This window comes from Oncorhynchus gorbuscha, linkage group LG06, assembly GCF_021184085.1.
Source record: "Oncorhynchus gorbuscha isolate QuinsamMale2020 ecotype Even-year linkage group LG06, OgorEven_v1.0, whole genome shotgun sequence".
Classification (NCBI taxonomy): domain Eukaryota; kingdom Metazoa; phylum Chordata; class Actinopteri; order Salmoniformes; family Salmonidae; genus Oncorhynchus; species Oncorhynchus gorbuscha.
In genome coordinates, this window is record NC_060178.1 from 81,666,002 (window position 1) to 81,810,180 (window position 144,179).

The 144,179-nt window shown below is 42.2% G+C and overlaps 3 protein-coding genes across 7 annotated transcripts; 1 reads left to right on the forward strand and 2 right to left on the reverse strand.

Annotated features, from left to right (window-relative positions):
• Positions 1-17,269: 17,269 nt before the first annotated feature.
• Positions 17,270-25,769, reverse strand: LOC124038406 (protein scribble homolog). The gene is made up of 4 exons (XM_046354257.1): positions 25,486-25,769; positions 23,034-23,339; positions 22,713-22,811; positions 17,270-19,108 (listed from the first exon to the last, which is right to left on the reverse strand). The coding sequence occupies exons 1-4, from the start codon at positions 25,606-25,608 to the stop codon at positions 18,956-18,958; spliced, it is 681 nt and encodes a 226-aa protein (XP_046210213.1). The 5' UTR covers positions 25,609-25,769; the 3' UTR covers positions 17,270-18,955.
• On the reverse strand, positions 25,624-98,582 carry LOC124038405 (leucine-rich repeat-containing protein 1-like). Of its 3 annotated transcripts, XM_046354254.1 has the most exons (17): positions 97,988-98,582; positions 67,842-67,959; positions 63,221-63,299; positions 61,910-61,999; positions 58,113-58,169; positions 57,528-57,591; positions 56,936-57,010; positions 54,960-55,104; positions 54,058-54,176; positions 53,458-53,541; positions 48,353-48,468; positions 45,395-45,567; positions 36,985-37,124; positions 35,093-35,212; positions 26,695-26,898; positions 26,233-26,469; positions 25,624-26,019 (listed from the first exon to the last, which is right to left on the reverse strand). In XM_046354254.1, the coding sequence occupies exons 1-17, from the start codon at positions 98,144-98,146 to the stop codon at positions 25,777-25,779; spliced, it is 2,223 nt and encodes a 740-aa protein (XP_046210210.1). In that variant the 5' UTR covers positions 98,147-98,582; the 3' UTR covers positions 25,624-25,776. The 3 variants fall into 3 exon arrangements, with proteins under 3 accessions (XP_046210210.1, XP_046210212.1, XP_046210211.1); XM_046354256.1 differs by lacking the exons at positions 25,624-26,019; positions 26,233-26,469; positions 26,695-26,898 and adding an exon at positions 33,729-34,944; XM_046354255.1 differs by lacking the exons at positions 25,624-26,019; positions 26,233-26,469; positions 26,695-26,898 and having other exon boundaries at positions 33,729-35,212.
• A 30,123-nt stretch (positions 98,583-128,705) lies between these two features.
• LOC124038407 (kelch-like protein 31) lies at positions 128,706-133,879 on the forward strand. Of its 3 annotated transcripts, none has more exons than XM_046354258.1 (3): positions 128,706-128,837; positions 130,369-131,574; positions 131,736-133,879. In XM_046354258.1, the coding sequence occupies exons 2-3, from the start codon at positions 130,400-130,402 to the stop codon at positions 132,466-132,468; spliced, it is 1,908 nt and encodes a 635-aa protein (XP_046210214.1). In that variant the 5' UTR covers positions 128,706-128,837; positions 130,369-130,399; the 3' UTR covers positions 132,469-133,879. The 3 variants fall into 3 exon arrangements, with proteins under 3 accessions (XP_046210214.1, XP_046210215.1, XP_046210216.1); XM_046354259.1 differs by having other exon boundaries at positions 128,708-128,837; positions 130,372-131,574; XM_046354260.1 differs by having other exon boundaries at positions 128,755-128,837; positions 130,398-131,574.
• The last annotated feature ends 10,300 nt before the right edge of the window (positions 133,880-144,179 follow it).

Consider the following 144,179-nt stretch of genomic DNA (forward strand, 5'->3'; position numbering starts at 1 on the left):
TTGCTTCCACTGGTCCTGGGCCAAAAACCTGTTTGTCTCTGCCAGGAGGTTAAAACTTGGCAGCAAGTGGATCTTCCAGCAAGACAATAACCCCAAGCACTTCAAAATCCACAAAGAAATGGTTTATTGGCTAGAAAATTTAAATTCTCTGCACATGAAACCCATTGAAAACATGTGGTTTGAATTGAAGAGGGCAGTTCATAAGCTCAGACAAAGGATATCAAGGATCTGGAAGGATTGTGCATTGAGGAATGGTCTAAGATCCCTCCCAGGGTGTTCTCCAACTCAAAATATTTTAGAAAAAGGCTCCGTGCCATTATACTCGCAAAGTGAAAGGTATTGAAAACAGGGGGGGCCAATCATTTTGACAACAGAAATTATTACTTGTTAAACTAAATATATTAGTCTGAGCGATTGTATTAGCATAAAATAATATAATTACCAAAAAATGTACCATACAATATAGGTCAGTATTTTAATTACTTATTTTATACAGTCATTTTTGCTAATCTTCATCAAGGGTGTCAATCCCTTTGGACCCCACTCTACACCTCTAAGATCCTAAGGACTCTGAATAAATAACTTGTGTTGTGTTTGTTACCACGGTAAAGAAAAGAGACAGAGTGTTTGAACTCTTCACATTTGTATCTATGGTAATGGACCCCTACCACATTGAGTCATTTCCTCTGCATTTACCCGCCTAAGAAAAGGATATTGTTCACAATCACACCTCATGTAAAACAAGCCTGATGCAATTATGTCCCTTTCATTGTGCAGTCAATTCCTACACTACAGAGCCAACAGACTTGCGTCATGATTGCCTGAACTAAATTATTTCACCAACTGAGTGCTTGATTAAGTAATTGAAGAGCACTGAAAATTCCAAACGTGTGAAGAATTCACTCAAAAAAATGATTCTCATTGACTGACTAATTGACAACTGAGGTTGCTAATTAATCATGATCATTGCTTAATCAGGTGCATTGAAATTCAACAAAAGCTATAGGCAAAGTTTGAGACCACTATGGAAATAGTGCAAACAGGAAATAGGTCAAACACATTTTCTATTTCTTTCTGATTTCACTTGACATTTGAAGTAGCTGTATTGACTTAAACACAAGTTCCTCCTTTTCAGTTGGTGCATTGTTAATAATGTTTGACACTGCAGTGGTGGCTGCTGAGGGGAAGACAGCTCATAATGATGTCTGGAACAGAGCAAATGGAATGGCATCAAGCCATGTGTTTGATGTATTTGATACCCTTCCACTGACTCCGCTCCAGCCGTTACCGCGGGCTTGTCTTCATCAATTAAGGTGCCACCAACCTCCTGTGTTTGACAGGGACATTATTTGAAATGTTAAACATGCTTGTATTTATGCATAGAAATTGATGAAAGAGCCCACAAAAGTGACTGACGGAAGTGGTTGGCAGGTACCGCCTTGGGTTTTATTTGTCCTGAGTCCTGTTCTCACAGCCTCCGTGACCTTTAACTGGCAATGTCTTCAGCACCGGCACAAACGTATAAGACAGAAGTTTGCATCAGACTTCTTCCGAGACCTGTAAACGAGAAAGGAACCAAGTGTTTTTTGTTTATTACAGAACACGTTTTTCTTCTCATCTTATGTCCATGATCTTCATATTCAATAACAATTCAAATCAAATCAAATGATATGAGTTGAAAGTTAACTTAGATTGCTGTAGCACTGTCGCACACTAGTAATACACCTACCGTGATTAGTTATACCTATTAAGTATTTATTTTTAACATTTAAAAAGATCTTGCAATGGAGTAAAGAAGACCTGAGATGTGGTTTACCTTCTGCCTGCTTCAGTTATTCTGGTCGGAGCTGCATGAAATAAACCCATAGCTGCTCAAAACAATAATGCTGTGTGTTTTTCCAAATTACTTTTGGGATGTAGTTCTCAAAATGGAATGCATCAGAACAGAAGCTTCATTCAGACTGTACGAATATGTAGGCGGGAGAAAAGAGCCCTGCCCTGTTCACATTTTAAGAGCTCACAGTTAATATTTGTTGGCTGAATGAGCAAGGAACAGAGAATAAATGCAGACAAGTGAATTTTTCCCCTCAATTTAATAATAAAAACATGTTCTGTACTATCTATGTCAAAACGAAATAAATGTATATTCATTCTATCGGTCTCCCTTTTATCCATCCAATTAATCTGTTCCCTTACCCTATAACTTCACAAAAGCTAAATGATGAGGAAGTGTGTGTAGCGTACAGTATTAATTACAACTGAACAAAGACTATGAGTGTTTAATATTGAAGCATTGCACTTGTACTGGATCATTAAAAAGTCCTGAGGAAATTAACATGAAGTAAATGATTACAGTTCCTTACTCACAGTTAAGAGAGCTGGATCATGCTGGTATAAATAAATGGCACTGCAATCCATGTTCTTTCATTTCATTAGGTAGCACAATGATGCCATGCCACCAACTTGCTTATATTGGGAGTGCTGGCTTTATTAGTCATTTTTCTGAATTGACACAGCTTTGTATTTTACTATGCTACATATAAGAGCTGACAAAATGTGGACCCCCTATGTGGACCCCCTTTCAAAATCAGCAGATTCGTCACCCATTGTTGACAGGTGTATAAAATCGAACACACCGCCACGCAATCTCCATAGACAAACTTTGGTAGTAGAATGGCCCATACTGAAGAGCTCAGTGACTTTCAACATGACACCGTCATAGGATGTCATCTTTCCAACAAGTCAGTTCGTCAAAGCTAGACCTGCCCTGGTCAACTGTAAGTGCTGTTATTGTAGTGGAAGAGTGGAAATGTCTAGGAGCAACAACGGCTCAGCCACGAAGAAATGGTAGGCCACACAAGCTCACAGAATGGGACCGCAAAGTGCTGAGGTGCGTAGTGAGTGTTGCGTAGTGAGTGTAAATTAGTAAAATAAAAAAAGTACTTTTGAATTAAGTAAAGGATAGTGTACGTCTCATTATGACTAACAGCAAAGAACTCTTGGGCAATAGTGAGGAAAAACTGTGTAAAAACTGTGTTCCAAACTGCCTCTGGAAGTAGCACAAGAACTGTTTGTCGGTAGCTTCATGAAGTGGGTTCCCATGGCTGAGAAGCCGCACACAAGCCTAAGATCACCATGTGCAGGGCAAAGCATCGGTTGGAGTGGTGTAAAGCTCTCCGCCATTGGACTCTGGAGCAGTGGAAACATGGTCTCTGGCAGGATGAAAGACGCTTCACCATCTGGCAGTCCGACGGACGAATCTGGGTTTGGCGGATGCCAGGAGAACGCTACCTGCCCCAATGCATATTGCCAGCTGTAAAGTTTGGTGGTGGAGGAATAATGGTCTGCGGCTGTTTTTCATGGTTCGGGCTAGGCCCCTTAGTTCCAGTGAAGGGACATCTTAATGCTCGAGCATCACAATGACATTCTAGCTGATTCTGTGTTTCCAACTTTGTGGCAAGAGTTTGGGGAAGGCGCTTTCCTGTTTCAGCATGAAAATACCCCTGTGCACGAAGCGAGGTCCGTACAGAAATGGTTTCGTCGAGATAGGTGTGGAAAATGGTTTCGTCGAGATAGGTGTGGAAAAACTTGACTGGCCTGCACAGAGCCCTGACCTCAACCCCATCAAACACCTTTGGGATGAATTGGAACGCTGACTGCGAGCCAGGCCTAATTGCCCAACATCAGGGCCCGACCTCACTCATGCTCGTGACTGAATGGAAGCAAGTCTCTGTAGTAATCTTACAACACCTAGTGGAAAGCGTTTTCAGAAGAGTGGATAGAGGCTGTTATAGAAGCAAAGGGGGACAAACTCTATATTAATGCCTATGATTTTGGAATGAGATGTTCAACGAGCAGGTGTCCACTCCTCCCTTTAATGTTGGCAGACAGAAATAGCCTTGTTTATTTCATGCTCTCTTATCTTCTCCATTGCCAAGTGAGGCTGGGTTTATCATGAGACCATAGCTAATTTACAAGGAAAGACTTTAACTTGGCACAAACACTGATACACAACTGATACTTCAGTACATTCCATTGAACACCAAAGACTGTGGCTACATATGATTTTCTCTCCCTTTCTCTACTGCTGCAAGACGTTGAATTATAAATTACAGCAACAACAAAACAAAAAAAACATTTTTAAAACACAACCGGTATTCAATCAATGGCTGATAGTGTCTTTCCAGATAGTGGTTTCAGAAATGTCAGGGCATAGATGTCAGGGCATAGACAGGGCGGTGCAGACCCCTGGCTTTCATTCCCAAACCCCAACATTGCCAGGAGGAGCCCAATGACACAGTCGGGTGACCAAGACTCCATTTGTCCCAGAAGCAGACGACTGCATGCGGATTGAGTCTGTTGTTCTGGTGGGCTGGACCTGTGTTGGGGACTTCCCTGTCGCTGTGGAGGGGGTGCCCTGCTCTGCCCTGGTGGACACTGGGTCCACAGTAAGCCGGGTGAGGGTGGACATTGTACCAGGTTGGACTGAGTTTGAGCCCACAACTGTGTAGCTCCAAACGATCACAGGTGAGCTGGCACCTATGAAAGGGAGGGAATAATGACTCTTACAGTAGGGGGCAGGACTATGCATCATCCTGTGTAGATGGTGGATGGTGTGCAGGACCCCTGTATCCTGGAGTTTGACTTTCTTAGGAGCACAGGCTGCCAGCAAGACCGAGACGGCGGCACACTAATCTTTCAGGTTAGGCCCGCATTCACCATGGCCCCCTCTGTCACATTCACACAACCCAATGACCACCATACTCAGACTATAAGACAGCAGACCAATGGCTGCTCCCCTCCCCCACATCTGTGTGAGACTTTCCCCCAGCACCTCTTTGTGTTACATTCCCCCGGCTAATTCCATGGCATGTCTCTCTGTGAGCCTGGGATGGCACAGGAGAGTGGTGGCGTACGTCAGCAAAACATTCAACAAACACAAGCGTGTCACTCGGCGAGAGCTCCTCACGGTAGTGGAGTCCATCAAACACTTCAAATACTTATTTTACCTTTATTTAAGAACAAATTCTTATTGACAATGTCGGCCTACCCAAGCCAAACCCTAACACGGACGATTCTGGGCCAATTGTGCACCGCCCTATGGGACTCCCAATCACGGCCGGTTGTGATATAGCTTGGAATCGAACCAGGGCTCTAGCACTGAGATGCAGTGCCTTAGACTGTACTACCTGTGTGGTCTGCCCTTGACGTTAAGGACTGACCACTCCCCTCTTCAATGCACACTAGTTTGGAGTAGCTTCAGCCATACGACTTCACAGTGGTACACAGGCCAGGGGCCGCTGGGTGGAGGAGCAGCAAAGGCCACCATTGGAAGAGGTGGAGGGCTGTGGTCAAAGTTTGAGGATCTGTGGCTGGCTGATGGCGTGCTACAACGAGCATGGAAGGAGTCAGGTACAGGAGAGGAGAGGTGGTGGTCCCCAAAGTACTGCGGGAGGCTGTGCTCCAAGGCATGCATGGAGGAGTAGAGACTGGACATTTTGCGGTCCCAAAAACCCTCCGACGCCTCCATCAGCGCTTTTACTGGGGTCAGCACAAATTAAATCACATTTTATTGGTCACGTACACATGGTTAGCAGATTTCATTGCGAGGGTAGCAAAATCCTTGTCTTTCTAGTTTCGACAGTGCAGCATTATCTAACAAGTAATCTAACAATTCCACAACAACTACCTAATACACACAAATCTAGGTAAAGGAATGGAATAAGAATATATACATAAAAAATATGGATGAACAATGACAGAGCTGCATAGGCAAGATGCAATAGATAGTATAAAACACAATATATACATTGGGGAGAACAAGTATTTGATACACTGCCAATTTTGCAGGTTTTCCTACTTACAAAGCATGTAGAGGTCTGTAATTTTAATCATAGGTACACTTCAACTGTGAGAGACGAATCTAAAACATAAGTATTTGATACATCAGAAAAGCAGAACTTAATATTTGGTACAGAAACCTTTGTTTGCAATTACAGAGATCATACGTTTCCTCTAGTTCTTGACCAGGTTTGCACACACTGCAGCAGGGATTTTGGCCCACTCCTCCATACAGACCTTCTCCAGATCCTTCAGGTTATGGGGCTGTCGCTGGGCAATATGGATTTTCAGGTCCCTCCAAAGATTCTCTATTGGGTTCCGGTCTGGAGACTGGCTAGGCCACTCCAGGACCTTGAGATGCTTCTTACGGAGCCACTCCTTAGTTGCCCTGGCTGTGTGTTTCGGGTCGTTGTCATGCTGGAAGACCCAGCCACGACCCATCTTCAATGCTCTTACTGAGGGAAGGTGTCATGAAGGTGAATGAGGACCCAAAAGCGACTTGGCGAAAACAGAGTTTTTAATCCAGTAAGATACTTAACAAAACAAAAGGCATAATACTACTCGTAAAGACGAGAACAGACTGGAGACATGATCAAGAACTGCAGGTTGCCTCGGGAAGGCACTTGAACCTAGCAGACTCAGACACCTGCTCACCACGCAGCATCTGAGGGAAACACGACACGACAGGGCAAAACATAGACACAGCACGGTGAATATAGACAAGGATCCGACAGGGCAGGAACGGAAAACAAGGAGAGAAATAGGGACTCTAATCAGGAAAAAGGATCGGGAACAGGTGTGGGAAGACTAAATGATTGATTAGGGGAATAGGAACAGCTGGGAGCAGGAACGGAACGATAGAGAGAAGAGAGAGCGAGAGAGTGAGAGAGGGAGGGGGAGAGAGAGGGATAGAAAGAGGGAAAGAACCTAATAAGACCAGCAGAGGGAAACGAATAGAAGGGGAAGCACAGGGACAAGACATGATAATTAATGACAAAACATGACAGAAGGAGGTTGTTGGCCAAGATCCCGCGATACATGGCCCCATCCATCCTCCTCTCAATACAGTGCAGTTGTCCTGTCCCGTTTGCAGAAAAGCATCTCCAAAAAATGATGTTTCCACCTCCATGCTTCACAGTTGGGATGGTGTTCTTGGGGTTGTACTCATCCTTCTTCTTCCTCCAAACACGGCGAGTGGAGTTTAGACCAAAAAGCTCTATTTTTGTCTCATCAGACCACATGACCTTATCCCATGGATCATCCAGATGGTCATTGGCAAACTTCAGACGGGCCTGGACATGCACTGGCTTGAGCAGGGGGACCTTGCGTGCGCCGCAGGATTTTAATCCATGACGGTGTAGTGTGTTACTAATGGTTTTCTTTGAGACTGTGGTCCCAGCTCTCTTCAGGTCATTGACCAGGTCCTGCCGTGTAGTTCTGGGCTAATCCTTCACCTTCCTCATGATCATTGATGCCCTACGAGGTGAGATCTTGCATGGAGCCCCAGACCGAGGGTGATTGACTGTCATCTTGAACTTCTTCCATTTTCTAATAATTACGTGAACTGTTTTTGCCTTCTCACCAAGCTGCTTGCCTATTGTCCTGTAGCCCATCCCAGCCTTGTGCAGGTCTACATTTTATCCCTGATGTCCTTCCACAGCTCTCTGGTCTTGGCCATTGTGGAGAGGTTGGAGTCTGTTTGATTGAGTGTGTGGACAGGTGTCTTTTATACAGGTAATGAGTTCAAACAGGTGCTGTTAACGCAGGCAATGTGTGGAGAACAGGAGGGCTTCTTAAAGAACAACTAACAGGTCTGTGAGAGCTGGAATTCTTACTGGTTAGTAAGTGATCAAATACTTATGTCATGCAATAAAATGCAAATGAATTACTTAAAAATCATAAATGTAATTTTCTGGATTTTTGTTTTAGATTCTGTTTCTCACAGTTGAAGTGTACCTATGATAAAATTTACAGACCTCTATATGCTTTGTAAGTAGGAAAACCTGCAAAATCGGCAGGGTATCAAATACTTGTTCTCCCCACTGTGTCAGGATTTGGCCAGGGTTGTTCCGGTTTTCCCTTGATCCCCATTATTATTTGCACCTGTGCCTCGTTTCCCCTGATTGTATTTAAACCCTTAGTTTTCCTCAGTTATTTGCTCTGTGTTTGTATGTTAGCACCCAGCCCTAGTATTCTGTGTACTCTTGTTGATCCCGGTGGACTCTCGTGGAATTTTGTTTTTTGTTCTTGTTTATTTATTTTGAGTATCTTTTGAGGCTTTTTATGCAATACCTACCACCTTGTGGATTTACCTTTTTGTCTTGGAGGATTACCTTTGTTCTTGTGGAATTCCTTTTGAGGTTGTGGAGTTACATGTTTTCCTGAAGGACTTCACTTTTTTACTTCATTAAATACACTGTCTCAAGTACTGCTGTGTCTGCCTCATCTTCTGGGTTCTGCCGACTATTCGTGGCTCAGTTGGTTAAGTGACTGTTTCTCACTCCGGAGACCCGGGTTCGTAACCGGGTCCTGACACACTGTACATATGAGATGAGTAATGCAAGATATATAAACATTATTAGTGGCATTATTAAAGTGGCTAGTGATCCCTTTATTGAAATGGCCAATGATTTCAAGTCTGTATGTAGGCAGCAGCCTCTCTGTGTTAGTGATGGCTGTTTAACCTCTTGCTCCTACCTGGCACGCAGTCGTCCCATCTAGACATGTGGAAATGCAAATGCGCTACGCTAAATGCTAATAGTACTAGTTAAAACTCAAACGTTCATTAAAATACACATGCAGGGTATTGAATTAAAGCTACACTCGTTGTGAATCCAGGCAACAAGTCAGATTTCTTAAATGCTTTTCGGCGAAAGCATGAGAAGCTATTATCTGATAGCATGTAACACCTCAAAAGACCCGCAGGGGACGTAAACAAAATAATTAGCATAGTCGTCGCTACACAAACCGCACAAATAAAATATAAAACATTCATTACCTTTGACCATCTTCTTTGTTGGCACTCCTAGATGTTCCATAATCACTATTGGGTCTTTTTTTTCGATTAAATCGGTCCATATATAGCCTAGATATCGATCTATGAAGACTGTGTGATAAACAAAAAAATAGCGTCTTATAACGTAACGTCATTTTTTTAATTAAAAAAGTTGATTATAAACTTTCACAAATGCAACTTTAGGTATTAGTAAACGTTAATAAGCGATCAAATTGATCACGAGGCGAAGTATATTCTTTAGCTGTCCGTCTGGAAATAATGTCCGGGTAAATCTCAACCAAAATATCCGGTCGGAGACCGGAAGAAATGCGCTGCCTTGCGTCTGTTTGACCAAGAAACAAATAGTAGGCAAATGACAAGACTCTAGACAACGTGTGGAAGCTGTAGGCATTGCAAAGTCAAGTCGCGTATGGATATATTTTTCAATTTTCAGTGATCAGATTTTCCTGCACTTTTCGATGAAACGCACGTTCTGTTATAGTCACAACCGTGATTTAACCAGTTTTATAAACGTCTGAGTGTTTTCTATCCACACATACTAATCATATGCATATACTGTATTCCTGGCATGAGCAGCAGGGCGCTGAAATGTTGCGCAATTTTTAACAGAATGTTCGAAAAAGTAGAGGGTAGGAGTAACAGGTTTTAACAGTCTGATGGGCTTGAGCTGTTTTTCAGTCTCTCGGCCCCAGCTTTGATGCACCAGTACCGACCTCGTGTTCTGGATGGTAGCGGGGCGACCGGGCAATGGCTCAGGTGGTTGTTGTACTTGAACATTTTGGCCTTCCTGTGACATCGGGTGCTGTAGGTGTCCTGGAGGGCAAGTAGTTTGCCCCCGTTGATGCGCAGACTGCACCACCCTCTGGAGATCCTTGCGGTTGTGGGCGGTGCATTTGCCGTTCCAGGTGGTGATGCTCTCAGTTGTGGATCTGAAACATTCGTGAGGGTTTTTCATGCCCTCTTCACGACTGTCTTGGTGTGTTTGGACCATTCTAGACCATTCTAGTGCTTTGAGAGACTAGTCAAGGACCATATCACCTCCACCCTACCTGACACACTAGACCCACTACAATTTGCTTACCGATCCACAGACAACGCAATCGCAATCAAATTGCTGTTCATCGACTACAGCTCAGCATTCAACACCATAGTACCCTCCAAACTCGTCATTAAGCTCGAGACCCTGGGTCTCGACCCCGCCCTGTGCAACTGGGTACTGGACTTCCTGACGGGCCGCCCCCAGGTGGTGAGGGTAGGCAACAACATCTCCACCCCGCTGATCCTCAACACTGGGGACCCACAAGGGTGTGTTCTGAGCCCTCTCCTGTACTCCCTGTTCACCCACGACTGCGTGGCCACGCACGCCTCCAACTCAATCATAAAGTTTGCGGACAACACAACAGTGGTAGGCTTGATTACCAACAATGACGAGACGGCCTACAGGGAGGAGGTGAGGGCCCTCGGAGTGTGGTGTCAGGAAAATAACCTCACACTCAATGTCAACAAAACTAAGGAGATGATTGTGGACTTCAGGAAACAGCAGAGGGAACACCCCCCTATCCACATCGATGGAACAGTAGTGGAGAGGGTAGTAAGTTTTAAGTTCCTCGGCATACACATCACAGACAAACTGAATTGGTCCACTCACACAGACAGCATAGTGAAGAAGGCGCAGCAGCGCCTCTTCAACCTCAGGAGGCTGAAGAAATTCGGCTTGTCACCAAAAGCACTCACAAACTTCTACAGATGCACAATCGAGAGCATCCTGGCGGGCTGTATCACCGCCTGGTACGGCAACTGCTTCGCCCACAACCGTAAGGCTCTCCAGAGGGTAGTGAGGTCTGCACAACGCATCACCGGGGGCAAACTACCTGCCCTCCAGGACACCTACACCACCCGATGTTACAGGAAGGCCATAAAGATCATCAAGGACAACAACCACCCGAACCACTGCCTGTTCACCCCGCTATCATCCAGAAGGCGAGGTCAGTACAGGTGCATCAAAGCTGGGACCGAGAGACTGAAAAACAGCTTCTATCTCAAGGCCATCAGACTGTTAAACAGCCACGACTAACATTGAGTGGCTGCTGCCAACACACTGACTCAACTCCAGCCACTAATAATGGGAATTGATGGGAAATGATGTAAAATATATCACTAGCCACTTTAAACAATGCTACCTAATATAATGTTTACATACCCTACATTATTCATCTCATATGTATACGTATATACTGTACTCTATATCATCTACTGCATCCTTATGTAATACATGTATCACTAGCCACTTTAACTATGCCACTTTGTTTACATACTCATCTCATATGTATATACTGTACTCGATACCATCTACTGTATCTTGCCTTTGCTGCTCTGTACCATCACTCATTCATATATCTTTATGTACATATTCTTTATCCCCTTACACTGTGTATAAGACAGTAGTTTTGGAATTGTTAGTTAGATTACTTGTTGGTTATTACTGCATTGTCGGAACTAGAAGCACAAGCATTTCGCTACACTCGCATTAACATCTGCTAACCATGTGTATGTGACAAATAAAATTGGATTTGTTTTGATTGCGGAGGCCAGGTCATCTGATGATGCAGCACTCCATCACTCTCCTTCTTGGTCAAATAGCCCTTACACAGCCTGGATGTGTATTGGGTCATTGTCCTGTTGAAAAACAAACGATAGTCCCACTAGGTAGCCATGCTGGTTAAGTGTGCTTTGAATTCTATATAAATCACAGACAGTGTTACCAGCAAAGCACCCCCACACCACCTCCTCCATGCTTCACAGTGGGAACCACATATGCGATCACATTTTCACAGATATAATATGAGAAAAAAACTCCAAATAAAGTAAATAGACATGACAGACAAAAACAGAACCGACACCCGTCACCATATGCAGTGCCAGGATGAGTGACTATGCATCTATGACTTTGAATGTGTGACACACCTACTCTGCGTCTCACAAAGACATGGAACCAAAAAATTGCAAATTTGGACACAGACTAATGGACAGATTTTCCACCAGTCTATTTCCACCACATGTCCATTGCTCATGTTTCTTGACCCAAGCAAGTCTCTTCTTATTATTGGTATCCTTTATTGACCATGAAGGCCGGATTCACGCAGTCTCCTCTGAACAGTTAATGTTGAGATGAGGCATTTATTTGGGCTGCAATTTCTTAGGCTGTTAACTCTAATGAACTTATCATCTGCAGCTGAGGTAACGCTGGGTCTTCCTTTGCTGTGGCCGTCCTCATGAGAGTTTCATCATAGCGCTTGATGGTTTTTGCGACTGCCTGTCAGTCAAGTTCTGTATTGACTGACCTTTATGGCTTAAAGTAATGATCGGCTGTCTTTTCTTATTTTAGCTGTTCTTGCCATAATATGGACTTTGTATTTTACTGAATAGGGTTATCTTCCGTATACCAACCCTACCTTGTCACAACACAATTGATTGGCTCAAACGCATTAATAAAGAAATAAATTCCACAAATTATATTTTAACAAGGCACACCTGTTAATTGAAATGCCTTCCTACCTCATGAAGCTGGTTGAGAGAATGCAAAGCTGTCATCAAGGCAAAGGTGGTTAACTTTGAAGAATTTCAAATCTCAAATATATTTTGATATGTTTAAAACTTTTTGGTTACTACATGATTCCATGTGTTATTTCATAGTTTTGGTGTTTTCGGGGAGGCAGGGTAGCCTAGTGGTTAGAGCGTTGGACTAGTAACCGAAAGGCTGCAAGTTCAAGTCGACACATTTGTACCTTGTCAGCTCGGGGATTTGAACTTGCAGCCTTTCGGTTACTAGTCCAACGCTCTAACCACTAGGCTACACTGTCATTTTTGTGAATTTTGAAACATTTCTCATTTTAAAATAGCACAAAAGCTTCCTAATTCATAAAAGTCATGTTAACTGACGGATATCTCATATAACAAAACTTATAAGATCTCCTAAGCCTGTGTTTTAACCTCAGACCTTATTTTCTGCGGTTATCCCAAAACTCTATTCTTTCACTATTAATTTCCCCATAGGGATGGCTGAACGAACCAGAGGTAAATAATGTCTGGGTATTAGGACTAAAAGCTGGTGAACTCTATTGGGACAGAGGGGAGGGGAGCCTGTAGAGGAGTAGGCGAGGGAAGTCCTTGGGGGATTGGTGGTAGATGATGATGGGGGGGTGAATCTGCAGTAGAACTGGTTTAGTTTATTCGGCAGTAGAGAGAGCAGACAGAGCAGACCTGTTCGTCTACCCATGACAAGTCAAATCCACCTGAAATCTGACAGTAAATCGAGACAGCAGACTGTTGCTCCTAACTGAGTGTCTCCGAATAATGACTCATCAGGTGGCTCAAAACAAGTTAGGCTTTAAAATGTGCCTTCCCCCACCCGGCCAGTCCGTGTCACTCCTGACCAGCCAACGAAAACAGACCTTGGAGTGGAGTTTAAGCCCTTGAGCGTGTCACATTCCTCATTCCTGTTACAGCTGTCCCTGTCCACCTCTGCCCAATAATTCCCCCCCCCCCTGTCTAGGACTGGAACTGCAATATAATGAGAGGAAGAAGTGTGTACTCTATATCCTCTGCAGCTCAGTTGGTAGAGCACGGTGCTAGAAGCACCAGGGTAGGGAGTTAAATTACCAGACCATGCATATGTAAAATATGACTAAGACGCTTTGGATAAAAGCGTCTGCTAAATGTCAGATAATTTGTACATTACATCTACTAACAATAGAGTTGGCAAGCCTAACCCATTCTGTCATAGTAATTGTGTTTACATGTGCAATGCCAGATGTCAGCAGACAGTGTTAAATGCCCCACACATAGTGTATCATTTCAAAAGCACTAAGTTCTCTCTCAGCTACGATTTTAGTTGGATTTTTATCTTTCACCAAATATACTTTATGTGGTGTTGGGGGGAGGGGGGTCTAAGGCATAACAGGTAACTCCGGAATGCTGGCCTTCTAGGCAGAGTTGCAAAGAAAAAGCCATATCTCAGACTGGCCAATAAAAATAGAAGATTAAGAAAAAGAACACATACACTGGACAGAGAAATTCTTCCTAGAAGGCCAGCATCCCGAAGTCGCCTCTTCACTGTTGATGTTGAGACTAGTGTTTTGCGGGTACTATTTAATGAAGCTGCCAGTTGAGGACTTGAGACGTCTGTTTCTCAAACTAGACACTAATGTACTTGTCCTCTTACACATCGTTGTACAAGATCTTCAGTTACTTGGCAATTTCTCGCATGGAATAGCCTTCATTTCTCAGAACAAGAATATACTGACAAGTTTCAGAAGAAAGTTCTTTGTTTCTGGCCATTTCGAGTCTGTAATCAAACTCACAAATGCCGATGCTCCAGATACTCAACTAGTCTAAAGGCCAGTTTTATTGCTTCTTTAAATCAGCACAACAGTTTTCAGCTGTGCTAACATAATTGCAAAAGGGTTTTCTATTGATCAGACTGGCCAATAAAAATAGAAGATTAAGATAGGCAAAAGAACACATACACTGGACAGAGAAATTCTTCCTAGAAGGCCAGCATCCCGAAGTCGCCTCTTCACTGTTGATGTTGAGACTGGTGTTTTGCGGGTACTATTTAATGAAGCTGCCAGTTGAGGACTTGAGACGTCTGTTTCTCAAACTAGACACTAATGTACTTGTCCTCTTACACATCGTTGTACAAGATCTTCAGTTACTTGGCAATTTCTCGCATGGAATAGCCTTCATTTCTCAGAACAAGAATATACTGATGAGTTTCAGAAGAAAGTTTTGTTTCTGGCCATTTCGAGTCTGTAATCAAACTCACAAATGCCGATGCTCCAGATACTCAACTAGTCTAAAGGCCAGTTTTATTGCTTCTTTAAATCAGCACAACAGTTTTCAGCTGTGCTAACATAATTGCAAAAGGGTTTTCTATTGATCAATTAGGCTTTTAAAACGATAAACTTGGATTAGCTAAAACAATGTGCCATTGGAACACCAGTGATGGTTGCTGATTCTGTACGCCTATGTAGATATTCCATTAAAATGTTTTTTTTTTAAGCAGCTGCTTCCAGCTACATTAGTCATTTACAACATTAAAATGGCTACACTATTTCTGATCTATTTGATGTTATTTTAGTGGACAAAAAAAGCACTTTCTTTCAAAAACAAGGACATTTCTAAGTGACCCCAAACTTTTGATAGGTAGTATATACAGTATGATTGGTGTATTTCACTGCACTGAGTTCATTTCTACTCCTACCTGAACTAATTTCTGTGTCTGGGACAAACCCTGACTGTATTCAGTCAAAAAACATAATTGTTTGTATGTTACAAGAACAAAGTATGTATTATATTGTATTATATTATATATATATTTTTTTCTTCTTCCAGGAATTCCGTTTTTGATTGGTTTTGTCTTTTGAGTCACATGTCGACATTTTTTTTTTTTAATTGCACACAAGAAAATACAAGACAAGGGGTGCAATGCAGGATGCTGACGCCAGATCGTACAATGTCTGGATAGGTATTATACGCATCAGCTAACCCCATCATGTTACACCAATCTGGTACCCGACTGCACAGTCAATGACGTGGCACATAACGTCTGAGCAGGAGAACGTGACCAATGTGAGTTTAAAAGCCAAGTGGAAAGTGCATGTGCAGGAGAGGTAAACAAAAGAAAACTAACTGAGGGGCTTGTAAGGGCAAGATTCAAATATTTATAGAGCAAAACAAAAAATGATATCATGATTATTAAAACAGAGAAGCAAATAGTTGGGGATTTACACAAAGAAAAACATGATGGATCAGGGATAAAAATAAATTATATCGATTCCGGTCAAATCAACATTGACAGATCGGCAGACGATTATTGGGATGAGTCATTGTATGGAATATCCAGTAGATCTTTTTTAATTTTGTATTTGAAGGAGTTGAAATTGTTTCAGTTATTGAGGTGGTCTGAGAGACTGTTCCATAAAAACTGACTTCTGTAAGTGATGGAAATTTTGCCCTAATCTGATACAGAAAAGGGGTGATCAGATCAGTGGCAGTTCAAGGCGAAAATGATTAACCTGAATTTGAAAAGAAAGAGGGAAAAGGTTCAATTTGAATTGGAATATAATTATAATTTTCCATTTAGGGACAACTTATTTGCTTTGAACCAGTTATCTACATTATTTGGTTCAAAAATGATTTTAGCGATACGTTTTTGACTTTCTTGATTCGAAAGAAAGTGATATGTTAGTGTCAGCAAATAACAACCCAACCCAGTAGTAATTGATGTTCTCTTGTGTATGTGGCTGTGGGGATGTTCTCTGCACCATGGCAACACTATGAATGCACAGCAACCTGCTTCTGCCAGAAGGAACACTAAGGAATAACCCTGACTGACAGGCTATCCCTCACTCCACTGCATTTTGATGTATTGTGGTGTGTATTTCCTGAGAAATATGGATAACTTTTTCTTCCACTTCAAATTGTTGAGTGCAGACCTTCATTCTTTCTATAGCTGTTTCCAAGAAATGTGAACAAAAACATCAGAGCTCTGTCTCAGCCCTTCCTTCCCTTGTGGTGTCATCAGTCAGCGTCTGTCCAGACATATCATCGTGCTGCTCGACATATCAGTCATTGTGAGACATTAGTCTCTGAGAATGACAAATTAATGACAATGTATTAAACCAATAATGATTTAACAATAACATGATCTATCATCAAATTTGTAAACTTTCTGGCAATAATGACTTTGCACTGCTATACCCATCAGTCTCAGGATTCATACCGTAACAATTTATTAAAACACCTGCTAGCTTCTCCACCCTACCCAAGACAGTTTCACTAAACCAGATTCAGTAGATTTTCACTTCAACAGATGGAATTACATAACGTCTAAATCCAATACAAACGCACACATAATCTGTAGTAATATGATACTCTGCCATCTGTTTATATACAGTAGAAATGACAGCTTTCTTTGAAAAAATGTCAATCTTACATTTAAGTCAGGGAGCTCCACCCTTACAAGTTTATTTAATGTGCAGCATTGCAGAGTCAAAACCCTTACACTTTACATGTTTTTAAAAAATGTGTGTGTGGAAGATAAGGTAAAAAGGCGGGCACGCCGGAGGTCGTGACCTTGCTACTCCAGCTATTTGAGCAGAGTATTGAGCATCCTGCAGACTAGCTGGGAAAACCAAGCTGTTGTGGCCAATGGGATACAAGAGTTGCACCGGCACAGCAGAAACTAATCATAGGTCAAATAAAAGGTCCCTTTCAAACAAGGAACATAAATATGTAGCTGTGTCATTTGTACATGTACACCCTTTTGAAGTTGCACTTACCTCAATACAGGTTTCACAGAGCTTTAAAAAAGTTTGCAAAACAAAACTTTCAGATAACATTTTATTGAGAAATTAAGTATTTGGCAATATAAGAATGGTGAGAATGAACATCAAAATAAAATAATATCTTACAAGGAAAGTGAGGTCTAAAGTGTTCCATATTCTAGTACAGTAGCAGGTAACCAGTTAAGTACAATTCTTTCTTTGATTTTACACAGATTAGAATCAGTAAACAATGTATGTTTATTCAGAGGCAATGCATAACTAAAAACTCTGGCTAAGATTCTTGCAGAAAATGTGGGCACAACATAAATCTTTCATTATCGCCACAATAAGCCTCTCCTCTGCTGGTATACCAATGTTACCTTTCAGCGACAGCAGAGACTTGATGGAATAATGTTAAAGGAATACTGAGGTTTATTGCTTTGCTGCCTAGAATGATTTGTCGCAACTGACATATCATAACCTGAACATTGGTGCTTTTCAGCGTGGACTGAAGAGTAAGCAAGAATATTCTCTCAGGCGAGAGTCTTCATACACAATTTTTTTGAAATAACATTAGAAGTGGCCATCGTGTACACACGGTGGTGAGAATACCAAAGGCATTGGTGAGGCATCAAACCTGAGAAGTGTGAAATCAATTGATTTGCTATCTGTTTCGCAACATCACACTCTCTTAATTCAAAGTACATTTGAAGACATCACTACAACTACGACATGAAATACTCCTTTCCGAGTGACTCAGACCAGTATAGAAGTATTAAGAGGTTATGACATTAGACTGACTGGCCTTTCATACATTAGAAATATTTCCACCAGGTGAAAAGAAAGCATTGGGTTGCAGGTGTTAGGAGAAGGGGGTCAGGGTTCAGACTGTCTCCAGAGCCTCGGCAAGGACACACCCACTGTATAGTCACTCCAGGCATGTGACATTTTATCTAAGCTCCTATTGGGGAGAGTAAAAGGACATCTCTCTCTCGTGGCTAGGGGGGCATAACATTTGCCAAAACATCTGCTTCAGTGGCTCATTGGTAGAGGTAGCTAGAAGAATAACACTTTGCCCAACTGAACACAAACCTCTAAATTGAAAGTGCACAACAGATTTTAAGTGTCGTACAGATATTTTTCCTCTAAATGACTATCCTTTGTTTTGTGAATCTCCCTTTCAGAGACAGAGAAGCTGGAGTTTAACAGTACTATTTTTGTCTTGATTCATTGTGGTTGGTCTCCCACATGGCTGATGCAATGCAAAACAAGTCTATTGTTGTGCCAAAACAAAGAGTTTTGGCACAAGTTAATGAGTTAATTCCTGCCATGGTCTTAACATTTACTGTAGCAGCCATCAACATTAATTCAACAAAACAGTGGTGTAAATCATCCCAAAATAGCAGTGCAAGGACATTTTTACTAGTTTCTTAATCATGTAAACAAATCTTTAGCTGGAATATCATTTTTTAAACAAGTCAATCTATACAAAAGACAGGAGAAAGACAGTTCTCACATCATTTCAACCAAAAAAATGTAATATGTTGACGTTCAATCAATGTGGAAAACTGATTGGAAAAAGTCATCAACGTAAGGGAATTTCTTATTTTTTTCACCCAACTTTTAACCTAAATCCAATGACATGGTGACATTTTTGTTGATTTTACAACTCAACCAAATGTAAATCAAAACTACACGTTGAACATCTGTGCCCAGTGGATTGTGTATAACAAGTCAGTTGTTTTCAACATTGCAAACTTTAGTCATGTGGTCAGGGGGGATAGAGCGCACTGTTAAAGCACTCAGAGTGGATGTGGCTGTCAGGATCTTCAAAGTCCTCGAATGGCTCACTGCCAGGGTCCTGTGTCAAGGGCTCTACATCCTCGTCTGAGGTGGAGGGGTGGGTGAGGATAATCCGAGGTATCTAGCAGGAAATTGCCCAGAAATGGAACATTAATGGGTGGGAAATAAAATGAGTTTGTTTGAAGGCATACTGACATTTCACAATTGTTGTGATGAGTCCACATCTGACTATCTGTTGTCTAAATTTACACCACAATCCCAAATGAATGGAAAAGACACACTGAATAAAATGTGGATATTTGACGGTGTGTATCTTTTCGATTCATCTGGGGTTGAGGTATACTATAATAGGATCTAAACAACAGATGGTGTGAGACATGACCTAAACTTGATATTACACCACTTATGAGCTTAGAACACATCTGACAAACATTTGAAGTGAAGAATCCCGTTAAGGGCGTTTGATAGTGCTAATACTGTAAATGATGAATTATTCAACAAGAGTGTACATCTAAGGGACACTGAGATGACTGACGAGTTGCAAAGATTGCATCAGCATAGACACGGTGGGAAGATGTGTTGAGGTGGGAGATGCTGGAGGGGGCGGGCATGCAGCTCAGCAGACATTTAAAAAAATATATATTTTTATTTTTAGAAGGGTCTGGATTTTTTTCCCGTTTTATAAACGCATTTCATCCAATTCTACATCATTTATAGGATCAACGACATTAGCAGAATATTTTTTAATACCACACAAATGGCCAAATGCGGGCTACTACTGTGTGACTCACTATTCAGGTAGGATACAATTTCTTGTATTTATTATTATTGTGTATCATTGTTATTATTGAAGGCCTACTTAATAACCTAAATCTAAAAAAGCAAAATGTGTTTTGTTTTATTCTGTTGGGACATTTTCTTTGGTCAAATGAAGTTTCAACTGTAATGTTGTGTTTGCCGCAATATAATATCCTGCTCGTATTTTCACTATGAACAAAGTCTTGACTTACTTTTGTTATTACCCCAATAAAGTTTAGAAACTTTTGTGAAGGTTTGGTATGGTATGGCTATTAGCCTATTATACTGCAGGCCTATGATATGAAGGCAGTGCACACTTCCCCTCCAACTGACTCCGACAGTTGAACTTGAGGTGAGGAAGAAAGTTCATAGGAATAACTCTGGTAGTCCTCAATCTAACATTTTGATGAACAAATTAGCCTCCTTCTTCATGCCCATATCTGTATAGCCTATCTGACATGGATTAAGAAATGAGCCTCCTTCTTCATGCCCATATCTGTATAGCCTATCTGACATGGATTAAGAAATGAGCCTCCTTCTTCATGCCCATATCTGTATAGCCTATCTGACATGGATTAAGAAATGAGCCTCCTTCTTCATGCCCATATCTGTATAGCCTATCTGACATGGATTAAGAAATGAGCCTCCTTCTTCATGCCCATATCTGTATAGCCTATCTGACATGGATTAAGAAATGAGCCTCCTTCTTCATGCCCATATCTGTATAGCCTATCTGACATGGATTAAGAAATGAGCCTCCTTCTTCATGCCCATATCTGTATAGCCTATCTGACATGGATTAAGAAATGAGCCTCCTTCTTCATGCCCATATCTGTATAGCCTATCTGACATGGATTAAGAAATGAGCCTCCTCCTTCATGCCCATATCTGTATAGCCTATCTGACATGGATTAAGAAATGAGCCTCCTTCTTCATGCCCATATCTGTATAGCCTATCTGACATGGATTAAGAAATGAGCCTCCTTCTTCATGCCCATATCTGTATAGCCTATCTGACATGGATTAAGAAATGAGCCTCCTTCTTCATGCCCATATCTGTATAGCCTATCTGACATGGATTAAGAAATGAGCCTCCTTCTTCATGCCCATATCTGTATAGCCTATCTGACATGGATTAAGAAATGCATGCAGGTGTCGTTGCATATCTCTCTCTCTGGGCTCCTCTTCCTTTATTTATATACACTACCGTTCAAAAGTTTGGGGTCACTTAGAAATGTCCTTGTTTTAGACAGAAAATCACATGTTTTGTCCAATGAAATAACATCAAATTGATCAGAAATACAGTGTAGACATGGTTAATGTTGTATAGGACTATTGTAGCTGGACACGGACGGTTTTAATGGAATATCTCCATAGTTATAGAGGCCCATTATCAGCAACCAAGTTAATTGATCATTAGAAAACCATTTTGCAAATATGTTAGCACAGCTGAAAATGGTTGTGCTGATTAAAGAAGCAATACAATACAGTTGAGTATCTGGAGCATCAGCATTTGTGGGTTTGATATATATTATTTTTTAGATTAATATCATACAGTGGATGCCTAAGCCTATAGAAAAAATAAGAAAATGTTCTTAACTGACTTGCCTAGTTAAATAAAGGTTAAAAAAATATGCCCATAATGTCTTGATGCATTTAGTGCTCAAATCTCTGACAGCTGAACCATGAGGTGGACAATTATTATTTTAGGAATGTAAAAACAAACATAAATGTCAGGGAAAGAGCATACCTAGTCAGTTGTACAACTGAATGCGTCTTCCGCATTTAACCCAACCCCTCCGAATCAGAGAGGGGGTGCTTTAATCAACTTCCACGTCATCAGCGCCCAGGGAGCAGTTATTATCGGGGGTTAACTGACTTGCTCAAGGTCAGAATGGCCGCAATTGAAACAAGGAATAGTCTTTCTGTAATTTGTTAAAGGCTGTTTTTAAGGACGTGGCTTATTTGGCCAATATGACTTGTTTATTGATGGCGGCGTAGGTGTACTCCCTAATGTGTTACGCACCCGATGCATATGCATGACTGGTCTGGCACCAAATTCTCCTATCGGACATCCTGATATATACTGTATATAGTTTGCTACAAATAAACTTTCACTTGTTCCAATATATCAAGATAAGCTACTTTGAAAAACAGTGCTGCTCACTCAGAATAGCTCAAACGTTGTTGAGAATTGACAGATTCGTAGTCATTTGCTTTCCAAACAGTAGGTCTGTTTTTCTCGCTATTGTATTTTGAAATGTGTGAAGGGCAAACTGACAGCCATACAAATATAATCCATAGATGGCAGTTCCCATTCAAGTCAGGACTGGCAGCTATTGCTAGTGTACCCATCAGTTTACCAGTCAGTGCCAGGGTTAGAGGTTCCAAAATCATTGTATGGATTGTGTCTATGGCCACAATGCAACAAGCTGTTCTACATTTAGCGCTCGTACTGCCCAAATTGTGGCCTTCCCGCCTGTAAGTGTTTGTGATAAAACTTAATCCACAGCAATTTTTTTTAGAAGCTATTGAACCTCTGTAGCTGAATTACGCTCTCTGGTGTAGTATTTTTGTTTTCTTAATGACTGTTCAGACAGGAGTTTTGTGGAAAACATTTTTTGATACATTTTGGCAAGATCATTTACATTTATTAGGGGGTGCCACAGCACCCCCAGCACCCCTACTTCCCACAGCTATGTGCATCAGAAAGTCTTGCGAGGCTCTTAAAAAAATCTGTCCTGCCTTTGTCTCCTTCCCATTAACTGGACTGGTTGTTAAAGACTTGACCAGGTGAAAACCAGCCTAATGATGAGCTTCCACTAGCTGGCTTTCACCTTGTCAGTTTTTCAGACTAGTGCAGATAAAGGAGAGAGGGTGAGGAAAGGACATATTTTTTTGACCCCTGAGAAGATCCTTTTGCTTACCGTCATGGTATTTTTCACCACTTGAAGTGCATTGCTTTTAAACGAGACCTCCGGTTCTCGTTTTAAGAAGGACCAATTAAGATCGCTCTGCAGATCAGACTGAAAAGAAACAAAGACACAAACAATAATGAAAATCATAACCTAGCTGGAGAGAATGTTCAGAGAACACAAGACAGTATAATAATGGAGTCGTTTTAAAAGGACATCTTGAGGACTTTCTGATACCTGTGAAATATCCAACCTAAAATGATTCTGTTCTGCCTCACCTTTATTTTGTCAACACAATTATAGTTAGAGCCATTAGTGGTCAACTCCACTCACCCCTCCATTACCGTTACAGATTCCAGCCGCAATCCTCTTGGTCAGGTCACAATCCACAGAGGGCTCCGAACCTGGCTGCTTGGCCTTGGGTCGCTGGCGTCCATCCTCCAGGTCAACAAGCTGCCAGCTCATGAGAATGTCCGTCTCCGCGGTGACGGCAACAGTGCTTTCCTGCTGGGCCCGGCAGGCATGGAGGCGCGGGATAGTCCTCTCCCTCATGACTTTCATCTTGATGCAGCTCCCAGCATTCCTCAGGACAGTGACAGCCTCATGGTGGCTGACCTGCTGCATGTCCAGGCCATTGACCTGGATGGACAAGTGACAAATGATATGGTTGGATGCCAACAAAAGTAGAAGCAGGGGTCAAGGGTGGGTAATAGAAGCTATCGCATCAAAATGTGCATTCACTGAAAATAAACAGGTATATTTATGGGCCCACAATTCATATCCACATTTGGTCTAAGAGTTTGACATTTCATTTGTAGTGCCAATGAAAGGTCAATTCTTTGACCAATATCAATATCACTCATATATTGATATCTACTCTCTAGATATAGATATTTTAGTATACTTGCTTTAAGAGCAAAATATTGTTTGTTCTACAAACCAGCATAACTTTGTTGTAACAGTAGCCTATACAGTGAGGGAAAAAAGTATTTGATCCCCTGCTGATTTTGTACGTTTGTCCACTGACAAAGAAATGATCAGTCTATAATTTTAATGGTAGGTTTATCTGAACAGTGAGAGACAGAAAACAGCAAAAAAATCCAGAAAAAAGCATGTCAAAAATGTTATAAATTGATTAGCATTTTAATGAGGGAAATAAGTATTTGACCCCTCTGCAAAACATGACTTAGTACTTGGTGGCAAAACCCTTCTTGGCAATCACAGAGGTCAGACGTTTCTTGTTGGTCACCAGGTTTGCACACATCTCAGGAGGGATTTTGTCCCACTCTTCTTCTCCAAGTCATTAAGGTTTCGAGGCTGAAGTTTGTCAACTCAAACCTTCAGCTCCCTCCACAGATTTTCTATGGGATTAAGGTCTGGAGACTGGCTAGGCCACTCCAGGACCTTAATGTGCTTATTATTGAGCCAATCCTTTGTTACATTGGTCGTGTGTTTTGGGTCATTGTCATGCTGGAATACCCATCCACGACCCATTTTCAATGCTCTTACTGAGGGAAGGAGGTTTTCATCTAAGATTTGACGGTACATGGCCCCGTCCATTGTCCCTTTGATGCGGTGAAGTTGTCCTGTTCCCTTAGCAGAAAAACACCCCCAAAGCATAATGTTTCCACCTCCATTTGTGACCGGTTGAGATGGTATTCTTGGGGTCATAGGCAGCATTCCTCCTCCAAACAAGGTGAGTTGAGTTGATGCCAAAGAGCTCCATTTTGGTCTCATCTGACCACAACACTTCCACCCAGTTGTCCTCTGAATCATCCAGATGTTCATGGGCAAACTTCAGACAGGCATGTATATGTGCTTTCTTGAGCAGGGGGACCTTGCGGGCACTGCAGGATTTCAGTCCTTCACGGCGTAGTGTGTTACCAATTGTTTTCTTGGTGACTATGGTCCCAGCTGCCTTGAGATCATTGACAAGATCCTCCCATGTAGTTCTGGGCTGATTCCTCACCGTTCTCATGATCATTGCAACTCCATGAGGTGAGATCTCGCATGGAGCCCAGGCCGAGGGAGATTGACAGCTCTTTTGTGTTTCTTCCATTTGCGAATAATCGCACCAACTGTTGTCACCTTCTCACCAAGCTGCTTGGTGATGGTCTTGTAGCCCATTCCAGCCTTGTGTAGGTCTACAATCTTGTCCCTGACATCCTTGGAGAGCTCTTTGGTCTTGGCCATGGTGGAGAGTTTGGAATCTGATCGATTGATTGCTTCTGTGGACAGGTGTCTTTTATACAGGTAACAAACTGAGATTAGGAGCACTCCCTTTAAGAGTGTGCTCCTAATCTCAGCTCGTTACCTGTATAAAAGTCACCTGGGAGCCAGAAATCTTTCTGATTGAGAGGGTGTCAAATACTTATTTCTCTCATTAAAATGCAAATCAATTTATAACATTTTTGACATGCGTTTTTCTGGATTTTTGTTTTATTCTGTCTCTCACTGTTCAAATAAACCTACCATTAAAATTATAGACTGATCATTTCTTGTCAGTGGGCAAACATACAAAATCAGCAGGGGATCAAATACTTTTTTCCCTCACTGTACATGCAGAAAAAGAGGCTGTCTAACACTGCAGCCAACAGTTTGTGTCCATCTAATGGCGCCCTCCGCTGGCCAGGAGGTGAATTGCAATGGCCTCTTTTACTAAGCCTGGTATGGAGGGGATGTGGGCTGGCGATTTATCATATGGTGGTCAAAAGACCTACATGTAAATAATCAGAACGGCTAAAACTACAGGGACTATAAACATGGGAGGATGTTTGGGTCCAACCTCCAGTACTCTGTCTCCAATGTGGACCCCCGCCTTTTCTGATGGCCCTCCTTTCGACACTCTGGAAATAAAGATGCCCTGAAAAAGGAAAATATACACTAGTAGAAGTACAAAAACTGGCATTTAAATAGTGAACATGATCAAAGGACATTTTTTAATCAACTGTGGTTTCACTGCGCCTCCAATAATCTGAATCTGGATTTGTCTGCATCTCTCATGCTTCTTAAATAAGTCAGCTGAGACCTACCACTGAAATGTAATATCAACTACTTAGAATATTTACTTGTTATATTACTGCTGGCTAACATTTCTGCCATTAATAAATGCCACTCCACAGATATTATTATTAGCTATGGTTATAATGCAGGAGGTGGTGCTTCGATTGGAGTTGCAGCAGTGTCGCATCAAGTCTGACAGCACTGCTGCTCCTGCGATAAGGCTGACCTCATCACGCTCCTTGTAAGGCAGAGAGCCCTTCCCTCCTGCAATGCTGATTCCCAGACTGCCCCTCTGGCCGCAAACTTTGATCTGTAGCTAAGTGGGGAAAAAACACAATTAGAGTACAAATGAGCCTGTATCTCAACAGAGCGACCTACAGAAAGAACTTGGCCTGGATACAAAATGAAAAATGATGGTACGCCTCTACCACAAAGCTTCTATACCATGGGACTTGCATTTTAGCACTAGTAGGAATTGAAGTTTGAAAAACAAATGGAATACATTATATCATAGGGCGTGCAGATTTACTCTTAAGGGCACTTTGGAGATGACCGAGTCGTGTGACGAGGTCCTGTCGGCAGCCCCAGCTTGGACCTGTTTCCCGGAGCTAGCAAACTTTTCAGTGCTATGTGGGGGGGACTGGGGACTGGGCCCTGCTTGCTGAGCTCTGCATCGCTGCAGTTTCCTGTCCTCCTGGATGTCTCCTCTGTCATGCCTGAACCTCCTGGGAATCCCCTCTCCCTCAGAGAAATGGACAGAACCATCCTGGGAGAAGGGAGGGAGAGAAGGAAGAGGGAGAGAAAGAAACAAGTTGAAATCTGTAGCTTTCAGCAGCTTAAGTACAACCTTTTGATCTTGACTTCTGGAGACAGAAAACAATATACCCAATAAGTGGGACGTCAACAAAGTGAGACCTCAAAATCTAAAGAAAATCGAATCAAATCAAAGACAACAATGAGACAGATAAGGTCAACGGAAGAGTATGCTCACGTCTTCAAGCTGTTCCTCCTCGATCTGCTCAGCATCCTTCTCTGGACTGGAGCAGCGTCCCCTCACGCTGTCATTGACGGGGAACAGGTTGAGGCCCCCATGCAGGAGCTCCTTGGAGGCTCCCACCCAGCGCAGGCCAGAGATGGGCCAGTTGTGGCTACTGCTGCGACTGGAGGATGTGTTAGCCTGAGCATTTCTACACCCCTGGAGAGTCAGAAAATATCATGCATAGCTAAACATGTTATGATTAGTCTACAATGATTGTGGATCAGAACTAATTTTGTTTATTGAGATTACATTTCAAAGATAAATAAATCTGCTTTAAAATTGAGTCATTTAGTTTTAAACTGAAATAGTGCACAGTTTTAGACTAGTGTACTCACAGTAACACAATAAACATTTGTATATACCAGTCAGCTTACAACCTGCCTTTACTTTTCTTTTAAGTTCATAAGCAGGAATGTACACGACCGACACAAAAGCATGTGGACACCACTTCAAATTAGTGGATTCAGCTGTTTCAGCTAAAAACCGTTGCTGACAGGTGTATAAAATCGAGCACAAAGCCATGCAATCTCCATAGACAAACATTGGCATTAGAATGGCCTTACTGAAGAGCTCAGTGACTTTCAACATGGCACTGTAATAGGATGCCAGTTTATCAAATTTCTGACCTGGTAGAGCTGCCCCAGTCAACTGTAAGTACTGTTATTGTGAAGTGGAAACGTCTAGGAGCAACAACAGCTCAGCCGCGAAGTGGTAGTCCACAGAATGGGACCGCCGAATGCTGAAGCATGTAGCGCATAAAAATTGTGTCCTCAGTTGCAACACACACCGAGTTCCAAACTGCCTCTGGAAGCAACGTCAGCAAAATAATTGTTTGTCAGGTGTTTCATGAAATGAGTTCCCATGGCCAAGCAGCCGCACACAAACCCAAGATCGCCATGCGCAATGCCAAGTGTCGGCTGGAGTGGTGTAAAGCTCACCGCCATTGGACTCTGGAGCAGTGGAAATGCATTCTCTGGAGTGATGAATCATGCTTGAATCCGGGTTTGGCGGATGCCAGGAGAACGCTACCTGCCCCAATGCATAGTGCCAACTGTAAAGTTTGGTGGAGGAGGAATAATGGTTCGGGCTAGGCGCCTTGTTACAGTGAAGGGAAATCTTAACGCTACAGCATACAATGACATTCTAGACAATTCTGTGCTTCCAATTTTGTGGCAACTGTTTGAGGAAAGCCCTTTCCTGTTTCAGCATGACAATGCCCCTTAACACAAAGTGAGGTCCATAAAGAAATGGTTTGTTGAGATCGGTGTGGAAGAACTTGACTTGCCTGCATAGAGCCCTGACCTCAACCCTATGAATTGGAACGCCGAATGCGAGCCAGGCCTAATCGTCCATAATCCGTGCCCAACCTCACTAATGCTCACGGCTGAATGGAAGCAAGTCCCCGCAGCAATGTTCCAACAACTAGTGGAAAGCCTTCCCAGAAGAGTAGAGGCTGTTAAAGCAGCAAAGGGGGGACCAACTCCATATTAATGCCCATGATTTTAGAGTGAGATGTTCAACGAACATGTTTGTACATACTTTTGGTCATGTAGTGTATGTGAACTGTGTCGAAGTGCTGTGAAATAGCCAAGACCCCAAAAGCTATTTAATTTGGAAAAATTCCAATGAACTCCATCTTAAAGGCCTAGAGCAGTCAAAAACAAGATTTTTCTGTGGTTTACACACACACACACACACACACACACACACACACACACACATACATACATACATACATACATACATACATACATACATACATACATACATACATACATACATACATACATACATACATACATACATACATACATATACTGCATGTGTTACCATGAAATGATAATGCCCTTTTAGTGTAAGAGATGTTTGAAAAGTCCAGCTGAAATTTCTGCCTGTTTTGGTGGGAGGGAGTTTTGGCCTTTCATGGTAACACATGCAGTAAAGTAGTTAATAGACCAATAAGAAAAGAGTTCCAAAGCTCTCTGCCAATAACGGCTAATTATCAGTTTTACCTTGCCCATTCAAATCACTCCTAGCAAAATCCTTGTTCGAGAGGTTTTTCTTTGCTAAGCTATTTGTTTATTTTTTACGATTTTAATTTAAAAACAAATCAGGTACTTAATTGTTAACCAGAAAAGATTTGATAAAGTCAAAATAGCTGAATTGAACATTTAAGGCATTGCTGTTCAAAATGAGATAAATCCAGAAGTTATTGCACAATAAGAATACAAAGCCAGGAGGAAACCAGATGCACATTATACATAAATTACAATTTAACACAGAAAAATGTGTTAGATTATGTATTGTTAAGCAACAATACACTTTATTTGATTATGAACTAAATGTAAATGTTCCTTTAGATCATTGGCACTAATAATGCTCAGATTAAATATTTGTATTTTTGAAGGATTAAAATGGAATCATGATACAGTGAGTTCACTGTGCAGGCACTAGACAGACTGCCAAAAAAATCACCATGGCATGAGGAGGAATGCTATGTACAGTGCCTTGCAAAAGTATTCGGCCCCCTTGAACTTTGCGACCTTTTGCCACATTTCAGGCTTCAAACATCAAGATATAAAACTGTATTTTTTTCTGAAGAATCAACAACAAGTGGGACACAATCGTGAAGTGGAAAGACATTTATTGGATATTTCAAACTTTTTTAACAAATCAAAAACTGAAAAATTGGGCGTGCAAAATTATTCAGCCCCCTTAAGTTAATACTTTGTAGCGCCACCTTTTGCTGCGATTACAGCTGTAAGTCGCTTGGGGTATGTCTCTATCAGTTTTGCACATCGAGAGACTGAATTTTTTTCCCATTCCTCCTTGCAAAACAGCTCGAGCTCAGTGAGGTTGGATGGAGAATATTTGTGAACAGCAGTTTTCAGTTATTTCCACAGATTCTCGATTGGATTCAGATCTGGACTTTGACTTGGCCATTCTAACACCTGGATATGTTTATTTTTGAACCATTCCATTGTAGATTTTGCTTTATGTTTTGGACCATTGTCTTGTTGGAAGACAAATCTCCGTCTCAGTCTCAGGTCTTTTGCAGACTCCATCAGGTTTTCTTCCAGAATGGTCCTGTATTTGGCTCCATCCATCTTCCCATCAATTTTAAACATCTTCCCTGTCCCTGCTGAAGAAAAGCAGGCCCAAACCATGATGCTGCCACCACCATGTTTGACAGTGGGGATGGTGTGTTCAGGGTGATTGCTTGTGTTGCTTTTACACCAAACATAACGTTTTGCATTGTTGCCAAAAAGTACAATTTTGGTTTCATCTGACCAGAGAACCTTCTTCCACATGTTTGGTGTGTCTCTCAGGTGGCTTGTGGCAAACTTTAAACAACACTTTTTATGGATATCTTTAAGAAATGGCTTTCTTCTTGCCACTTCCATAAAGGCCAGATTTGTGCAATATACGACTGAGTGTTGTCCTATGGACAGAGTGTCCCACCTCAGCTGTAGATCTCTGCAGTTCATCCAGAGTGATCATGGGCCTCTTGTCTGCATCTCTGATCAGTCTTCTCCTTGTTTGAGCTGAAAGTTTAGAGGGACGGCCAGGTCTTGGTAGCTTTGCAGTGGTCTGATACTCCTTCCATTTCAATATTATCGCTTGCACAGTGCTCCTTGGGATGTTTAAAGCTTGGGAAATATTTTTGTATTCAAATCCGGCTTTAAACTTCTTCACAACAGTATCTCGGACCTGCCTGGTGTGTTCCTTGTTCTTCATGATGCTCTCTGCGCTTTTAGCGGACCTCTGAGACTATCACAGTGCAGGTGCATTTATACGGAGACTTACACACAGGTGGATTGCATTTATCATCATTAGTCATTTAGGTCATCATTCGATCATTCAGAGATCCTCACTGAACTTCTGGAGAGAGTTTGCTGCACTGAAAGTAAAGGGGCTGAATAATTTTGCACGCCCAATTTTTCAGTTTTTAATTTGTTAAAAAAGTTTGAAATATCCAATAAATGTCGTTCCACTTCATGATTGTGTCCCACTTGTTGATTCTTCAGAAAAAAATACAGTTTTATATCTATGTTTGATGCCTGAAATGTGGCAAAAGGTCACAAAGTTCAAGGGGGCCGAATACTTTCTCAAGGCACTGTAATGTAGCAGTACTGTTTTCAGAGATAATTAGTTCTTGTGAAATTAGATTCTTACTGGACGGTATATCGGTCTACATTTCAGATGAAAGGAAACTTTTTTTCTCCAGTCTCAATTAGTTTACATTCTTGTTAATTATTTTACACACTTAAGAACTGCATGCTCATGCAATTCAGTGCCGGTCACGACCAGCTCTATGCATATTTATCAGTAGATGATTGTATTTCATTTCTGTCAGGTTTCAGAGACAAAGCACCATGTACATTATTGCAGCTGCTAAGACCAAAGGATATTGTAGCAATCTAGAGGTTTTAATCAATTATAGAAGTCTACTGACATGGCAGGAAACAGTGAGCTCTGCCTTTCCAGGAATGATGAAATCAGAGAGACAGTCCCTTTGGGAGATGTACACACTTCCTTTACAAAATGGCAGATAAGGAAAAGTAAGCTACACAGTTCTATTGGTTATCTATTAAGGACCAGAACACTTCAGAAGCAGGGTGATATCGTGCCTTCAGAAAGTATTCACAAACCCTTGACTTACATTTTGTTGTGCTACAGCCTGAATTTAAAATGGATTAAAAATGGGATTTATGGTCACTGGCCTACACACAATACCCCATTATGTCAAAGTGGAATGAAGTTGTTTGAAATGTTCACAAAGTAATTAAAAATTAAAAGCTGAAATGTCTTGAGTCATTAAATATTAAACCCATTTGTTATGGCAAGCCTAAATAAGTTCAAGAGTACACATTTGTTTAACAAGTCACATAATAATAAACTGCATGGCCTCTGTTTAATAATAATAGCGTTTAACATGATTTTGGAATTACTACCTCATCTCTGTATCCCACACATACAATTATCTTTAAGGTCCCTCAGTCCCACAGTGAATTTCAAACAAAGATTAAACCACAAAGACAGGAAGGATTTACAATGTCTCACAAAGAAGGGCACCTACAGTATTAGTAGATGGGTAAACATATCCCTTTGAGCATGGTGTTTCAATACACCCAGTCACTACAAAGATACAGGCGCCCTTCCTAACTCACTTGCCGGAGAGGAAGAAAACCACCCAGGGATTTTAAAACAGAGTTTAATGACTGCGATACGAGAACTGAGGATGGATCAAGAACATTCTTGTTACTCCACAATACTAAACTAATTGATAGAGTGAAAAGGAAGCCTGTACAGAAAACTATTCCAAAACATGCATCCTGTTCTCAATACAGTGTTATGTTTGGGGCAAATCCAATACAACACTTTTTTATTTATTTAAAAAAAAAGGAACCTTTATTTAACTAGACAAGTCAGTTAAGAACAAATGCTTATTTACAATGACGGCCTACAGTGTGTTAACTGCCTTGTTCAGGGGCAGAATGACAGATATTTACCTTGTCAGCTCGGGCCAACACTAACCACTAACCACTAAGCTATCTGTATACTCCATATTTTTCAAGCATAGTGGCGGCTGCATCATGTTATGAGTATGCTTGTAATCATTACAGACTGGGGAGTTTTTCAGGATACAAAAAGAAACTGAATGGAGCTAAGCACAGGCAAAATCCTGGAGTAAAACCTGGTTCAGTCTGCTTTCCACCAGATAGTGGGAGATGAATTCACCTATCAGCACAGGCAAAATCCTGGAGTAAAACCTGGTTCAGTCTGCTTTCCACCAGATAGTGGGAGATTAATTCACCTATCAGCAGGACAATAACTTAAAACAAGGCCAAATCTATACTGGAGTGGCTTACCAAGAAGACAGTGAATGTTCCTGTATAGCCGAGTTACAGTTTTGACTTAAATCTACTTGAAACCCTAGGCAAATCTTGAAAATGGTTTTCTAGCAACGATAAACATCCAATTTGCCAGAGCTTGAAGTGGTTTGAAAAGAATAATGGGCAAATATTGTACCATCCAGGTGTGCAAAGCTCTGAGACTTGCCCAGAAAGACTCACAGCGGTAATTCTAACTTGTATTTACTCAGGCGGGTCAATACTTATGTAAATGAGATATTTCTGTATTTAATTTTCAATAAATTAGCAAAAATGTCTAAAAACATGTTTCACTTTGTCATTATGGGGTATTGTGTGTAGATAGGTGGGGAAAATATATTTCATCCATTTTAAATGCAGGCTGTAAGAACAAAATGTGGAATAAGTCAAGAGGTATGAATACTTTCTGAAGGTACTGTAGACTTGAAAATCATACAAGCTGTTCAGGGGATGTATAATTTGCCTTTACAATCCTAAATAAAACCAGGGAACAGTTAGGGATAACGATACCCATTGCATTGTATTAATACAATATAAACATCTACTTGAGATAAACAAATGGAATTTAAACTTTGTGAATGCAACATTGAATGCAGTCCATACTTACACTCATTTCAAGACAAGCAGACTTCACATACAGCACATGACAGTTAGGTGAGGTGTTGCATACTATATATACAAGTCATGCAATGCAAGTTGGATGGACAAAACAGGAGATGAATGGTTGAGGAAAAAGTACTAACGTGTGAATGACCACCCTAATGAGCTTTTTATCAATGGGCTTTGTTAAAACTGAGTGATTTCCTTAAAAAAATAAAATAATTAAACGGTTAAAATCTAATCCAATTTTAATGGCAAATACATACAGTATTTAAGAATAATCCAATGATAACGGGCTTGTGCGGCTTGAATACAAAAAATATGGCGTTTATGATTTGACATGTTAACAGTTATGAGACGTTAGATGACGTGTTAACAATTGTGAGATGGTGAAGCAAAAACAGAAGGTCTACATTTTTCATAAAGGACTAAAGGCTGAAACACTAAAGACTAATGGACTAAAAACGAAGTTAAGGGGAATAACGAATCATGTTTGGTTTTAAACCCATTTTATTTTATCAGTGGTTAAAAGTCATCCAAATCTGTAGGCTCAGTGTCCATGCCAATTTCAAATTGTGTTTTTGTGCAGCTTGATCATTAAAATAAAATAATTTTAAAAGAAAGATGAAATCCACATTAAAACAAATTTATATGGTCCTCTCCTTGAAATACATTTAAAACAAAAAAAGTTAAATCAATGTTGTAGTGTACCATTCCGTTTTATTAAGACGCAATAAACTAAGAAGTGCATTAGTGTATGCTTAAACTGCATTTTCAAAAGATTCCACCCTGGTTCTTATTACCTTGTTTGTAATGAAATTGGCCATTGAAAGTCTAAGCTCATGTGTTAAAGGGAGAAAGTGGCAAATGTTAAAATGCAGCTGTTTCTGGTATCTGGTATTAAGAAAACATTTCAAAGCAGTGAATCGCAATGAAAGAAAGTAAGACAGCCTTGTCACTTCCACTCAATCTGTTGTGGGAGAGTGGTTACGGTACCTGTTCCAAACTTAATTACAAAATTACCAAACATGTCTATGTAAAAATGAGTTTAGGATTTGATTAAGAAGTTTGACAATGGAGTAGAAAAGAAGATTCGAGGCTGTCTACTCACCCAAAGGGAATTATATTGTTTTGATAAGACATTAGCAACTGCATTTTTTTTTTACTTAAAAGGAAAACACTAAAAAGGAAATAAAATACGTACCAAATACCAAGATAACATTTTTTAAATTCTGCGATAGTTTAAGAAACTTGCTATACATTGTTTTAATTTACACCATCTGAGCTGCCAAAAAGTATAAAAGTATCGATATTCACAAATGACTATACAATAATCCTTAAATCAGTAGGTCCAAAAACTAAGTATCCCCAAAATGTAAAAAGAAATATTCCCCCAGTATTTAAAAAATAAAACAAATATATATAAAGATGTCAACAATATTTAATATACTTAAGACTTACAGTAGTGCAACTACCTATTGTCTGTAAAAAAAAAGAAGGAAAAAATACATCTTTAAAAAGCACTAACTTTAAAAAATACCTTTAAAAAGGAACACACCTGTGCATATTATTGCGGTTTGAAAAGATAGCACAATAGTTTGAAAAGAAGGCACATGGGCCCTGGTAGTCTGAGGCAGATACCGTGCAGGGTATTGGAGATGAAGTAAGATACTGGACAAGAGGATCACAGCAGAGTCCCAGGGATGAGCTGCAGGAGGGGTAGGTAGATCACAGCGGGGTTTGTGGGGAAAAGTAGGTTCAGGGGGTTGTGCAGGAGAACATGGTGAGAGACACAAGAGGTAAGAATGTTTCTGAGGTAAGAGTCACACAGACGTGGTGACTGTAGCATTATTGACCTCGTTTTTGTTGGAATCCAAGCCTTTGGCAGCGTTCAGGTCGTTGCGGAGGTTCTCCGCTGCTTTCTTCATAGTCTTCAGCTCGCCTGGATGAGGAGTGGCCCGTCGCATCAGCGTTCCCTGTGGGGAGGAAATAAAGAGGGACAGGGAGGAGAAACAGTGAGACGGATCTGTAAGACTGAATGGACCCAGATTAATCAACAGGTCTGTCATTCTGTCATGTATTATATTACCTTCATAGCAACATATATAATATGTTATACACTCAGTCACCAGTTTATGCATGGTTCATTCCTACAGACAGTGAGTCACATGGCCATGAGTTGCTATATACTATAAAGCAGGCAGACAGGCATTCAGTTACTGTTCGATTGAACATTAGAATGGGCAAAACGGGTGACCTAAGCAACTTTAACCGTGGTATGATCCAGTATCTCAGAAACGGCCGGCCTCCTAGGCTTTTCATGCACGGTAGTGTCTAGGCTTTCCTGAAAATAGTGCAAAAAACATCCAGTAAATGGCAGTCCCGTGGATGAAAACAGCTTGTTGATGAGAGGTCGAAAGAGAATGGCAAGAATCGCTCAAGCGAACAGGTGGGCCACAAACAGGCAAATAATGGCGCAGAACAACAGTGGTGTGAAATTTGCATCTCAGTCCTGGTCACGGATGTGCTATTGCAGCAAATGACCACACCAGGTTCCACTCCTATCAGCTAAAAACAAGTGGCGGCTCCAGCGGGCACGCAATCACCAACACTGAACAATTGAGGAGTGGGAATAAAATATTGCCTGGTCCGACAAATCCCGGTTCATGTTGTGTCATGCTTATGGCAGAGTCAGGATTTGGTGTAAGCAGCATGAGTCCAGGGCCTAGTACACCTTGGGTCCCTTGATACCATTTGAGCAACATTTCCATGACCCCAAATAATTCAGGCTGTTCTGGAAGCACGTGGTTATGATCCGGTACTATATTGGTCTACCTAATAGACTGGCAACTGAGTGTACATATGCACTTGGACATACATTAAGGTCCAAAATTATTGGCACCTTTGACAAAATATGTTTCTTTAATACTGTATATATATTGTATGCTAAAGAAAATGAGGATACTATTTTATACTTAATACAGTTGCACAGAGAGAGATTTTGTTAAATCAAGTCATTTTTTCTCAAAAAGCTAGGGTTAAAAATTATTGGCACCTCTGTTTTCAATACCTTACCTTCCAAAGATAACACCTATCCATACGTAAAAATACAAATGTGCGCATGACTAAGTTGGCTTTAGATAAATGCGTCTGCTAAATGGTATATTCTATTATTAATGGAATTGAGCCCTTTTCTAAAAAATATTTTATGAGACTTGAATTGAAGAGGGCAAGTCCATAAGTGCAGACGAAGGATATCAAGGATCAGGAAAAACTGTATGGAGGAATGGTCTAAGATCCCTTTAAAAGGCTCAGTGCAGTGAGTTATTGAAAGGTATTATTGAAAACCAGGGTGCCAATAATTTTGACTTATCTTTGAGGAAAAATAATATTAAATTGTTAAACAAAATCTTTATCTGAGCAATTGTCTTTTTTTCCCTTTTACATACAATATAGCTCAGTATTTGTATTATACAGTCTTTTTTTTCTTATCTTTATCAAGGCTAACAATCATTTTGGACCAGTCTGTAATTTAAAAGATCTGAAAGATCAAACCTAGTTTTCAACCAGTTAATGGACTCAACAACGCTTTATATTAGTTGAATACATATATCTTTAAATCTCTATTCCTTGTTTAGTGAGTATTGACAGTTGACGTTTCAAACGACCCCTGTGAATGGTGAAAGGTCTTTTCGACCTCATCGCCTCCTGTCATTCCCCTTCACACACTTCTAGCGCTTCACCTCACCTTTTCATCATCCTCGTCATCGTTATCATCCAGGAAGTGGATTGCACTGATCCTGTTCATGGCCCTGTCATCCCAGGTGTCATCCACCACGTCATTCACCAGGCTTTCCAGAGCACCGCAGCGAGCAAGGTTGTCTGAGCCTAAAACAGGATACATTTGATGTGTGTGTGAGGATAGTAATCATTCACATCTTTATTAACTTCACTAGGGTAAAGGGCAGCATTAGGAATTTTTTGATGAAAAGCATGCCCAAATTAAACTGCCTGCTACTCAGGCCCAGAAGCTAGGATATGCATATAATTGGTAGCTTTGGATAGAAAACTCTAAAGTTTCCAGAACTGTTAAAATAATGTCTGTGAGTATAACAGAACTGATATGGCACTCGAAAACCTGAGGAAAATCCATCCAGGAAGTACTATTATTTTGAAAGGCTGTTTTTCCATTGAAAGCCTATCCACCATACAAAGACTTAGGACCCAGTTCACAATCTCTATGGTTTCTTCTACGTGTGGCAAGTCTTTAGGCATTTTTTCAGGCTTTTTTTTTTTTACTCTGAAAAACGAGGGAGATACAGCACTTTCAATGAGTGGACAGTGGATATTTCCAGACACGAGTCCAGCGCGTGATCTATTGACAAAGCTTTTGTCCGGTTGAAATACTATTGATTATTTATCAACCTGAGGATTGATTTTAAACATCATTTGACATGTTTCTACGAACTTTTATTGTACTTTGATTTTTCATCTGGATGTTGAGAGCGCATTTTGTGCCTTTGGATTACTGAACTAAACGCACCAACAAAACTGAGGCTGTTGGACATAAAGAGGGACATTATCGAACAAAACAAACATTTATTGTGTAACATGGAGTCCTGGGAGTGCCACCAGATGAAGATCATCAAAAGTAAGTGATTAATTTTAACGCTATATCTGACGTTTGTGGCACCTCTCCTTGGTTGAAAAATGGCTATATAGTTTATGTGGCTAAGCGCTGACCTAACGCAATCGTATGGTTTGCTTTCGCCGTAAAGGCTTTTTGAAATCTGACACAGCGGCTGGATTAACAAGAAGTTTATCTTTAAAATGGTGTATAACACTTGTATGTTTGAGGAATTTTAATTATGGGATTTCTGTTGTTTTGAATTTGGCGCCCCTGCTATTTCACTGGCTGATGTCGAGGTGGGACCTCCGTCCCACCTCGAAACCAGAGAGGTTAATAATCGGCTTTTCAAAATTATGTTCACATGCATGCTTGAAATGTAAGACCTGTGTAAAAACAAACACAAAAGTGGCCTGAATTAACCAACGGATTACAATCAATGTGTTTGGTATGATTGCGTCACTCAATCTGCACCCCCAACCCCCCAGATGAGCGCTTGGAAACATCCAGATCACAGTTTCAAATCCCAGCTTAGTCACAAGCTTAGAGCTAGACAATCTCCCCCCAAATTCGAGCTCACTGACTTGACCTCCACAAGTTGTAGATCCTCATCTGCTGCTCCACAAGTGAATGAGGGTCATGGAATGGAACATAAGCACATAGTCCTCTCATTCCGAGGCACGTCAGGGACTAAGGGGGATGGGCGTAACAAGGAACATGTGTTAGGGAAGATTCTGAATTTGTTGGTAACATATTTAAGATGTTTAATATTCATCAAATATGTGTAAGTTAATTCTCATCAGAATGGTATTTTTGTATAATACTGTGGCGAGGTTGCAGTTATCTGTTCTATGTCAAGACTAAGTTGCATGGGCCACTGAGAGGGGAGAGGTCAAAGTGTCATCATGTTTAAATATATCTTTTACTCACTACCTTTTTTTAGTGGGGAAAGAAGGGTGGCAGTGTCTGGAATCATTCTATGCTCCCTCTAATGTTATTTCTATCTTAACCTATAGCCTCACTCTCCTTTCCGTGAGCTTGTCCAGGTTTGGTTGTAATTTTGAGTTGGTTGTATCTAAATGACAATTTGATATATGCCTGTTGATATGGAGGATTGGTTTATGGTTCTGGGGTTTGGGAAAGGAGACAAAGCTGAACGATGAATTATGTCTATGCTGTCTGACTATGTGTGACTTTGCTATTAAAGGAACTCAGTTGCATTGTAAGGGGGCTCTCAGAGAATTCACTGAGAGACACTGAATTGATCTGAGAGTCACAGGATTGTGATAGAGCTCATATAATTAAAGATGGACTTTTATAACTAACTCTGACGTGTGTGTGTGTGTGGTTTGCTCCCATGATTTGGTAAATAGAGGAAATTTCCACGACACATGCTCCGTAGTCATTCACTCAATGATTCAAATAAAATAAAAACATGACATGTGGGTGCAGCAACCAGGTTGTGGAGATCGCGCAAAATAATCACTATCAACAGTTGGATCAGGCCTAGATTACACAAGGCCTCAGTTGAGTCAGAGAGCGAGCCTCTCCTCGCCCAGCAGAGAAAGATTTTAATGGCAGAAGTTCAGTTGGGAGTTAAGCCTCTTTATCTGGGGCAGAAAGCAGCCTACTGGTTAGAGCGTTGGGCTAGTAACCGAAAGTTGGCTAGATTGAATCCCCGAGCTGACAAGGTAAAAATTGGTCATGCTGGCCATGAACAAGGCAGTTAACCCAGTGTTCCTAGGCCGTCATTATAAATAATAATTTATTCTTAACTGACTTGCCTAGTTAAATGAAAAAAAATTATAATAATTTTAAAAAGCTGTCCAAGCCGCAGACAGTTTTTGGTACACTTTCCCAGGTCTGTGCCTCAACACAATCCTGTCTCGGAGCTCTACAGACAATTCCTTTTACCTCATGGCTTGGGTTTTGCTCTGACATGCACTGTCAACTGTGGGACCTCATATAGACAGGTCTGTGCCTTTCCAAATCATGTCCAATCAACTGAAATTTACCACAGGTGGACTCCACAGAAAGAAACATCTTAAGGATGATGGATGGAAACAGGATGCACCTGTGCTCAATTTCGAGTCTCACAACAAAGTGTCTAAATACTTATGTAAATAAGGTATCGGTTTATTATTTTTTATAAATTAGCAAAAAATCTAAAAACCTGTTTTTTCTTAGTCATTATGGGGTATTGTGTGTAGATTGATGAGGATTTTCTATTTTATTTAATCCATTTTAGAATAAGTATGTAACATAATAAAAATGTGTAAAAAGTCAAGATCTCTGAACACTTTCCGTGCGCACACACACACACACACACACACACACACACACACACACACACACACACACACACACACACACACACACACACACACACACACACACGTTTTAGAACACCTACTCATTCAAGGGTGTTTCATTTATTTAGACTATTTTCTACATTGTAGAATAACAGTGAAGACATCAAAACTATGAAATAACACATATGGAATCAGGTAGTAACCAAAAAAGTGTTAAACAAATAAAAAAAATGTAATATTTGAGATTCTTCAAATAGCCACCCTTTGCCTTGACAGCTTCACACACTCTTGGCATTCTCTCAATTAGCTTCATGAGGTAGTCACCCGGAATGCATTTCAATTAACAGGTGTGCCTTGTTAAAAGTGAATTTGGGGAATTGCTTTCCTTCTTAATGCATTTGAGCCAATCAGTTGTGTTGTGACAGCATTCTGTAGCTCAGTTGGTAGAGCATGGCGCTTGTAACGCCAGGGTAGTGGGTTCGATCCCCGGGACCACCCATACGTAGAATGTATGCACACATGACTGTAAGTCGCTTTGGATAAAAGCGTCTGCTAAATGGCATATATTATTATATTATTATTATACAAGGTGGGAGGGTATACAGAAGATAGTCCTATTTGGAAAAAAAAAGACCAAGTCCATATTATGGCAAGAACTGCTTAAATAAGCAAAGAGAAACGACAGTCCATCATTACTTTAAGACATGAATGTCAGTCAATACGGAACATTTCTAGAACGTTGAAAGTTTCTTCAAGTGCAGTCACAAAAACCATCAAGCACCATCATGAATCTGGTTCTCATGAGGACTGCCACAGGAAATGAAGACCCAGAGTTACTTCTGCTGCAGAGGACAAGTTCATTCAAATTACCAGCTTCAGAAATTGAAGTAGATGTGTGATAAGTGCCCCACGGTTTTGATCAAATCTAATAAATCACGGACCAAATCTAATGCTTGTAGGACTGGACAATATGCAAAGGAGTGACATAGAATGGGAATAGGATATAACCTGTGGGATTAAACTAATTTCACTATGGGGTAGAATTTGAAGTAAAGGCGCTTATAGCTGATCTATAAATGATTACATACAGTAGGTGTATAGAGAGGCCAGTGAGCCCTGAGAAAGCTTTTAGGTAATGAAATTGCCAATGACCAAGATCACGTAATACAAATTGAAGCCCATATAGAAAGAATCACTGACATTTACAGGTCTCTTTTTACTGTAGGCAGCTGCGGTGGTCATAGTGGTTTTGACAGTAGAACATACAAAGCTCAGTGACAGCTTAAAATATGATATCCTGGCATTTTTAAAGGTAGGACGGTATTTGAGGTTTCTGAATAATAAAAGTTCTAAATATGCTTTATGGGTAGTGCATGGCCCTAGGATGGCAACACATGAATTCCAAGTGGTTTGAAATGGGTTTTTCTCCATTCTGATTACTTTTTACTGTTCAACAAAACTTCAACAAAAATAATAGGACAAAACTGACAGTGAACTAGTCCTATTTGTAGAACATTGCATAGGAATTAAAATCCCTTTTTGTAGCCTCAAATTCCAAAACTCAACCAATGGTTTTCCATTTGCATAGTTATTTGTTCAATTCCTGAATTTATGAATTTCTTAAATTTCCTGCACTCATTTGTTAGTAATTTTCACATGGCGTTGCGTTTCTTTTGTTCTAGCATGCCTCCATTTCACCCCCCACCCAAAATTCCTTTATCAGAATTATAATTCTCCTCTGACCGTATACTTTCGGTTTAATTGCAGCTCTTACTTTCGTGGGATGATTTCCAGGGGTCTCTATTTGGCAAGCTTGCCCTCCTAAAGTTGTTCACTTGTTGTGCTAGCAAGTTTGCTAGCAGTTCATAGATGTTAGCATTTTGTTACTGGTGATGAAAATGGATGTTTGTTAGATCTGAAAGAAATGACGGCAATGTAGTCTTCCTAAAAATGTCTTTATGCAAAAGTTTATAAACATTTTATACACACACTTCTTTTCACAATGTGAAATACAATTACTGTTGTTTTTGTCACACTGCTTTGCTTTATCTTGGCCAGGTCACAGTTGCAAATGAGAACTTGTTCTCAACTGGCCTACCTGGTTAAATAACGGTAAAACAAAAAATATAAAAAATAATTTTAAAAAAACTCTGCAGACCAACTAATCCAAAACCATTTCAAATTGGGTTGAGGTCAGGTGATTGTAGAGGCCAGGTCAACTGATGCAGCACTCCATCACTCTCCTTCTTGGTAAAAATAGACCTTACACAGCCTGGAGGTGTATTGGGTCATAGTCCCACTAAGCCCAAACCAGATTGGATGGCGTATTGCTGCAGAATGCTGTGGTAACCATGCTGGTGACCTGGCCAAGATAAAGCAAAGCAGTGTGACAAAAACAACAGAGTTTCACGCACGGGGGCATTGTCATGCTGAAACAGGAAAGGGCCTTCCTCAAACTTTTGCCACAAAGTTGGAAGCACAGAACTGCCTAGAATGTCATTGTATGCTGTAGTGTTAAGATTTCCCGTCACTGGAAGAAAGCCCAAACCATGAAAAAAAACCAAGGCCATTACAACTTTACAGTTGGCACTATGAGAGTTCTAGAGTTCTCCTGGCATCCACCAAACTCAGATTCGTCCGTCGGACTGCCAGATGGTGAAGCATGATTCATCACTCCAGAAAACGCATTTCCACTGCACCAGAGTCCAATAGCGGCGAGAATTACACCACTCCATCCGACGCTTGGTATTGCGCATGGTGATCTTAGGCTTACGTGTAGCTGCTTGGCCATGGAAACCCATTTCATAAATCTCCAGACAGAGTTATTGTGCTGACGTTGCTTCCAGAGGCAGTTTGGAACTTTGTAGCGAGGGTTGCAAACGAGGACAGACGATTTTTATGTGCTACGAGCTTCAGCACTCGGCGGTTCCGTTCTGTGAGCTTGTGTGGCCTACCACTTCGCGGCTGAGCTTTCGTTGCTCCTAGATGTTTCCACTTGAAAATAACTTGACTAACAGTTGTCTGGGGCAGCTCCAGCAGGTCAGAAATGTGGAAAAACGGACTTGTTGGAAAGGTGGCATCCTATGACGGTGCCACGTTGAAAGTCACTGAGCTCTTCAGTAAGGCCATTCGACTGCCAATGTTTTTATACACCTGTCAATTTTATACACCTGTCAGCAACGGGTGTGGTTTGAAGGGGTACTATTGGATATATAGGGTATGTCTTTATTTTTGCTGAACTACTTGCTGGGGCTGAGTTAATATTTTTTTGACCTTTATTTAGCTAGGCAAGATATAACTTGCAGGATATCATGGTAGCGAATGTGTGTTAACCAGTATACCTGGATTTACTGTTACTGCTGCTAGCAACATTAGCAATGTTAGCCTTCAGGCTAGCAGGTGGCTAGCTATAGCTACCATCGGCCAACAACAGAGTTTTTGCCAGTTTGGTTATAGACGTTCAATGTCTACTATGTAAAGAAACTGAACTGCTAATAAGTGATGCTTTTCAAGGCTGCTAGTGGTTAGCTAGTAGGGGTAAGCAAGCAGAAGTGTAAAAGGGGCTATGCTAAAAGCCTGCGCACAGTATAAGTGCAACTTTTTTTAGCTGACAAATAAAAATAAAACAAATCCCAGGATATGGTCAAATGATAAATTGGCTTTATTCAGAGTGCCAATTTTTCTTTGCAAAAATAACGAGGACTCGATATGTGGGTCTTTACCGTCTTATGTGGACAGTGGCTTCACTCCTGCTCGTCTAGTGCTCCACTTTACATTAGACTAAACTCTCCTTCCAGACTCACATTAAGCATCTCCAATCAAAAATTAAATCTAGAATTCGCTTCCTATTTCGCAACAAAGCTTCCTTCACTCATGCTGCCAAACATACCCTCGTAAAACTGACCATTCTACCGATCCTTGACTTCGGCAATGTCATCTATAAAATAGCCTCCAACACTCTACTCAGCAAACTGGATGTAGTCTATCACAGTGCAACCGTTTTGTCACCAAAGCCCCATATACTACCCACCACTACAACCTGTACGCTCTCGTTGGCTGGCCCTCGCTTCATACTCGTCGCCAAACCCACTGGCTACAGGTTATCTACAAGTCTCTGCTAGGTAAAGCCCCACCCTATCTCAGCTCGCTGGTCACCATAGCAGCACCCACTTGTAGCACACGCTCCAGCAGGTATATCTCACTGGTCACCTCCAAAGCCAATTCCTCCTTTGGTCACCTTTCCTTCCAGTACTCTGCTGCCACTGACTGTAACAAACTGCTAAAATCACTGAAGTTGAGATTCCCATCTCCCTCACTAACTTTAAGAACCATCTGTCAGAGTATCTCACAGATCACTGCACCTGTTCATAGCCCATCTGTATACAGCCCATCTATCTACCTCATTCCCATACTGTATTTATTTATTTTGTTCCTTTTGCACCACAGTATCTCTACTTGCACATCCATCTTTTGCACATCTACCATTCCAGTGTTTAATTGCCATATTGTAATTACTTCACCACCATGGCCTATTTATTGCCTTAACTCCCTTATTTAACCTTATTTGCACTCACTGTATATAGACTTTGTTTTATGTTTTTTTCTACTGTATTATAGACTGCATGTTGTGTTCATTCCATGTGTAACTCTGTGTTGTTGTATGTGTCGAACTGCTTTGCTTTATCTTGGCCAGGTCTCAGTTGCAAATAAGAACTTGTTCTCAACTAGCCTACCTTGTTAAATAAAGGTGAAATAAATAAATACAAATTATATCAAATATACATTTCTCCCGAAATACAAATGTAAAGTGATATGTCATATTGGAAGGATAAAACAAATCTTCCCTTTAATGCAGAGTGCCAAGCAGAGACGCATCAGGTCACATTTTTACAGTCTTTAGGCTCCCGAGTGGCGCAGCGGTCTGAATCTCAGTGCTAGGGGCATCACTGCAAAACCTGGTTCGATCCCAGGCTGTATCCCAACCCGCCGTGATCGGGAGTCCCATAGGGCGGAGTACAACTGTCCCAGCGTCGTCCGGGTTAGGAGGGTTTGGCCGGGGTAGGCCGTCATTGCAAAATAAGAATTTGTTCTTAACGGACTTGTCTAGTTAAATAAAAAGGTTAAATAAAAATTACTCGGCCGGGTATCGAACTCCCAATATCAGGGCGGATACTCTATCCACAAGACCACAGAGTTGGTAGTACATGACAAGACCTTACCTTTACTGTCAGGTTCTAAAGGCTGCTGGGGCAGGAGAACACAGGTGAGCACTTTTTCCCCCGACTCTGGATCCATGTCATTCTGGAAGGTGAGTAGAGGCTGAGACTGGTTCTCTGACAGCCACAGGGCCTTGAGTCGCAGCATGGTCAGAGATATGGGTAGGTGGAGTAGTCTGGAGAGAGATGATAATGTGTTATTGAAAGACTGCGGAGAATATTTAGTGACCCTTATTGATTTGTGGATAGCTCAGAGTCTACATTGGTGTCAAATATTATGACTTACTTTGCTACATCTAAAAGCATTACTGGGACTGGAGTATAATAATATACACTACAGGTCAAAAGTTTTAGAACTCGTTCAGGGGTTTTTCTTTGGAGAAAAACCCCTGGGTTTATTTCTATTTTTACTATTTTCTACATCGTAGAATAATAGTAAAGACATCAAAACTATGAAATAACATATATGGAATCATGTAGTACCCAAAAAAAGTGGCTATTCTCCAAATAGCAACCCTAGGACTTGTGTGTGCAAAGCTGTCAACTTGGCATTCTCTCAACCAGCTTCATGAGATAGTCACCTGGAATGCATTTCAATTAACAGGTGTGCCTTGTTAAGAGGCACTGATGGGCCGTCATTGTAAAAAATAATTTGTTCTTAACTGACTTGCCTAGTGAAATAAATGTTAAATAAAAGTTCATTTGAGTCAATCAGTTGAGATGTGACAAGGTAGGGGAATATACAGAAGATTGCCCTATTTGGTAAAAGACCAAGTCCATATTTTGGCAAGAGCAGCTCAAATAACCAAAGAGAAACGACAGTCCATCATTACTTTAAGACATGAAGGTCAGTCAATACGGAACATTTCAAGAACTTTGAAAATTTCTTCAAGTGCAGTCACAAAAACCATCAAGTGCTATCATGAAACTGGCTCTAATGAGGACCGCCACAGGAATGGAAGACCCAGCTGCAGAGTAAAAGATCAATAAAGTTACCAACTAGAGGTCGACCGATTAATCAAATGGCCGATTAATTAAGGCTGATTTCAAGTTTTCATAACAATCGGAAATCTGTATTTTTGGACACCGATTTGGCCAATTTGTTTTTTTATTTAATATTTGTTTAACTAGGCAAGTCAGTTAAGAACACATTCTTATTTTCAATGACGACCTAGGAACAGTGGGTTAACTGCCCCATTCAGGGGCAGAACAACACATTTTCGGCCTTGTCAGCTCAGGGGATTCAATCTTGCAACCTTTCCGTTAACTTGTCCAACGCTCTAACCACCTGCCTCTCATTGCACTCCACGAGGAGACTGCCTGTTACGCAAACGTAGTAAGCCAAGGTAAGTTGCTAACTAGCATTAAACTTATCTTCTAAAAAACAATCAATCAATCATAATCACTAGTTAACTACACATGGTTAATGATATTACTAGTTTATCTAGCGTGTCCTGCGTTGCATTTAATCGATGTGGTGCGTATCGTTGCTCCAATGTGTACCTAACCATAAACATCAATGCCTTTCTTAAAATCAATACACTGAAGTACATATTTTTAAACCTGCATATTTAGCTAAAAGAAATCCAGGTTAGCAGGCAATATTAACCAGGTGAAATTGTGTCGCTTCTCTTGTGTTCATTGCACGGCGAGTCAGTGTATATGCAACAGTTTGGGCCGCCTAATTTGCCAGAATCTTACATAATTATGACATACCATTGAAGGTTGTGCAATGTAACAGGAATATTTAGACTAATGGATCCCAGCCATTGGATAAAATACGGAACGGTTACGTATTTCACTGAAAGAATAAACGTCTTGTTTTCGAGATGATAGTCTACGGATTCGACCATATTAATGACCTAAGGCTCGTATTTCTGTGTGTTATTATGTTATAACTAAGTCTATGATTTCATAGAGCAGCCTGACTGAGCGGTGGTAGGCAGCAGTAGGCTCAAAAGCATTCATTCAAACAAACCTTTCTTGCGTTTTGCCAGCAGCTCTTCATTGTGCGTCAAGCATTGCGCTGTTTAAGACTTCAAGCCTATCAACTCCCGAGATTAGGCTGGTGTAACCGATGTGAAATGGCTAGCTTAGTTAGCGGGGTGCGCGCTAATAGCATTTCAAATGTCACTCGCTCTGAGACTTGGAGTGGTTGTTCCCCTCGCTCCTATTTTTGGTTCAAACCGACGTGTCTTCGTGAGCCATGGTGTGGGTGAATCGATAATCTCCGCATGTGTATTTGCCACCATGAAGCATGAAGGAGGTGGTGTTATGGTGGGGGTGCTTCGCTGGTGACACTGCTTGTAATTTATTTAGAATTCAAGGCACACTTAACCAGCATGGCTACAACAGCATTCTGCAGCGATACGCCATCCCATCTGATTTGGGCTTAGTTGGACTAGTTATCATTAGTTTTTAAACAGGACAATGACCCAACACCTCCAGGCGGTGTAAGGGCTATTTTACCAAGAAGGAGAGTGATGATGCTGCATCAGATAACCTGGCCTTCATAATCACCCAACCTCAACCCAATTGAGATGGTTTGGGATGAGTTGGAGTGAAGGAAAAGCAGCCCACAAGTGCTCAGCATATGTGGGAAATATTTTCCAACAAAAACTGTTGGAAAAGCATTCCAGGTGAAGCTGGTTGAGAGAATACCAATTGTATGTATGCAAAGCTGTCATCAAGGCACAGGGTGGCTATTTGAAGAATCTAAAATAAAATAAATATTTTGATTTGTTTAACACTTTTTTGGTTACTACATGATTCCATGTGTTATATCATAAGTTTGAGGTCTTCACTATTATTCTACGATGTAGAAAATAGTAAAAAAAATATAAAGAAAAACCCTTGAATGAGTAGACGTTCTAAAACTTTGCCCAGTTGTGTATATAATGTAATGTGAATACGATCATAGACTAATAAATATACATTGAATTTAATTTATATGTAGCCTACCTATTTCCAGACACATCAAACACATGCAGTTCTGTGGCCTGAGAGATCTCAGAAGGAATTCTTGTCAGCCTGTTCCCTCGAACACAGAAGACATTCAGGCTACTGCAGCCTCCAATCTGGATTAGGAAAGAAAGGCATACAAATAAGACAATTTAAAACTCTAAAAGACACTGTTTTAATTTATCATCACACACCCACAAAATTCCATATACGAACAGAGAAGGTGTTCTTTGAGGCACACAGACATCTTGAGCAGTAGGCTTTGGTAAGAACAGTTCATGTAAAAAAATATAATAACAATTATTACCTTTATACCTTAGCATTTTCTAAATCACAGAACATTAATTTGTTTATAAAAATGTATTAAAAAAATGCTAAAATCTATTTGGCATAATGGGCATAGATAGGTAAACCATTAAGAGCATTTGGGTGCTTTGCCACAGAATTGGGCATCTTGATGGAATTGGGCTATGGAGTTTGGCAAAGTAGGAGCTAAAATTAGCTGCAATTAGTAGTGTGTTGAAGTAGGGACCGGATGGGCCAGCTAAAGTGCTGTAGTCAGACTGTAATCTACTATCAGCCAGCGGCCAGACAGACCTGAACTTGGACCAAATACAGTAATGGAGTCTCATCATGTTAAAAGGATCTGGCTAAGCTGATGCTCTCACTGGAGTACTAAAGATTGATTTAAAGAGGTGCCTCGAAGAGAAGTCCAAATATCAGCAGGAGTTACAGTTAGTAGGCAACACACAGGTTCTACTCAAAGTCTAGTCATTACCTCAGAAGTAGAATTAACAAAGTACTACATGCATGGGCCCACGCTTAAACAACGTCAATACCGGGTACTTTGTCTATGAAATTCATTAGAATTGTGCATTGGAAATATGAACAAATTGCAGACCTTTTTATTTGGGGGGGGTGGGGTCATTACTAAATTAATATGCAACTGTTAAATTAAAATGGAAATATGCCAAGGTCCAGCAGATATCTTACCTTGAATGTATGGATTTAAAATCACAACAAGATCAGGTTTTGAAACTTGTAGCCAATTATCAGTCATGACTATTAATTAAAAAGAACATAGCTACATCCCGACACCTGTAAACAAGTAGTTGTCTAGTACTATTGTTACTGTTAGAAATGTTAATGGTTAGAGATAATAAAACAATGACATTATCTGTGCAAATTTCTGTGGACTCACACTGAGACACAGGGACATTGTATAACTACTAAAGGGCTCTTTCAGATTAAACTTTAACCAGAGGGAGCTTGCCTTCGCTTTAATAGACAAGAGGCTAGAATGAACAACCGTATCTCTCACACGCACACGAAGCAGGCATTCTGGGACAATAAAAAAGTGCTGAATACACCAGAGAACTGCAGTCAGTGTGTGTGCGCTTGTTTGTCTGTGCTTGAATCCCCTGGAAACAAAAGAGAGCATGCCAACAGCCGGAGAGCTGAAGCCGGAGAGTTGAAATCATGCTAAAGTACAAACAGACAGTAAAGTCACACACACAATGAAGAGTCACACAGCCATGTCTAGGGTGAAGACAGTCACAGTGGGAGATGGATTTTGTGCCTGTGAGAGTGCTCCAGGTCAGGTCGATATGACAAATCGACCTTTGCCTGTATAGTACCACTGTAGCATACGCTTCCACTGAATGGGATTCAGCTCACAGAGACCAGATTTGCTGGTTAGCAGGTGTAAGGATTAGCCTTTTTACAATACCCATTAAAATCAGAGGGGGTCAGGTTTAGTCCAGCAAAGCTCTGCATGCAAATCATACAGTGATCACTGGGGGATGCACTAACCAGATTCCACTGACTCAGGGACTGAGGCTTCTATGATTTTACATCCATTTGTCCGAGCAGCAGGGTAAATCATGAAGGCAAAATGAGATGCAATCAAGGTTTATGTTAGCTTTTTCTGAGCATGTTCAGACCTAGCATGCACAAGCATTTTGCTTACAGTATTGGAGTAAAATGGTTAACATAGCATTACATAAAAATAAGCAACTTCACTCACACATTGATTCTAGAGCACCCACAGAAGAAGTGGCTCACCGCACCAAGGGAAGACATTGCTTTGGATCCAGTCCCCACTCATTCAGATAATACAAGAACGGGGTTGTAAATCACAATGTCCAGTGGAACTACTTCACTGCTGCATCACAAAACGTGATCGATACGGTAAGATCACAACGGGAGATGGAAGAAAACTGACAAAAAAGAAGGAAAAGTGCTTGTATCCCAGAAAGAAGGAAGCAGCCTCATGTCCTGACAACATAAAAAAATATAGCTAAGATGATAAAAGCTTGGCACAAATACACTTGACCAGTGGTTCCCAAACATTTTATAGTCCCGCACCCCTTCAAACATTCAACCTCCAGCTGCGTACCCCCCTCTAGCACCAGGGTCAGTGCACTCTCAAATGTTGTTTTTTGCCATCATTGTAAGCCTGCCCCACACACACCCTAACTATACGATATATTTATTAAACATAAGAATGAGTGTGAGTTTGTCACAACCTGGCTCTTGGGAAGTGACAAAGAGCTCTTATAGGACCATGGTACAAATAATAATCAATAATTTTGCTCTTTATTTAACTATCTTACATATAAAACCTTAATTGTTCATCGAAAAATGTGAATAATTCATCCTAGGTTAATGAGAAGGGTGTGCTTGAAAGGATGCTCATAACTCTGCAATGTTGGGTTGTATTAGAGAGAGTCTCAGTCTTAAATCATTTTCCACACACAGTCTATGTCTGTATTTAGTGTTCATGCTAGTGAGGGTCAAGAATCCAGTCTCACATAGGTGCGTGGTTACAAAGGGCATCAGTGTCTGAATAGCGCGATTTGCCAAGGAAAGATATTCTGAGCGCAGCCCAATCCAGAAATCTGCCAGTGGCTTCTGATTAAATTCAAATTTTCACAGAACCGCTTGTTGCAATTTTGATGAGGCTCTCTTGTTCAGATATCGGTAAGTGGACTGGAGGCAGGACATGAAAGGGATAACGAATCCAGTTGTTTGGGTCATCCGTTTCTGGAAAGTACCTGCGTAATTGCGCACCCAACTCACTCAGGTGCTTCGCTAAATCACATTTGACATTGTCCGTAAGCTTGAGTTCATTTGCACACCAAATCATACAGTGATGGAAAGACCTGTGTGTTGTCCTTGTTAATGCAGAGAGAGAAGAGCTCCAACTTCTTAATCATAGCCTCAATGTTGTCCCGCACATTGAATATAATTGTGGAGAGTCCCTGTAATCCTAGATTCAGATCATTCAGGTGAGAAAAACTTCACCCAGATAGGCCAGTCATGTGAGAATCTCATCATCAGGCAAGCGGTCAGACAAGTGAAACTTGTGGTGAGTAAAGAACTTTAAAATAGTCTCTCAATAAAATTGATAACCAACGCACTTCTGTATGTTGTGAAAGCGTTACATGGTCGCTGCCCATATCATTGCATAGTGCAGAAAATACACGAGAGTTCAGGGGCCTTGCTTTAACAAAGTTAACAAAGTTATCCACTGTAGTGTTCAAAATGTCTTTCAAGCTGTCAGGCATTCCCTTGGCAGCAAGAGCCTCTCAGTGGATGCTGCAGTGTACTCAAGTGGCGTCGGGAGCAACTGCTTGCACGCGCGTTACCACTCCCCTATGTCTCCCTGGCATGGCTTTTGCGCCATCAGTACAGATACCAACACATCTTGACCACCAAAGTCCATTTGATGTCACAAAGCTGTCCAATACTTTAAAAAAATCGTCTCCTGTTGTCCTGGTTTCCAGAAGAGGATGTCTTCCTTAATTGACCCCCATAAACATAACAAACATATACCAGGAGCTGTGCCAGGCCCGCCACATCTGTTGACTCATCCAGCTGTAACGCATAGAATTCACTGGCCTTGTATGCGAAGAAATAATTGATTCAAAACATCTCCTGTCATGTCACTGATGTGTCGTGAAACAGTGTTGTTTGATGAAAGTATTGTCTGTATATTTTTTTTGCCTTTTCCCCCAGCATTGTCTCAGCCATATCCGGGGCAGCAGGAAGAATGAAGTCCTCCACATCAGTATGGGGCTTGCCTGTCCTTGGCACTCAGCAGCTCACCATGTAAGACACTTCTAGCCCCTTCTTATTAATGTTATCTGTTGCTTTTATATACGTCTGACTACTTGAAAGTCGTCTTAATTCTCGCACAAAAAACTGTGGCTTATTTTTCTAATTGACATTTTTTTGTTTCTAAATGAGTGAAGGTTTCATCGAGTTGTGAGATAGTACTTTTCACATAACACACTGTGGCTGAGGAATGGCACTACTCCCAATCTAAGTGAACCCCAAATCAATGTAGTTCTCATCCTATTTGCGCCTATTTGATGGTCCAATGTCCTTGTCTGTTGTTCGGTGCTTTCCCGGGTAAGGGGGCAGTAGCTCTTTGGCTGCATCAGATTCACAATTGTCAGTGTCCTTGCTAGCTGGGCTAACAACAAATGTAGAATTACTGATGCTAGCATTGGATGTGCTTGTGGAAGCAGCACAACGCGTGTCGTCAACAGGTGCAGGTGTAGTACTGCTGGTATGGACAAGGCCTTACTTGTTTTTAACCATTTATCAGTTTTCAAGCCAACGGAATGAGCAGCAGCTACGTTTGGCTACACACGGACCATTAGTGGAATTCCCGCGAGAGAGTAACGGTTGGTGTGATTGGGTGTTAATTATTTGACAAGGCTACCTCTATTTGACATTGTTGTTATTTCTCTGAACACTAGATGGTTTAATTTTAGGCAGTGAAACGAGGCTACTCAGGCAAGAGAGAAAAACTCACCCAAATGTACAGCCCCGTGGGAAAATATATATATGGACTGTATGAAAATGTGAAGATAATTTTATTTTTAAAATTTAAAATATTAAAAAAGTTATTTTGTATGTGAACCACATTTGTATTGGCGTACCTCCGATGGCATTGCGCATACCCGTACCCCAGGTTGGGAATAACTGCACTAGACTATGGAATGTGGTTTCCTGTGAAGCATGAAGGACCTACGATTCATCAACAAGTTTCACATTTGCTTCAAGTGATTACATGTTGAAAGACTATAGCATACCTCTTTTGGCAAGGACGCTAGTCGGTTCCTATCACAGTTGAAGTTGGAAAGTCTCTTTAGTTTACCAATACTTCTTGGCAAACTCTAAAGAGAGAAACAACAATTAAGAAATAATACATTAAACATCTACAGTTTCCACATACAGTAATAGGTGTAGCAGTGACAGTAGACCGGCCAGTGGCCTGAGCATGGGGATTACCTGCACAGTCCCACTGTGAGGATGACATAAACATATCTGATTGGCTAGTGGTAAAGAGGATAAGTTCCTGGCGCACACTTAGATGTTTTTAGCCTATTAGTAAGTGAAGATTAAGGGCATAATGGAGGTCAAAGGTTACACAATAAGAGAATACATCCCTTCAGAAGTAAAAATACAATTTGTTATGCTACACTAAGTCACAAGGTCTTTCAAAGGACCAAAGAGGGCAGCCATTAGAGTAGAGTTATATCAAATTAAAGTGTTTGTCGTGGGCTGAAAAAGTCAGCCATGTGTCTTGTGATCTCAATTACATAAAAGAAAAGTAATTGGGTCTTACTTATTATTATGAGGGCAGGTTTGATATGTATATATGAGGAAGTATAGCGCAACCACAAACTCACCTGTAGCCGATTCTCAGTGAGCACAAGTTCAGTGAGACTCTCACAGTTGCCAATGCTCTCTGGTAGCTGGGCAAGCCGATTCTGGTCTGCTTTCAATATCGACAGTCGCCTTAGTTTTCCTGCAGAGCAAAAAAAAAAAATAGACATATGAGAGTAGTGAGGATAGCATGGCAATCAATATAATTCGTAAAACAAGTTAGTTGATTTGCAACCAACACTAGAGCCTATGGCTAATGAAACGACAGATCAATAAAACATCAAATCATTTTATATGGATTTAATGACTGTCACATTTAATTTTCCATTCATCCAAAGTTATATTGTGCCTTAAGGGATACATCACCTGTGTTATTAAATCAGTTCAGTTACCAAATGTGGACTATCTTATTATGTGATTCACAATCTCTTTTGGTAAAAGTACTAAACATGGTTTAATCTGTTCAGATTAACTTCCGGTTTATGCTCAGTTTACATTGATGTTGATCCCATCTTTGACCTAATCAGTTTCAGCATGGTCCAATGCATGACATGGTGAAACAAGTGACCAATAACAAACATGTACACAAACACACATGCATACAAACGCATGAGTGGACACAAATGCACACACACGTTTATTTTACTAACCATGTGGGGACCAAAACAATTGATTCCCATTTAAAATTATATTTTCCCCAACCTTGACCTAACCGAACTTCAACCCCAACCCATTAACCAAGCCTTTTTCCTTGTGGGGAGCAGCAAAATGTCCCCACTTGTCCGAATTTCTGACTTCTGATCCCCACAAGGATAGTAAAATCACACACACACACACACACACACACACACACACACACACACACACACACACACACACACACACACACACACAATTGTCGTGTACAGTGCAGCAGCGTGCTGACCTATGCCCTCTGGCAGAGCATTGATGAGGTTCTGGGACACCAGCAGGTCAGTAAGGGAGACCAGGCCACCCATCTCCTCTGGAAGGTGCTCCAGCTTGTTCTCTGATACATCTAGACACAGGAGGCTTTTCATGCTGCCCATCTCCTACGGGTTGAACACACTTCAATTGTAAATACATTTCACAGTCTGTGTTAGTGACTAACGATAATGGTGCATCTCGTGATTGCATTATATCAACAGAAGTCACAATATTAATTTAGCCCAAAAAAATAGGTGTTAGCCTTTCACTTTTTGGGGAATCAAACCATATTATACAAGTTCAACTGTAATTTTATATTTATTTTACCTTTATTTAACTAGGCAAGTCAGTTAACTTCTTATGGCTGCAGGGGCAGTATTGAGTAGCTTGGATGAAAGGTGCCCAGAGTAAACGGCCTGCTCCTCAGTCCCAGATGCTAATATATGCATATTAGTACATTTGGATAGAAAACACTCTGAAGTTTCTAAAACTGTGAGTATAACAGAACTCATATGGCAGGAAAAAACCTGAGAAAAAATCCAAACAGGAAGTGGGAAATCTGAGGATTGTAGTTTTTGAACTCAGCCCTATCGAATACACAGTGGGATATGGTTCAAGTTGCACTTCCTAGGGGTTCCACTAGATGTCAACCATCTCTAGAAACTTGAATGAGGCTTCTACTGTGATGTGGGGCCGGATGGGAGCTCTTTGAGTCAGTGGTCTGGCAGAGAGCCAGGTCCTGGTCATGCACATTTCACATGAGATCGAACTGCGTTCCATGGCTTTTCTACAGACAATGGAATTCTCTGGTTGGAACATTATTGAAGATTTATGATAAAAACATCCTAAAAATTTATTCTATACTTAGTCTGAAATGTTTCTACGACCTGTAATATAACTTTTTGAACTTTTCGTCCGACGTTCGGCTGGACCTGCACGAGCATTTGGATTTGTGTACAAAACGCTCTAACAAAAGTAGCTACTTGGACATAAATAATGGACATTATCGAACAAATTAAAAATGTATTGTGGATCTAGGATTCCTGGGAGTGCACTCTGATGAAGATCATCAATAGTAAGGGAATATTTATAATGTTATTTCCAACATGGCGTAGAATTGTATTTTTTTCTGAGCGCCGTTCTCAGATTATTGCATGGTTTGCTTTTTCCGTAAAGCTTTTTTGAAATCTGACACAGCGGTTGCATTAAGGAGAGCATTATCTATAATTCCATGTCTAACACTTGTATTTTCATCAACTTTATGATAAGTATATCTGTCAAATTGATGTGGCTATGCAAAATCACTGGATGTTTTTGGAACTACTGAACGTAACACGCCTATGTAAACTCAGATTTTTTTTAAATAAATATGAACTTTATCAAACAAAACATACATATATTGTGTAACATGAAGTCCTATGAGTGTCACCTGATGAAGATCATCAAAGGTTAGTGATGAATTTTATCTCTATTTCTGCTTTTTGTGACTCCTATCTTTGGCTTGGTGGTGACCTAACATAATCGTTTGTGATGCTTTCGCTGTAAAACCTATTTGAAAATCGGACACTGTGGTGGGTTTAACAACAAGATTATCTTTAAAACGGTGTAAGACACATGTATGTTTGAGGAATTTTAATTATGAGATTTCTGTTGTTTTGAATTTGGAGCCCTGCACTTTCACTGGCTGTTGTCATATCGATCCCGTTAATGGGATTGCAGCCCTAAGAGCGGCCTACACCAGCCACACCCGGATGACGCTGGGCCAATTGCTGCACTCCTATGGGACTCCCAATCACAGCCGGATGTGATAAAGCCTGGATTCGAACCAGGGACTGTAGTGACACCGCTTGCACTGAGATACAGTGCCTTAGACCGCTGCGCCACTCGGTAGACCCATAATATCAAGGCACTTAAAAAATGACAATTATTAGTCTAAATATCTCAGAAAAATCTTACTGCAGGTATTTCAGCCAACTGGTTTCCATCCAGCCACAAGTCCTTTAAGCTGACAAGACATCCTATTGTTTCTGGCTGTGTGGGAGGAAGGAATGGAGGCAAAAGAGAGAGACAGACACAGAGAGAGAGAAATACACCGAGAAAAGGGAGTGAGAGAGAGACAGAGACCGAGAAAAAAAGTGTGAGAGAAATAGAGACAATTATACACGACTGAGGCAAATGTAAACAAGACTGGAATCATTTCAACCCTGTGTAAACTGTCATTCCCTAGCCCTGTCTGGTTTCAGTCACTCTCTCAGGGAGTGTGCCTCCGTCTCAGTTACCTTTTTATAAACATCAAACCTGACATTATGATGTAACAGACTATAACTTAAAAACTCAACGTCCCTGTCACACTACCCCTTCAGGATGATAAGAGGGAGGAATTTCTATCAGTACACCAAATTATGTTTCACATAACAAGAAAAGTGTTGAGTGAGATTTGAGGGCTGCCCATTCTACACATGCTTAGCTATGCAAATTGTTTTCTTCTGTGTGAATGCTATTCCAAGAAATCAACATTTTACCGAGATTCGTAAAGTCAGAAACTCACCAAATTGTAAAGTTCATTGTTCCCTAGGTCAAGTTCTTCAAGTCTGTGAAGTAGTGATAGTGACCTGTGGAATGCACAAGAGGGGTTATATAGTTGTTTTGAAAGATGACATATAGGCTTTGAGATTTTTTAAATAATCATCATACAGTGACGGATTTATATTGTATCTGCTTCTCATTTTCAGTCTGTTTCACTGTTGTTTAATTTGAACCATGTGCGAGTGAAAATGTATTGGCCACGTAGGGAGGCTGTTGTTGTGCCAACATAATAGTCGCGCATTGGCTGAATATAGACCAACAACTCTTTAGAGGGTACACTGCATTCTATATCACCTCTAAAGTCTACACACACGTCATGTGAAACACATAAAGCTTCATCTGTGGTCTACCAAATTTGTTACATGCATGTAATGTAGCCACACAGACTTCTTACACTTTGTGGAACACTGATGTCTGGGGGGTTGGGAGCAGAGTGAAATAACAATTTCCATCTCGCATGGACTAATAAAGCAAGCCTAATTGTCTTCTGCCTCCAATTAATTTTTTGCCCTGAAACATGCAGTATCTATCCAGGGTAAGTACTTACTCTGGTAAATATGTCAGCAGATTCTCTCTGAGTTCCAGTGATACCAAGTTGGAGAGGCTGTGGAGAGAGGCAAAAGAGGGAGGGCCATTTGGTGTTTGTTATTGTCCCCAAATGATCACAAACAACAGAAAATACAGTAATCCTTTTCATGAGGATTACTGATTGAAGCCATCTAGGGCAGAGTCGATGAATTCCAAGAATTGAGGCTTTTAGAAGCACAAAATGGCTTGGAGGTAATCTTTGTTGCCAAAAGAAAGGAAAATAGTTGTAATTAGTAATCGCAGCAGCGGAGCTATGAAGCTCTGATGAGAATCAATTATTATGCACAATCTAGACATTTCTTGCCAAGGTATATATTTTTTATTTTATTTAACCTTTATTTAACTAGGCAAATATTTGCTTCCAGTCTCAGAAGATATGGCTTGGACATCAGTGGTGAAATATAGGCCTAACTGCATTAGTTAAACAAGGAGCAGAGAAATATAAAAAATATTGTGGACTGGAAAATTAAAGCCTAAAATCAATCATGGGTTATTGCGAATCAAATGGCAAAAAGTAAACATGTACACAGTACCAGTCAAAAGTTTGGACACACCTACTCATTCAAGGTTTTTTATTAATGTTTTTACTATTTTCTAAATTGTATAATAATAGTGAAGATATCAAAACTATGAAATAACACATATGGAATCATGTAGTAACCAAAAAAGTGTTTAACAAATCAAAATATATCTTATATATTTGAGATTCTAGTCAGCATTTAGTAGTCAGCATTTGCCTTAATGACAGCTTTGCACACTCTTGGTATTCTCTCAACCAGCATCACCTGGAAGGCTTTTCCAACAGTCTTGAAGGAGTTCCCACATATGCTGGACATTTGTTGGCTGCTTTTCCTTGACTCTGCAGTCCAACTCATCCCAAACCATCTTAATTGGGTTGAGGTCGGGTGATTGTGGAAGCCATGTCATCTGATGCAGCACTCCATCACTCTCCTTCTTAGTCAAATAACCCTTACACAGCCTGGAGGTGTTGGGCCATTGTCCTGTTGAAAAACAAATGATAGGCCCACTAAGCTCAAACCAGATGGGATGGCATATCACTGCAGAATGCTGTGGTACCCATGCTGGTTAACTGTGCCTTGAATTCTAAATATATCACTGAGTGTCACAAGCAAAGCCCCCCACACCTCCTCCTCCTTGCTTCACGGTGACAGCCACAAACGCGGAGATCATCCATTCACCTACTCTGCGTCTCACAAAGACATGGAGGTTGGAACCAAAAATCTCAAATTTGGCCTCATCAGACCAAAGGACAGATTTCCACCGGTCTAATGTCCATTGCTTGTGTTTCTTGGCCCAAGCAAGTCTCTTTTTCTTATTGATGTCCTTTAGTCGTGGTTTATTTGCAGCAATTAAACCATGAAGGCCTGATTCAAGCAGTCTCCTCTGTTACTTGAACTCTGTGAAGCATTTATTTGGGCTGCAATATGAGGTGCAGTTAACTCGAATTAACTTATCCTCCGCAGCAGGTGTAACTCTGGTTCTTCCTTTCGTGTGTAGTCCTCATGAGTGCTTGATGGTTTTTGGGACTGCACTTGAAAAAACTTTCAAAGATCTTAAAATGTTCTGGATTGACTGACCTTCATGTCTTAAAGTAATGATGGACTGTCATTTCTCTTTGCTTATTTGAGCTGTTCTTGGCATAATATGGACTTGGTATTTTACCAAATAGGTCTATCTTCTGTATACCTTGCCTTGTCACAACACAACACAACAGATTGGCTCCAACGCATTAAAGGAAAGAAATTCCACAAATTCACTTTTAACAAGGCACACCTGTCAATTTAAATGCATTCTAGGTGACTACCTCATGAAGCTTGTTGAGAGAATGCCAAGCGTGTACAAAGCGGTCATCAAGGCAAAGAGTGGCTACTTTGAAGAATCTCAAATATATAAAATATATTTTGATTTGTCTGACATGTTTTTGGTTACTACATGATTCAAAATGTGTTATTTCATAGTTTTGATGTCTTCACTATTATTCTATAATGTAGAAAATAGTAAAAATAGAAATAAACCCTTGAATGAGTGGGTGTCTCCAACCTTTTGACTGGTACTGTATGTAAATGTAATTTCATTTTTTTCTTATTTTTTTGCCTGTAATTTCAAGAAAACTGTTTTTGCTTTGTAATTATGGGGTATTGTCTGTAGATTGATGAGGGGAAAGAACAGTTGAATCAATTTTAGAATAAGGCTGTAACGTGGAAAAAGTAAAGGGGTAGCTCCACCCTCCCCTCTGAAGTTACAGGCAAGTATATGAGTCAAATGTCCCATCCCCTTCGAAATTTTTAAAGATGCAAAACTGTGATTTGTTCAAATGATCAGTGATGAAAAAACTGCACATCGGAACTAAGTTCCTCCTTAGTCGCATCCCACAGTCAGTTGACAGACACTACGATACCATTTATGTTACGTGCGTCTGTCCATGAGAGATTAACGAGAGATTAACAGAGGTGTAGAAAATATTTTTTTCCCCTACAAATCCATTAAGCCTACACCATTTGGGTGACAGCATTTCAGCCCTCCACAGCTAGACGAGCGAGTGAGTGAATGGATGAACAATCAATATCTGGCCTAATACTGTGCATTTATGCACGAGTAGGTCTCTCTTCTCACATCTTCACCAACTGTCACAGAGCTCTTACTAGGTCACCATGGTAACTCATAGATCAACACAGCTTTAATATGACTTTAATCGAGCACAATAAGTAACATTACTCAGTCTATAATCTAGACCTACATATCACAGAGAGAAACACAGCTGAATCATTCTGCAAAACACCATATTTACATTAACCATGTAAGGTTATGCTACATACAGTAATCCCTAATTTACAGAAACATGTCAAATCAAAACAGAGGCCTATTTAGTTTTACACTAGTTCCATTTTTTCAAGTGTTCCTTCAAAATATGTTGCTGCGTTGTGCACAACACAAAAGGGGCCTGTCAACGAGTATAGAACGATATACGGCCGGTGAGTGTTGGAGGCGTCGTATAATATTAGTGCCTCATCTGATGATGATAAATCCTAGTAGGAGCCTAAAGAGAGATTATGACTGTAGCTGCTGTCTGTAGACTGTAGTCAACATACAGTCTACTGCATGATAACGGCATGATATATTATTCAGTTATTTGAAGGGAGAGAGGGCTGGCATTCTTTTGCAAGTGAAATGTAAACAAACTTGGCAGGCTGGAGGAAATTACAGAGAAAATTTCAGGGTCGCTGGGGATAGAGGGGGACAGGAAAGAAGTAGAACTTACTGATACAACTACCCTTGTAAGTTATTATGCCATAAATCAAATAACACCATGAAATTATACGCTGGATCATCATGAAACTACCAAAAGATATTACACAGTAACATAGCAGTATTTATTAAAATGGATCGTCATGGAAACACACACAGCTCCAAACCACATCCATTGAAGGAGGGTGTGAGTGCCAGCAACTTCCAAAAATGTCAGTTACAGACAATTTGTAGTCACAGTGTCAACAATGTCATTACATTGTTCAGAACTTAAAAACAGGAAGCAGTTTCATAACCACCTGTGACTAAGAAATATGACCGACAGTAGCATACAATTTCTTACTCATTATTTTTATGTTAAGTCACAGACCATGTGAACATCAAAAGCGCATAAGTGAGAACTAAATTCCAACCCATTAAACACGTTTCTGTATGACAGGACTATAAAACAAATTATTTATTTTTTTAATGCCAGAAAGAAGCACTTACTTTCCAATGTTTTCGGGAAGAGCCTGCAACGAAATGTCATTGATGGAAAGGCATGTTAAATTCTGAAGCTCTGGAAAACTCTCAGGCAATCTGCAAAAAGAAGAGGATTTAAAATCAAAAACAGATCTTTGCAGCTGAAATAAATGTTGGCAGATTCCGGAAAAAAAATCAATGGATCCAACTGTAATTATATATTAATAATTTTGCACGCCCAATTTTTCAGTTTTTGATTTGTTAAAAAAGTTTGAAATATCCAATAAATGTCGTTCCACTTCATGATTGTGTCCCACTTGTTGACTCTTCACAAAAAAATACAGTTTTATATCTTTATGTTTGAAGCCTGAAATGTGGCAAAAGGTCGCAAAGTTCAAGGGGGCCGAATACTTTCGCAAGGCACTGTATAACAATTAGATTATAGATATATTTCAAATGCGCTGTATAGTTTTAAGCCTTCATGACACAATTCCCTTCTATCTAACATGGTCACCCAGAGACAATCTCAGACACACAATGATTCTGTCAGTGTGGGAGTGTGAAAGGTTTGTAATGCCGTACCACATTACAATCCAAAGCACAACGCTTAACCATATTATATAATCTGCAGGTCAGAGCACTACATATTCCCTTCCCCGACTGAGTAGCTGTAAAGCTGTCTAACAAGAACATCTAAGCCAGAGGTACTCAACGCTTACCCTACGAGGTTCTACTTGGTAATTCATTGCACACACTTGGTGTCCCAGGTCTAAATGAGTCCCTGATCACTGGGGAACTATGTAAAAATGCAGTGGAACTGGCTTTGAGGTTCAGAGTTGAGTTTGAGAGATCTAGGCTGTTTACTAGGTAGGCAAATTGCACATCCCAGGGCATGGCCAGTCCCAAACTGAACCATATGGCATTGTGACGGCCTCCACTAGGATGCAAACTATCCAGACCTCACCATGAGACAGCTGACAGGCAAACTGGAGCAAAACATGTCCCATACAATATTCATTAGTATAAATTACCTGTTAGATTTAATACTGTAGTTCTTCAATGTCATCAACGAAATTGTCACTAAAATGGGTCCATCGGATAGCAGTTCGAGCAAAAAAGAAATCCTGTCTGAAAATACCTTTAAAGGTACTCCATTTTCCTCTCAATATAGCTCGTTTTCTGCTTGTGTTTGAACGACTCCTTCTCTAGTTGTCATGCAAAGTTCCTAGATATAACTTACTACAGTGCTGCTACACTACTGTGTTGCTACGGTATGTTTGTTTTGTTCACTCCCATTTGCTAAACATTTATGGCGACATGAATTCAAAGATCAGTTACCTTGTTAATGGGTTTCCACTAAAGTCTGCTACTTGGAGAGCTTTACAGTTAGAAATGCTCTCTGGAATTTCCATGATGTCTATATGAGGGATGAAAAGAAATACATGTTAGCTACATCTTGATCAGCACACACTGTCCATTTATATTTTCCAACGTGGCTATGCATTTGGGTGAGGTTTTTGTCTCGCCCGAGTAGCCTCGTTTCACTGCCAAAAATAAAATGAAACCATTTAGAGTTCAGCGAAATAACATTGTCAAATACAGGTAGCATAGTCAAATAATTATCATCCAATCACAACCATTACTGTCTTGCAGGAATTCCACTGACGGTCCGTATGTAGCCAAACGTAGCTGCTGCTCATGTTGTTATCTGTACTGGCGCTTAAGCCATGACAGGGAGAAATAGTGGAGTGGTAACAAGCGTGCAAGCAGTTGCTCCCAACGCCACTTGGGTACACTGCAGCAACCACGAGAAGCACTTGCTGCCAAGGGATTGTCTGACAGACGACCATGTAATGCTTTTACAAAATACAAAAGTGCACTGGTTAACAAGGGGCAAAGTATTGACACTTTTTTGAATAGAGACTAGTTTAAAGTTCTTTGTACTGACCATAATTTTCACTTGTCTGACCATTTGCACGATGACGAGTTTCTCACACAACTGGCATCTGGGAGATGTTTTTTCTCGCCTGAATGATCTGAATCTAGGATTACAGGGACTCTCCGCAAGTATATTCAATGTGCGGGACAAAATTGAGGCTATGATTGAGAAGTTGAAGCTCTTCTCTGTCTGCATTATCAAGGACAACACACAGGTCTTTCCATCGCTATGATTTTTTTGTGTGCAAATGGACTCAAGCTTAAGGACAAGGTCAAATTGTAAAAACCTGATTGAGTTGGGTGCAAAATTACGCAGGTACCGTGAGGGAAAAAAGTATTTGATCCCCTGCTGATTTAGTACGTTTGCCAACTGACAAAGAAATGATCAGTCTCTAATTTTAATGGTAGCTTTATTTGAACAGCGAGAGACCGAATAACAACAAAAATATCCAGAAAAACACATGTCAAAAATTGTATAAATTGATTTGCATTTTAAATGGAGGGAAATAAGTATTTGACCCCCTCTCAATCAGAAAGATTTCTGGCTCCCAGGTGTCTTTCATACAGGTAACGAGCTGAGATTAGGAGCACACTCTTAAATGGAGTGCTCCTAATCTCAGTTTCTTACCTGTATAAAAGACACCTGTCCACAGAAGCAATCAATCAATCAGATTGCAAACTCTCCACCATGGCCAAGACCAAAGAAGTCTCCAAGGATGTCAGGGACAAGATTGTAGATCTACACATGGCTGGAATGGGCTACAAGACCATTGCCAAGCAGCTTGGTGAGAAGGTGACAACAGTTGGTGCGAGAAACACAAAAGAACTGTCACTCTCCCCTGTCCTGGGGTCCATGCAAAATCTCACCTCGTGGAGTTGGTATGATCATGAGAACCGTGAGGAATCAGACCAGAACTACACAGGAGGATCTTGTCAATGATCTCAAGGCAGCTGGGACCATAGTCACCAAGAAAACAATTGGTAACAGACTACGTCCTGAAGGACTGAAATCCTGCAGCACCGCAAGGTCCCCCTGCTCAAGAAAGCATGTGTACATGCCCATCTGAAGTTTGCCAATGAACATCTGAATGATTCAGAGGACAACTGGGTGAAAGTGTTGTGGTCAGATGAGACCAAAATGGAGCTCTTTGGCATCAACTCAACTTGCCGTGTTTGGAGGAGGAGGAATGCTGCCTTTGACCCCAAGAAACCATCCCCACCGTCAAACATGGAAACATTATGCTTTGGGGGTGTTTTTCTGCTAAGGGGACAGGACAACTTCACCGAATCAAAAGGGACGATGGACATGGCCATGTACCGTCAAATCTTGGGTGAAAACCTCCTTCCTTCAGCCAGGGTATTGAAAATAGGTAGTGGGTGGGTATTCCAGCATGACAATGACCCAAAACACACAGCCAAGGCAACAAAGGAGTGGCTCAAGAAAAAGCACATTAACCAGTTGAAGCTAGGGGGGGCGCTATTTCATTATTGGATAAAAAAAACGTGCCTGTTTTAAGCGCAATATTTTGTCACAAAAAGATGCTCGACTATGCATGTAATTGCCAGCTTTGGAAAGAAAGTTTGGCGTTTGGATGAATGAATTTATTTTTTTTGGTAGCCAAACACATGACGCAGAAAACGGACCAATTTCTCCTGCACAACTAATCTTTCAGGACAACTGAACATTTGCTATCTAACTGAGTCTCCTCATTGAAAACATCCGAAGTTCTTCAAAGGTAAATGATTTATTGAATGTTTTTGCTGGTTTTTGTGAAATGTTGCCTACTAATGCTAACGCAAAATGCTAAATGCTAAACGCTAAATGCTAGTTTGCCATGGTTGAGAAGCATATTTTGAAAATCTGAGATGACAGTGTTGTTAACAAAAGGCTAAGCTTGAGAGCAAATAGATTCATTTCATTTAATTTGCGATTTTCATTAATAGTTAACGTTGCGTTATGGTAATGAGCTTGAGGCTGTATTCACGATCCCGGATCCGGGATGGCTCGACGCAAGAAGTTAAGGTCCTGGAGTGGCCTAGCCAGTCTCCAGACCTTAATCCCAAAGAAAATCTGTGGAGGGAGCTGAAGGTTCGGGTTGCCAAACGTCACCCTCGAAACCTTAATGACTTGGAAGATCTGCAAGGAGGAGTGGGACAAAATCCCTCCTGAGATGTGAGCAAACCTGGTGGCCAACTACAAGAAACATCTGACCTCTGATTGCCAACAGGGGTTTTGCCACCAAGTACTAAGTCATGTTTTGCAGAGGGGTCAAATACATATTTCCCTCATTAAAATGCTAATGAATTTCTAACGTTTTTGACATGCGTTTTTCTGGATTTTTTTGTTGATAGTCTCTCTCTCACTGTTCAAATAAACCTACCATTAAAATTACAGACTGATCATTTCTTTGTCAGTGGGCAAAAGTACAAAATCAGCAGGGGATCAAATACTTTCCCCCCCTCACTGTACTTTCCTGAAACAGATGACACAAACAACTGGATTCGTTATCCCTTTCATACCCTGCCTCCAGTCCACTTACCAATATCTGAACAAGAAAGCCTCATCAAAATTGCAACAAGTGGTTCTGTGAAAATTGAATTTAATCAGAAGTCACTGCCAGATTTCTGGATTGGGCTGCGCTCAGAATATCTTTCCTTGGCAAATCGCGCTATTCAGACAGTGATGCCCTTTGCAACCACGCACCTATGTGAGACTGGATTCTTGACCCTCACTAGCATGAACACTAAATACAGGCACAGACTGTGTGTGGAAAATGATTTAAGACAGACTCTCTCCAATACAACCCAAAATTGCAGATTTATGTGCATCCTTTCAAGCACACCCTTCTCATTAACCTGTGGTGAGTGATTCACAATAATTTTCGATGAACAATTATGGTTTTATATGCAAGATGGTTAAATAAAGAGAAATTATTGATTAGAATTATATTATTATTTGTGCCCTGGTCCTATAAGAGCTCTTTGTCACTCCCCACGAGCCAGGTTGTGAAAAAAACACTCATTCTTATGTTTAATAAATATATTGTATAGTGTGTGTGGGCAGGCTTACAATGATGGCAAAAACATTTCAGAGTCGGCCGACGCTGGTGCTAGAGGGGGTACGCAGCTGGAGGTTGAATGTACGGGACTATAAAAAGTTTGGGAACCACTGGTATTGAGTATCAAACATTGGACATAAAATGAAGACAAGTTGTGAAGACGAGCTTTCTTGACCAAACTATAAAATCATTAACTATGACATCCCTCAATCAAGATTAAAAAATAGTTCAGAAAGTCCATCCAACTAGACATTACACTAAAAGCTACTGATCCAGACAATGTAAACAGATAGACATAAAACATACATGAAGGAGAACTGTCTATTTAAAATCATTTGAATCGCCACTAAATTATCATGGTCGTTGTGCCAACCATGGAGAGTTGCGTGTGATTTGGTCCTGCTGGGAAGCATTCTGGATTTGGTCTTGCTCTGTGATGGCAGCTTTCTTTGAGGAATGTTAACCCTTTTAGTCCAGACGTTATGAGAGAAACCACACCATTATGGCTCTGAAAATATGTTTGATGTGTACAGTGAAAGCGAGAGGATGGATAGTGCTGAGCATGACTGGAGGTTTGAGCTACTTCTATTACTTGTCTAGCACTTACTCGCTACATTTTCCAACATACAGGCCTATCATAGTAATAACATCTTATAACCAAGGTCTAGGTTTCTTCCTAGGTTCCTGCATTTCTAGGGAGTTTTTCCTAGCCACTGTGCTTCTACATCTGCATTGCTTGCTGTTTGTGGTTCTAGGCTGGGTTTCTGTATAGCACTTTGTGACATCTGCTGATGTAAAAAGGGCTTTAAAAATACATTTGATTGATTGATTGTAAACAAAATATCAGCAGTTTTAAAATGTTTGTTCATTCATAGCACCCGTGGTTGAATCAATGTGAGTTTATTTGGTGGGGTTGAAGATCCTTCCAGCAGTGTTTATGACCAGTGGTTCTCTCTTCTCACCATTACGAGAGACATCAAGTTCTACCAGCTGCATGAAGTTTGCAATTTCTGGAGGAAGTCTTTGGATCTCGTTGTCACTCAGGCCCAGCTTTCGTAGTTTTAGCAGCTGAAAAAATGGCTGAAAAAGACAAAACAAACATATTAGACTGGTTGTATAGTTGACATGGACATAGTAAAGCATTCAGTGTGAACAAATGAGATAAAATATGGTTTTCAATGGCCTACTATTTGTCCCATCCTGATAATGTGATGGAACAGTATCATTGATAAAAACAAAAAAACACTTTCCAGAAACCTATGAACCCAATTAAAAAGGGGCAAGCTGCAGTTGCAACTGTACAGTGGGGCAAAAAAGTATTTAGTCAGCCACCAATTGTGCAAGTTCTCCCACTTAAAAAGATTAGGCCTGTAATTTTAATCATTGGTACACTACAACTATGACAGACAAAATGAGGAAAAAGATTGAGAAAATCACGTAGGATTTTTTATGAATTTATTTTCAAATTATGGTGGAAAATAAGTATTTGGTCAATAACAAAGGTTGCTCAATACTTTGTTATATACCCTTTGTTGGCAATGACAGAGGTCAAATGTTTTCTGTAAGTCTTCACAAGGTTTTCACACACTGTTGCTGGTATTTTGGCCCATTCCTCCATGCAGATCTCCTCTAGAGCAGTGATGTTTTGGGGCTGTTGCTGGGCAACACGGACTTTCAACTCACTCCAAAAATGTTCTATAGGGTTGAGATCTGGAGACTGGCTAGGCCACTCCAGGACCTTGAAATGCTTCTTACGAAGCCACTCCTTTGTTGCCCAGGTGGTGTGTTTGGGATCATTGTCATGCTGAAAGACCCAGCCACGTTTTATCTTCAATGCCCTTGCTGATGGAAGGAGGTTTTCACTCAAAATCTCACAACACATGGCCCCATTCATTCTTTCCTTTACACGGATCAGTCGTCCTGGTCCCTTTGCAGAAAAACAGCCCCAAAGCATGATGTTTCCACCCCCATGCTTCACAGTAGGTATGGTGTTCTTTGGATATGCAACTCAGCATTCTTTGTCCTCCAAACATGACAAGTTGTGTTTTTACCAAAAAGTTATATTTTGGTTTCATCTGACATTCTCCCGATCTTCTTCTGGATCATCCAAATGCTCTCTAGAAAACATCAGAGGGGCCTGGACATGTACTGGCTTAAGCAGGGGGACACGTCTGGCACTGCAGGATTTGAGTCCCTGGCGGCGTAGTGTGTTACTGATGGTAGGCTTTGTTACTTTGGTCCCAGCTCTCTGTAGGTCATTCACTAGGTCCCCCCGTGTGGTTCTGTGATTTTTGCTCACCGTTCTTGTGATCATTTTGACCCCACCGGGTGAGATCTTACGTGGAGCCCCAGATCGAGGGAGGTTATCAGTGGTCTTGTATGTCTTCCATTTCCTAATAATTACTCCCACAGTTGATTTCTTCAAACCAAGCTGCTTACCTATTGCAGATTCAGCCAGACTTCCCAGCCTGGTGCAGGTCTACAATTTTGTTTCTGGTGTCCTTTGACAGCTCTTTGGTCTTGGCCATAGTGGAGTTTGGAGTGTGACTGTTTGAAGTTGTGGACAGGTGTCTTTTATACTGATAACAAGTTCAAACAGGTGCCATTAATACAGGTAACGAGTGGAGGACAGAGGAGCCTCTCTTACAGGTCTGTGAGAGCCAGAAATCTTGCTTGTTTGTAGGTGACCAAATACGTATTTTCCACCATAATGTGCAAATAAATTCATTAAAAAATCCTACAACGAGATTTTCTGGATTTTTTTTCTCATTTTGTCTGTCATAGTTGAAGCGTACCTATGATGAAAACTACAGGCCTCATCTTTTTAAGTGGGAGAACTTGCACAATTGGTGGCTGACTAAATACTTTTTTGTCCCACTGTACATCCATTTTGGGGCTTATAAAATGAATGATGTACCACTTGATTCTTGAAAAATATAACTTGTCTTTTTATTGGTTTATTCGTATTGCCATTAGCTTTTGCCGAAGTAGCAGCTTTATTCCTAGGGTGCACACAAAACCTAAAACACTGCAAGTAGACAAGAACAGTCAATCAGAATGCAAAATATAAGCTTGTTTAATCAAATGTTTGTAAACAAAGAACATTTAAACAAACACTATATAACCTCAAAATATGGTTAAAACTATCATTTGATATCATGGATGGTCAGTCCTTGAGTCAATACCTCTGTCTTTTAATTTGAGAGTGGTCACGTCTCCAGCCCCATGCCTCAACTTTTTACCAAAATGGGGGCAGGGAAATGCTTTATTGTTTCAACTGCTGATTGCCACTTTAAAATGTTGAGTGACTAACCAGGTTTCCATCCAACCATTTAACGTGGATGAATTACCTGACGCATGAAAAAAATAAAAAAAATCATCACAACCGAGTTGATGGAAACAGGGAATGTCAGTACAATTTTTTAAATGTTGATAGACAATTTGTTTGTTGTTATCCCACTACGACTTGGGAAAGCATGCAGTTTATAAGGCTACAAAAATGCACACTGTGATGAGCTTGAGGCTCCTTTCCAATAAATATCGAGGGTTCTGTTCTGGTGACATGAAGATGGATGCTTGGCTGCCATTTAACTAACAAAAAGAATCTCGCTCTTATCCATAGCCTACATGATGAGGTTGTTATCTGTAAACAAATTTTTTCAGCGCACGTGCCAACATTAGTTGCATTAAAATCTGTCGCCAACTGGATGGACACCTAGCTACTGTTAAACATATGTAATAAACAGGCTAACTGAAAGACCATACTTGACCACAATCAACTCACTAAATAAGGTTTAACCAGCAAAAAGTAAAGCATTTAGGCTTAAGAGTGGTAGTCAGTGGTCTGGCAAATATTGTTCAGTTCCTACCCAGTTCTCTGATGTAATAAACTAGCCTGTTCTTTTATCTGGATGATGACCTACTTGGATGCTGCCTTATCCTGACACCATCTCTGTTTCAAAAATATTAACATTAACCCCAGAAGACTTGTTTCAAAAACATACAACCATAGTGTTCTTGAAAATGCAGTGTTCACACAGCCACCCTAAACTCAAAATCAGATGTTTTATTTCTATATCTAGGCCTAATTTCAGTTTTACATGAACCATATCAGAGATGCAGATTCACACTGGTGTAGCCTATGATTATCGATTGATTTGACTGTATAAAATCACAATTTGTGAAAAAAATGATCAGAATTTGGCTGCTTGTGTAAAGGTGGTATAAATTGGATGGGTATGAGATATGCAAATAATTGGCAAAAGTTCTGAATTAGGCTTCGTTTTCAGAGGCAGCCCAATTGTGAGATTTTGCACATTTGGGCAAAAGAGCTATGTGATTGGTCAAAATACCAATTAGTGGAAAAATAGCAGAATTGGGCTGCCTGTGTAAAATGCACATCGACCCCAGGAGTAGAGACCTATAGTGAGACTAACAGAAGTCGTGAGGGAATAGCCCTCCACCTTAATTGAATATGAATAATAAGCTACAGCATAACAGGTATAAAAAATCTCTATTGATGTAGGCCTATTTTAAGGACAAGTAGCTTACTTTGATTGCAAACAATGCAATCAGTGATGGTGAACTGGACTCCAATTTGCATTTAAGAGCACACTCAATCTAGGCTTCCATAGTTTACATTCATTTAAAATTCAAATGTAGCCTAGACCTTCTACCGGTAAGTAAACTTCCAGAAATGTTCAAGGTTTTATAACTTCAGGACAGAAATAGAGTTAGCCTAAATAGCCTAACACACAGGCTAAATAGCCTAGTGATTCTTAGGTGCTATGAACTCAAAAGGTAATAAGGAGTCCTTCAAATCCATCAATGTTTAGATCATCCTTTACCATTGATATAACTTTCATAACTATTGCAGGTTGTCTTTATGACAAAGGCCTGCCCATCTTCACGTGAAGGAAAGTAGATCAATACTGGGACTTTCTGGGCCTACAGCTTCAACAACCAACTGAATTTTATGTTTGAATGGTAGCAAGGCTGTGATTTGGCCTACTTATTATTATTATTATTATTATAAAATAGAGGAGACAATGATATGCTAAAATGTAAACTAGAGAATGAAATAGGCAAGCTAATAGGTCCACATGTGCCTTTCTTGTTGACTGTGTGTGGTTAACTGATAAAAATATTACATTGTGGTTGAGTTCTTTGGAAATGTACATTTTCCTGTTCACAATAACACATTATGCTATGTCAACAACAAACCTAGCCTAATGATAACTGAACTGTAAACTGGTATTCTTGGGATGGAGGCACAGACACACACACCCGGACAATACAACCTTGGCCGTCTGATGTGTGGATAAAACCTACACTGGTTTCATAGAATGTTTGTCCTGGCCTGAAACTCATGGTTTCAATGATCCTTTGGCCAGACAGAGGAGCACACAAGCCTCTAGTGTGTTCATTATAGACTAGGCCTATTCCAATGTCCCGACAAGATAGGTCAATCAGCTGCTCCAAAATACAATGTCAGCTAGCCTAACCTGCTCTTCCTGTTACCGTTATTCACCCCCAGAGCACACCCAACACAAGGAACCCATTAAGAGGTCTTGCGCATGACAGATTTCTTCATCCCGCTGCCGCCCAAAACCGCAGCTGTTCATGCCGTACCCGCCCGCTCCTGCTGGCTTTCTGTCCGACCGCTTCCCCCCAGTCCCGCAATGTTATTTTAGGCGAATGTGACAGCTCACTTGCCAGCCATGGTGCCAGCTATTTTGCACCCAATAGGCAACATCAAAATGCACACAAATAACTGAAGAAATATTAAATTACCTAGGATTCTTATGTGGCCCATTATATTAAGTTATCGGTATAGTCTATATCAGCCAATAGGCTATACAGTTTGAAGAGAGCAGAGTTGGACAGACTGCGGACACTTGCACATTCCTTCCTTTAACTAGGCAAGTCAGTTCAGAACAAATTCTTATTTTCAAGTTCTTATTTGCCTAGGAACAGTGAGTTAACTGCCTTGGTTCAGGAGCAGAATGACAGATTTTAACCTTGTCAGTTCGGGGATTCGATCTTGCAACCGTTCGATCTTTCAATCGTTCACTTAACACGGTAGCCTATGTGCACGCTGCGCCTTTTCACAATTTTTTGATTGCAACTCGACTAGGATGGGGCGGTATCCAGATTTTCATATCCTCATTCCGTCCTTCAATCACACCGGGGTTACTGGCTTAGTACACAAGGGGGCGCCAAAACCCCCCCCCACAAAAAAAGCCAAATTGGGCATTGATTACCAGAACGCTAAATAAATTAGCACACGTAATAGCGAATTTCCATGGAGTCTGCTAGCAAAAAAATGCTAACGTACACGCAAACAAAAATAAACTAATTGCAAAGACAGGGAATCCATCTCAAAGTTATACATACAGTGCATTGGGAAAGTATTCAGACCCCTTGTGGGGTTTAAAGTGTTTTCTCCCCGTCATCAAGCTAAACACAACACCCAATAATGACATAGCAAAAACAAGGTTTTTGAAATGTTTGCAAATGTATAAAAACAAAAAAACGGAACTATTTAATTAACGTAAGTATTCAGACCCTTTACTCTGTACTTTGTTGAAGCACCTTCGGCAGCGATTACAGCCTCGAGTCTTCTTGGGATTGACGGTAGAAGCTTGGCACACCTGGATTTGGGTAGTTTCTCCCATTCTTCTCTGCAGATCCTCTCAACCTCTGTCAGGTTGGACGGGGAGCGTCGCTGCACAACTATTTTCAGGTCTCAGAGATGTGTGATTGGGTTCAAGTCCGGGCTGTGGCTAGGCCACTCAAGGACATTCAGCGGTTTGTCCCGAAGAGTCTTTGCTGTATGCTTAGGGTCATTGTCCTGTTGGAAGGTGAACCTTCGCCCCAGTCTGAGGTCCTGAGTGCTCTGAGCAGGTTTTCATCAAGGATCTCTGTACTTTGCTCTGATAATCTTTGTCTTGATCCTGACAAGTCTTCCAGTCCACGCCGCTGAAAAATATCCCAACAGCATGATGCTGCCAGATCAAATCACATTTTATTGGTCACATACAAGTGTTTTGCAGATGTTATTGCGGGTGTAGCGAAACGCTTGCGCTTCTAGTTCGACAGTGCAGCAATATCTAACAAACTTCACAACAAATACCAAGTCAAAGGAATTAAGAGCCACCTAGGGCAGGAAGCCCAGGACCAAATTGTACAGGGCGTGGTGCAGACACAGGGCCTCGAGCTTAATGATGAGCTTCGAGGGTACTATGGTGTTGAATGCTGAGCTGTAGTCAATTAACAACATTCTTACATAGGTATTCCTCTTGTCCAGATTGGATAGGGCAGTGTGCAGTATCATGATTGTATCATCTGTGGACCTATTGGGGCGGTAAGCAAATTGAAATGGGTCTAGGGTGCGGTGATATGATCCTTGACTAGTCTCTCAAAGCACTTCATGATGACAGAAGTGAGTGCTATGGGGCGGTAGTCATTTAGTTAAGTTATCTTTGCCTTCTTGGGTACAGGAACAATGTAGACATCTTGAAGCATGTGGGGACAGCAGATAGGGGACAAGGAGAGATCGAACATGCCCGTACACAAACCTGCCAGCTGGTCTGCGCTTGCTCTGAGGATGCTGCTAGGGATGCCATCTGGGACGGCAGCCTTGCGAGGGTTAACACGTTTTAATGTCTTACTCACATCGGCCACGGAGAAGGAGAGCCCACAGTCCTTGGAAGCTGGCCACGTTGGTGGCACTGTGTTATCCTCAAAGCGGGCAAAGAACGTGTTTAGCTTGTCCAAGTCCGCAACGTGGCTGGTTTTCCTTTTGTTGTCCGTGATTGTCTTTAGACCCTGCCACATACATCTCGTGTCTGAGCCGTTGAATTGCAACTCCACATTGTCTCTATACTGACCTTTGCCTGTTTGATTGCCTTGGAGGGAATGACTACTCTGTTTGTATCCTATCATATTCCTAGTCACCTCACCATGGTTAAATGTGGTGGGTCGCGCTTTCAGGTTTACGTGAATGCTGCCATCTACAGTTGAAGTCAGAAGTTTACATACACTTAGGTTGGAGTTATTAAAACTAATTTTTCAACCACTCCACAAATGTCTTGCCAAAACTATAGTTTAACATGTCGGTTAGGACATCTACTTTGTGCATGAAACAAGTAATTTTCCCAACAATTGTTTACAGACAAATTATTTCACTATAATTAACTGTATCACAATTCCAGTGGGTCAGAAGTTTACATACATTAAGTTGACTGTGCCTTTAAACAGCTTGGAAAATTCCAGAAAATATTGTGATGGCTAAAGAAGCTTCTGATTGGTCTCAAATTATATCAATTAGCCTATTGGAGGTGTGCCTGTGGATGTATTTCAAGGCCTACCTTCAAACTCAGTGCCTCTTTGCTTGACATCACAAGAGAATTTAAAGAAATCAGCCATGACCTCAGAAAGAAAGTTGTAGACCTCCACAAGTCTGGTCCATCCTTGGGAGCAATTTCCAAACGCCTGAAGGTACCACGTTCATCTGTACAAACAATAGTACGCAAGTATAAACACCATGGGGCCACACAGAAGTCATACCGCTCAGTAAGGAGACACGTTCTGTCTCCTAGAGACAAACTTACTTTGGTGCGAAAAGTGCATATCAATCACAGAAAAACAGCAAAGGACTTTGTGAAGATACTGGAGGAAACCGGTACAAAAGTATCTATATCCACAATAAAACAAGTTCTATATCGACATAACCTGAAAGACACCGCTCAGCAAAATCCACATAAAAAAGCCAGACTACGGTTTCCAACTGCACATGAGGACAAATATCATACTTTTTGGAGAAATGTCCTTGGGTCTGATGAAACAAGAATATAACTTTTTGGCCATAACGACCATCGTTATGTTTGGAGGAAAAAATGGGGAAGCTTGCAAGGAGAAGAACACCATCGCAACTTTGAAGCAAGGGGGTGGCAGCATCAGGTTGTGGGGGTGCTTTGCTGCAGGAGGGAATGGTGCACTTCACAAAATAGATGGCAACATGAGGAAGGAAAATTATGTGGATACATTGAAGCAACATCTCAATACATGAGTCATGAAGTTAAAGCTTGGTCGCAAATGGGTCTTCCAAATGAACAATGACCCCAAGCATACTTCCAAAGTTGTGACAAAATGGCTCTAGGACAACAAAGTCAAGGTATTGGAGTGGCCACCACAAAGCCCTGACCTCAATCCTATGGAAAACTTGTTGGCAGAACTGATGAAGTGTGTGCGAGCAAGGAGGCCTTTAAACCTGAATCAGTTACACCAGCCCTGTCAGGAGGAATGGGCTAAAATTCACCCAACTTATTGTGGGAAGCTTCTGGAAGGATACCTTAAACTTTTGACCCAAGTCAAACAATATAAAGGCAATGCTACCAAATACTAATTGAGTGTATGTAAACTTGTGACCCACTGGGAATGTGATGAAAGATATAAAAGTTGAAATAAATCATAATCTTCAAATAAAGTGGTGATCCTAACTGAAACAGGACATTTTTACTAGGATTACATGTCAGGAATTGTGAAAAACTGAGTTAAATGTCTTCGGCTAAGGTGTATGTAAACTTCCGACTTCAACTGTATGCACGGTTTCTGGTTAGGGTAGGTTGCAATAGTCACAGTGGGAACAACATCTCCAATACACTTCTTGATGAATTCAGTAACTGTCTCGGTATATACACATCGATATTATTCTATGAAGCTACCCGGAACATATCCCAGCCCGCGTGATCAAAACAATCTTGAAGTGTGGATTCTGATTGGTCAGATCAGCATTGAATGGTCCTTTGCACGGTTACATCCTGTTTGAGTTTCTGCCTATAGGAAGGGAGGAGCAAAATGGAGTCATGGTCAGATTTGCAAAAAGGAGGGCGGGGGAGGGCCTTGTATGCATCCCGGAAGTCAGAATAACAATGGTCAACAGTGTTTTTCCAGGCGAGCACTATAGTCAATAAGTTGATAGAATTTAGGTCGCCTTTTCCTCAAATGTGCTTTGTTAAAGTCCCCAGCTACAATAAATGCAGCCACAGGATATATGGTTTCCAGTTTGAATGAAGTCCAGTGAAGTTCCATGAGGGCAGTAGTGGAATCAGGTCGAGGAGGGCCACGACCATGCGGTTTCTCATGGTCTGAGAGTCCTTCAGGTGCCTTTCGGCAAACTCCAAGCTGATTGTCATGTCCCTTTTACTGAGGAGTGGCTTCTGTCTGGCCACTACCGTGAAGGCCTGATTGGTGGAGTGCTGCAGAGATGGGAGAACCTTCCAGAAGGAAAACCATCTCCACAGAGGAACTCTGTGGCTCTTTCAGAGTGACCATCGGGTTCCTTCTCCTCCGATTGCTCAGTTTGGCTGGGTGGCCAGCTCTAGGGAGAGTCTTGGTGGTTCCAAACTTCTTCCAATTAAGAATGATAGAGGCCACTGTGTGCTTTGGGACCTTCAATGCTGCAGACATTTTTCGGTACAGTTCCCCAGATCTGTGATTCAACACAACCCTGCCTCGGAGCTCTACGGACAATTCCTTAAACCTTATGGCTTGTTTTTGCTTCTGACATGCACCGTCAACTGTGGGACCGTATATAGACAGGTGTGTGCCTTTCCAAATCATGTCCAATCAATTGAATTTACCACAGGTGGTCTCAAGTCGTAGAAACATCAAGGATGATCAATGGAAACAGGATGCACCTGAGCTCAATTGAGTCTCATAACAAAAGGGTCTGAATACTTACGTAAATAAGGTATACAAACTCAGCCAAAAAAGAAACGTCCTCTCGCTGTCAACTGCGTTTATTTTCAGCAAACTTAACATGTGTAAATATTTGTATGAACATAAGATTCAACTACAGACAAACTGAACAAGTTCCACAGACATGTGACGAACAGAAATCGAATAATGTGTCGAAATCAAAAGTAGCAGTATCTGGTGTGGCCACAAGCTGAATTAAGTACTGCAGTGCATCTCCTCCTCATGGACTGCACCAGTTGCCAGTTTTTGCTGTGAGATGTTACCCCACTTTTCCACAAAGGCAACTGCAAGGTCCCAGACATTTGTGGGGGGGAATGGCCTTAGCCCTCACCCTCCGATCCAACAGGTCCCAGACGTGCTGAATGGGATTGAGATCTGGGCACTTCACTGGCCATGGCAGAACACGGACATTCCTGTCTTGCAGGAAATCATGCACAGAACGAGCAGTATGGCTGGTGGCATTGTCATGCTGGAGGGTGATGTCAGGATGAGCCTGCAGGAAGGGTACCACATGAGGGAGAGACCCTGGGCATCTTTCATTTGGTGTTTTTCAGAGTCAGTAGAAAGGCCTCTTGAGTGTCCTAAGTTTTCAAAACTGACCTGAATGACAGTCTTAAGCTGTTAATGTCTTAACGACCGTTCCACAGGTGCATGTTCATACATTTTTTATGGTTCATTGAACAAGCATGGGAAGCAGTGTTTAAACCCTTTACAATGAAGATCTGTATTTGGATTTTTCGAATTATCTTTGAAAAGACAGGGTCCTGAAAAAGCAACTTTTCTTTTTGTGCTGAGTTTATTTTTTAATACATTTGGAAAAAAATCTAAAACCCTGGTTTCACTTTATCATTATGGGTTAGTGTGTGTAGATTGCTGAGGAAAATGTGTTTTAGAATAAGGCTGTAACGTAACAATGTGGAAAAAGTCACTGTAGGTAGTCACTACCAAATTTTGGGTGAGTTTGGACATTTACAAGCGAATGTGAATGACATTGTGCAAATGAACAAAGTTTGATGCATGCTTGTCTGAAGGAAGAGCAGTACTATATACACACAGTCTGTGTGGAGTCTGGGCAATGGGCCTGCCTGCTCTCAGAAGATAGGGGAGGAGCGGACGGGCCTAGAATTGAGAGGAGAGGGGCAAAAATGCAAGGGAATCAAGCTGCAGTGGCAGCTGCACATATTACTCATCTAACAGGCGTTGACTTCTCAAACATGTCAAAGCTAACACAATATGATGCCCCGTGAGCTTATTAATTCAGCCACTTACTTAGATATGTTTAACATGCTTGTTAAGGGTCGCCCTAAAGCAGAATTATTCGATTTTCATGCTTAAGAAATATCGTGTTGCGTTTTTTAAATGCAGATCTAAAATGCTTCTTATTTTAATTTAATCTCAGCATCAAACTCATTTTGTGCTTCAGTTGCACTTCTCCACTCAGATGAGAATTCACAAATGGGCATTCTATCAAAAGACAGCACTCTGACTGGTTTAGCTACTTTTCTCAGTGTAGCCAGCCTGGTAAAATGCAAGATTGACTTTCCGCAAAACATTTAAAAAAGTAACTGGTTACATTATTTTTATGAAACATTAGAAATATGGACATGCATCGTTCTTTGCAACAATAAAAAAATACCTTGCTTTTTGTAAGCTTATTTACTGTTGAAAATGAAGCTATTTTCTGTCGACTGTGTTGCACTAATGTATTTCTTGTGAAGGAAAACTATAGTTGCACATCCCTGATCACTGCAAAAAGACACTTGACTTTCAATATAAAACACAAACCGTCAATACACAGCTGGACTCACCTGCTCCCGCCTTCTCCCATTGTACTATTTACAAACAAACATGTAACTGGCTCAACTGTTCTGGGGAACTACGGTAAGCTTCATAATGTAAAATAATATTACAGGTGAAAATGAAGAACGCGATCTGATTTATCTAACGTATTGCACAAGTATCTACAAATATAAAAATGCATTGGAAATTTAAAATAAACAAAATAGTTTAAACGCTATTGAAAAACCATCCCGTGGCTATTTCTAAATACCCTGGTATACCGCATGGTTAGCGTGATGTGCTAGTTTGGTCTGTGAGCTAGGCTATTTGATCATCACTAAGTCCATTTCATTATTTAGGCTATAACATAGTGAAGTTTAGTGTCTACCTTCTACCTTGAACATAATATTACCCAAAAGGTATTAGCTTGAAAACTGAAGACAACCAAAACTAGCCTACATTTAGCTTAACCTAGGCATTTTCCTGTGGCCTAACAAAGGTTGCCTAAACAACTATACAAGCATAATTAAGACCAGTCGAAGTCACAGATCCTCAAGGAAGACTTGTTCAAACAGCTGCCAAATTAATTAACCTCACAAACTACTGGTACTGACTCAGTCTCTAAATGAGGGACCCCAAGAGGACACACTAACCAACATGGCTAGGGGTAAAAGGGAATGTCAAACATTCCAAGCCATTTGACATGGTTACCTTGTACAACATCTCTGCTGGCTCAGTTTTTAAAAGGGGGAGAATATACATAGATGAAGGCGTTTAGGTCTGGTATAGCACGCTAGCCTAGATCTTTAAAACGTGCATATTGGAGAAAGGGGTCCGGTTTTGACTCGTACTGTCTTTTGTAGATTAGGCTAAGTTAGCATCTTACTTAACATAAGACAATGGCAATAAACTTCAGGTGTGATGCTAGGACTAGAGTACAACAGAACAAAGAAACAATCATGTTGACCCATAACAATATTATCCCTTTCATACTAAGACATTTTTCCACAAACTTTATTACACAATCAACTTTTTTCTGCATTTTCTTTATATCTGAAAGGTATTGACAGTATCAAAGCAAAAGTTTGTATTTCCACCAAACAACCAACCTAGTAATCATTTCGGTAAAGTTCTGCCTACGGCTTAGTATGAAACATAGCCGTAATGCCGAGGCGGCATTGGCATGCACTAAGCTCTTAAACTCTTGATGGTTGCTAGGTTAGCCTGTTAACCATCCTCCTACAGGTTCTAAACTTTGCAAGGCATGTCACTTCACCAATCTATTCGCATAGCCTACCACTAGGGCCTACCACTGTTATTCAAGCCCAGAAGCTAGGATATGCAAAAACTTGGTAACATTGGATAGAACACTCTGCGGTTTCTACAACTGTTCAAATAATGTATGTGAGTATAACAGAACTGATATGGCAGGCAAAAACCAGAGGAAAATCGACCCAGAATTTTTTGGGTCAACAAAAAAAAAAGCTTTTTAAACGTCGGCTTTCAACTAGATATCGGGCCGATACCGATGTTGGCATTTTTAGCTAATATCGTAATATTGAAACTCACTCGCTGTTAACCTGTTAAGTCGACCCTCTACTTTTTCGAACATTCTGTTAAAAATCGCGCAACATTTCAGCGCCCTGCTACTCATGCCAGGAATATAGTATATGCATATGATTAGTATGTGTGGATAGCAAACACTCTGACGTTTCTAAAACTGGTTAAATTACGGCTGTGACTATAACAGAACGTGCGTTTCATCGAATAGCGCAGGAAAACCTGATCACTGAAAATGAGAATAAATATCCTTGCGCTTACTTCCAGGAATTGTTCAAAGTGAACCGAATTACATGAGACAGAGGTTTCAGCGCCTACAGCTACCACACGTTGTCTAGAGTCTTGTCATTTGATTCGCAATTGATTCTTGGTCTAACCGGTTCAAGGGAACTCCTTCCCTCCGTTCTCCGACCGGATGTTTTGGTCGAGCTCTCTCGGCCATGTTTTTTTCCAGACGACACCTATAGAAGTTACATCGCCTCCTGATGAATTTTATCGCTTATTAACGTGTACTAATACCTAAAGTTGCATTACAAAAGTATTTCGAAGTGTTTTGTGAAAGTTTATCGTCGACTTTTTGAATTTAAAAAAATGACGTTACGTTATGAAACGCTCTTTTTTTTCGTTTATCATACAGTCTACATAGAACGATATCTAGGCTATATATGGACCGACCCACCACTTTTTTCTTAACCACAACTAGATGGATGCATGAAATCATTTATATGGAAATAAATATCCCTGAATGACTGAAATATTGGGATAAAGTAGGCAAATGCAATTCAAGGCATGTATCAAATTGTTGCTTACTTAAACTCCCAAAGTCATCCACTCGTTGTAATACATTTGAAGCAATAGCCTACCCGCGTGTGATCAACTAGATTATAAATGCAGCACCATCTTGATTAGGACAGTACCATCATGCTGTGAGACAAGCGTGGGGACTCAGATTTTTGTTTTCCCTCGAATCTCCATTTGGATATTGTTTAGGCTACAATTAGGCAGGGAAATTGTTACCTAAATTGAGGTAAGTGCTGCCCATTATCACCTTGTCTAGTATGCTCATTTATTAGAACATTTTGCCATGTTATGGAGATTAACTAATGGATTATTTTGCTCTACACTCGCAGTCGCCTAGTAGCCTAGGCCTACTCCCGACCAAAAGCCTGTGACTTCACGAGTTGTTTTATAATCAATTAATGTGATTTTGTTTCACTGAATCTCTGTCTGTATAGACAATTTGGTTAATTGGTTTCTGGTTAAGCAAATAAGTGAAGGTGGTATACAGTGCATTCAGAAAGTATTCAGACCTCTTGACTTTTTCCCACATTGTTACGTTACGCATTTTAAAATGGATTACGTTGGAAAAAAATACAATCTACTCACAATACCCCATAATGAAAGTGAAAGTAATTTTTTTGCAAATGTATTAAAAACAGAAATACCTTATTTATAAGTATTCAGAAACTTTACTATGAGAGCAGGTGCATCCTGTTTCCATTGATAATCCTTGATGTTTCTATAACTTGATTGGAGTCCACCTTTGGTAAATTCAACTGATCTGGGAAAGGGTAGTAAAAAATGTCTGCTTCATTGAAGGTCCAAGAACACTGTAGCCTCCATCATTCTTAAATGGAATACGTTTGGAAACACCAAAACTCTGCCTAGAGCTGGCAGCCCAGCCAAACTGAGCAATCGGGGGAGAAGGAACAAGTGGTGACCTCGCTGACCAAGAGGTCAGAGAGGTGACCAAGAACCTGATGGTCACTCTTGACAGAGCTTGAGAGTTCCTCTGTGGAGAACCTTCCAGAAGGACAACCATCTCTGCAGCAATCCACCAATCAGGCATTTATGGTAGAGTGGCCAGACGGACGCCACTCCCCTGTAAAAGGCACATAACAGCCCACTTGGAGTTCGCCAAAAGTCACCCAAAATCTCTCAGACCATTAGAAACAATATTCCCTGGTCTGATGAAACAAAGATTGAACTCATTAGCCTGAATGCCAAGCATCACTTCTGGAGGAAATCTGGCCCCATCCCCACTATGAATAATGGAGGTGGCAGCATCATGCTGTGGGGATGTTTTTCAGCGGCAGGGACTGGAAAACTAGTCAGAGTTGAGGCAAAGATGAACGGAGCAAAGTACAGAGAGATCCTTGATGAAAACCTGCTCCAGAGCACTCAGGACCTCAGACTGGGGCGAAAGTTCACATTCCAACAGGACAACAAGGCTAAGCACACAGCCAAGACAACGCAGGAGTGGCTTCGGGACAAGTCTCGGGAATGCCCTTGAGTGGCCCAGCCAGAGCCCAGATTTGAACATCTCTGGAGAGACCTGAAGATAGCTGCGCAGCAACACTCCTCATCCAACCGAACAAAGCTTGAGGAGCTGCAGATAAAAATGGGAGGAACTCCCATATAAAAGGTGTCAAGCTTGTAGCGTCATACAAGACTTAAGGCTGTAATCACTGCCAAAGGTGCTTCAAAGTACTGAGTAGAGGGTCTGAATACTTATGTAAATGTCATATTGTAGTTGTTTTTTTATATATATAAATTAGCAAAAAAAATGTGCTGGTAGAGAGAGAGATATATAGATATATATATACATATACACACACACACAGGGACAAAAAATTATTTAGTCAGCCACCAATTGTGCAAGTTCTCACACTTAAAAAGATGAGAGAGGCCTGTAATTTTCATCATAGCTACACTTCAACTATAACAGACAAAATGAGGGGGGGGAAAATACAGAAAATCACATTGTAGGATTTTTAATGAATTTATTTGCAAATTATGGTGGAAAATAAGTACTTGGTCACCTACAAACAAGCAAGATTTCTGGCTCTCACAGACCTGTAACTTATTCTTTAAGAGGCTCCTCTGTCCTCCACTCGTTACCTGTATTATCTAAGCTAGATGCCCTCAATCTCACTCAAATCATCAAGGAACCCACCAGGTACAACCCTAACTCTGTAAACAAGGGCACCCTCATAGACGTCATCCTGACCAACTGGCCCTCCAAATATACCTCTGCTGTCTTCAACCAGGATCTCAGCGATCACTGCCTCATCGCCTGTATCCGCCACGGAGCCGCAGTCAAACGACCACCCCTCATCACTGTCAAACACTCCCTAAAACACTTCTGTGAGCAGGCCTTTCTAATCGACATGGCCCGGGTATCCTGGAAGGACATTGACCTCATCCCGTCAGTTGAGGATGCATGGTCATTCTTTAAAAGTAACTTCCTCACCATTTTAGATAAGCATGCTCCATTCAAAAAATGCAGAACCAAGAACAGATACAGCCCTTGGTTCACTCCAGACCTGACTGCCCTCGACCAGCACAAAAACATCCTGTGGCGGACTGCAATAGCATCGAATAGCCCCCGTGATATGCAACTGTTCAGGGAAGTCAGGAACCAATACACGCAGTCAGTCAGGAAAGCTAAGGCCAGCTTCTTCAGGCAGAAGTTTGCATCCTGTAGCTCCAACTCCAAAAAGTTCTGGGACACTGTGAAGTCCATGGAGAACAAGAGCACCTCCTCCCAGCTGCCCACTGCTCTGAGGCTAGGAAACACCGATAAATCCATGATTATCGAAAACTTCAATAAACACTTCTCAACGGCTGGCCATGCCTTCCGCCTGGCTACTCCAACCTCGGCCAACAGCTCCGCCCCCCCCCGTAGCTCCTCACCCAAGCCTCTCCAGGTTCTCCTTTACCCAAATCCAGATAGCAGATGTTCTGAAAGACCTGCAAAACCTGGACCCGTACAAATCAGCTGGGCTTGACAATCTGGACCCGCTATTTCTGAAACTATCTGCCGCCATTGTCGCAACCCCTATTACCAGCCTGTTCAACCTCTCTTTCATATCGTCTGAGATCCCCAAGGATTGGAAAGCTGCCGCTGTCATCCCCCTCTTCAAAGGGGGAGACACCCTGGACCCAAACTGTTACAGACCTATATCCATCCTGCCCTGCCTATCTAAGGTCTTCGAAAGCCAAGTCAACAAACAGGTCACTGACCATCTCGAATCCCACCGTACCTTCTCCGCTGTGCAATCTGGTTTCCGAGCCGGTCACGGGTGCACCTCAGCCACGCTCAAGGTACTAAACGATATCATAACCGCCATCGATAAAAGACAGTACTGTGCAGCCGTCTGCATCGACCTCGCCAAGGCTTTCGACTCTGTCAATCACCATATTCTTATCGGCAGACTCTACAGCCTCGGTTTTTCGGATGACTGCCTTGCCTGGTTCACCAATTACTTTGCAGACAGAGTTCAGTGTGTCAAATCGGAGGGCATGCTGTCCGGTCCTCTGGCAGTCTCTATGGGGGTGCCACAGGGTTCAATTCTCGGGCCGACTCTTTTCTCTGTGTATATCAATGATGTTGCTCTTGCTGCGGGCGATTCCCTGATCCACCTCTACGCAGACGACACCATTCTATATACTTTCGGCCCGTCATTGGACACTGTGCTATCTATCCTCCAAACGAGCTTCAATGCCATACAGCACTCCTTCCGTGGCCTCCAACTGCTCTTAAATGCGAGTAAAACCAAATGCATGCTTTTCAACCGATCGCTGCCTGCACCCGCATGCCCGACTAGCATCACCACCCTGGATGGTTCCGACCTTGAATATGTGGACATCTATAAGTACCTAGGTGTCTGGCTAGACTGCAAACTCTCCTTCCAGACCCACATCAAACATCTCCAATCGAAAATCAAATCAAGAGTCGGCTTTCTATTCCGCAACAAAGCCTCCTTCACTCACGCTGCCAAGCTTACCCTAGTTAAACTGACTATCCTACCGATCCTCGACTTCGGCGATGTCATCTACAAAATGGCTTCCAACACTCTACTCAGCAAACTGGATGCAGTCTATCACAGTGCCATCCGTTTTGTCACTAAAGCACCTTATACCACCCACCACTGCGACTTGTATGCTCTAGTCGGCTGGCCCTCACTACATATTCGTCGCCAGACCCACTGGCTCCAGGTCATCTACAAGTCCATGCTAGGTAAAGCTCCGCCTTATCTCAGTTCACTGGTCACGATGGCAACACCCATCCGTAGCACGCGCTCCAGCAGGTGTATCTCACTGATCATCCCTAAAGCAAACACATCATTTGGCCGCCTTTCGTTCCAGTACTCTGCTGCCTGTGACTGGAACGAATTGCAAAAATCGCTGAAGTTGGAGACTTTTATCTCCCTCACCAACTTCAAACATCAGCTATCTGAGCAACTAACCGATCGCTGCAGCTGTACATAGTCTATAGGAAAATAGCCCACCCATTTTCACCTACCTCATTCCCATACTGTTTTTTATACTGTTTTTATTTATTTATTTTTCTGCTCTTTTGCACACCAATATCTCTACCTGTACATGACCTGATCATTTATCACTCCAGTGTTAATCTGCAAAACTGTATTATTCGCCTACCTCCTCATGCCTTTTGCACACATTGTATATAGACTGCCCATTTTTTTTACTGTGTTATTGACTTGTTAATTGTTTATTCCATGTGTAACTCTGTGTTGTCTGTTCACACTGCTATGCTTTTATCTTGGCCAGGTCGCAGTTGCAAATGAGAACTTGTTCTCAACTAGCCTACCTGGTTAAATAAAGGTGAAAAAAAAAATAATAATAAGTATTAATAGCACATGTTTAGACTTGTTATCAGTATAAAAGACACCTGTCCACAACCTCAAACAGTCACACTCCAAACTCCACTATGGCCAAGACCAAAGAGCTGTCAAAGGACACCAGAAACAATATTGTAGACCTGAACCAGGCTGGGAAGACTGAATCTGCAATAGGTAAGCAGCTTGGTTTGAAGAAATCAACTGTGGGAGTAATTATTAGGAAATGGAAGACATACAAGACCACTGATAATCTCCCTCAATCTGGGGCTCCACGCAAGATCTCACCCGGTGGGGTCAAAATGATAACAAGAACGGTGAGCAAAAATCACAGAACCACACGGGGGGACCTAGTGAATGACCTACAGAGAGCTGGGACCAAAGTAACAAAGCCTACCATCAGTAACACACTACGCCGCCAGGGACTCAAATCCTGCAGTGCCAGACGTGTCCCCCTGCTTAAGACAGTACATGTCCAGGCCCGTCTGATGTTTGCTAGAGAGCATTTGGATGATCCAGAAGAAGATCGGGAGAATGTCATATGGTCAGCAGAAACCAAAATAGAACTTTTTGGTAAAAACTCAACTCGTCGTGTTTGGAGGACAAAGAATGCTGAGTTGCATCCAAAGAACACCATACCTACTGTGAAGCATGGGGGTGGAAACATCATGCTTTGGGGCTGTTTTTCTGCAAAGGGAACCAGGACGACTGATCCGTGTAAAGGAAAGAATGAATGTGGCGATCTTCAGCAAGGGCAATGAAGATGAAACGTGGCTGGGTCTTTCAGCATGACAATGATCCCAAACACACCACCCTGGCAACGAAGGAGTGGCTTTGTAAGAAGCATTTCAAGGTCCTGGAGTGGCCTAGCCAGTCTCCAGAACTCAACCCCATAGAAAATCTTTGGAGGAAGTTGAAAGTCCGTGTTGCCCAGCAACAGCCCCAAAACATCACTGCTCTAGAGGAGATCTGCATGGAGGAATGGGCCAAAATACCAGCAACAGTGTGTGAAAACCTTGTGAAGATTTACAGAAAACGTTTGACCTCTGTCATTGCCAACAAAGGGTATATAACAAAGTATTGAGAAACCTTTGTTATTGACCAAATACTTATTTTCCACCATAATTTGCAAAAAATTCATTACAAAATCCTACAATGTGATTCTGTATTTTTTTTCTCATTTTGTCTGTCATAGTTGAAGTGTATCTATGATGAAAATTACAGGCCTCTCATCTTTTTAAGTGGGAGAAGTGTGTGTGTGTGTGTGTGTGTGTGTGTGTGTGTGTGTGTGTGTGTGTGTGTGTGTGTGTGTGTGTGTGTGTGTGTGTGTGTGTGTGTGTGTGTGTGTGTGTGTGTGTGTGTGTGTGTGTGTATATTTTTTTTTTTATCTACCTGCCACAGTGGCTGGTGAACCAAAACGTGATTTGCCCTACCCTTACTGTGTTTTGTGAATACTCCGATTCCCCCATTGTGGCCAATTCAATTGCGGTCACTGTTACCGGTTTGGTAACAGAGTGAAGTGCTTTAATAACTTAATAATTCATAAACAAAATAGTTATTGGTAAAAACGCTAACTTTTTTTGGGGGGGGGGGTCAGCTTTAATAGTGTTAACTATAACACTATTAAATATTATTATTTAATAATGTTAACTATAACTACATTTGTAGGTCTACCTTTACTTGGTACTTCTGTGAACTCTCATAATCGTTCCTGAAAACATCTTAAAGATATGTCGGTTTTTGGTTTAAAAGAATGACAAGACATTAGGCAACATTTTTTAAACTTACAGTGGGCAAATACTTTCTGAAAAACGTAATATAAAATGTTGATATTAATTGTCAGGGGCCGTTTCTTCAACATTATTGTGTTGGTGTATTTTTTATATCTTAAGATGTTTTCTAGTATACTTTTTAAAGTCCCCTTTCCCCATCTGAGTGACCAGAAATCAAAGCCATTGCTTTTTACACATTTCTGGGATGTAACACGATTGAAAAATGTATCTATGCCTTAATTTCCCCCAAAATATAGACTCCTAGCTTTCATTTGAAACCAAATTTGAAATGCTCCTATAAACTTCACATTGCTGCTCATGGGTCCTATTACTTGGAAATGACCAAATGTAAATACTATAGGCCTGTCTTGTGTTAAGGCAAGTGTTGCATCACCACATTGATAGCAAATGTGATGGGACCACACAATGAGCAGAGCACATTACAGTTCAACAGTGATCTGGAGAGTTTATTCTGTTTGACTCGTCTTGCACTCACTCAGCTAGCCTAGATCGTATTAGTTACATGCCAAGGAGCACCATCAACTATGGTTGTGGTCTTTCTTACAGCATGGCATGCAAAGCAAGGGAGCTCCTCTTCTACTCTCACAGAAAGATATTAAATGAAAGCTTAGAGAATGATGAATGGAATGAAAAAGCACGTTTTCTCCATGTTCCCTAATGTTTTACCTTGGGTCATTTCCATCAAAAAATTACCCATGAGCACCAACATGTGAAGTTCATAGTCGTATATCAAATTGGGTGTCAAATGAGAGCTACGGGTCTACATTTTTGGGAAATGAAGGCAGAAATACAGTACCAATAAAAAGTTTGGACACACGTACTCATTCAAGGGTTTTTCTTTATTTTACTATGTTCTACATTGTAGAATAATAATGAAGAAAACTATGAAATAACACACATGGAATCATGTAGTAATCAAAGAAAGTGTTGACCAAATCAAAATATATATTTGAGATTCTTCAAATTAGTCACCCTTGCCTTGATGACAGCTTTGCACACTCTTGGCTTTCTCTCAACTAGCTTTACCTGGAAGGCTTTTCCAACAGTCTTGAAGGAGTTCCCACATATGCTGAGCACTTGTTGGCTGCTTTTCCTTGACTCTGCAGTCCAACTCATCCCAAACCACCTGAATTGGGTTGAGGTCAGTTGATTGTGGAGGCCAGGTCTTCTGATGCAGCACTGCATCACACTCCTTCTTGGTCAAATATCCCTTACACAGCCTGGAGGTGTGTTTTGGGTCATTGCACTGTTGAATAACAAAATGGGGATACCTTGTCAGTTGCACAACTGAACACATTCAACTGAAATGTGTCTTCCACATTTAACCCAACCCCTCTGAAGCAGAGAGGTGCGGGGGGCTGCCATAATCAACATCCACGGCTTCAGCGCCCGGGGAACAGTGGCCAATGCTCTAACCACTAGCGCAAACCAGATGGGATGGCGTATCGCTGCAGAATGCTCTGGTAGCCATGCTGGTTAAGCGTGCCTTGAATTCTAAATAAATCAGTGTCACCAGCAAAGCACCCCCACAACTCCTCCTCCATGCTTCATGTTGGGAACCACACATGTGGAGATCATCCATTCACCTACTCTGCGTCTCACAAAGACACAGCGGTTGGAACCAAAAGTCTCCAATTTGGACTCATCAGACCAAAGGACCCATTTCCACCAGTCTAATGTCTATTGTTCGTGTTTCTTGGCCAAGCAAGTCTCTTCTTATTATTGATATCCTTTAGTAGTGGTTTCTTTGCAGCAATTCAACCAAGAAGGCCTGATTCAAGCAGTCTCCTCTGAACAGCTGATGTGTCTGTTACTTGAACTCTGTGAAGCATTTACTTGGGCTGCAATCTGAGGTGCAGTTAACTCTAATGAACTTATCCTCTGCAGCAGAGGTAACTCTGGGTCTTCCTTCCCTGGGGCAGTCCTCATGAGAGCCAGTTTCATCATAGCGCTTGATGGTTTTGTGACTTGACGGACCTTCATTTCTTAACCTGTTGAAGCTATGGGGGCTCTATTTCATTATTGGATTTAAAAAACGTGCCCGTTTTAAGCGCAATATTTTGTCACAAAAAGATGCTCGATTATGCATACAATTGACAGCTTTGGAAAGAAAACTCTGACGTTTCCAAAACTGCAAAGATATTATCTGTGAGTGCCCCAGAACTGATGCTACAGGCAAAACCAAGATGAAACTTCAAACAGGAAATGAGCAGGATTTGAGACGCTCTGATTTTCATTGTCTCCTTATATGGCTGTGAAAGCGCCACGAATGAGCCTGCCCTTTCTATCGTTTATCCAAGTTGTCTGCAGCATTGTGACGTATTTGTAGGCATATCATTGGAAGATTGGCCATAAGAGACTACATTTACCACGTGTCCGCCCGGTGTCCTTTGTTGAAATTGTTGCGTAATCTCCAAGCTGCTCGCATTCATCCATGTGATTGAGACAGAGAGGAGACTTCCAGGAATGATATATCATGAAGAGATATGTGAAAAACACCTTGAGGATTGATTCTAAACAACGTTTACCATGTCTCAGTCGATATTATGGAGTTAATGTGGAAGAAGGTTTGGCGTTTGGATGAATGAATTTTTCGTTTTTTTTAGCCAAACATGACGCAGAAAACGGACCGATTTCTCCTGCACAAATAATCTTTAAGGAAAAACTGAACATTTGCTATCTAACTGAGTCTCCTCATTGAAAACATCCAAAGTTCTTCAAAGGTAAATGATTTTATTTGAATGGTTCTGGTTTTTGTGAAAATGTTGCCTGCTGAATGCTAACGCTAAATGCTAACACTAGCTATCAATACTGTTACACAAATGCTTATTTTGCTATGGTTGAGAAGCATATTTTTGAAAATCTGAGATGACAGTTGTTAACAAAAGGCTAAGCTTGAGAGCTAGCATATTGATTTCATTTCATTTGTGATTTTCATGAATAGTTAACATTATGTTATGCTAATGAACTTACGGATAGATTTACACAATCCTGGATACAGGTTTTTTTCTTAGCTAAACGTGACGCACAAAATGGAGCGATTTCTCCTAAACAAATCATCTTTCAGGAAAAACTGAACATTTGCTATCTAACTGAGAGTCTCCTCTTGAAAACATCAGAAGTTCTTCAAAGGTAAATTATTTTATTTGAATGGTTTTCTGGTTTTTGTGAAAATGTTGCCTGCTGGATGCTAACGTTAGATGCTATGCTAACTATCAATGCTGTTACAATAATGCTTGTTTTGCTATGGTTGAGAAGCATATTTTTGAAAATCTGAGATGACAGTGTTGTTAACAAAAGGCTAAGCTTGAGAGCTAGCATATTTATTTAATTTCATTTGCGATTTTCATGAATAGTTAACGTTGCGTTATGCTAATGGACTTGAGGCTGTAGTCACGATCCCGAATCCGGGATGGCTCGACGCAAGAAGTTAAAGTAATGGTGGACTGTCATTTCTCTTTGCTTATTTGAGCTGTTCTTGCCATAATATGGATTTGGTGTTTTACTAAATAGGGCTATCTTCTGTATATCACCCCTACCTTGTCACAACACAACTGATTGGTTCCAATGCATTAAGGAAATAAATTACAAATTAACTTAACAAGGCACACCTGTTAATTGAAATGCATTCCAAGTGACTACCTCATGAAGCTGGTTGAGAGAATGCCAAGAGTGTGCAAAGCTGTCATCAAGGCAAAACCTTGAAGAATCTCAAATCTAAATTATATTTTGATTTGTTAACACTTTTTTTTGTTACTTCATGATTCCATATGTGTTATTTTTTATTTAACTAGGCAAGTCAGTTAAGAACAAATTCTTATTTACAATGATGGCCTACGAGAAGGCAAAAGGCCTCGTGCGGGGACTGGGCTGGGATTTTTAAAAAAATATATAGGACAAAACACACATCACAACAAGAGAGACACCATAACACTACATAATGAGAAAGACCTAAGACAATATAGCATGGCAGCAACACAACACATGGTACAAACACTATTGGACACAGACAACAGAAAAGGGCAAGAAGGTAGAGACAACAATACATCACACGAAGCAGCCAAAACTGTCAGTAAGAGTATCCATGATTGAGTATTGGAATGAAGAGATAAAACTGTCCAGTATGAGTGTTTGCTGCAGCTCGTTGCAGCAAACTGAAAAGAGGAGCGACCCAGGGATGTGTGTGCTTTGGGGACCTTTAACAGAATGTGACTGGCAGAACAGGTGTTGTATGTGGAAGATGAGGGCTGCAGTAGGTATCTCAGATAGGGAGGGGGAGGGAGGCCTAAGAGGATTTTATAAATAAGCATCAACCAGTGGGTCTTGCGACGTGTATACAGAGATGACGAGTTTAAAGTAGAGTATAGAGTGCAGTGGTGCAGCAGCATTGGTGGCAAATCTGATGGCTGAATGGTAAAGAACATCTAGCCACTCGAGAGCAACTTTACCTGCTGATCTATAAATTACTGCTCCGTTATCTAGCATGGGTAGGATGGTCATCTGAATCAGGGTTAGTTTGGCAGCTGTGGTGAAAGAGGAGCAATTACGATCCAGACTATATCACATCCGGCCGTGATAGGGCGGCGCACAATCGGCCCAGCGTCGTCCAGGTTTGGCCATTATTGTAAAAAATAATTTGTTCTTAACTGACTTCCCTACTTAAATAAAAGGTCAAATGTAAAAATAAAAAAATATATAAAATAAAAAATAAGAGAGGAAACCAAGTTTGGATTTAACCTTAGCCTGAAGTTTTGATACGTGCTGAGAAAAGGGCAGTGTACAGTCTAACTGTACTCCCAAGTACTTGTATGAGGCGACTACCTCAAGCTCTAAACCCTCAGTGGTAGTAATCACACCGGTGGGGAGAGGTGCATTCACCTTACCAAACCGCATTACCTTTGTTTTGGAGGTGTTCAGAATAAGGTTAATAAGGTTAATAAGGGCAGAGAAAGCTTGTTGGACACTAAAAAAGCTTTGTTGTAGAGTTAACACAAAATCCAGGTTGATGTCTTCACTATTATTCTACAACGAAGAAAATAGTACAAATAAAGAAAAACCCTGGATTGAGTAGGTGTGTCTAAACTTTTGACTGGTACTGTAGGTTTCTCAACCATTGTCTATCTTAACATTTTGGCATGAGTAATTGTTTTTATTTCTGATCAAATAGATTTCCATCTGGTGTCTTAAAAAACACCTACCAGAAAAAGTCGTAAAGTATTAGAAATAGATCAAAACACAATCAAATTGAAGTAAAGACCCCTACCAACTAATATCAACACATATTTAGTCTGAGAAAGTATTTGCCTTCTGTAAATTAAAAGAAACATTGCATTGTAATTCCATTACCAAAAACCTACATATCTATATCTTTACATATTTTATTTCTCTCCCTCATGAGGATAATGAAAGTTCACAGAACTAACAAATGAAGGTAGATTTACCAATTGGTTAGTGTTTTTATTTATATACTTTTTTGTTTACAAATTAAGTGATTAAAACTCGTAATTCTGCCTTTCTTCATCTCTTCTCTCTGCAGTTAATGCCGGCCCTTACTGAAACATATGAGCACGCTCTTTCCATTGACTGTAACCAGTGTCCATGGACAATGAAAAGTAGTTGATACTTGGTCAGTTTGCCCTGGCCTTGATTTCAACATCCACAGATGTAGTAGTAATGTAATGCAAAAACAAAGTGTTGGAGAAGAGCGTAAAAGTGCAATATGTGCCATGTAAGAAAGCTAACGTTTCAGTTCCTTGCTCAGAACATGAGAACATATGAAAGCTGGTGGTTCCTTTTAACATGAGTCTTCAATATTCCCAGGTAAGAAGTTTTAGGTTGTAGTTATTATAGGAATTATAGGACTATTTCTCTCTATGCCATTTGTATTTCATATACCTTTGACTATTGGATGTTCTTATAGGCACTTTAGTATTGCCAGTGTAACAGTATAGCTTCCGTCCCTCTCCTCGCTCCTACCTGGGCCCGAACCAGGAACACAACGACAACAGCCACCCTCGAAGCAGCATTACCCATGCAGAGCCAGGGGAATAACTACTCCAAGTCTCAGAGCGAGTGACGTTTGAAACACTATTATCTAACGTGTGGTATCCATAAGTTTAAATATTCCTGTTACATTGCACAACCTTCAATGGTATGTCATAATTACTTAAAATTCTGGCAAATTAGGCAGCCCAAACTGTTGCATATACACTGAGTCTGTGTGCAATGAACGCAAGAGAAGTGACAATTTCACCTGGTTAATATTGCCTGCTAAACTGGATTTCTTTTAGCTAAATATGCAGGTTTAAAAATATATACTTCTGTGTATTGATTTTAAGAAAGGCATTGATGTTTATGGTTAGGTATACATTGGAGCAACGATACGCACTGCATCGATTATATGCAATGCAGGAAACGCTAGATAAACTAGTGATATCATCAACCATGTGTTTTTAACTAGTGATCATGATTGATTGATTGTTTTTTATAAGATAAGTTTAACTTCTTGGTGACAGGGGGGCAGTATTGAGTAGCTTGGATGAATAAGGTGCCCAGAGTAAACTGCCTGCTACTCTGTCCCAGATGCTAATGTATGCATATTATTAGTAGTATTGGGGGGGAAACTCAAAGTGACTCCTCTCTTTGGCTGGAAAAATCCCTGTTTTTCTGTGACTAGGTGCTGACCTAACATAATCGCATCGTATGCTTTCGTCGTAAAGCCTTTTTGAAACCGGACACTGTGGTGGGATTAACAACAAGTTTATCTTTAAAATGGTGTATAATACTTGTATGTTTGAGGAATTTTAATTATTATATTTCTGTTGTTTGAATTTGGCGCCATTGACTTTCACTGGCTGTTGTCATCTCAGCCATAAGTAAGAGCCCCGATTCTCAGTCTGAACATTAACACTCATCGTCTGTGGTATGATTTTGGAAGCAAAGGGACCTTATCTTCCATATCAGTGAGATATACATTTTCAAAATGCAAAAGGTTAAATTGATATGCACCTTTACAGAGTTAGGGTTCCCGCACAGCCATATTTCCATGTTACAGTGCTTATTTATGGAAAACCGTTGAAAGACAGGGTGGACTCAGGGACTCAGGGGTCATGTTAATGCAGAATTAACTTGTTAAATCCTGCTGCATTTTGTAAACGCAGATCTAAAATACTTAGATAAAATGCAAGATTAACTTTCTGCAAAACATTAGGAAATGTAGCTGGCTACATTCTATGATAAACATTAGAAATATGATAGCCATGCATAATTTTTACAAAAAGGACTGCTTATTCATTGGAAGCTCATTTACATGTGTGGTTGCCAGCCCAATTGCATTGCACTTCTCGTCATCTGTTGAAAATTAAGCTTTTTTCTGCCGAATGTGTTGCACCAATGTATTTTCTGTGAAGGAAAACTATTTGCATTCCCCAGATCACTCAATTTAAGCACTCGATTGACCATAAATACTCAAGTGAAATGGTTAAAACGCAGATAGTTTGCACTTGTGAAATTAAAATTATAAAATGTATCTTTCATCTCTCTCTGGGTTTTCAGAACTTTCCATCAATTCGCAAGTGGCCAAAAGTCACTGGAAAAATCATCCGAGCGAGGGAAACAGTGTCCCTCTGTCTCAGTATATGTAGCCCATGTATTTGATGCTGTCTGGACCAAAATAGTATAACATATTGCTGCCATAGCATTTGATTGATTGATGCCAGCAAGCATTTGGTCTCCCTTGATTAAAAAAAAATCTTAATTAGCCAATCAGCATTGAGCTGAGCTCAACTATGGGTTGTCCAGGTGCAGCAAAACACCCCCAAAGGGAGGCCAGTTGGGATTTGGCTTCAGACCAATCAAATCACTTGTCTGTTTCTAGTCTGCTTATGTTGATGTCCTGCAGTAGCTAGCTTGCTAAATTGGCCCTTTCCTAAGCCATGGATGGAGATGGGGATTTGGACTTGTGGTTTTGACTTAATTCTCTGTACAGGCCAATGATTAAGACAGTGTTTCTTATCTAACCATAAGTGAATATGTTGTGCCACTGGCCTGAGACGATTGAAGTTCAATATGTAGCCTAGTAGGCTCACATTACCTAGCCAGCTAGCTAACTTAGCTGGTTCATTGTTGCCCATGGGAGGAAGTCAGGCGATCAAGCATTTTAGCTAGGTAGCCTGTGACAACAAAAAATAAAAGTGTACTGTATCTGTATGAAAGATTCATAGACCGTTGACAACATGAAAGAGAGGAAGATGGCATTGGCATTCAACTAGTCTATAAGTAGGGCGAGTCATCACCCACCCACCCACCCACCCACCCACCCACACACACACACATTTTGCAAAATTGATTAGACTAACTGTTTTTGGTATCTTTAAAATTTGTTTTCAGTGTATTAAACTAAGCACATATAGCCTTGTTGATTTGATGATGTTTAAATGTTTAAGTTGAAATATTACTGGAATAGCTGAGGCTGTGCTCCTGTTCTCTTTGTGCTGACTCTGTTTTTATAAATCAGAAGTTGTTTAGTGAACTGTCGAAAACATTAACGTGCTTGACCATGCCGCAGGTGATATAATTGTTTGCATGCAATATTTGCTTTGTGGACTTCACCGGACAGATCTTGTGCTCTCCGGTTTTGTGATGAAACAAAAGTAGATGTAGTTGAATTCATTGCGCCACTGTGACTTGTCTTTTTGTTGCCACGGTCTTATTGTATATCACGGCGGTGTATGAACTAATGTTTTATAGAGTAAACGATGCCATTATCACAACATAGGTTGTAATATGGCTTTTTAACTGACTTGACCTCCTCTGTGATGCTCCTGCTACTATTTATATGGAGTTTTTGGCTGTTTTGTCTTCCATAGACAATTCACCTTTAAGCAGAATATGTAAAGGTCCTTGGACTATAAGGACTAAAGTTAAGCTCCTTTAGTCCATTATTGGGATAAGCCTAGGCCTAACTGTTGTAGTCACTTCAAAACCACAGGGCCAGAGATACTCATCATTGTGACAGGCCTATTTCACTTTTAATCTTTCAAATACTGACAACTACCATATAGTATACACATAGCCAGATATGTGACAATCAAGCTGATCCTAATGATTGGTTATTGAATAAAGAAGTTTGCAGCTGATTAGTCTTCGCTCATCATAATAACGATCAAATAGCATGACAGTAGAAAGTGTCATTTTTGTAGTAGGCTATGTTTTGCAGTTTGCATAATGTAAATGTCAAATAATAAGGCGTGCGCATCATTCCACGTAAAAAAAAATCTGTCCAAGGAAAATGCCTACGACATACGCGTTCCCTCTCTGTCCTGACGAATGGCGATATTGCGTAATGATGTCACCCCTGAGATGCAATCATGTACCTAACTATCTGTTTAAACTGCAGGTTATGGTATTTTTCATCACATGAACAACAACACGTGGTCATTGGTTACATTTAAATGACAACTTATGTTTTTTCCTAACATGCAAACATGTAAACCTTATCAGTGAACTTCGCATTCTACAGGTTTAGCTTAGCAGCTAACTTAGCCAGTTGGAAAACATTCTGCTTACCTTGGGCAAGTCACTGAGTTGATTAGCATCCAGCAAAAGCTCCTCCAAACTCCGACTGTAGCGGTAGATCTCATCCGGAACGTATAACAGAGAACAGTGCCGCTTATCGATCAATTCAACATGACGATTGCACCGCCACAGGGGTATACACTGAAACATCACGGGGTGATGGCAAAATCCGTTCTTAAAAAATAGCCCGAAAAGACGTAAAATAAAAGAAACGGAAGGCGCCACTGAATACGGACAGCTACTATTCGAACTGAACTAGCTAGATGGCTTGCCAAACACCTTCTTGCTATTCGAACGAATTTTCAAAGAAAACAAACATCGAAACCACCTCCACAGGCGTAAATAAATTGCACTGGACACCATGGAATACATACGCTGTCTATCTCACTTTGAATAGTTGTAGACACCTGATTTTCGCTTGGTTATTTATCCTTTAATCACGTCGCCACTGGGATGTTAGTAGTTTTTCTAATCGTGTCCAGAAAACGATCACATCTCTGTTTTATTTCGTGTAACCTACTGTTTTCCTTGTCCCAGAGTTAATTTCCTCTCAGTCTGACCCGGAACATTCACTCCCTCATTCCAATCTGACGTCACCAATCCTAACCGCTCCCCCCTTTGTATATCTCCCTCCCCCTCTAGAAAAGTAGAAGCCAGAGAGGATTATAGATAGGCTTCTGATTCATTCTTCAGTTGGCCTACTGTACCTCAGCTCAGTGTTATTTTAGCCTGAAATAGCCTACAGTTATACATATCTTTTGACCTTTTTTTATACAGTTTATTCTGGAGTTATACTTTAGAGTAGGTAGGTAGAGTACAAATAACTAAATAACATTTAAAAAATGCATTTCAGCATGGACGATTTTTTTTAGATAAAGCATTTCTCTCAAATGTCAACCTATCTTTAAGGTCTCCCTGTCTGAATTGAACATGTAAACCTGGGGTGCATTCAGTTTGGTTCAACGTTTGATACGTTTGACGGTTTGTAGTGTACTGAATTACCAAAAGTGTGTGCATCATTTTTCGACGGCCTTTGAGGTAGGGCTACGTTTGCTCCCGTTTGGTGGGTGTGGCGAAGTCGCCTAATCAATATGGGTGTGACCATCAGAAATCGCAAAACTCTTGCAGCCCACATGCACAACCGCCCTCTGGGCCACAATCACACTGTTCTTCACTGGTCGTTGAGTATAGTAGTTTCATTTGACTTGTTAAACACCGTTCTGTCATGCTGAATGCACCCAAATGTATGTCCATTTATCAAAAGTAATGAATACAAATATAGAACCCATTTTCTAAATAGTGAGGGTGTAGTGTCTGAACTCAAGTCATTGCTTGCCTTTGTTAATAAGGATTAATAATTAGTCTCCACTTGGTGAACATCTAGGTCAGTGGGTCTCAACCCTGGGGTACTTGTGCCCCTGGTGTTATATGGTATACCCACAGGTGATACTTGGGAAGACTCAAGAGCATAGGCATAATGATCAGTTGCATATGATGGGATACCTTGGGTAGAGCAGAATGTGATTAGGGTATACAGTAACAAACATTTTGAGAACCACTGCCAGTTGACAAAACGAGAGCCTTGATAATATGATGGGCATGACTGACTTGCCTCTAATTTTCTTCTCTTATCCACTAAGAGGCGCTAGTGCCTACTTAATGACAACACTAGCACCCTGAAAGGAACGCTCACATTTTGTCCACAAGTGGATGTAAGGCCAAAAACAATCATGCATGGTTTATGGAATTTAAAGGGCTTTGACCCTTTATTTCACCCTGGCTTTGCCACAGCATATAGTCATTACTATATTAACAACATTGTGTTTTTATCATAAACATCACAATTATCCAAATCACAAGCTAGGACTAGCACATTTTAATTTCACTGGTAGAATCGGGAAGTTTCGACTCCCTGTATATTGGTCTGCTCATAGTGAACCACAAAGTCCGGCATTCATAGCTAATAGTTGATACCGCCCGCTAGCTAGAAGTGGCATGCAAACAAACTTGAATAATGGAGTTGTTTACCTCGAACGACCAACACACAGTAAATCTCAGAACTTCTCCAAGCAAGATTTTTTGGAAAACGTTTGTTTTTCACTGTTTGTCATCATGCTCGTATAGTGTTCTGTGCCTGGCTGTGCTAATTACAAACAAGCACAAAAATGAGTTATCTTCTACCTACCAGAGATTCACCCCGATTCTGCCAGTTGTTTGGGCTATCAAGACTCTTACAAAAAAAGATTGCTGTTTTGAAACTACAGTAAAAGTGCAGTAACTCCAGTCCACTGTGGTATTTTGGACTCAGCAATTGCAGAATAACTGTAGTGTACTGCAGTTGAACTGCAGTTATTTTGCACTCTAACTGCAGTTACACTGCAAAATTACTGCAGTAAAAAATGCTGTGTTATTTAGGAAGCAGTATTTGCAGCATACTGCATTTATATTGCACTCTAACTGCAGTTATACTGCAGTCCACTGCAGTTGTACTGCACTCTGACTGCAATTTATTTTTCCTAAAGGGAATGATGGCTGCGGAGACCAAAGATTATCAGAAGGATTTTAAGGCTGAACTGATGTGGAATCAATTGCAATGGCTGCTCAGAAGTGATGGAACATCAGCAATGTTTTTACTTCACAAGAACACAGAAGATTCTCAATTAGAGGTAACCTAACGTTTGCTAGTTTGCTAGCTTATCTGGGTAAGTTAGCTAGCTAGATAACACTACAAGTCCTGTATTGACCTCTGAAAGCCATAAGCTAAATCATATAGCAATCTTTTGGTAAACAAACTGTCAGTCAATTTCGCCTATGACATGGTAGTATGCTAGACTAGTAGCTACCTTCAGCAGAGTAAACACGTTTGTTTGTTCCTTCTATCTTTGACTGACGTTAGCTAACATGAGCTAGCTAATGTTACCAAATAAAGAGTATATCAATTTGGTAGCCATATATTCCACATTTTTCTCGAAAACACTAATGTAACTAAAAATAAAATGTTCAATATTGCCAACTCACTCTGTGTGTTGTTAGCAATGATGAATGTGTATGAATTGTCTATGGTAGGTTAGTTGGTTCTCAGCCAGTCTCAACTGGGTAGCAAACTAGTCTCAGCTGGCTGCCAGTTTAGTGGCTCTAGTTAGCTAACAGCAAGCTGGCAATATTGAAATGTCCATGTTAGGTATGCTTAGCTAGCCAGTCTACATTTACATTTACATTTAAGTCATTTAGCAGACGCTCTTATCCAGAGCGACTTACAAATTGGTGCATTCACCTTATGACATCCAGTGGAACAGTCACTATACAATAGTGCATCTAAATCTTAAAGGGGGGGGGGATACTTATCCTATCCTAGGTATTCCTTAAAGAGGTGGGGTTTCAGGTGTCTCCGGAAGGTGGTGATTGACTCCGCTGTCCTGGCGTCGTGAGGGAGTTTGTTCCACCATTGGGGGGCCAGAGCAGCGAACAGTTTTGACTGGGCTGAGCGGGAGCTGTACTTCCTCAGTGGTAGGGAGGCGAGCAGGCCAGAGGTGGATGAACGCAGTGCCCTTGTTTGGGTGTAGGGCCTGATCAGAGCCTGGAGGTACTGAGGTGCCGTTCCCCTCACAGCTCCGTAGGCAAGCACCATGGTCTTGTAGCGGATGCGAGCTTCAACTGGAAGCCAGTGGAGAGAACGGAGGAGCGGGGTGACGTGAGAGAACTTGGGAAGGTTGAACACCAGACGGGCTGCGGCGTTCTGGATGAGTTGAAGGGGTTTAATGGCACAGGCAGGGAGCCCAGCCAACAGCGAGTTGCAGTAATCCAGACGGGAGATGACAAGTGCCTGGATTAGGACCTGCGCCGCTTCCTGTGTGAGGCAGGGTCGTACTCTGCGGATGTTGTAGAGCATGAACCTACAGGAACGGGCCACCGCCTTGATGTTGGTTGAGAACGACAGGGTGTTGTCCAGGATCACACCAAGGTTCTTAGCGCTCTGGGAGGAGGACACAATGGAGTTGTCAACCGTGATGGCGAGATCATGGAACGGGCAGTCCTTCCCCGGGAGGAAGAGCAGCTCCGTCTTGCCGAGGTTCAGCTTGAGGTGGTGATCCGTCATCCACACTGATATGTCTGCCAGACATGCAGAGATGCGATTCGCCACCTGGTCATCAGAAGGGGGAAAGGAGAAGATTAGTTGTGTGTCGTCTGCATAGCAATGATAGGAGAGACCATGTGAGGTTATGACAGAGCCAAGTGACTTGGTGTATAGCAAGAATAGGAGAGGGCCTAGAACAGAGCCCTGGGGGACACCAGTGGTGAGAGCGCGTGGTGAGGAGACAGATTCTCGCCACGCCACCTGGTAGGAGCGACCTGTCAGGTAGGACGCAATCCAAGCGTGGGCCGTGCCGGAGATGCCCAACTCGGAGAGGGTGGAGAGGAGGATCTGATGGTTCACAGTATCGAAGGCAGCCGATAGATCTAGAAGGATGAGAGCAGAGGAGAGAGAGTTAGCTTTAGCAGTGCGGAGCGCCTCCGTGATACAGAGGAGAGCAGTCTCAGTTGAATGACTAGTCTTGAAACCTGACTGATTTGGATCAAGAAGGTCATTCAGAGAGAGATAGCGGGAGAGCTGGCCAAGGACGGCACGTTCAAGAGTTTTGGAGAGAAAAGAAAGAAGGGATACTGGTCTGTAATTGTTGACATCGGAGGGATCGAGTGTAGGTTTTTTCAGAAGGGGTGCAACTCTCGCTCTCTTGAAGACGGAAGGGACGTAGCCAGCGGTCAGGGATGAGTTGATGAGCGAGGTGAGGTAAGGGAGAAGGTCTCCGGAAATGGTCTGGAGAAGAGGGGAGGGGATAGGGTCAAGCGGGCAGGTTGTTGGGCGGCCGGCCGTCACAAGACGCGAGATTTCATCTGGAGAGAGAGGGGAGAAAGAGGTCAGAGCACAGGGTAGGGCAGTGTGAGCAGAACCAGCGGTGTCGTTTGACTTAGCAAACGAGGATCGGATGTCGTCGACCTTCTTTTCAAAATGGTTGACGAAGTCGTCTGCAGAGAGGGAGGAGGGGGGAGAGGGGGAGGAGGATTCAGGAGGGAGGAGAAGGTGGCAAAGAGCTTCCTAGGGTTAGAGGCAGATGCTTGGAATTTAGTGTGGTAGAAAGTGGCTTTAGCAGCAGAGACAGAGGAGGAAAATGTAGAGAGGAGGGAGTGAAAGGATGCCAGGTCCGCAGGGAGGCGAGTTTTCCTCCATTTCCGCTCGGCTGCCCGGAGCCCTGTTCTGTGAGCTCGCAATGAGTCATCGAGCCACGGAGCGGGAGGGGAGGACCGAGCCGGCCTGGAGGATAGGGGACATAGAGAGTCAAAGGATGCAGAGAGGGAGGAGAGGAGGGTTGAGGAGGCAGAATCAGGAGATAGGTTGGAGAAGGTTTGAGCGGAGGGAAGAGATGATAGGATGGAAGAGGAGAGAGTAGCGGGGGAGAGAGAGCGAAGGTTGGGACGGCGCGATACCATCCGAGTAGGGGCAGTGTGGGAGGTGTTGGATGAGAGCGAGAGGGAAAAGGATACAAGGTAGTGGTCGGAGACTTGGAGGGGAGTTGCAATGAGGTTAGTGGAAGAACAGCATCTAGTAAAGATGAGGTCGAGCGTATTGCCTGCCTTGTGAGTAGGGGGGGAAGGTGAGAGGGTGAGGTCAAAAGAGGAGAGGAGTGGAAAGAAGGAGGCAGAGAGGAATGAGTCAAAGGTAGACGTGGGGAGGTTAAAGTCGCCCAGAACTGTGAGAGGTGAGCCGTCCTCAGGAAAGGAGCTTATCAAGGCATCAAGCTCATTGATGAACTCTCCGAGGGAACCTGGAGGGCGATAAATGATAAGGATGTTAAGCTTGAAAGGGCTGGTAACTGTGACAGCATGGAATTCAAAGGAGGCAATAGACAGATGGGTAAGGGGAGAAAGAGAGAATGACCACTTGGGAGAGATGAGGATCCCGGTGCCACCACCCCTCTGACCAGAAGCTCTCGGGGTGTGCGAGAACACGTGGGCGGACGAAGAGAGAGCAGTAGGAGTAGCAGTGTTGTCTGTGGTGATCCATGTTTCCGTTAGTGCCAAGAAGTCGAGGGACTGGAGGGAGGCATAGGCTGAGATGAACTCTGCCTTGTTAACCGCAGATCGGCAATTCCAGAGGCTACCGGAGACCTGGAACTCCACGTGGGTCGTGCGCGCTGGGACCACCAGATTAGGGTGGCCGCGGCCACGCGGTGTGGAGCGTTTGTATGGTCTGTGCAGAGAGGAGAGAACAGGGATAAACAGACACATAGTTAACAGGCTACAGAAGAGGCTACGCTAATGCAAAGGAGATTGGAATGACAAGTGGACTACACGTCTCAAATGTTCAGAAAGTTAAGCTACGTAGCAAGAATCTTATTGACTAAAATGATTAAAATGATACAGTACTGCTGAAGTAGGCTAGCTGGCAGTGGGTGCGTTGTTGACACTACACTAATCAAGTCGTTCCGTTGAGTGTAATAGTTTCTACAGTGCTGCTATTCGGGGGCTAGCTGGCTAGCTAGTAGTGTTGTTTACGTTACGTTGCGTTAAAAGAACGACAATAGCTGGCTAGCTAACCTAGAAAATCGCTCTAGACTACACAATTATCTTTGAAACAAAGACGGCTATGTAGCTAGCTATGTAGCTAGCTACGATCAAACAAATCAAACCGTTGTACTGTAATGAAATGAAATGAAAATGTGATACTACCTGTGAATGTGACCGGGTTGTTGAGTTCTATTCAGAAGACGTTGGCAAGCTGTTGGCTAGCTAGCAGAGTCTCCTACGTTAAGGACGACAAATAGCTGGCTAGCTAACCTCGGTAAATTAAGATAATCACTCTAAGACTACATACTCTAAACCTAAACAACACAATTATCTTGGAACGAAGATACGAAGACAGCAAAGACAGCTATGTAGCTAGCTAACACTACACTGATCAAGTCGTTCAGTTGAGTGTAATAGTTTTCCCAGTGCAGCTAATCAGTGGACGTTAGCTAGCTGGCTAGTGAAGACTACGTTAGGACGGCGAAATACGATAATTACGCAATTATCTTTGATACAAAGACTGCTATGTAGCTAGCTGAGAAGAAATTGCTAAGATTAGACAAATCAAACCGTTGTGCTATAATGAAATATAATGAAATGTAAAAAGTTATACTACCTGCGGGAGCGAAGCGCCGATGCAACCACTCGCTCCTAAAGGAGATGGAAGCCAGCCTGCCAGTCAGGGAAGATAGGGAATCACTATCCAACGGGAACATGAATCCGTATTGATTTGAAACCACTGCTCTAGCAATAGTCAGTGTGACTAGCAGACTGGGTGTGGATAAATTAGGTATTGTTGTGTATTTTGTTATAGGTGGTACAGAATCTAATTCCACCAACATACACTTCCAACCCCTAGCTCTCCACAAGGTGAAGGTAAATTGTCCAAAATATTTACAATCTGACGGCTTTATTTAAGTTAGCTCAATTTATAGTAAGCATGGTATAACATGAGTTGGGTAGTGTTTGTAGGGTTTATGTTATGGGGTTACGGGTGGTTAGAGGTAGCCTGAGGACCACAGCGTACCTTCCAGACTATGTAATCAATTTAGTCTACCCCTCTCTTCTGACCTTTTCTTTTTGTAAATTCAGGTTATCTGGAGTCATTCCACAGTGCCCTAATGAAAAATACCCCAAAGCGGGAACATTTTGGGTACACAAGCATGAGGGAGCGGACACACTTTGTTATGGTTATCCTTTTAAGGATCGGACCCTTTTTTTTCAATTTTTGCCTAAGATGACATACCCAAATCTAACTGCCTGTAGCTCATGCACTGAAACAAGGATATGCAAATTCTTGGTACCATTTGAAAGGAAACACTTTTAAGTTTGTGGAAATGTGAAAGGAATGTAGGAGAATATAACACATTAGATACGGTAAAAGATAATACAAAGACAAAAACAACCGTTTTTTTGTATGTCTTTTGTACCATCATCTTTGAAATGCAAGAGGATTTTATTATTCCAGGTGCAATTTAGATTTTGGCCAACATACTCATCATTCATACACATCGATTATTTTACAAACAGCATGGGCAAACAGCTTGTTGTACAAAGACAAAAATGGTCCAATAACTACAGTCAGCTCCAAAAGGGGGTCTTTTGGGGGGTATTTTCATCCAATCGGGTGAACCGTTTAGAAATTACAGCATTTTTTGTACATGGTCCCACCAATGTAGGGAACCAAAAGTATTGTCATACCCTAATCTGTTTCACCTGTCTTGTGCTTGTCCCCTGTGCATTTATACTTGCATTTTCTGTGTGTCTTTTGCCAGTTCATCTTGTTTTGTCAGGTCTTACCAGCACGTTTCCCGTTTCTCCTGTTTTCAAGTTTTTGTTTTCTAGTCTTCCCAGTTCTGACCTTTCTGCCTTCTGACCTGGAGCCTGCCTGCTGTCCTGTACCTGCCGGACTCTGACCTGGTTTACAAACCTCTGCCTGCCCTCGACCTGCCTTTTGCCTGCCCCTTTGTGATAATAAATATTCAGAGAATCAAACTATCCGCCTCCTGTGTCTGCATCTGGGTCATATCCTGAGTCGTGATAGTACGAACTGGCCATGATTGACCCAGCAGACTCAGACCTGTTTCGTAACTCTGTCTCCTCCCAAGGAGCCACCATTGGAAGACACGAGGAGCTACTTCAAAACCTTATGAAAAGAGTCCAGACCTTGGCAGAATGTCATGATCACGCTTTCAATGCATTGCTGGAGCAATTCCGCAGATTATCTACTCGGCAGCAAGCCACTACGATAACACCCAAACTCTCAGTAACCCCACTACCAGCCTAGCCTCTTCCCAGCCTACCCCAGCATCCCGAAAAGGCCGCTTACCTCCTCCAAAGTGCTACACTGGAGATCCAGGAACCTGCCGGGCGTTTCTCTCCCAGTGCTCCCTTATCTTCGAGCTGCAGCCCTCTTCGTTTCCCTCCGGTCGCTTGAAGATAACGTACCTGACAACGCTGATGTCCGGGAGGGCACACGCCTGGGCTACGGCAGTGTGGGAGCAACAATCCACCATTTGCTTCAGCCTGGAGGAGTTTGAGGCGGAGGTTGGAAAGGTGTTTGATTCTTTGTCGTCCGGGAGGGAGGCTGCTTAGAAGCTACTTCAGCTGCGTCAAGACCCCCGTAGTGTGGCAGACTATGCAGAGTGCCTGCAACCCGAAGTCTCTGTTTGACAGATTCCTTCATGGATTATTGGAGGTGGTTAAAGACGAGCTCGCAGCCCAGGAGCTTCCCATGGGCCTTGACTCTCTCATAGCCTTGACCATAGGGATCGATGGGCGGCTGCGAGAACGTAGGAGGGAGGAAGTCCGTTCCCGGTCACACTCGCTCATCCATGGCTCCCACCTCGTCTCCAAAGAATCCCGGAAGTCCTTGGCGTCTACAACACCGGGAAAATCCGATGTCACCCAAACCCATGCAACTGGGTGGGGTTACATTGTCTCCTGCTGAACGTTTACGCAGACTGAGCACCAAGAGCTGTGTGTATTGTGGAACTACAGGACATTATATATCTACCTGTCCATTAGAAGACCAGGCTCATCAGTAGGTACGAGTACGCTAGTGAGCCGTACTGGGAGTGTCCAATCCTCCATTACTCGTACCCCTATCCATGTCATACTGTTGTGGGGTGACCAGTCCAAATTTCTCTGGGTGCTCATTGACTTGGGCCGACGAGACCTTTATCAACGTTATCCTGGTGTCAGAGCTGGGAATCTCCACACAACCCCTCTCCATCCCCATGGACGTCAGAGCGCTGGATGGGCGCTCTATTGGCAGTCACCCACAATATGTTTCCAATTAACATGTGAGTGTCAGGTAATCACAGTGAGTCTAGCAGTTCCTGCTCATTGAATCTCCACACGTGCATGTGGTTTTGGGCTTTTCATGGCTTCACAGGCACAATCCCCTGATCAACTGTGTTACTGGTTCTATCATTTGTTGGAGCCTGTTCTGCCACACATTGTCTGAAGTCGGCGCAACCTGCCATGGGACGTCTTCTTGTGGACTTGTGAGAAGCCTCGGATCTCTCCGTCAATCCCGCAAAGTACCATGACCCCCGGGAGGCTTTCAACAAGGCCCCCACTACATCTCTCCTTCCGCATCAAACCTACGACTGCACTATCAATCTTCTCCAAGGAATTACACTGACTCAGCAGCGGCTTTATTCACTGTTGGGTCCGGTGACTAAGACTATGGAAAGGTACATTGAGGACTTTCTTGTTGCAGGTACTATTCGCCCATCTGCCTCCCCCGCCGGCACTGGGTTCTTCTTTGTGGAGAAGATTGACCAAAACCTCCGCCCGTGTATCGACTATCAGGGCCTTAATGACATCATGGTTAAAAACCGTTACCCTCTACCACTCATCTCTTTGGCTTTCAAGCCTCTCCAGAGGGCGACAATTTTCTCGAAGTTGGACCTTCGAAATGCCTACCATATGGTTTGAATACGAGAAGGAGACTAATGGAAGAAAGCCTTTAACACGGCTAGCGGCCGATACGAGTACCTTGTTATGTCATTTCGGACAGACAAACGCTCCTGCAGTGTTTCAGGCCAATCAGATGGATTCTGACAAGGTGAGAGCAGTAGTGGATTGGCCTCAACCCATCCATAGCACAGCTGCAACGTTTCCTGGGGTTTGCTCATTTCTACCGCCGTTTCAACCGGGGTTAGAGCACCCTGGCTTCCCTCTCAGAACTCACCTTTCCCAATGTTCCGTTCACGTGGTCTCCAGCAGCTGACCGGGCATTCTCGCATCTCAAGCATCGATTCACTACAGCTTCCATCTTGATCCATCCGGAACAGTCCTGTCAGTCCATGGTGGAAGGCGACGACTCAGACGTTGGAGTGGGGACCGTCCTGTTCCAGCGTTCTGCCCAAGACCAAAAGCTGCATCCCTGTGCTTTCCTTTCCCATCATCTTAATCCTGCTGAGAGGAAATATGACATGGGAAATGGAGGAGTGGAGGCACTGGTTAGAGGGGGCGGAACATCCATTCTTAGTGTGGACTGACTATATGAACCTGGAATATCTCCACACCACTATGCTCCTCAACTCAAGGCAGGCCCTGTTATTCACTCGGGGGGGGGGGGGGGGTCTGCATATTCCCTGGTCCTGGTAGAGGCACATTCCTCTAGACTGACCGGCCATCCAGGCTCCCGTCGGACCCTGGCTTTCATCCGACAACATCCCACCATGGTTCCTGATGTCTCTGTATTCATCACCGCCTGCATATGTGCACAGAATAGAACTCCACGACAAGCTCCAACTGGCCACCCTCAACCACTCCCTGTTCCTCACCGCACCTGGTCTCATATATCCCTGGACTTAATCACTGTTCTCCCTCTGTCAGATGGCAACACCACTATTCTTGCGGTGGTGGATAGGTTTTCTGAAGCTCCCCAATTCATTCCCCTTCCCAAGTTACCCTTTAACAAGGAGACGGCCCAGCTCGTCTTCTGGATCCATGGACTTGCAGTCAAAATGGTCTCCAATCGTGGTCCTCAGTTCGCATCCCGGTTCTGGAAGGCGTTCTGCACTCTCATTGGGTTGTTGGCAAGCCTATCCTCCGGTTTTCATCCCCAGTTTAACGGCCAGTCGGCTCTTTGTTGCCTAGTCTCCGCCAACCCCATCGCCTGGAGCCAGCAACTTGTGTGAGTGGAATACGCCCACAACACCCTTCCTTGCTCGGCCACTGGTCTCTCACCCTTCGAGTGTTCCCTGGGATATCAGCCCCAGCTCATCCCAAAGCAAGAGAAAGAAGTCAGCATACGCTCTGCCCAGATGTTTGTCCACCGTTGTCAACGAACCTGGAAGAGAACCCGGTCCCCTCTTCTCAAGACAACCTCTAGGTATCGGTGACAGGTGGACCGCCACCGGACCCCTGCTCCCTGCTATCACCTCGGGCAGAGTGGATGAATTTCCACTCGGGATTTGCCCCTCCGGGTGGAATCCCGCAAACTTTCCTGACAAGGTGAGAAACCTGCGTTTTCTGTTTGTCTTGTTTTGTCAGGTCTTACAAGCATGTTTCCCGTTTCTCCTGTTCTCAAGTTTTTGTTTTCTAGTCTTCCTGGATCTGACCTGCCTGCCGTCCTGTACCTGCCAAACTCTGACCTGGCATCTGCGTCATATCCTGAGTCGTGAATGTGCATATCCTGAGTTGTGATACTTTTATGTTTATTAAAGTAGTCAACCATTTAGCATTTGGTTCCATATTCCTAGCACGCAATGACTACAAAAAGCTTGTGACTCAACAAATTTGTTGGTTGCATTTGCAGCTTGTTTTGTTTGTGTTTCAGATTTTTTGTGCCCAATAGAAATTAACGGTAAATAATGTTGTCATTTTAGGGTTACTTTTATTGCGAATAAGAAGAGAATATGTTTCTGAACAGTTATACATTAATGTGGATGCTACCATGAGAACTGATCATCCTGAATGAATGATGAATAATGATGAGGCACAAAGATCATAACCCCAAGACATGATAACATCTCACCATTACCAATAACAGGGAAGGGGTGTGTATTCATGAGTCACAAGCTTGATTTAGTTATTGCATACTAGGAATATGGGACCAAATACTAAAGTTTTGACTACTTTAATACACACGTGAATTGTCCAAATACTTTTGGTTCTCTAAAATGGGAGGACTATGTACAAAACGTGCTGTAAATACTGATATGAATATGAAAATGTGTGTGTATTTGCACAGACCAAAAAATGGTCCATAATAGCTAGCTTTGCCTAAATAGCATTCCTTTAATGGGCAACTCAACCACCTGGTAGAGCATATTTTTCACGAGTTCCTAAAATTATGAAGCAACATTTTAATAATTTCATCATTCCAAAATGTTTTAGACGTCAACATTTTACAGTCTTGTAATTTCCCATTTTATGCACAATTAGTACTGAAAACATGTGATTAATGAGGTTCGGTTTTGCTAAAATTCACTTCCTGGTTTTCAAAATACAGGAGTCCGATAATGAAAACCAAATGATAATTTTATTAAATGGCATTGGTTGAGAAATAAAATATGCCAAACAAAATTCATATTTTTAATTTAATTTAAAATTGGTTGTCAAAGATATCTCAACCGCCCAGCACATTTTCTGTGAAGAACATGTAAAATAACACATTTTCATTGAGTGCACACTATGCACCCTCCTACACATTTATTTTACATATGTGGTGTTTGGGTCCACTGGACCTGAGGGTAATAAAAGTGTGGGAAAGTGTGTGTGTGCCTTCACTCTGTCTTCCTCCTCCCTGGGCCTGCTGTTCCAACATAGCACCAAGAACCTGCCTATCTCCCGCATTTCTCGCACTCTTTACCCTTTGTATAGTGTGTGAAACTACACAATGTCTTGCGGGAACTTGCACAATGTCATTACAATGCATTATTTCAAAACATTATTTCGATACGTTGTTAAAAAATGCAGTACTTTCCCACACTCTACCCCAGCCAGGTGCAAATTGGAGGAGGGACACAACTAATACGACGGCAGAGAGACAAGCTAGCTGCAATCAGGTCAGTGTGTGACAAGTGGATGGACCGCCTTCCCCTGTTTTGCAACCCTAGGCCCAACGTTACTGTTGGATGAGCAGCTTATGCCATTTAGGGGCCGCTTCCCCTTCAGGCAGTATATACCATCTAAACCCGCAAAATACGGAATCAAGATCTGGGCTGCCTGTGACGCTGCTTCATCGTATGCATGGAACTTGCAAATGTATACGAGGAAGCAAGATGGAGGAGCCTCTGAGAAGAACCAAGGGATGCGGGTTGTCCCGAACTTGACAAAGGGAGTCCGTGGCCACAACATCACGTGATAACTTTTTTAATTTGCAAGCTTGGACCGGAGCTCCTCAAGAGAAATCTGACGATGGTAGCAACAGTATAAAAAAACAAGCCAGAACTCCCACCTTAACTGTTGAATACACGGAACAAGCCCATCAATTCCTCTAAGTTTTTGTTCACGGCCAACAAGTCCATAGTGTCCTACGTGCCAAAGAATGGCACAAATGTGATACTCATGAGTATGCTGCATAAGGATGGGAGAATCTGTGGCCAGGAACATCAAAAACCAGAAATCAAAATGGATTACAATGCCACAAAAGGATGGGTGGACAATTTAGACAAGCTAGTGACTGACTACAGCTGCAAAAGAAGAACCCTATACGCTGGCCACTTGTGATATTCTTCAACATCTTCGACATCTCGGGGTACAACGTGTTTGTAATGCGTCTGTGTGTAGCTGGTGTAGATGAGTCAGGCGCAGGACTGCAGATAAGAGTAATGTACGTAATTTACTCAACAATAATACAATACACGTCAACACATAACGGATCGCAATACATGAAACAATCACTCACGTCAACACATAACGGATCGCAATACATGAAACAATCACTCACAAACAAACATGGGGGAACAGAGGGTTAAATAATGAAAAAGTAATTGGGGGATTGAAATCAGGTGTGTAAGACAAAGACAAAACAAATGGAAAATGAAAAGTGGATCGGCGATGGCTAGAAGGCCGGTGAGGTCAACCGCCGAACACCGCCTGAACAAGGAGGGACCGACTTCGGCGGAAGTCGTGACAGCGTTTGTCATGGCGTTGAACCCAGATTGGAATAGAGGGAAGCTCCAGTTGGCTCTTTGTCGAGGAGCTGGGCAAGACATTGGTAAGACCTCAAATCCAGAGGAGGCAACATATCCCAAGGACCCCGGTTTCATGACATGGCCCTTTTGGGGTGTATATCGTGGCTCGCCCCCTCTCTCTCACTCTCCAACATCAGGTTTTACAACGGTCATAAATACCTGGTAGAAACTGCCATGCTGTATTGAGGGAGAATATTGAGGGCGAGTCTATGGAGAACAAAGTGCTTCTCCTGCCAAAACTCTTAATTCCCAAAATGGGAGAATTAAACAATATTTATATTTTTGAGAGCGTTGGAATGGTCCGTGGACACTTAAGGGACAGTCATGTCGAGTGTGTTTCATTTGGTGATCCCATGAAGGACAGGAATCACACATAACTGTATCTCTTAAAGTGTCAATTTCCCAGCTGTCAGGTTTACATCTGAATGTTGTATAAAATTAATGAATAAGTATAAGAATACTTGAAAATCTAACAATGTGATGTAGTCTTCTAAATGAGAATTGGTTGTTTTATGGTAACTTATGCACAGTCAGTAGCCACGCCCAGGTGGGCACAAACACGATGAGAAGGGCCCTTTTCTACCCAAGTATAAAATCCCCCGTGACGCAATTCACACCAGACCACGCAAACCACGGTGTAATCTAAGGTTGCAAATGGCTTAATTTCTAAGACCATACAGAATGTAGCGTTGGCTATACGGCTAGAAATGGTTGAACTTTAAAACATTGCCACAGAAGGAACAAATCTTAGATGAGGCCTTTTCAGTCTGCAGCTGGAAATGTATGTAGCCTAGGACGAAGAATCCCAAAAGCCACGGAACATCTATTCTATGCGACAACATGGGTATGCCTGATGTATCAACTAGGAATGCAACCTGTCGAAAAGATCTAAAGAGTTATATTCAGGAAATTGACACTCTATAAACAATTTTTCCATGGTGCCCCTGACTTCCTAGTTAATTAAAGTTACATGATTAGTTTAACCGCGTAATTAAATTACACTTAGAGAATTGATTTGATAATATACAGTCTTCACATTTAATGATTGTCACATAATAACACGACACATCGTGAGGAGGATTCAGGAGGAGGATGCTGGTGCCCCATCCACCCAACCTACAGAACCAACAACTCCAATAACGGAGGTTCTAACTAAAGTTTGGTGCAGTATTTCTCAAGTAAAAAAATGTGCAACGTGTTGTCTTATGTAAACAAAGTAGGAGCTGCTTGGCAGGTCTGTCTCACTGTCTATGCTATTAGATAGAGAGCAATCACCGCAGCTGTTCACCGCATGTTAGTGGGCAAATGGACATTGTCAAATCAAAACCAGACCTTAATTTACCCGTTGTGACACACGGATGTCACAAACTCTGTTTTAGACAAGACTGATTTTGTGACCCAAATGATCCTATTTACACTTCAGTAAATTTTTACACTAGAATAATTGTTTCTGACTTATATCGATGACACAATAGGTGTTTTTGAAAGGGATTTGTTGCTTTTTAAAGGCATTTCTGTAAGGGTTTTCTGGTGAAAGAGAGGCGGACCAAAATGCAGCGTGGTGGTTATTCATGTTTAATTTATAAAGACACTATACATGAACAGACTAAACAAAACAAGAAAAGTGAAAACCTAAACAGTCCTATCTGGTGCAAACACAGAGATAGGAACAATCACCCCGAAAAACACAGTGAAACCCAGGCTACCTAAGTATGATTCTCAATCAGAGACAACTAATGACACCTGCCTCTGATTGAGAACCATACTAGGCCGAAACATAGAAGTACCCCAAAACATAGAAAAACAAACAGACTGCCCACCCAACTCACGTGCTGACCATACTAAATAATGTCAAAACAAAGGAAATAAAGGTCAGAACGTGACAGTACCCCCCCCCCCCCACCAAAGGTGCGGACTCCGGCCGCAAAACCTTAACCTATAGGGGAGGGTCTGGGTGGGCGTCTGTCCGCGGTGGCGGCTCTGGCGCGGGACGCGGACCCCACTTCACCATTGTCTTAGTCCGCTTTATTGTCTGCCTCCGTGGCTTTCTAACCATGGCCACCCCTCTCAATGACCCCACTGGACAGAGGGGCAGCTCGGGACAGAGGGGCGGAAGCTCTGGACAGAGGGGCGGAAGCTCTGGACAGAGGGGCGGAAGCTCTGGACAGAGGGGCGGAAGCTCTGGACAGAGGGGCGGAAGCTCTGGACAGAGGGGCGGAAGCTCTGGACAGAGGGGCAGAAGCTCTGGACAGAGGGGCAGAAGCTCTGGACAGAGGGGCAGAAGCTCTGGACAGAGGGGCAGAAGCTCTGGACAGAGGGGCAGAAGCTCTGGACAGAGGGGCAGAAGCTCTGGACAGAGGGGCAGAAGCTCTGGACAGAGGGGCAGAAGCTCTGGACAGAGGGGCAGAAGCTCTGGACAGAGGGGCAGAAGCTCTGGACAGAGGGGCAGAAGCTCGGGACAGAGGGGCAGAAGCTCGGGACAGAGGGGCAGGGGCTCTGGGGTGGGTGATCTAGTGTGTTGATTTCTATGTTGGCCTGGTATGGTTCCCAATCAGAGGCAGCTGTTTATCGTTGTCTCTGATTGAGGATCATATTTAGGCAGCCATTTCCTCACTGTTTTTTGTGGGATCTTGTTTTTGTGTTGATGCCTGTGAGCTCTACAGAACGGCACGTTTCGTTTGCTGTTTTTTATTATTGTGAGTTTCATCTGATTAAACATGTGGAACTCTACGTACGCTGCGCCCTGGTCCGTGACATTCCCGTGTCTGTGTTTTGTATTTTCATATAAATACAATACCAGTCGAAGGTTAGGACACACCTACTCATTCAAGGGTTTTTCTTTATTTTACTATTTCCTACATTGTATAATAATAGTGAAGACATCAAAACTATAAAATAACACATATGTAATCATGTAGTAACCAAAAAAAGTGTTAAACAAATCAAAATATATTTGAGATTTGAGATTCTTCAAAGTAACCACCTTTTACCTTGATGACAGCTTTGCACACTCTTGGCATTCTCTCAACCAGTTTCATGAGGTAGTCACCTGGAATGCATTTCAATTAACAGGTGTGCCTTGTTAAAAGTTCATATGTGGAATTTCTTTCCTTCTTAATGCATTTGAGCCAATCAGTTGTGTTGTGACATGGTAGGGTGGGTATACAGAAAATATCTCTTCTTGGTAAAAGGCCAAGACCATATTATGGCATGAACAGCTCAAATTAGTAAAGAGAAATGACAGTCAATCATTACTTCAAGAAATGACTATCAGTCAATGCAGAAAATGTCAAGCACTTTGAAAGTTTCTTCAAGTGCAGTCACAAAAACAATCAAGTGCTATGATGAAACTAGCTCTCATAAGGACCACCACAGGATAGGAATAGCCAGAGTTACCTCTGCCGCAGAGGATAAATTCATTAGAATAACTGCACCTCAGATTGCAGCCCAAATAAATACTTCAGAGTTCAACAGCCAAATCTCAACATCAACTGTTCAGTGGAGACTATGTGAATCGAATGTGATCGAATTGCTGCACACAAAAAAAACTACCAAAGGACACCAATAAGAAGAGACTTGTGCCAAGAAACATGAGCAATGGACATTAGACCAGTGGAAATCTTTCCTTTGGTCTGATGAGTCCAAATGTGAGATTTTTGGTTCCAACCACCATGTCTTTGTGAGAAACAGAGTAGGTAAACAGATGATCTCTGCATGTGTGGTTCCCACTGTAAAGAGTGGAGGAGGAGGTGTGATTGTGTGGGGGTGTTTTGCTTGAGACACATGAAAAAAAAGTGGAATTACTAGGTGTGTCCAAACTTTTGACTGGTACTGTCTATACAGTATATATTGTGTTTTATGTGTATATTTATGTTGTATTATACACGGTGCATTTGATAAAGAGACCTAGGTCTCAATATGTCTTCCCTCTTAAAATAAAAGTTAAATAAATACAAATAAGTAACTTCAAACTGTGACCGGAGTTTGTAAAGAAGAGGAGAATCTCAGTTGAAAAATAGAGTAACAAACTGAGCAACTTACCAATCACATGGCTCCGTTTTGATCTGTCCAAGAGCTTGAACGATAAGGATTTCCTGTGAATTATATTAATCAATAAAAAAGTAATACAATTATACATAAACAGCAACTTCACACACCTTTGAGTTTTCCTGAATGGGCAGAGGCTATGGTTTGTCAGTCTTTGGAGCTTCCACTCTCTTTCCTCATATCGCCTCATGTGCATCTCTCTCCAGGACTCGTACTCTTCCAGCTGGGTATTCCTAAAGTCTTGCTGACAGTGATTTTCCCATAAGTGATCAGTCAATCCAACGTACACCTGTCAGAGAGCATTGGCTGATCAGTCGCAACGACGAATTTGCTCACAGTAGATACTGACAAAATATTTCTTACAAATCTAAGCCATCACTATTCACAGCAATGAGGTGGAAGAACTTGGTGTAAGAAACATGAAAAAACATCACCAAGTCTATCACATGCCAAGGTGAAGCCATTACCTATGCAATCCTATCAGATATACAGGAAGTACTTGTGAGTAGGCACGCAAGGGTAAATATAATAATAAATATATGCCATTTAGCAGACATTTTTATCCAAAGTGACTTACAGTAATGCATACATTTTACCCATCTATGGGTCAAGTTAGGGTATAGGTCAATACTGGATCAAGTTAGATTATGGGTTAAGTATGGGTCAAGTTAGGTTATCAGAGGTATTTCCAGCATTAACACTTACAGGCACAACACTTAAATCAGGACACTTCAAAATCAGCCTAAGACTGGGATTCTTACCGGGTTGTCAGGACCCGGTTACAAACCCGGGTCTCCGGAGTGAGAAACAGTCACTTAACCAACTGAGCCACGAATAGTCGGCAGAACCCAGAAGATGAGGCAGACACAGCAGTACTTGAGACGGTGTATTTAATGACGTAAAAAGTGAAGTTCTTCAGGAAAACAACCTCAAAAGGAATTCCACAAGAACAAAGGTAATCCTCCAAGACAAAAAAGGTAAATCCACTAGGTGGAGGGTATAGCACAAAAAGCCTCAAAAGATACTCAAAAACAAACAAACAAAAAACAGAATTCCACAAGAGAGTCCACCGGGATCAACAAGAGTTCACAGAGTACTAGGGCTGGGTGCTAACATACAAACACAGAGCAAAGAACTGAGGAAAACAAAGGGTTTAAATACAATCAGGGGAAACGAGGCACAGGTGCAAATAATAATGGGGATCAAGGGAAAACAAAAGGTCAAAAGGCACAATGGGGGCATCTAGTGACCAAAAACCGGAACAACCCTGGCCAAATCCTGACACGGGTTGCATTCTTCAAAATAATTACATTTACATCATTACATTTAAGTCATTTAGCAGACGCTCTTATCCAGAGCGACTTACAAATTGGTGCATTCACCTTATGACATCCAGTGGAACAGTCACTTTACAATAGTGCATCTAAATCTTAAAGGGGGGTGAGAGGGGATACTTATCCTATCCTAGGTATTCCTTAAAGAGGTGGGGTTTCAGGTGTCTCCGGAAGGTGGTGATTGACTCCGCTGTCCTGGCGTCGTGAGGGAGTTTGTTCCACCATTGGGGGGCCAGAGCAGCGAACAGTTTTGACTGGGCTGAGCGGGAGCTGTACTTCCTCAGTGGTAGGGAGGCGAGCAGGCCAGAGGTGGATGAACGCAGTGCCCTTGTTTGGGTGTAGGGCCTGATCAGAGCCTGGAGGTACTGAGGTGCCGTTCCCCTCACAGCTCCGTAGGCAAGCACCATGGTCTTGTAGCGGATGCGAGCTTCAACTGGAAGCCAGTGGAGAGAACGGAGGAGCGGGGTGACGTGAGAGAACTTGGGAAGGTTGAACACCAGACGGGCTGCGGCGTTCTGGATGAGTTGAAGGGGTTTAATGGCACAGGCAGGGAGCCCAGCCAACAGCGAGTTGCAGTAATCCAGACGGGAGATGACAAGTGCCTGGATTAGGACCTGCGCCGCTTCCTGTGTGAGGCAGGGTCGTACTCTGCGGATGTTGTAGAGCATGAACCTACAGGAACGGGCCACCGCCTTGATGTTGGTTGAGAACGACAGGGTGTTGTCCAGGATCACACCAAGGTTCTTAGCGCTTTGGGAGGAGGACACAATGGAGTTGTCAACCGTGATGGCGAGATCATGGAACGGGCAGTCCTTCCCCGGGAGGAAGAGCAGCTCCGTCTTGCCGAGGTTCAGCTTGAGGTGGTGATCCGTCATCCACACTGATATGTCTGCCAGACATGCAGAGATGCGATTCGCCACCTGGTCATCGGAAGGGGGAAAGGAGAAGATTAATTGTGTGTCGTCTGCATAGCAATGATAGGAGAGACCATGTGAGGTTATGACAGAGCCAAGTGACTTGGTGTATAGCGAGAATAGGAGAGGGCCTAGAACAGAGCCCTGGGGACACCAGTGGTGAGAGCGCGTGGTGAGGAGACAGATTCTCGCCACGCCACCTGGTAGGAGCGACCTGTCAGGTAGGACGCAATCCAAGCGTGGGCCGCGCCGGAGATGCCCAACTCGGAGAGGGGAGGAGGATCTGATGGTTCACAGTATCGAAGGCAGCCGATAGATCTAGAAGGATGAGAGCAGAGGAGAGAGAGTTAGCTTTAGCAGTGCGGAGCGCCTCCGTGATACAGAGGAGAGCAGTCTCAGTTGAATGACTAGTCTTGAAACCTGACTGATTTGGATCAAGAAGGTCATTCAGAGAGAGATAGCGGGAGAGCTGGCCAAGGACGGCACGTTCAAGAGTTTTGGAGAGAAAAGAAAGAAGGGATACTGGTCTGTAATTGTTGACATCGGAGGGATCGAGTGTAGGTTTTTTCAGAAGGGGTGCAACTCTCGCTCTCTTGAAGACGGAAGGGACGTAGCCAGCGGTCAGGGATGAGTTGATGAGCGAGGTGAGGTAAGGGAGAAGGTCTCCGGAAATGGTCTGGAGAAGAGGGGAGGGGATAGGGTCAAGCGGGCAGGTTGTTGGGCGGCCGGCCGTCACAACACGCGAGATTTCATCTGGAGAGAGAGGGAGAAAGAGGTCAGAGCACAGGGTAGGGCAGTGTGAGCAGAACCAGCGGTGTCGTTTGACTTAGCAAACGAGGATCGGATGTCGTCGACCTTCTTTTCAAAATGGTTGACGAAGTCGTCTGCAGAGAGGGAGGAGGGGGAGGAGGATTCAGGAGGGAGGAGAAAGTGGCAAAGAGCTTCCTAGGGTTAGAGGCAGATGCTTGGAATTTAGCGTGGTAGAAAGTGGCTTTAGCAGCAGAGACAGAGGAGGAAAATGTAGAGAGGAGGGAGTGAAAGGATGCCAGGTCCGCAGGGAGGCGAGTTTTCCTCCATTTCCGCTCGGCTGCCCGGAGCCCTGTTCTGTGAGCTCGCAATGAGTCATCGAGCCACGGAGCGGGAGGGGAGGACCGAGCCGGCCTGGAGGATAGGGGACATAGAGAGTCAAAGGATGCAGAGAGGGTGGAGAGGAGGGTTGAGGAGGCAGAATCAGGAGATAGGTTGGAGAAGGTTTGAGCGGAGGGAAGAGATGATAGTAATAATAATAACCCTAATAATAATAATAATATATGCCATTTAGCCATTTAGCCATTTAGCAGACGCTTTTATCCAAAGCGACTTACAGTCATGTGTGCATACATTCTACGTATGGGTGGTCCCAGGAATCGAACCCACTACCCTGGCGTTACAAGCGCCATGCTCTACCAACTGAGCTATTATTATTATTTCAAAATGAAGCAGCTGATCAGGTGTACAGTGCGCTAGTACTGACTGAGTCAGCTCAGGTTCCCTTCCTGAGCCATACTCGCAGTCACTGTTCTGCAGTTCCCGGATACATTGCTGGTACAAGGACATCATGGTTGGCAGAAAAGCACATGGAACCAGAATAGACCTGCCTCTTCCGGTTCATAATGGCAAAGCAAAACAGGTTTTTAGACATTTTTGCACATTGATTAAACATAAAAACCAGAAATAACTTATTGACATAAGTATTCAGACCCTTTGGTATGAGACTCGGAATTGATCTCAGGTGCATCCTGTTTCCATTGATCATCCTTGAGATGTTTCTACAACATGATTGGGGTCCATCTGTGCATAATTAAATTGATTGGACATGATTTGGAAAGGCACACACCTGTCTATATAAGGTACCACAGTTGACAATGCATGTCAGAGCAAAAACCAAGCCATGACATCGAAGGAATTGTCTGTAGAGCTCCGAGATAGGCTTGTGTCAAGGCACAGATCTGCAGAAGTGTACCAAAAAAAGTTTTCAGCATTGAAGGTCCCCAAGAACACAGTGGCCTCCATCATTCTTAAATGGAAGAAGTTTGGAACCACCAAGACTCTTCCTAGCGCTGGCCGCCTGGCCAAACCGAGCAATCCAGGGAGAAGGGCCTTGGTCGGGGAGGTGACCAAGAACCTCTTGGTCACCCTGAAAGGCTACCAGAGTTCTTCTGTGGAGATGGGAGAACCTTCCAGAAGGACAACTATCTCTGCAGTACTCCGCCAATCAGGCCTTTATGGTAGAGTGGTCAGACAGAAGCCACTCCTCAGTAAAACGCACATGACAGCCCACTTGGAGTTTGCCAAAAGGCACCTAAAGGACCCTCAGACCATGAGAAACAAGATTCACTGGTCTGATGAAAACAAGATTGAACACTTTGGCCTGAATACCAAGAGTCACATCTGGAGGAAACCTGGTGCCAACCCTACCGTGAAGCATGGTGGTGGCAGCATCATGGTGTGGGGATTCAATGACAGGGACTGGGAGACCAGTCAGGATCGAGAGAAAGATGAACAGAGCAAAGTACAGAGAGATCCTTGATGAAAACCTGCTCCAGGGCGCTCAAGAGCTCAGCGAAGGTTCACCTTCCAACAGGACAATGGCCCTAGGCACACAGCAAATACAACGCAGGAGTGGCTTCGGGACAAGTCTCTGAATGTCCTTGAGTGGCCCAGCCAGAGCCTGGGGACTTGAACCCAATCGAACATCTCTGAAGAGACCTGAAAATAGCTGTGGAGCAACGCTCCCCAACCAACCTGACAGAGCTTGAGAGGATCTGCAGAAAAGAAGGGGAGAAACTCCCTAAATGCAGGTGTGCCAAGGTTGTAGCATCGTACCCAAGAAGACTCGAGGCTGTAACTGCTGCCAAAGGTGCTTCAACAAAGTACTGAGTAAAGAGTCTGAATACTTATGTAAATGTGATATTTCCGTTTTTGAAAATAGCTGTGAAGCAACGCTCCCCATCCAACCTGACAGAGCTTGAAAGGATCTGCAGAGAAGAAAGGGAGAAATTCCCCAAATACAGGTGTGCCAAGCTTGTAGCGTCATACCCAAGAAACTGTTTTGAGCACTCCTCCTTTAAGCTGTTTTGAACCTCCACTTCAGTTTTCAAAAACTTGTTCTGCAAAGCATCATCCGTGTCTGTATGGCTGTATTAGGGAGAAATTCAAACATGCTGATAATGGACAGTGGACACAATCATCAGACAAATTATTCCAAATGAGTCAAAGCAAGTACGTTAAGTACCTTGAGGTCTCTTTTGGAACCAATTTCTTATAGTGTCTGACTAATAAGCCTGACTGCTTCTCCTGCAAACAGTTTCCAGCTTTACTGATTCCGGTCTCCTAATCAGAATCAAGACAAACATACATTCAATTGATTAAAAATAGGTGCATGCAAGCCACAACTCTTCATGCTAAATTATATATAATACATTAACACAAAAAATTAAGTATAGGAGTGTCTTACTGCAAGAATATCTAGGGTTACAGCCAACTCCTGTAGTTTCTTTATGTTTTTTAGGATCTGTAAATAAACAGATGTCTATGCATAAACCATCATGTTTAGCATAAACCTTCAGTTTACATTAGGATCAGTGGAGGCTGCTGAGGAGAGGGTGGCTCATAATTATGTCTGGAGTGGAGCAAATGGAATTGCATCAAATACATGAAAACCATGTGTTTGATGTATTTGATACCATTCCACCAATTCCGCTCCAGCCATTACCATGAGCCCATCCCCAATAAAGGTGCCACCAATCACCTGTGATTAGGATACATTATAATACTGTCCTTGCATGATTATAATGGCCAACATTATTGTTTATCATGATCTACCATGGACATCATGCAGAATTTGTGTGAAAAAGTACAAATGAAAATGTGTATGAAAGCTGAAACAAATTGACATACATCCCAAAATGGTAATCCTTGTTTCGGTTGACTAGAAAGTCAGAATTGCTGAAGGTGCATTCCGAGAAGGAGCTATGTATGGGAACACCCCCCGCCCAGCTAGGCTACTCCTTTTACTATGAACTATAAATGAGCAATGCCTGTATCCACCTCGGTTGTAAGATGTGGCTGCCTATGTAGCCTACTGCATGCATGTTTGCAGCAGAGGCCCCCACATGCAGCCCAGAAACACAAGGCACACACTTAAAACAAGGTCTTCACACATGACAGATGGCGAGCACTACATCTGTATTCATAATTATCTCAAACAAAACCATTCCAGTAAGTGTTTCTGCAACTCAGTGCTGAATTGACAGACAGCAGCCACAAGTTGGGCAACTGACTGGGTTGTTAATTATAGCACCAGGGCATCTCCCCTTCCCTCCAACACTCTCCTCCACCCCAACTTGGTCTCATAGGCTAGATGTAACATAGTAACCTTAAATCTGGGAAAAACTGAAATTAGTGTGATATGTTACATTTGGTATTGTTACATAAGTCCAAAGGTTACTTATGACAAAATTGAAAGTAGGATGCTTGGTCGGGGTGGGCGTATAAAGCGACTGTTGCATGTTCAAAACTCATCACGTACAACTTTTGCATTTTAGCAACTTTGCACCCTCTTACGACTTTTTAGCTACTTTGCCACTACTTAGCATGTTAGAAAACCCTTCCCATAACCCTAACCTTAACCGTAACCACTAGCCTAATTAATCTTAGCCCCCTAGCTAACGTCTGCCACCTAGTCACTATTAGCCACAGCAATTTGGAATTGTTATTATATCATATGTTTTGCAAATTCGTAACATATTGTACGAATTGCAATTCGGAACATATCATACAAAATGGATGATGGACATCCACAAAGTAATGCATACCATATGAAACGTAACATGTCATACTAATTGGCTTGTCCCAGATTTACGTTTACTTTGTTATGTCTACCCCTGCTTCTCCACACTCCCAATCCAATCTAAAGTGGTGCCTTCCCAATGCCTTCTCAGACACAGCAGCATACAATCAGTCACAAGAAACTCCCATGTAAACTTTAACTATAGTTGTTTGTAAACTCTTTCAAACATTCATTAGTGTCAAACAAAACAAGCATTTCATGAATTGATTTAGGAAGCAGCTCTACAGACAATATGCGAGTTTAAAATATAATCGGCCATGTGATTACTTTCGTAAATCAGTAGCCTAATGTACAATAATTGGGATTCAGTCGACAAAGCAAACGAGGGCTGCCAAATTTGAATCATTGGAGTCTATTACTGTCCAGGATGTGAGTAATTGTACAATAAAGAATCAGATTAAAACAGGCAATTACACTTGTTGTTAGTGCGTCTAAAATACCTTCCTTGCTTCTTTGATTTTTGAGCTTAAGTTTTAACTGCAACTGTGACTCGAGTCTCTGACAATTTTATGGGATTTCCTCTGACACTGCCTATTATATAGGTCCTTGATGGCAGGAAGCTTGGCCCCAGTGATGTAATGGGTCATTCAAACTACCCTCTGTAGCGCATTATGGTCAGATGCCGAGCAGTTGCCATACAAGGCGGTGATGCAACCGGTCAGGATTCTCTCGATGGTGCAGCTGTAGAACCTTTTGAGGATCTGGGGACCCTCTCCTGAGGGGAAAAGGTTTTGTCATGCCCTGTTCACGACTGTCTTGGTATATTTTGACCATGATAGTTCGTTGGTGATGTGGACACCAAGGAACTTGAAACTTTCGACCCGCTCCACTACAGCCCTGTCGATGTCAATGGGGGCATGTTCGTCCTGCCTTTTCCTGTAGTCCACGATCAGCTCCTTTGTCTTGCTCACATTGAGGGAGAGGTTGTTGTCCTTGCACCACACTGCCAGTTCTCTGACCTCCTCCATATGGACCGTCTCATCCTTGTCGGTGATCGGGCCCACCACTATTGTGTCATCAGAAAACTTAATGATGGTGTTCGAGTCGTGTTTGGCCACGCAGTCGTGGGTGAAAAGGGAATACAGGAGGGGACTAAGTACACACCCCTGAGGGGCCGCAGTGTTAAGGATCAGCGTGGCAGACGTGTTGTTGCCTACTCTTAGCACCTGGGCGCAGCCTGTCAGGAAGTCCAGGATCCAGTTGCAGAGGGAGGTGTTTAGTCCCAGAGTCAAATCAAATCAAATTTTATTGGTCACATACACATGGTTAGCAGATGTTAATGCGAGTGTAGCGAAATGCTTGTGCTTCTAGTTCCGACCATGATATAATATCTAACAAGTAATCTAACAATTTCACAACAACTACCTTATACACACAAGTGTAAAGGAATGAATAAGAATATGTACATAAATATATGGGTGAGCGATGGCCGAACGGCATAGGCAAGATGCAGTAGATGGTATAGAGTACAGTATATACATATGAGATGAGTAATGTTGTCACGCCTTGGTCTTAGTATTTTGTGTTTTCTTTATTTGTTCAGGCCAGGGTGTGACATGGGTTTATTGTATTGTCGTATTGGGGTTTTTGTAGGCATTGGGATTATGGTTGATTAGGGGTGTGTCTAGTATAGGCTTGGCTGCCTGAGGCGGTTCTCAATCAGAGTCAGATGATTCTTGTTGTCTCTGATGGGGAACCGTATTTAGGTAGCCGGGGTTTCACTTGTATTTCGTGGGTGATTGTTCCTGTCTCCGTGTTAGTGTTCACCAGACAGGCTGTATTAGGTTTCACGTTCCGTTTCTTGTTTTTGTATTTTGTATAGTTATTTCATGTATCGTCGTTTCATTCATTAAAGAACATGAGTAACCACCACGCTGCATTTCGGTCCGACTCTCTTTTGACAAACGAAGAGCGCCGTTACAGAATCACCCACCACACACGGACCGAGTGGCGTGGTAACAGGCAGCAGGAGCAGCGAAGGGAGGACGTTATGGACAGCAGAGGTATGGAGTATACTACGTGGGAAGAAATAGACAGGTGGGCGGTCGACCCAGAGAGAGTGCCGGCGCCCGCCTGGGATTCGCTGGAGCAGGGCGAAGAGGGCTATAGGAGAATGGAGTTGGAGAGGCAATCACGACGGCGCAGAGGGAAGCCCGAAAAGCAGCCCCAAAAATGTATTGGGGGGTGGCTCAGAGGGAGAGTGGCTGAGTCAGGAGATAGATCTGAGCCAACTCTCCTTGCTTATCGTGAGGAGCCAAGGAGGAGACCAGAACCAGAGCCGGTGTTAGAGGTGAGCGAAGCAGAGACTGTGAAGGAGTTAATGGGGAAAATGGAGGAGAGAGTAATGAGGAAGTTGCTAGTATGGTGCTATAGGTACGATATTCGTCCGACGGAGCGTGTCGGGATTTAATGGCACCTGGGTCAGCGCTCCATACTCGTCCTGAGGTGCGTGTTAGTCGGCTGGTGAAAAATGTGCCAGCCTCACGCACTAGGCCTCCTGTGTACCTACCTAGCCTTGCACGTCCTGTGCCAGTCCTGCTCTCAGGCTCTCCAGTACACCTCCACGGTCCAGTCCATCCTGTGCCACCTTCACACACCAGTCCTCCGGTAGCAGCTCCCCGCACCAGGCTTCCTGTGCATGTCCTCGATCCTGTAGCACCAGTTCCAGCACCACGCACCAGGCCTTCAGTGCGCCTCGCCTGTTCAGCACAGCCAGAGCCTTCCTTCCCTCCTGCGCTGTCGGAGTCTCCCGCCTGTTCAGCACTATCAGAGCCTTCCTCCTCTACAGCGCTGCCGGAGCCACCTGCCTGTTCGGTGCAGCCTGAGCTGTCAGTCTGCATAAAGCAGCCAGAGCTGTCAGTCTGTATGAAGCAGTCAGAGCTGTCAGCCTGCATGGAGCAGTCAGAGCTGTCAGTCTGTATGAAGCAGCCAGAGCTGTCAGTCTGCATGAAGCAGCCAGAGCTGTCAGTCTGCATGAAGCAGCCAGAGCTGTCAGTCTGCAAAGAGCTGCCAGTCTGCAAGGAGCTGTCAGTCTGCAAGGAGCTGTCAGTCTGCAAGGAGCTGTCAGCCTGCATGGAGCAGCCAGAGCTGTCAGTCTGCAAGGAGCTGTCAGTCTGCAAGGAGCTGCCATTCTGCAAGGAGCTGCCAGTCTGCAAGGAGCTGCCAGTCTGCAAGGTGCTTCCAGTCTGCATGGAGCAGCCAGAGCTGTCAGTCTGCATAGAGCAGCTAGATCCGCCAGTCAGCCATGATCTTCTAGATCTGCCAGTCAACCAAATTTTTCCAGATCTGCCAGTCAACCAGCCACTTCCAGATCTGCCAGTCAACCAGTCTCTTCCAGATGTGCTAGTCAACCAGATTCTTCCAGATCTGCCAGTCAACCAGTCTCTTCCAGATCTGCTAGTCAACCAGAATCTTCCAGATCCGCCAGATAGCCAGGATCTACCGGAGCCTACTACCTGCCTGAGCTTCATCTCAGTACTGGGCTTCCTCTCAGTACTGGGCTTCCTCTCAGTACTGGGCTTTCTCTCAGTACTGGGCTTCCCCTCAGTTCCGGGCTGCCCCTCAGTCCCGAGCTGCCCCTCAGTCCCGAGCTGCCTCAGTCCCGAGCTGCCCCTCAGTCACGAGCTGCTCCTCAGTTCAGTGGGGTTCTGGATGAGGACTATTAGGCCATGGTCGGCGGCGAGGGTGGATTATCCCAGGACGCGAAGGGGAGGAACTATGACATTAATGGAGTGGGGTCCACGTCCCGATCCGGAACCGCCACCATGGACAGACGCCCACTAGTAATACATTTATTACATCCCATTTTTTATTGTTAAAGTGGCTAGAGATTTGAGTCAGTATGTTGGCAGCAGCCACTCAATGTTAGTGATTCCTGTTTAACAGTCTGATGGCCTTGAGATAGAAGCTGTTTTTCAGTCTCTCGGTCCCAGCTTTCAGTGTTGCTTGCCTCAAAACGAGAATAAAAGGCATTTGGCTCGTCTGGTAGGCTCGCGTCACTGGGAAGCTCGCGTCTTAGTTTCTCTTTCTAGTCCGTAATAGTTTTCAAGCACTGCCACATCCAACGAGAGTCAGAGCTGGTGTAGTAGGATTCAATCTTAATCCGGTATGGACGCTTTGCATGTTTGATGGATCGTCTGAGGGCATAGAGGGGTTTCTTATAAGCGTCCGGATTTGTATCCCGCTCCTTGAAAGCGGCAGCTCTAGCCTTTAGCTCGATGCGGATGTTGCCTGTAATCCATGGCTTCTGGTTGGGATATGTATATACAGTCACTGTGGGGATGACATCATCGATGCACTTATTGATGAAGCCGATGACTGAGGTGGTGTATTCCTAGATGCCACTGGATGAATCCCGGAACATATTCCAGTCTGTGCTAGCAAAACAGTCCTGTAGTGTAGCATCCGCATCATCTGACCACTACCGTATTGAGCGAGTTACTGGTACTTCCTGCTTTAGTTTTTGCTTGTAAACAGGAATCAGAAGGATTGAATTATGGTCAGATTTGCCAAATGGAGGGCGGAGGAGAGCTTTGTATGCATCCCTGTGTGTGGAGTAAAGATGGTCAGATGCCGAGCAGTTGCTCTCGATGCTCTTGAGGTATTAAAATTGGTTGACAACTAGGCCTGTGATATCAAGCCAGAAAGATGGATTTTAATGTAGTCTACACTATATGAAAAGTTATTCAGGGTGATCCCAGCTGTCATATTACAAATCAATATACTCTTGTTAGGGTGTCGGATTGGTTTCAGCCTTCAGAGTCTCCAAACTCATGAGTCTTCCTCACACGTATTGTGCAATACTTCTATTCGCATATGCTCAGAGGAGGAGCTTGCCCAGCTCTTTTGGCACCATTGAGTATAGCGAGTCTCTCTCTCCTGCACACTATCTGGAGGTGCAAGTCTTTTCTTCACCGACTTCTCATATCTTTGGTAAGTAAGTCCTCGTTTAGGCCATATTATTCCTATGTCACTGAATTTTCTCTGTGTCTGTCAATGAAAAAAGTTGCCTATATGTGTGTCAACCGGTTTGGTTTGATATTGGCACAGGGACACATTACAGTAGCCTGATGTGTAAGTTTGCAACCATAGTTGTATTGTCAGTGTATTTCCATCAGATTTCCAAATAACTAGGCAACTTTCTACTATAGGCTCAATATTTTATTGTAGGCTGGTATTATTATTGGCTGTAGATCTGATTACTTTTTCAATAATGTTTGGGATTTTTCATTAACCTTTCCGATTATTTCACATTTATAATTTCTACAAACGTGGATTATTTCATTGATTAGTTGATCATTAGGACTTCTTTAAAAAAAAATCGTAATAATTACAGAACTTTTTAGAAGGACATTAGGCCAGGTCCTCATGCCACAAAGTCTATAAAAGGAACGTCATGGTTGAACTATCAAGCGTTGCTATTCCTGGACATGGTACTGATAAATCATGACAGATGCAGAGAGAGGAATGTTGTCTTGCTGACTTGGGCTATAGCATTATTCCGGTATAGTCCAACTATACCTACTGTTGTTTTAATTTATTTGATGGGTGGGGGGAGTTGGCAGTTTATAGTAATCATATTGACGTTGATTGCCTAACAAAATTGCTTTAAATTTGTATTAAATATAAATGCCAAAAATGCAACTAAGATAGAATAGGCCTTCACGTGGTTTGGGAATGTAATGCCCTTGTCACAATCCTCTCCAAATGTCAGAAGAAAAAAAAGGTTATATTTTCATTAACGTGTTGAACTTTGGTTAAAATATCCAAATTGCAGTATAAATGCATACAATTTTTTATTTATTATTCAGACAGCCTTATGTAGCCACTTCATTCCCTTATTCACAGTTTATTTGAATATATACTTTCTTAACACTTATTTTTCTAAAAACTGCATGGTTGGTTAAGGGCTTATAAGTAAGCATTTCACTGAAAGGCCATCTGTTGTATTTGGCGCAAATTTGATTTGATTTATTCAACCACTTAGTCAATTATTCCACAACATACATTGTCAAATAGCAGCAGCAACATATCAGAAACATATATAACATGCATAAATGCAGTATGCAGTACTGCATAAATGCAGCATAAATGCAGTAGTTCTTTACTTACCTATTGTTCACTTAATAGCTTTTTTTGCACCATTGGTTAGAGCCTGTAAGTAAACATTTCACTGTAAGGTCTACTACACCTGTTGTATTTGGCACACGTGACAAATTAACTTTGATTTGATTTGACTGATATTTTCTAAAAGCAGACCTACTTATAACCACAAATACAGGTAATGGTTATTACCTACTATATTACACATTTGATTTTGACAATATTTTGTATGACAATATTTAGTAAACTGTACATCAGTCAGATTTGCCTTCAATGTATTATTTACCATTTGGTGTTGCGATTGTGATTGTTAATATCAAAAGGTAGCTCTCTCTCTGTCATATTATTATTTTCTTTACAGTAGATCTGGGCTGTGTCCCTCTGCTGCAGACATGGCTCCCAAAAAAAACAAGACTGCCAAAAAAAACAAAGGGGATATCAATGAAATAACCATAATGGTCGAGGATAGCCCGATCAATAATATCAATGGGCTGAATACCTTGTTGGAGGGAGGAAACGGCTTCAGCTGCATCTCAAGTGAAGTCACTGACCCTGTTTATGCTCCTAATCTCTTGGAGGGTCTTAGTACCATGAGGCAGGACAGTTTCCTCTGTGACCTGACCGTCTCCACCAAGTCAAAGTCCTTCGATGTCCACAAAGTTGTCATGGCCTCCTGCAGTGAGTACATTCAGAATATCTTAAAGAGCGATTCCGCCCTCACAAAGATCGACCTGAACGACCTTTCACCCACAGGCCTGGCCACAGCCATCACATACGCCTACTCAGGGAAACTAACCCTGTCGTTGTACAGCATTGGCAGCACCATCGCAGCAGCCATGTTGTTGCAGATCAACACCCTGGTGAAGATGTGCAGAGACTTCCTCATGCAGGAGCTCAGTGCGGAGAACTGCATGTACGTGGCCAACATCGCCGACACCTACAACCTCAAAGAAACAAAGCAGGCCACCCAGAAGTTCATGAGGGAGAACTTTATAGAGTTCTCTGAGATGGAGCAGTTCCTGAAGCTCACTTACGAGCAGATCAACGACTTCCTCAGTGATGATTCTCTGCAGTTGCCCTCTGAGATTACAGCCTTTCAGATAGCCATGAAGTGGTTGGACTTCAACGAGAAGAGGCTGAAATATGCCCCAGATCTTCTGACCAACATCCGCTTCGGGACCATCTCAGCCATGGACCTGGTCAACCATGTCCAGAGTGTGCCCAGAATGATGCAGGACCCCGAGTGCCATCGTCTTCTAGTGGACGCCATGAATTACCACTTGTTGCCCTACCAGCAGAACATTCTGCAGTCCCGCAGAACAAAGGTACGTGGTGGCATCCGGGTCATGCTGACAGTGGGTGGACGACCGGCCTTGACGGAGAAGTCTCTCAGCAAAGAGGTCCTCTACAGGGATGATGACGATGTATGGAATAGGCTCACAGAGATGCCAGCCAAGAGCTTCAATCAGTGTGTGGCTGTCCTGGATTGCTTCCTTTATGTTGCTGGTGGTGAAGACCAGAATGATGCCAGGAACCAGGCTAAACATGCTGTCAGCAACTTCTGCAGGTGAGGATTTGATTCTATATAAGCTTATTCTATTGTAAATGTATTTTCTCTGCTCTTAAAGTATGGCCGATATTACACAGACCATGATAGGCTATTGTACTGTACATTCAATTGTGTATTGAATAATAATATGTACCTAATAGATTTTTTGGGGCAATTAGGTATGATCCTCGATTCAACACCTGGATTCATTTGACCAACATGATCCAGAAGCGCACTCACTTCAGTCTCAACACGTTCAATGGCCTCTTGTTCGCTATTGGTGGTCGTAACTCTGATGGATGCCAGGCTTCAATGGAGTGCTATGTGCCCTCCTCCAACCAATGGCAGATGAAAGCCCCCATGGAAATCCCCCGGTGCTGCCACGCCAGCTCCGTCATTGATGGCAAAATCCTTGTTAGCGGTGGTTACATCAATAATGCGTACTCCAGGGCTGTGTGCAGCTATGATCCTTCCACTGATGTGTGGCAGGATAAGAACAGTTTGAGCTCCCCTAGAGGCTGGCATTCCGCTGCTACAGTCGGAGAACGGGCTTACGTGATTGGTGGCAGCCAGCTGGGTGGCCGTGGAGAGAGGGTGGATGTCTTAGCTGTTGAGTGTTTCAACCCTCACAATGGGCAGTGGAGCTACTCTGCCCCCCTGAACACAGGAGTGAGCACTGCTGGTATCGTCAGCATGAATAATAAGATCTATCTTCTTGGAGGCTGGAACGAAATTGAGAAGAAGTACAAGAAATGCATCCAGGTGTATAACCCTGACCTCAATGAATGGACTGAAGACGATGAGTTGCCAGAGGCTACAGTTGGCATCTCATGCTGTGTCGTTACCATACCCACACGCAAAACACGAGAGTCCAGGTCCAGCTCAGTTTTATCTGCACCAGTCAGCATATAGAGTCTGGTAGGTCGTTTGAAAAGTAGTTTACTTGCTAATGGAAGCAAGACCAAAAATTCTCTAGCCAGTTGATTTCAGAAAATCCTTTATGGCTTTCAATGCAGAAAGTGATCATCCCTACTTAAGGTCAGAAAAAAAGTGATAACATACAAATGTCGCGCATGCAACTAATCTGGAATTGAATCAGATATATTCAAATGGTTTTCATTACTTTTATTAAGGCTTTAATGTGTGACAATTCAGGAAGTTGTTTTGTGTTGTGAGACTAATTAAAATCTTCTATTATGATGGGAACATTTATTTTATTTTGGAGCCTATTCAGCCATAATAGTTGAATGAGCCTATACTCCACCGAACATAGCTGTTATTCCCAATATAATACTTATTTGACGGCATATATGCTAATAGTATCAGCATTATTTGTACAATACACATACACATGCCCATATATTGAACCCTTATTATAATGTCACTATCATTATTTTCCAGTAACATAAAGCTAAATACACTGTATATAGTATAAACAAAGACTGGACATATGATGATGGAATACTGTATACTTAAAACATCATATACAGGTATACAACTGTGAAATAACATTTCAAACTTGAAAAGAAAATGTCTCTGAAATTAGATGTCAAGGCAGAAGGTAAAGGCATTAATCTGTTGCTGGGTTAATAAATCATGAAGAAATTATATATTGTACCTACCAGGAGTAGGTGCTGTTGGTTAGTTTTAGTTGCTTATTTTACTTGAGCATTTAACACACTACACAGTACAGTTACGTGAATTGGGATGAATTTGATCACTCTTTTGAGATCTGCCTGAATAGCAGGAAATGCAGATGAGCTTAGTGAAACCCATAAATTCACTGAAAACCCATACTAACACATGGTTATATTAACAGCACTTTTCATGTAGTCTACTTTTGGCCAGCTAATAGCCTAACCACCGATCAAGCAACATTGTGGACTAAACATTCAAATCCTGTTGCTGCAGGATTATTTTGCTGTGACAATATAGATCAAATTATGATCCTATGTACTGTCTGGGAGAATGTAGTTATGATGAGGGTTGATTGGGGTCAAAAATGAATTTGACGGTGGTCAAATATGTTTTGTAAAAAAAATGGTGAATACTGGAACATTAAGCTATTAGCCTGAGCTGTTAAGGGTGTGGGCACTCTGCAACAGTGCCTCTTAATTTCCCTGAAAGCTCATAATTTGTCTTGTTCTTATGTTTACATTTTTAAAAGGTGCCCTCACTTGTAGGTGAAGCTGGATTGTCTCATCATACTGTACTACTATGGCTGACTCTGTAAAACAACACCTTTCACTGCACCTATAGCCTTTTTCTTCAAGGCTATACACCACTAGGAAAAGAAAATGACATAAATATTGTCTGAACTTGACTATTTCTCTGTTATTTATACAAAGCTATAATTTACTGTCATATATGCAAACACATATTTCATTTTAGTTTGCTAACTTTCTTGAGGCCACAGAAGCCAAGTTATTTCATTTGTCTCCAAAAAAGTTATTCATCATCAATCAGTATAATAACTGTACATGAGTAGTTTATTTAGTTTGACCTGTTCAATGGAACCAAGGGAATAGTCTAATTAAATGAGTGAGCTAAATCAAGCACACCTCAAATACTTTCTATATTTGAAAGTATATTACATGTATGTGACCCAGGTCTGCAGAACAGGTCTGAGCTTACTTGGCCTATTTGCAGTAAATCCCATGGCGGTGAGACATATTTGCCTGTGAACTTGAGTAATCATACATGAGCCACCTTATTTCATGGTCTAACTCCACACATTGTTGAATCGTTGTGACTATCAGGTTCAAACCTCATGTAGAGAAGAAGTACAAGTAGTAGACTACAGAGAGCGACATTTTCAGAACTCTTCACAGTGTCGAAGTGTGCAAAAACAATTTTAGCCCTGTAACTTGCAGCATCGATAATACAGATAATCTCAAAACCAACACCTGTTAGTTGTCAGTAATAAATTACAGATCTAAGGTTAACAGTGTGTATATGTGATACAGTAACGTCAGCAATGTAGGTCACTCTAAATGGCCATATGACTTACTCATTATTCCATCAAGTTTGCTTGCCCCGTTTTGCTATTTTCAAAAGAGCGATTCTGTCTTGATATCTGAAAAACATATATTGTTGTTTTTTACTATATAGTAGTTTGGTTAAGAAAATAAACATTTTTAAGTTATAAAGATGTTTAATGATCAACTTGAACAATAATATTACTTGAGAAGGAGACAAAGGAATAAATAAACAGAGGTAGAGAAGAAGGCCCATTGGCTCCAGACCAGAACCCTGTACCTCCAGAAAGAGACGAGGCAAGGTGGGGGAACCCCCACCAAGCGGGCAATTTTTTTAGTGGCCCTCATAGAGATCCTACTAAATTACTAGACAGGCTGTGTCATAAACCTTCAAACTTACAGAATGGGGTGAAAATGACAGCCAGTGAGAAATCCATACCAGTCTAATTGGAATGAAAGGCAGTAGAGGCATAATCCGGATATTACTTATGCAGGAAAATAAAAGTAAGGCATGTGATATATCAGAAATTGTGTAATAGATTTATTGTCAACCTAAAATATTGTCATATAATTATAAATACAGTTTATACGGGTTTATACAAATTGTATGTATAAATAGTGTCTAAAATATATGCAAACAGTTTATATACTTTATATGCATTTTTGGTTTTCGTGAAAAGCTGTGTGAGTGTGTTATGCTGGTGAATGAGGACCCAAAAGCGACTTGGCGAAAACAGAGTCTTTATTCCAGTAAATGATAAAAGCAATACTCCTGGACAATCAGAGCAGAAAACAAAACATGAAAAAACTTAAATCCACTCGTAGTGACGAGGACAGACTGGAGACTCGACCATTAACTGCAGGTTGCCTCGGGAAGGCACCGACCGTAGCAGACTCAGACACCTGCTCACACGCAGCATCTGAAGGAGACAAGACACGACAGGGCGAGACAAAGACACAGCACAGCGAACATCATACAAGGATCCGACAGGACAGAAACGGAAAACAAGGGGAGAAATAGGGACTCTAATCAGAGGACAAGATAGGGGACAGGTGTGAAAAGACTAAATGAGTGAGTAGGAGAATGAGGAACAGCTGGGAGCAGGAACGGAACGATAGAGAGAGGAGAGAGAGGGAGGGGGAGAGAGAGGGATAGAAAAAGGGAACGAACCTAATAAGACCAGCAGGGGGAAACGAAGAGAAGGGAAAGCATAATGACAAGACAATATAAGACAAAACATGACAGAGTGCTAAAATATGATACAATATCAGTACTTATTGCATTTACAACTGTCCTATCATCAACTTATTTCAGCCAGTGTAAACCTGTGGATTGACTGCATTGTTTGATTGGAATGTTGGTGTACTGGCAGCTAATAAGAAACATTTAAGGAATCATTCCTCTAAAACTGTCTGGCTAGCTAGCTAACAAACATACAGTCCACATAAATTCTTTAAATGCATTATTTAAACAATATCTTATCATAGCACTGGCAAACCATGGTTGACCAATTTTCTGACCACAAAGGCTGACCTTTAACCCATCATAAGAAGGTTCATTCTAGTATTTTAATTCCTAATTCTATGATGACCCCCCCCTTTGAAGGCAGAAAGAAAAATGTACACTTAAAAGGGGAACTGCACCCCCTAATTTAGCCTCACTTTTTGGTTTGCTCCTCAAGAAATGCTGGCGGCCATGACAGAAACCAAACATGAGTTGTAATGTAATGTCTGTATAGCTCCGAGACAGGATTGTGTCGAGGCACAGATCTTGGGAAAGGTACCCAAAAATATCTGCAGCATTGAAGGTTCCCAAGAATACAGTGGCCTCTATCATTCTTAAATGGAAGACGTTTGGAACCACCAAGACTCTTTCCAAAGCTGGCTACCCAGCCAAACTTGGCAATCTGGGGAGAAGCGCCTTGGTCAAGGAGGAGACCAAGAACCTGATGGTCACTCTCACAGAGCTTTAGAGTTCCTCTGTGGAGATGGGAGAACCTTCCAGAAGGACAACCATCTCTGCAGCACTCCACCAATCAGGCCTTTATGGTAGAGTGATCAGACGGAAGCCACTCCTCAGACTGGAGCGAAGGTTCAACCTTCCGACAGGACAACGACCCTAAGTACACAACCAAGACAACGCATGAGTGGCTTTGGGACAAGTCTCTTAATGTCCTTGAGTGGCCCAGCCAGAGCCTGGGGACTTGAACCCGATCTAACATCTCTGAAGAGACCTGAAAATAGCTGTGGAGCAACGCTCCCCATCCAACCTGACAGAGCTTGAGAGGATCTGCAGAAAAGAAAGGGAGAAACTCCCTAAATGCAGGTGTGCCAAGATTGTAGCATCTACCCAAGAAAACTCAAGGCTGTAATTGCTGCCAAAGGTGCTTCAACAAAATACTGAGTAAAGAGTCTGAATACTTATGTAAATGTGATATTTCCATTTATTTTATTTTATAAATAAGCAGACCTTTCTAAAAACCTGTTTTTGCTTTGTCATTATGGGTATTGTGTGTAGATTTATGGGGGGGGGGGACTATTCCATCAAGTTTAGAGAAGACTGTAACCTAACAAAATGTGGAAAAGGTAAAGGGGTTCGAATACTTTCCAAAGGCACTGTAACTAATTCTGTTCTCCCCATCGGCAATCATTTGTGAACAGGAAAGAGGTACGGCTGAAGGTGAGGTTTTGGCCATTGATGGGCATAGCAGCTTAGATCAGCTCCTGGCCCCTCATCAAAGATACTGGTCGGTTACACACAAGCACACACACAGAGAGCACTGATTTCATTATCAATGGTGGCTATGATTAGCCTGGTGGAACCAACAGCCATTTTATATTTTACTTCAGATATCATAAAATGTGAAGTGAAATAGAATAGTGGACACAGCACTTAGGCTGGCTCCATCAAGCTTGGTTATGCCCTGGACATTCTATGCTTCTAAGTAGGAAATACGCAACAAATAATGTCAGTTTACATATATTATGTTTCACAATTGGGTTATCAAATGTATCAAAGTAATGAAGTGGGTTACCTTCTGTATTTGTACAAATGATGAGCCTGTGAAAGCTGTTGCCGCTGACAGGTGAAGGTTGCTGACAACCTGTCTGCATGTCTGCATGATGCTGATGAGGGCCCCCTTGCTTGTCTCCTCTATGCTGCATGTTCACCTGCATACTGGACATCTCTCAAACAACTGCAGCATGCAATCGTATGAGGTGGTGATGACTGGGATGTCCTGCGACAGGGTGATATAATAGAAGTGGTAAATTGCATTTTGTTCTAATGAAAGGGCAAAGCTTTTTGATAATGCACTTCACAAACAAAATTACTCTATTGGTCTACTGAAGAATTAGCCAACTATTTTATCAAGCCAGGTAAAAAAAAAAAAATCAGCTTTTCACATTTTACATTACCTGTCGTTGTTGATGAAGTCATCTGTGTCATCAGGACAGTAACTCGGGACAATATCCATTTAATATGATATAGTATGTATTATTTTGTGGATGTCCATCATCCCTTTCATGTGATATGTTTCAAATTACGAATCTTATTATATGTTACGAATTGCAATTCGTACAGTATGTTATGAATTTGCAATACGTATGATATGTTACAAATTCCAATTTGTGGTGGCTAACGTTAGCTAGGCTAGGGGTTAGGGTTAAGGTTAGGGTTAGGTTCAATTGTTAAGGTTAGGGTTAGCTAACATGCTAAGTAGTTGCAAAGTAGCAAAAAAGTAGTAAGCGCTTGCAAAGTTTCCATTGAACTAAAATGATAAAGTTGTCAGTGATGAGATTCGAACACACAACCTTTTGTTCACATTATATGTCTACCCATCCACCTCGACCAACCATTCTCCCTTTGTTTTTGCCTTAAGTAGCCTTCTGTCTTATTTGACCATACCAAACATAACATATCATGCTAATTTGAGTGTCCCGGATTTACATTTACTATGTTACATCTAGGCTATGAGACCAGGCTGCACCATAGCTGCATTCAATATTTATTTGTGCCCTAGACATGGGTTGCACCTCAGAGGCTAATGTGACTGTTTCATGTAAACTACACTAATTTACAGTGGCATGGAAATACAATGACTTTGCTAAAGTAGGCAAATAACGAGTAGGAAACAACTTTGCCATATTATGATGTAGTAAAATTTACTTTAGAGAGATGGCAATGTTGTTACTATCAAAGTTAGTCAAAAATAGCTAGAAATGCTCAAGTTGGCTAGCTAAAATAAAGTGGTCCCATCAATCTTAGTTAGCTGGCTAAAGTTATACTGGATATCTAAAGTCAATCATGGCAAATGTTTTTCCTACTAATAATTTGCTTTCTTTTGGAATGTTTCCAAGCCAAAGCTGAGTTGTTGGCAGTGCATCCTGCTGCTAGCATGCATTGCATGGTCAATCCGTAAAGGGCTTTTCAGTCTCAAACGGCCGTGATCCGTTGAACACTTTGGATGGGGGATATGAAACATGGGAGCCCCATTCAATGATGGGAAGCGAAGTGACCGGAGGGGCGATTTGCAAGTGGAGTTTGGCAAAAGGGGGCATGATTTGCTGACATAATTGTAATCCAAAACCAACCATAATTTACTCGTTGTGACACACCGAGGTTTTAGATCAGACTGATTTTATATCCAAAATTATCCTATTTGCACTTTATAGTAATTTTGCCACTAGAATAACTGTTTCTGTCAGTGTGCTCCCTCTCTGTCCTCTAGGTCACCAGGCTGCTCGTTATGGCGCACACCTGTCACCATCGTTACCCGCACCTGCGCATAGTCAGACTCGCCTGGACTCCATCACTTCCTTGATTACCTGCCCTATATGTCACTCCCTTTGGTTCCTTCCCCAGGCATCATTGTTTCTGTTTCACGTCTGTGCGTTGTTCGAAGTTCTTGTTTTGTATTCTATTCTATTCTGTTCTGTTCTGTTCTGTTCTGTTCTGTTCTGTTCTGTTTATTTTATTAAAACATTCATTCCCTGAAATGTTTCCTGACTCTCAGTGAACATCGTTACAGTTTCTGACTCATATTGACGCCGGATAGGCCATTTTCAAGGGATTAGTTGTTTTTTAGGGGCAGTCACTTTTTAAAGTTAACATACTGAAATTCAACAGATTTGCAAAAGGAAGTAGAGAAAATGTTGCAGTTTTAAAACAAGTTTAAAGCAGTTTTACACATTTTGCAATGTTATAACAAATATCATGCAATTCTACTCCTTTTGCCATGGGGCAGAGAGACATTTGTGCAGTTGTACAACAAATTCCATGTAATTCTACTCATTCTGCCGTGGGGCGAGGAAAAATGTTTGCAATTTCATAATACATTTAATGTAATTCTACAAATTTTACCATAGGGCAGACCATTTTTTTCAGTTTTAAACCATATTTCCTGCAGTTTTACTACTTTTGCCATGGCATATACCATGTTAATGATATCTGAGTGAGGGTGACTAAGAAAAACAATGTGGGCTTTCTGGAGGTAAGGGCCCCTGGGCATGTGCCCATTCATTCCCGGTCCATATAGATAACTGGCTTAACTAACTTACCAATCAAAAATTATTAGCTGACATGGTTAATTGAGAGACTGTCAGTGAACTTTTGAACTTGCACCTTGTGTATTCTATTTTTCAACTCTCAATAGTAAGTTGAGATCCCCGACTGAGTTTCCGAGGACCCTAAGCGACTGTTTATGCCTCTGTTGTGGAAAACTGTATCCAAAGAATCCAGGCAGAGAATATTTAAGGTATAATGGTGAATCTTTAAAACAAGCAACTACAAGGTAGATCCCTCTCTGATCTCAGTCAGGGAAGGAGCTCAGAGATTAAATCGTTCCATGTAGGGATGCACAATATATCGGTGAACATATAAGAATCGGCCGATATTAGCTAAAAATGGCAACATCGATATCGGCCCGATGTCTAGTTTAATGCCAATGTGCAAAACCAATGTCAAAGCTGACGTGCATACCTGTTATGCTGGTGAATGAGGACCCAAAAGCGACTTAACAGAAACAGAGTCTTTATTCCAGTCTTTAACAAAAACGATAATCCTGGAAATCTCTCAGGTAAAGTCAAAACAGGAAAACTGAAATCCTCTAGTCAGTAGAGGGGAACTACTGGAGATGAGACCACATACTGCAGGTCACTTCGGGAAGGCCCAGGCCGTAGCTGATCTAGACACCTGCTCACACGCAGCATCTGAAGAAGGCAAAAACACGACAGGGCGGAACAAGGACACAGAACAGCAAACATCAAACAAGGATCCGACAAGGACAGAAGTGGAAACAGAGGGAGAAATAGGGACTCTAATCAGAGGGCAAAATAGGGGAGAGGTGTGAAAGAGTAAATGAGGTAGTTAAGAGAATGAGGAACAGCTGGGAGCAGGAACGGAACGATAGAGAGAGAGAGAGAGAGGGGGAGAGAGGGAGGGGGAGAGAGAGGGATAGAAAGAGGGAAAGAACCTAATAAGACCAGCAGGGGGAAACGAATAGAAGGGGAAGCACAGGGACAAGACATGACAATCAATGACAAAACATGACAGTACCCCCCCACTCACCGAGCGCCTCCTGGTGCACTCGAGGAGGAACCCTGGCGGCAACGGAGGAAATCATCAATCAACGAACGGTCCAGCACGTCCCGAGATGGAACCCAACTCCTCTCCTCAGGACCGTAACCCTCCCAATCCACTAAGTACTGGTGGCCACGTCCCCGAGAACGCATGTCCATGATCTTCCGTACCCTGTAAATAGGTGCGCCCTCGACAAGGACGGGGGGGGAGGGAAGACGAACGGGGGCGCGAAGAAAAGGCTTGACACAGGAGACATGGAAGACTGGGTGGAAGCGACGAAGATGTCGCGGAAGAAGCAGTCGCACTGCGACAGGATTGACGACCTGAGAAACACGGAACGGACCAATGAACCGCGGAGTCAACTTGCGAGAAGCTGTCGTAAGGGGAAGGTTACGAGTGGAAAGCCACACTCTCTGACCGCGACAATACCTAGGACTCTTAATCCTACGTTTATTGGCGGCTCTCACAGTCTGCGCCCTGTAACGGCAAAGTGCAGACCTGACCCTCCTCCAGGTGCGCTCACAACGTTGGACAAAAGCCTGAGCGGAGGGAACGCTGGACTCTGCGAGCTGGGACGAGAACAGAGGAGGCTGGTACCCAAGACTACTCTGAAAAGGAGATAGCCCGGTAGCAGACGAAGGAAGCGAGTTGTGAGCGTATTCTGCCCAGGGGAGCTGTTCTGCCCAAGACGCAGGGTTTCTAAAAGAAAGGCTGCGTAATATGCGACCAATCGTCTGATTGGCCCGTTCTGCTTGACCGTTAGACTGGGGATGAAAACCGGAAGAGAGACTGACGGAAGCACCAATCAAACGACAGAACTCCCTCCAAAACTGTGACGTGAATTGCGGACCTCTGTCCGAAACGGCGTCTAACGGGAGGCCATGAATTCTGAACACATTCTCAATGATGATTTGTGCCGTCTCCTTAGCGGAAGGAAGCTTAGCGAGGGGAATAAAATGAGCCGCCTTAGAGAATCTATCGACAACCGTAAGAATCACAGTCTTCCCCGCAGACGAAGGCAGACCGGTAATAAAGTCTAAGGCGATGTGAGACCATGGTCGAGAAGGAATGGGAAGCGGTCTGAGACGACCGGCGGGAGGGGAGTTACCTGACTTAGTCTGCGCGCCGTCCGAACAAGCAGCCACGAAACGGCGCGTGTCACGCTCCTGAGTAGGCCACCAAAACCGCTGGCGAATAGAAGCAAGCGTACCCCGAACACCGGGGTGGCCAGCTAACTTGGCAGAGTGAGCCCACTGAAGAACAGCCAGACGAGTAGAGACAGGAACGAAAAGAAGGTTACTAGGACAAGCACGCGGCGACGCAGTGTGAGTGAGTGCTTGCTTTACCTGTCTCTCAATTCCCCAGACAGTCAACCCGACAACACGCCCTTCAGGGAGAATCCCTTCGGGGTCGGTAGAAGCTACAGAAGAACTAAAGAGACGGGATAAGGCATCAGGCTTGGTGTTCTTATTTCCCGGGCGATAAGAAATAACGAACTCGAAACGAGCGAAAAACAACGCCCAACGAGCTTGACGTGCATTGAGTCGTTTGGCAGAACGGATGTACTCAAGGTTCTTATGGTCAGTCCAAACGACAAAAGGGACGGTCGCCCCCTCCAACCACTGTCGCCATTCGCCTAGGGCTAAGCGGATGGTGAGCAGTTCGCGGTTACCCACATCATAGTTGCGTTCCGATGGCGACAGGCGATGAGAAAAATAAGCGCAAGGATGGACCTTATCGTCAGAATGGAAGCGCTGGGACAGAATGGCTCCCACGCCCACCTCTGAAGCGTCAACCTCGACAATGAATTGTTTAGTGACGTCAGGAGTAACAAGGATAGGAGCGGATGTAAAACGCTTCTTGAGGAGATCAAAAGCTCCCTGGGCGGAACCGGACCACTTAAAGCACGTCTTGACAGAAGTAAGAGCTGTGAGAGGGGCAGCCACTTGACCGAAATTACGAATGAAACGCCGATAGAAATTTGCGAAACCGAGAAAGCGCTGCAACTCGACACGTGACTTAGGAACGGGCCAATCGCTGACAGCCTGGACCTTAGCGGGATCCATCTGAATGCCTTCAGCGGAAATAACAGAACCGAGAAATGTGACAGAGGAGACATGAAAGGCGCACTTCTCAGCCTTCAAATAGAGACAATTCTCTAAAAGGCGCTGGAGTACACGTCGAACGTGCTGAACATGAATCTCGAGTGACGGTGAAAAAATCAGGATATCGTCAAGGTAAACGAAAACAAAGATGTTCAGCATGTCTCTCAGTACATCATTAACTAATGCCTGAAAGACAGCTGGAGCATTAGCGAGACCGAACGGCAGAACCCGGTATTCAAAATGCCCTAACGGAGTGTTAAACGCCGTTTTCCACTCGTCCCCCTCTCTGATGCGCACGAGATGGTAAGCGTTACGAAGGTCCAACTTAGTAAAGAACCTGGCTCCCTGCAGAATCTCGAAGGCTGACGACATAAGGGGAAGCGGATAATGATTCTTAACCGTTATGTCATTCAGCCCTCGATAATCCACGCAGGGGCGCAGGGTACCGTCCTTCTTCTTAACAAAAAAACCCCCCGCTCCGGCGGGAGAGGAAGAAGGCACCACGGTACCGGCGTCGAGAGAAACAGACAGATAATCCTTGAGAGCCTTACGTTCGGGAGCCGACAGAGAGTATAGTCTACCCCGAGGGGGAGTGGTCCCCGGAAGGAGATCAATACAACAATCATACGACCGGTGAGGAGGAAGGGAGTTGGCTCTGGACCGACTGAAGACCGTGCGCAGATCATGATATTCCTCCGGCACTCCTGTCAAATCACCAGGTTCCTCCTGAGAAGAGGGGACAGAAGAAACAGGAGGGATAGCAGACATTAAACACTTCACATGACAAGAAACGTTCCAGGATAGGATAGAATTACTAGACCAATTAATAGAAGGATTATGACATACTAGCCAGGGATGACCCAAAACAACAGGTGTAAAAGGTGAACGAAAAATCAAAAAGGAAATGGTCTCATTGTGGTTACCAGATACTGTGAGGGTTAAAGGTAGTGTCTCACATCT

Bases quoted from the DNA above. Each gene is read 5' to 3' on its own strand.
- LOC124038406 (XM_046354257.1), bottom strand. From the start codon at position 25,608: ATGCCAGTTTTTGTACTTCTACTAGTGTATATTTTCCTTTTTCAGGGC. The intron at 22,812-23,033 runs GTGAGTGGAGTT...GTTTCTTTTCAG, and splicing joins TCTGTAACGGTAATGGAGGG to TCTGATCTGCAGAGCGATCT. The intron at 19,109-22,712 runs GTAAGCAAAAGG...ATTTCCTGCTAG, and splicing joins TGGTGAAAAATACCATGACG to ATACCTCGGATTATCCTCAC.
- LOC124038405 (XM_046354254.1), bottom strand. From the start codon at position 98,146: ATGTTTCAGTGTATACCCCTGTGGCGGTGCAATCGTCATGTTGAATTG. The intron at 55,105-56,935 runs GTAAGATTTTTC...TTCAACCCGTAG, and splicing joins AGTTGGCTGAAATACCTGCA to GAGATGGGCAGCATGAAAAG. The intron at 26,470-26,694 runs GTGAGCATACTC...CCCTTCTCCCAG, and splicing joins AGGAGGAACAGCTTGAAGAC to GATGGTTCTGTCCATTTCTC.
- LOC124038407 (XM_046354258.1), top strand. From the start codon at position 130,400: ATGGCTCCCAAAAAAAACAAGACTGCCAAAAAAAACAAAGGGGATATC. The intron at 131,575-131,735 runs GTGAGGATTTGA...TGGGGCAATTAG, and splicing joins GCTGTCAGCAACTTCTGCAG to GTATGATCCTCGATTCAACA.